This window comes from Chenopodium album, chromosome 20 (assembly GCF_948465745.1).
Source record: "Chenopodium album chromosome 20, dcCheAlbu1.1, whole genome shotgun sequence".
Lineage (NCBI taxonomy): Eukaryota > Viridiplantae > Streptophyta > Magnoliopsida > Caryophyllales > Amaranthaceae > Chenopodium > Chenopodium album.
Window position 1 is genome coordinate 10,619,636 of NC_137853.1, and position 108,168 is coordinate 10,727,803.

A 108,168-nucleotide genomic window follows, 5' to 3' on the forward strand; every position below is an offset into this window, starting at 1 on the left:
TTATTCCTAAAACATGACTGGTAAAATCCTAATTTTAGAAAAGTCAAATAGTTGCAATGGTGATGACAAGGAGGAAGAATATGGAATTATGTATATCAACAAGGTAAACTTCTAAAACTTACATAAGTAAAAGGGAATTGAAAATTATATTGTTGCATTATTTTGTCATGTTATATTGTCACTTGTTTGATTTGTTACCCAAATATATACCTAAGCACGTATTAGGACTAGATTAATGACGGGATTAAGACGCTTAGGTTTAATTACCACCCGACGCTAAATATTTCGCGCACAACTCTCAAAGTGGTGTAGCGTGACTCCTGAAGTTGCGCTCGCCAAAGATCACATATTCCTCAAAGATTCATGATCAAATCTTTCCATAATGACGCACGCAATATATGATCTCGCGTCCCGTGGTGCGCACAACTTCTAATGTTATGTGCAGCGCCTCGCCCAACTTTTTATTTCTTTACGTGTCCCCTACTATTGAGGCAATTAATTAACCTTAATTTAAATTATTTGCTTATAAATGGGGTCAATTATCACCTTAAACACCAAAAAAAAAAATGCAGAAACCTTAAGTTCGTTGACTATTGTGGAGTAGTTATTAAGACTTTATCCCTTTTGTCCTAAACATTTCAACCCAGAATCGATAATCATAACGTGTCTGAGCCTCGGAGGTTCTCGAACAAGAGGTGGTCCATAAGAAGTCCAAGCGATTAAGCGAAGGTCTAGCAAGAAGAAGAGAAGTGATTAGTTTCCCGAGCACTAAGGGTCTGTTCACATTTAATAAACTGAGCTGATTAGTTTCCCGAGAATTAAGGGTCTATTCACATTTACTGAAATGAGCTGAACTGAACTGAGCTAAATTGAACTGAAATTAAGCTAAAGTGAACAGGCCTAAGTTCAATCACTTTAATTTTTCTTTTCTTCCATAAGAAGTGGTTTAATAGCAATAACCCCACGAATAAGTATTGCCCGCTACCAGGTAGGGACAACATATGTCCATACCTACGTTGAAAAAAAAAATTCGCTAAGTGTTGGAAAATCAAAATCCGCTATTTTTATACTGTTATTTTAAGTCTATGCGTGTTATAATAAAGTTAAATATTGTTATATGTTCCTTCAATATTGTTATCAACGTGTCGTTTTGCTCTTTTCAGTAGTACTTTTATTTGCATACAGTTATTGCCCAAGGAAAATCTGTTATTAAGGAAGACAATACTATTATTATAGGATTAGAAACTGTTTTACTAGTGCAACTGGGAAAATTTGGTATCAGAGCCATATGGTTAAATCTAAGTAAAATAGTTAATTAATTTAAATAAATAAGTAAAGCTGGAGAATACTAGACCATCTACTGAGTGCAAGAAGCCTGATTTTAAACACTACTATCATATTCCTGAAAATACTAATAATTTTGGCCCAGTCCTTAATTATATTGTAGATCAAATTGGTGAGCTTAAAGTAGAAGTTGGTAGCATACATTGTCGTTGCATGAGTAGTGAACATAAACTATCAACAACGATATCAGAGATTAGTAAAAACATAAGTGAGCTAAAAGAACGAGTTAAACAAGTACAACTTGCTTTAACAAACGAAGTAAGACATCAGTTTAATAAAGAAGTATCACCCAATAAGGATAAGGTTATTCCTTATAAATATAAGTATCCTTTTCAAAATTTAGATAAAAATAAGAAATTTACTGTATCACTCCCTAAAAGACCTACTAGTAATCAAGAAAAGAACAAAGAAACTAAAAATGAGCCATCATCTTCAAGAGAAAACGATTGAAGAATTGCAAATCTTGCTTGATAAAGAAGAAAATCCTAATAAACTAAATGATATCATGAAAATAATATCTGAAAAAATGATTGCTGCTGGTATAGTTAATGAGAATAACTATGCTACTTTAGAAGAAGACCTGTATCAACAAATGGGATTAATGAAACTAGATGAGTTGGACTTTCTACCTATAGAAGTGGTTAAGCAAAAAATTGAAAATAAATTAGGTAAAAAGGGTAATGGATAGTAATGATGTTGGAGAAGAAATTATTAATAAAAATAATAGTGTAAACAATGTTATCCAAAGACCTAGGTATCAAGGAGAAGGAAGTTGCACACGACCAAGATACATACCAGGGAAGACTACCCGATTTAGTATCAAGGTTATGCCAAATCAAATTCCTAAACATGAAGAGGTGACCCTTGAACCTATAAGTCAAACTGGCTATAAACTTAAGTTAGATGGTGTAAGAGATAGACAAGATGTTTTAGATCAATGGAAAAAGGCTAAAAATCCTATGCAAGTTAGAATTGCTAATAATAGTGTCATGATGCATACGGAAATAATTGAAGAATTACCAATAGAAATTGGAGGAGTTCAATGTGTTATTCCTATTTTATGGGCTACTGATCAACCTAGTCATGATATGATAATAGGAAATAACTTTCAAAGGTTATACTCTCCATGCACTCAAACCATTGATCAAATAATATTTACTATTAATGGTCATTATGTTCCTATACAAAAAATAACAAAGGCCTATACTCATCAAACTATGGAATTTGCGCGCAGCCAGCGTGGTGATAGGGTTACACCTACACAACGAGAGGTTGCACTTAGAATTTCTCAATGTGATTTATCATTAATAGATCAGATAAATAAGCAACAAGAAAAATTATGTGAAAAACTATATTCAACAAATCCATTAGAACATTGGGAAAAGGATAAGGCATTTGCAAAGATAACTCGATCTAACAAATCCTAATAAGATTATTAGAGTAAGACAAATGGTTTATACCTGCCAAGATATATTAGAATTTGATGAACAAATAAAAGAATTGTTGAATAAGAAGTTAATTAGGAATAGCAAAAGTCCTCATAATAGTCCAGCGTTCATGGTTAGAAATCATGCAGAAGAAAAAAGAGGTAAAGCTAGAATGGTCATTAATTACAAACAATTAAATGACAATACTGTTTTTGATGGCTATTACATTCCTAATAAAACTGTGTTATTTAATAGAATTCAAGGAGCCACATGGTTTTCTAAGATGGATTGTAAGAGTGGCTATTGGCAAATTAAAATGGAAGAAGAAAGTATTCCATTAACTGCATTTAGTGCCCCTCAAGGGCATTATGAATGGTTAGTAATGCCTTTTGGATTAAAAAATGCTCCACAAATATTTCAGAGAATAATGGATAATATTTTTAGAGAACTTAATCATTGTTGTTTGGTTTACATAGATGATATTTTAATCTTCTCAAAAGATTTAGAGCAGCATAAGAATGATCTTAAAGCGGTAACTCAAAAATGTGCTGAGCATGGTATAATCCTTGGAAAAGATAAATGTGTTTATGCTAAACAAGAAATTGAGTTTCTAGGATGTTTAACTTATGCTTCTGATTTCATAGAAAATCTTGCTTTATTAAGAAAACCATTACAACACAAACTCAAGAAAGAAATCACTTGGAACTGGAAAGAAGATGATTCCAAAATTGTTCAAAATTTAAAAGCTATGTGTAAACATCTTCCTATACTAACACTACCTACTAGTGAAGATGATTTGATTCTTGAAACAGATGCTAGTAATGAGCACTGGAGTGCTGTATTAAAAGTCAAAGAAGGAGAAAGACTTTGTAGATATAGCAGCGGAAGTTTTAATAAAGCTGAGTTAAATTATCCTACCATGCAAAAGGAAATCCTTGCAGTTATTAGAGGGATCGAGAAGTTCTTAATCTTCTTAGCCCCTAAACAGTTTTTAATAAGAACAGATTGCAAAGGCATACTTGGTTTTGTTAAAAAGAATTTGTCAAATATGCAAGCGCAAGGGAGACTCCTACGTTGGCAATTATGGCTTAACCAATTCTCTTTTACTGTTGAACATATACAGGGATCAAAGAATTCTTTGGCAGATAGCTTGACCAGAGAGTTAGCCAATGGCGAAGAAGCACAAGACATCAGAAAAACCTCCTGCCCATCAACTAGAAAAGATGGAGGCAGAGAGAAAAACTCTTATTGAAGAAACAAATAAAGCAATGGAGCGGGTTTCACCCTCCACTTGGGCCTTGATGGAGGCCATGATTGTTTCATCAAAAAAGAGATCTTGAGATGGTTTGTTTAAGAGTTGTCATGTAGCAGTTCGAAGGTTCCTAATGTACGAAGTAATGGTCATTATCCTACAACTCATTCCAGATGTTTAGGATATAATACTAAATAAAATAAAAGATAACGATTTCAAATTCTGGTACAATTTAGTTGTATCAAGGTCATACAAGTTGTATGATGTTTATGATCTATGGGGAAGTAGAATAGTGTTCAACACTAATTCCAGAGTGGGTACTGTGTCAATTTGTCCACATTTTCCGGAATGGAGGACACCATATGTGGCGGAGCACTACAAAGCTTGGGATTATGAAATGGTTCATAGCATTGTCCCATTTCCTGATCACAATACTACTTTCATTGAGAAGCTCACAAAATTTCAGAAGTATGTATTTAGGAGAATTTATGATGCAACAAGATACAAAGGAAGAGTTGAACAAGTCCTTGTACAAAGTGCAAACATTGAAATGGTGGAAGGAAAAGTTAGCTCTCCACATTTCCGGATCATGTTTGAAGATGTTCATCGCAAAGTCAAAGATCCAATCTGTATCCAGCAAAGGCGAGTAAGGGATCCTACGGAGGCTAGAGCATATGGATTTTTCTATATTGCTCAGTATCTTAACCAATTTATGGCAATAAAGGAAGAGCCACCAATCATAATACATGTGGGAAATACTACAATAGTAGCACCAAAATGGTTAAAGAATTATTTAGAAGAAGGAGTATTACATGGTGAATCAGTGTAAGACTATCTTGAACAAGTTGAAGCTGGAAGATATTTATCCTTAGAGGGAAAAGAGCACTTATTTGAGATCTTTGTCACATGCGATGAATCCTATGCTGCCAAATGTGTGATGGATCTCGGAATAGAAGAAGACAACCAAATGTATGTCCATTATGAAGAAAGTAAGGACAACGAAGGTGGTCTACAAAATATGATGGAGTCCTGAGCCCACACCAGAAATTATGTATTCTACTTTTTACTGTTGTAGCACGTTTTATTTGTTTTAAAGAATCTTTAGGAAAGCAGTGAACGATATTCACTTGCTGAGTCATGGTTTCTGTAAGCCATAGAAAGTGTCGGTAAGCCTTCCCCTATATAAAGGGCATTAGGCAAAGAAGTGAAGGCAGGCTTGAAGTGAGTTTGCTAGAGCATTTTTGAAAACAAAAGAATTCTCTAGAGAAAATCCTCACCTTAAGAGATAGATTGGTTTTCCATCTCTCTTAAAGTAGAGAAAAACTCTATTTCTTGTCATGTCTGTTTAGACTTTCTGTTTTTATTTCTGTGAGAAATGAGTGTTGTAATCTTTTCAAATTAAATAAAATTTTCCTTTCAGAAGGAAACGTTTATCCTCTCAAAACTTATGTCACAAATGAGTTAGTTTTATGTTTAAAAAGTACCATCACAAATACAATAAAGATTGTTTTTAAGTAGAGATTACGATCTAAGGTAGGAAACGAATCAGATCTGTGTTGTGCCTGATCTAAGGAAGACGGGGTTGGGGTTAGCTACCTTGGTAAAGCCGGAAGCTCAGAACGCCGGAAGTTCCATTGTCGACTAAGTTCAGGTATTGGTCAAAACTCTCTACGTAAAACATTTTATATTGCGAAGCATGGTGGACTATTAAATGTAAAAGCTAATTTGTTTAAGATATAAGTAGTAAAGTAGTGAAAACTAGTACCAATACAAGTCATATAAATTATCAAATTGAATTATAGTAATAATCTGTGTAAATCGTTATTTTAAATCAATGTACTGTTATTAGTTTATCAAGTACTGTTATTTACTTATTAAGTATTGTTATTTACCTTAAGCTAATTATATTAAAAAAAAAAAACTGACGTCACTTGGTATTGGGCGACGCGACCTATACCGGGTAGCGGTCCATCATTCCTCATAACACCACACTAAGCTAGTGGGCTCTTGGGGAAGTGAGTAGTGAGAAAATACTCCAAAATCAGTCACATCAATTTATCAATTTTATTTTTCTCTTAATATAAGGTAACGTCCATCACACTTTGACAAACTTTAGGTTTAAATTTTTAATTCATTTTAAGGTAAAAATCAGACAAATTCGCTTTCAAGTAGTCATGCTATATATTGCTATATCAAAAAGAAAGACCAGAACAGAAATGCGTGGTTTGCTAGCTAGCTCATTATTGTCGTGGCTTTTATCGCCAATTAATTTGCTTTGGTTCCAAGCAAAAACGACTCTACAACTGTGTTTTACTATTATTTAACCTCCAACTCTGGTCCATGCCAACGTACAAGAGCTGAGGGAACATTCCATGATCTTTTTTATCATATTGTGAACTTGTGGTCTTGTTATGATCGATAAAACGAACTTTTATCGCACTTTTATTAAGAATGAGTGATCGAGAATAAATGAGAGTGGTTAAATAATATAATCTATATATATTATAGAAGATTATCGTTTGTGAGTATTTACGATCAAATTAATGTATGATGTAAGAAAAATGCGACCTTATAATAATATGCTTGCATGTATTATATAATATAAATACAAACTACTCATCACAAAGTAGTTTATTAGATAGAGGAAGCAAACTATACAATATTCTCTCTATCTCTAAAAATTCATTTATCCTAGTATAATGACTTTTTTATGAGACAATCACTGTTGAAATAAGAAAAACTTTAAAGATAGAAAGAATAAATAATCTAATTCTCTAATATCTATTTCACCGACTTATATCTTTTTATTTTAATTGTAACTAATTCTCAATACTTGCATCATTTTTTATATATATATTTTTTTTTAGTGTTTAATTGTATACTATGATATGAGTATTTAAGAATTATTTAGCTGAATTATATTCAGAGAAAATTATATATCATTCGTATGAGATTGTTAGATCCATCTCGATGCAATGTTTACATGTACTACGTATTATGTTTTCCGCCTACTTTCTCGCTCTACTCGTATAAAATAACTTGTGCATCACTTAGTTACAGTACAGTGGAGGTGGGTCAAATGTTGAATATGACTTATGCAGTAAGTAATACTAGTGCGCGAAATTGATAAATTGCAAATTTACAACGCAAAATTACCAACAGTAACAACACTGATATTGTCTACAACTGAAGTAGCAATAATTCTTACATCATAATCTTTACACTTAATTCTTTTTTTTTTTTTTTGGTGCACTGAATTCTTTTTTTTTTGGGTGCACTTAATTCTTAAATAATTCCAACTTAATTCTTGAATGGTATGTATGATGATTACTTGATTAATTATACCCCTACTTGTCTGCTAATTAAGCTCGCTAGCCTATAAATGTTCCATTAAAATTACACAAACTATTGGTCTCAACTTCAATTACATGTGTATTATACAAGTATATGTGTTTATATTATATGCAACTTGATGATTGAAATGATTGATAGCCTGAATCTAATTATAATTCGTTTATCTTTTCTTGAAAACAAAAGGTACTATACGACGGAGCATTTTTTTTTTTTTTGGACAACCTAAATAAACTTAATGATCGAAATCAGCACAAATTAATGTTAGAATGTCTCCCTCGTTATGTTACTCACATCGCTTGTAAGAAGTTAATTAAGCCTACTATTAGCTACTTTGAACTATCATGTCTTTGAACGAACTATCGTGAATGCCATTGAGCTTGAGAACTACGTATAATTTACCAATAATTTATACTATATTTTACTTCGTATATAATATTTGTTGCTTATAATTAATTAATAATATAAGAAGCTAAAATTCCCAACAAATTCATTAGCATGTACCACAAGATTCTTTCCAAATTATATTTGGACGTGACAATGAAGCTGGGATTCCCACCAAATCCATTAATAAGTAATCCAAACATTATTTTCATATATTGATTATGTATAAACACGACAATATATATAGTAGGAATTTTGGTAGGTTTTATCTTACATGTCCAACAAATTAAATAAAAACAAAAATAAAGAATATCTTATACAAGCTTCTTCTACATGGAAAAAATGTGAGATACCCACCTTTTTATTATTAAAAAAAAAATAAGGATTTATTATAAGAAATTAAAAGGGGTCAATTAGCTCCCTCAACTATCAGTTCCTTTAGCTTTACATTTACTCAACAACCTATAAAATAATGCAACAAACAATTGTCTTTATCATTTAGTTTAATTCTTTTTTTAACTTCAACAGCTACTAAATTTAAAAATTAATCAAAATTAACCTCTTAAATCTAGCTCTTGATTCTTCACAATGCTGCTTCTTTTTTCTCTTATCTATCTTTCCCTTCAAATCGTTATGTTGATACAATTCTAGGTTATTATTATTAGTATGATGATCACTATGAAGAAGTCATATAGAGGAAAACTACATCTTCCTATGCTTGCTGGAGTTGTTTGTGCTCTTGCATTTTTGGTTTTATTGTACAATGAAAGAATCAGCTTCCTTTCTTCAACTTCCTTCATGAGGTTCAACACTTGCGCGGCTAGGAGAGCCGCCCATGATGCAATAGGTAAGAAATATTAGTCGCAAATTATTTCATGCACCAGCATGGCACAACCTTGTAAGGTGTGCACGTGACATACACTTTCACGTATGTACACATATATAAGTGTATACATGGTTGGATTGTTTATGTATTTGTTTGTGTTTTTTGAATTGTTGGGTAGATGGTAGAAGGGCGAAAATAGATGCTATGGAAGAGGAAGATAAATTGGAGTATGACGCGGATATATGTGATATAACCGAAGGAAGATGGGTGTATAATCGATCGATAAAACCTCTTTACTCTGATAGAAGTTGCCCATATCTAGACAGACAAGTTTCATGTGTGAAGAATGGACGACCTGATTCTGATTATCGCTACTGGCAATGGCAACCTGATGAATGTTCTTTGCCTAGGTACGTATGTACAACTTAATTTAGCATCCCCTCAAAAAAAAAAAAAAAAAAACTTAATTTAGCAAAATAACTCATCATGCTTCTTCTTCTTCTTCTTTTATTTTTTTTTTTAATTTTCTTTTTTTTTTCCATACCATCATATAATCATTTATTCTTTCTTGCTCCAATCCATCCAAACTTGATTCTAGTGGTTTTAGTTTCAACTTAAAGAAAATATATATAGCCAATTATGTTATTTGGCAAACAAATACAGAGGACCAAACTATGCATCTAATTTTCATTTACTTGTATAAATGTACAATTTCATGCAAGGTTTCTACTATACATGTTGTGGTATAGTTATATACTCCCTCCAAATCAATCATTTTTATTCTTTTTCACTACACGCAAAAGAAAAATAAAAGGGAAAGAACAAAAAGGATTGAAGGGAGTATAATTGAATCTCCAATGGGTCAACACAGTGACATGTATGTATTGGAAATAAATATGAGTACATATAAACTTAACTATCATCATTAGAATTCATCCTAGCTTTAAGCCAATTGATAATTGGTTACTAATTAAATTTATATGAACGTCAATTATTTTCCTTCTTTAAAGTTGTGACTCAAACATATGTACCGTTAAACTATTCTTTCCAAGTTTCTTTAGCTTGCTTAGAGAAGAGGATGTATTGTCAACTTCTTGTTGAATTGAAGTAGAAATATAAGCTAAACTAGTTGAAAATTGATTTTACTCTTCAGATTGGATCCAAATAGAGCATTGAGAAAGTTAAAAGGGAAGAGAATGTTGTTTGTTGGTGATTCATTACAAAGAGGACAATGGCAATCTTTTGTTTGCCTAGTGGAGTCAATCATACCAAAAGATCAAAAGTCAATGAAACGTGGACGTGTTCATTCAGTCTTTAGAGCCAAGGCAAGTTACTTTAATAGTTACTATATCATTTTCTTAATGCATAAATTCAAGTTTTATTAAAAAACAAAATTCAATTATTAGTTTTACAAAAAATTGAATACAAGATCAATCAGACTATATGATGTTACATTCTAGCTAGTTAGCTTGATTTCTCTAGTGCACTATGTGAATGCTTCATTTTTAACTATTTTCCAGTACTTATGCTTGAGTTTTACTTTATACAAGTACGAGGAAATAAAGCTCTAACCTTTTAGGCTTTGTTCTCTTCACTTTAAATAATAATATTCAATAAAAATAGTTTGGTTCAGTAAAAATCAGTAATTGTAGAGACGAATTACTCCATATAGTAGAGAATATATAAGTAAAAATAATTTCAGTTCAATTTAATTAATTTCAATTTAATATAAATAATTTCAGTTCAGCAAAAATAAGGTAAAGATAAAAGGCCTTAATTAGCCTTTGTTCTCTTTAACCTATTGAATATAGCACTATTTGCGTTGAAAATTTATTTATTTTAATATCTAACATGATATAATAATTTAATTATCTAGTATGATATTATTATTTAACTATTTAATAAGATATTTTTGGCTCTATGAGTTCCTTTCTATTCTATTTCATTTCTACACAAAAAGTGGTACGAGTAGATGTTACTCCGTATATAAGTATGTTAGATACAACAGGATGAAGGGGATATATTTTATTTTTTAAGTCTTAATAATGATCAGTTGATCTCGTTTATAATGTATCAACTAGATTCACAATTCGTGCTAAACAGTAAACACATTAGTTACTGAAAGAGTCAAAGTAATCAATCCTACTAAAACCTTGGACTCTGTAATAAACTCTTGTTGCATGTGTTAACAGGAATACAATGCTACAATTGAATTTTACTGGGCCCCATTTCTGGTGGAATCAAATTCAGATATCCACATAGTAGGAGATCCTAAGAAGAGGATATTGAAGGTGGATTCAATTGCAAAGCATGCCAAACATTGGTTAGGTGTTGATTTCCTTCTCTTTAACACCTATGTTTGGTGGATGAGTGGCTTGAAGATTAATTCACTGTAAGCTTTCATTATTTCATAATTATAACTATATCTTTCTTGGAATTTAGCTCACATTATTAATTCAGAGTGGGCTACTTTCTCCGTGTCTTTAATCATAACGTATAACTGTTCTATTTTTTCATGTATTAATCATCAAAAATAGTCAAAATTAATCATTTTTCAGAAGACTACCGTATAAAATTTACAAAAGTGAGTATATAGTGGTGCAAATAAGATCGTTCAATTATAAAATAAGAACAAAAAAAAAACAAAAAAAAAAGGTTTAGTTTAGGACAAGTGTATAATCAACTAATTCTAAACAAGAAGAAACTTAAAAGGTTTGTGGTTGGTGATTTAACAGATGGGGCTCATTTGCAAATGGAGAAGAAGGGTATGAAAAGCTTGATGCTCCAGTTGCTTATAGACTTGGTTTAAAGACATGGGCCAATTGGGTTGATTCAACCATTGATCCTAACAAAACAAGGGTGTTTTTCACTACAATGTCTCCTACTCACATGAGGTGTGATCTTCTTTCTTTCCCTCTTAACATCATTGTTATTTCACCAAATTAAATTATAGTAGTTGTGTTTTAGCCTTACAAAATCTCTCATTATTAGCGGATTTAGGATTAATAAGTTTGTAGGACACTAATTGCCACTAATTTTAAATTTAAAAATGGTTAGACGTGTGTCATCCAGATTCCTAAATAGATCTTCTATGGAATATACTTGAGATTTTGCAAGTTTAGTCAAAAGTGAATGCAAGCAAATTGGATACTCATTTAAAATTTCATGATCCGTTTCATAACTAGTTTAGAAAAACAAGTACAAATAGTATAACTACTAGAAGTTGATTTTGGTAACTTACCACCACCTAACTGTAAACAATAGAGAAAAGCTTACTTTGTATTATTGATTGACAGAGTATATATATATATATATACAAGTCTTAAGAGACCACTATAGAACAATAAGTCAACTTACTACCTTAAATAACGAGATTACAAAGATTAGACTATACTATACATGGCTCTAAAATAGATTAGAATAATATATATACTAAGATAGGAGATTGTGATTGATTGTAATCAATCATGCTCATTCATCAAGGCTGCAATTTAGGAGATGATTTCTCCTTAATTGCTATCTATGATATCTTTCCTTCAATACTAACTCTATACACAAATATGGCTCAAATTGACTAGACAATAAGCTTTTGCACATTCTTATCGTCATTTTTTTTTTCCTTTCTTTTACAGGCCCGTTGAGTGGAACAACAAGGATGGTATCAAGTGCTCCAATGAAACAAAACCGGTGAAGAAGAGAGGGCATTGGGGATCCGGATCCGATAAACGGATAATGAAGGTGGTGGGAGAAGTGATAGGGAAGATGAAGGTCCCTATAACAGTCCTTAACGTTACACAATTATCAGAATATAGAGTTGATGCACACACCAAAGTATACACAGAGACAGGAGGTAAATTGCTGACTGATGAGCAAAAGGCTGACCCTTTGCACCATGCTGATTGTATACATTGGTGCTTGCCTGGTGTTCCTGATACTTGGAATCAAATTTTCCTAGCTCACTTGTGAAAGGTGTAACCTACAAAACTAAATATGGTTACATCACTTACATGTAATATAATTTTTTCCTTTTTGTCAAAAAAAAATATAATTTTTTCCTAAATAGCATTTTTCCTTCTCTATTACTCTGCTTCTTAATATTCCTTATGTTTATTGCTTTGCACAAATTTTGCAAGATGATCATTTTCGTCTAAGGGATGATACCAACCATTAAGGCATTAATTGGGTAAAAATTATGCGTCTCAAAGATATATAAGTATAATATAAGATAAACAATTAAAGATGTTGGTAAAAGATATGTTGATACTAACAATCAATTAATGGTAAAAATTCAATTAAAAGAGATAGAAATCAATTGTGAAAAGAAATACGTATCCAAAGTACTCGCTAGGCACAACACAATTAGTATGGGTTAACAATTAGTATAAACTAGATTAGTCCCGTGCGATGTACGGATTTCTTTAAAATATAGAGTATATATTTTATGTATTCTTACGTATCAAAAAAATTATTGAGACATAATCATTAGTTGTAAATGCTAATTTTATAAAATTAATTTTGAAGAAGAACAAACCGAATATGAAAATTTAAGCATATACATAAAAGTGAGTTTTTTAATATACGATTTTAATTAAGCAAATAAAAATGATTTTAAAATTGTAATATATAAAGGAAAATAAAAAAATTTATACATCAAAGTATTTCGTTCGATGAAGTATAAGGGAAAAGATATATTAGATACCAATGGTTGATGATAGAAGAAAAACAAATAAATTAAAGAGTATAGCTAGATAAATTGAAAGGAGGAAAAATCAAATTTGAAATTTGAAACCAAATATAATGACATCAGATTTTAATTTAGGCGGGAAAATCTTTCTTATAAAGCTGCCACGTGGACAATATGATGTCAGCGGTTATTCCTTTAGTTTATTTATAGATTATGACAAGACGAATCAAGCACAACACATACTACAAACACTAGCTAGGCACGACACATAACTGTGTGACCCAAGTCATAAGTCAAGCCTTGACCAATTTCTTTTGCAGCACAACATGATCCTGCATGACAAAGCACGCTAAAATAAGTTAATTTAGCATAGGCACGCAAGTAAAACACAGTGAAACATGTGCTTGAACTTTCGACTCATCACATTACAACACGGGCATTTAGTGAGTTAGCTCAACTATTGGTCAAGCTTAGTTAGCCCCAAAACACGCAAACCTAACACGAGACACAACCCACAATCATCTTTAGCGTGCAACAACAATGATCCTCAAATTTGTCACCATAATTATCATTACCATACAATTAGTTTCAGTTCTATCCAGCTCAACTCCATTTAATTTAATGCGTAGTTACTCCGTAGTTCTTTTAAAATCTATAAATGGGTTACAATAAGTCTTTTATTAGACGAACTTACGTTAATTTTATTATAAGACAAAATTTAAGGGTAACTTTTGATTTATAAACATTTTGATTGTATCTTAATGTCTAATTTTTAATGAATACATGCTATAAAGTATGAAGGTTAATATGATTAATCTAATACATTATTATAAGTGTTTTTTAAGGGTAAAATTTATGTTAAAAAAGTGATAACTTTTATACTTACTAATTTTAGAGTAAGTTTAAATCATTTTATAATAAATTAAAAAAAGTTTGCCTTTATCAATAACTAGATGTAAGCCTGTGATTTTTTAATATTTTATTTTGTGTATTTTTTGTAATTTTTTAATATCTAACAATTTTTTTTTCTATTCTATTATTTTAAAATTAATTTAAGGTAAAATATTTTGTTAAGTTTCAAAGTTATTCTCATTCATCGGATTGTTAGATTAAATCATTAAATTAAAATATATTTTTTAATTTCTAATTATTTTTAAACATAATTTAAATCCTAATTTAAAAGATAATGTATAAGATAATTTTTGTTTTTTTCTCATAATTTGAATCTTAAATTACTAATTTTTTTTTAATTCTTAAATTTCATTTGTTAATTTTTTCCTAGGTGGCAAATGAAAATTTTATTCTAAATTAAAATATAAATCTAATTTTCATTGGTCGAAATAAAAATAATTTATATCCTAATATCTAAAGATAATTCTTAGTTTTGCTAAACAAAAAAATGATAAAATTTATTTTTCTCAAATAATTAAAATCCTAATCCAAACCTAAGAGAGGCTAAACTAATCTAGGGTGAATTAAAAATTAAGAGAGTATTAACCCCAAAAGGGATATTTATAATACAAGTTAATAAAATAAAAGAAAAGAAAAGGAAAAAAAAATAAAGAAAGAGAAATAAAATAAAAGGAAATAAAAATGGAATAAAAATTAAGGCCTTGTTTGGTTGGCTAAATATTTTATGGGAAGTCAAAATTCCCATGAATTTCATTTTCACCCTCTTGTTTGGTTGACACAAAAAAGTAAAAATGGGAGCAATGAAAATTCATGGGAATTTTGACTTCTCACAAAACATGGGAATTCACTTACCTTACCCCCTGGTAAGTTGAAATTCCCATGGGAATTTACTTCCTCCATTCTTAACCAAACAAATTTGTTGAATTCCCATGAATTTGATGATAGAATTTATTTCCCACAAATTGAAATTTCATGGGAATTTACACTTCCCTAATGAACCAAACGACCCCTAAATGAAAACAAAAAGAAGGAAAACAAAAAAAATTTCCCAAAAATACAATCAGAGAGGCCCACGCATCATCATCCTCTTCGTGGTTGCTCTTCTCTCTGATCTTCACCATCAGCGCATCATCATATCGACGGCTTCAAACGCTTCATTTTTAATCATCATCAAATCGCAGCTATTAATTCGACTCAATGCATCTCAGCCGTCCAATGTCATTAATTCCGTACAATCTCACACGCGAAACTCAGAGCGGCCGTGGCTAGGCATCTCCCAGCCATCTCCGCGCCCGCGGCGGCCTGGGTTGCTGCGGTGGTAATCGGCGAGGCAATAATTTAATGAGGTCTTACAATCCTCACCAGTTTTAGAAATAAAAAACGAGAGAAGAGAGGAAAAGAGGCAATAATGAGATAGAATGAAGGAATAATCAGCAAAAATTAAGGAGTGAGAAAGGAGAGAGCAAGGAAATTAGGGTTTACCCATTATAGGAGAAAGAATGAGAAGAGAGGAAAAGAGGTGATAATGAGAATAGAGAAACATTTCCTTCGTTTTACAGTACAAAGGGCACTACTACAATTAAAATTGGTGCCATTATTTAAGACATATGGGTACCAATTTTCTTTGAACCGGTGCCATTTTGCAATAATGGGCATCGTTTTTTATAAACGTTTCCTTCGTTTTTTATAAACATGTGCCTATCCGCTCGGGCTGGGCCGAAACTAAAAAATTATGCCCACTTTTCGGGTAGGGCCAAGCTTCGGGCCGAAATTTTTGTGCCCAAACCCGTCCAAAATGGTCGGGCCGTGCAGGCGTTTTGAGCCATTTTCGGACCAGGCCTAAAAAATCAACTAAATATGCCTAAAAATGTATTCCCAAACCCGCCCAAAAAGATTAAATTTTTGGGCCGGGGCGGGGCCCGACCCGATTTCAGGCCGAAAAAATCTGCCCAAAATCGGGTCGGGCTAACTTTGATCACCTTTACTTTGTGGGTTCTTTACTAGTGACAATATGTCTTACTTCGTTTTTTTTTCCTTTTTGCTTTCTTTAATTGATTATATAAGAATAACTATTTATGCATTTACGTAATTTTTCTAGAAATTAAAAAAAGGAATCGCGTTGCACACATTTACCTAAAAATAAATGAATTTGCAAATAAGAAAAGCTATAGTAGAAGCCATATCATATATGGACGAATTAACCTCTTTGCTTGAGCGACTTTTTGATACCCTAGCCTCTCTCCCTAAACCCATCTATCTTTAATTAATAAACCTTTCAATGGGCGATCCTTTCATAAGGATTATTAGAGGAAAAACCCATGTACCATATCAAAATCTTTTGGCACATTAGTTAAGGGTGGTACGAAAGGGTGTTATGAGTATTCCTAATTCTCGTTGGTGACACTTTAAACAATATTATAGAATAATAGTTAGGAATTCCATTCCCTCAACCACATGACGTACATACTTCTACAATTCCACTTATTGTTGTTGCTTCACATTTTATTAATGACATGCCAGCCTAAGTGATTTGTTTTTTTTTTCATGTGAGTAAGTTTAGAAGATACATTTGTCATTATTAAAATCACAGTTTTGTATAGAAAACAATGTTTTCACATTGACATGATTTCTTTCCAATTATACAGACTTAGTCAAACAGTCTTGATATGCAAACCTATTATAAATTTTGAAATATATTGACAATTTCAATATCATCCTCTCAATCTCCAATTTTTTCTTTCTCTTTCTAATAGAAAACATCTATTTTTTGCTATCAAGTATGGTGAAACAAAGGGAAAGTAAAGGTCCAATAGTCACATTTCCAGAAGATATATATATTCAAATACTCGCAAAATTACCAGCAAAATCTCTACTTAGATGCCGTTGTGTGTCCAAGGTATGGTGTTCTTTGATTGATGACCCAAAATTTTCTTTAACCCATTTAAAAAACTATCAAATCAATCAAAAAATGTCTCACCTACTAGTTCTAGAACCACCTCGAACATTTAGTACTCAATATTTTTGTGCAATTCGTAGTGTCGACAATTTCAAAAAGATGTATAAACTTGAAATAGATTGCACATGGTATGAACGTTACCGAGTTCTTGGTTATACCAATGGTTTGCTTTTCATAGGAAAATTTGTGATGCAAAATCAATTTCACAAAATATTCTTGTGGATCCCTTCAATTAGGAAAGCCTTAGATATCCCCTTTCCTCAATTTCTGCCAACTGTAGGTGAAAGGTTTACTATCAATTATGCTTTTGACTTTAACCATCTTAAGAATGACTATAAGGTGGTAGCAAGTCTTAATGGAAATGACTTTCAAAATCCTAGATTTGCTGAGATTTTTACTCTTAGCACTTTCTCTTGGAAGTCTGTTGATATTTCCAACCGGCCATGTTATTGGGATAATGCTTGTCCGAAGGCTTTTCATGATGGGATCATATATTGGTCAGGGTTTGATTTTCTAATTAATGCTTTGAAAGTTAGGCATTCCCATTTTGTGTCATTTAATGTACATACTGAGGCATTTAAATATATTAAATTGCCTAAGTGTGAGTTTGTTAATGAATTATCAAATTATTGTTTAAGGTATCCTGTCATTCTATATCAGTCAATTGCGCTCATGGAGATATTTGAAACTCACTGTCAAATATGGGATATGAAAGAAGTAGAAGGCACAACACAATCATGGACTAAGATGTATAAAATTAACTTACAATTTTTTGGTAAGAATTTATATCTCAAGATGGATGGCGAGTTGCTGTTTGGGGAAATAGTGGATGTGCAAACTCTTACAATCTAAAAAAGCAAGAAACAAAAGTTCTTGGAAAAAGATACAAGCTTTCTCCACTTTTCACTAGTGCTTACATAGAGAGTTTGGTCTTACTCAATAGAAATTTCTCGTAGAAACTTACAATGTTTCCAGAGTTAAGTTCTTTTATTTGGAGGGTTACAATGTCAAGGCAAACATTATTACTCTTTCTTCCTTAATCTATTTATTTTCTACTTTTTTGTAGTTGCCTTAAAAAAAAATTTAATTTGATTTGTACTCCGTATTTTATTTTTAGTTAGGCTTATTTTCAAGCTTGGAATTTAAGTTTTACTTTAGCCTTAATGTTTATTTGTTTTTTTTTTCTTTCTTTTTTTACGACAGAGGTTTAGCCTTAATGTTATGTTAATGATTATTGTTGAAATGACTAATTACATTGTTCATAATCAGTGGCGGATCTAGGTTTTTATAAATGGTGTAAAATAAACTTCTAACTTAATCATACCAATGTACGAACAACAAAGTAAAGAATTGTCAAAGATACATCACCGCAATTACAAATCGTTTTCAATAATACAAACCAAATACATTCATAAGGGGGAAAACAAAGTAAAACATAAAAAAGTTAAAAATAAAAAATAAAAAATTCAATCAATTACCTAAGTTAATCACTCACTCAGTCTGTGTCAAAAAAAAAAAAAAAAATCACTCACTTTGCCACTTTAGCTAGTAGTCTAATTAGTACTCTAAAGTTAAAATCTACAATGTGAAACAATCATATACATAGAGTAATACACAAATTAATTCTACAAAGTACAAATAGACAAATAGTTACCACATTCTTGAATCTTGATTAAACTCACAATAAATTAAATTATGATGTTGTAAAATTCACGCAGCTACACAATTAGTGAAAATTTTCAAAGTAAAGGCAAGCAATATCTAAATTTGTACAATAAGAAAAATTCATTTACCTTGTAAATTAATTCAACTGTAGACTTGGAGAAGTTTAAACGAATTCGAAAGTCGGTGACAAACTTTACCGGCAGCAAAATCAGGTCGGTCAGCGTTATCAAAGCAGGCAGTTGCAATGGGGTGGGGCGGCAGTAGTACTAGTCAGTAGATCTAGGAATTTGAGCAAGTGTTTGAGGTATTTGAGTTGGAGAGAGAAAATTAGATACGGGGTACGGGTTTGTGAAAAGGGTGATTGTACAAGAATTTTAAAAAATAAAAAAAAATTAAAATTGCTTTTTATATTCCCCAATTCACGTGAAACCCTTAGGAGAAATAAGGAGTCAATACTTGTTTGTCGCTAATGTAACAGACATATTTGGAATGGGGGTCCAAATTTTTGGGCTATTCTATAGAAAACTAACTTGAGCTTATGGAAGTGATTTTTTTTTTTACAAAATGGGGATGCAGGTGCTCATTACACGGGCTTAATAGGTCCGCTTCTGTTCATAATGTTAGCAAGATGAATTTTATGCCACTTAATAGTTTCTTTTACGAGCAAAGAATTTGCAACATTATAGTTATTAGGCCAATCATTCATTTTGTTTTACAATTGAAACAATTTGATGAAAGTTGATGAAGGTTTAAACCTAAAATTATCATTAAATTGTTTTTAGAACATCTAAAATTAACAAAAATAAGAGTTTATAAGACACGATAAAAACAATAAAACTTACCACTAGAGGCCTATACTAGACTTTAAATAAAACAACAAAATATAATGGATAAATTGGCTTTTCACACTTAAACCTTTACAACGCTTGACACTAAGGTGCTTGTAGGATTCGCTCGAAGCACGCCTAAGTAGAGCATGGTGTGAATATGCTTGGCAGTCATAGGAAGTTAGATTTGATATATAAATAGGGGCAAAAAAAGCAGGGAGTCGCCAACAAGTGTTTAAGAAACTTGTAAACCGTTCATGAATCATTTAAGGCAAGCTCAAAAAGGGACAAACTGAAGGCAACAACGATTTGATCCATGAAGGTTACACCCCATTCATAATCCATAAGATCAAATTACTAACTCCATAGTGGTCCCGAACCATAACTGGATATTCGAGGATGATGGTGCGAATTGAGTAATGAACTCAATTCGCTGTCTTGAAGTTTAATAACGTGAGCATTGTTTTATAGCAAGAAGGCCGAGGAATCAAAGTAAGTAATTTAATTACTTAATTATTCTCTTGAATTTGGAGTAGAAATTATGTTTAGGATGTTATTTTAATTTCTAGTATCATGTTTAGGATAACGCTTTGATTTTGTTATTAGTGACATGCTAAGATTTGTTATTAAAATCTATTTAGTATCATGCCTAGGATCTTACTACTAATGATGTTTTGATGATGATTGTTATGCTGATGATTATATGTTGGTTGATTAGACGATGATTTATTGTTACTGCTTGATCACGCCACTTTTTGCAGGTTTAAAGGGAATTTGTAATTTAAATCACGCCTAATTAGATAATTAATAATTGGATTTAAGTTTAATATGATTTTAATTCAAGTGATCACCAATAATAGATTTGATTGTGCATTAATAATCAATTAGCATAGATTAAACATATTTAAGATTAACTTGATGTATGTATGTTAATCGAAAAGCGCGCATGAATATCATAAGAATTGAGTAGAGGCCTATTTAAGGCGGGTTTGGCTTCTCTTAGGTCAAATTTGTACCATCATCCCCGAACATCCAGTCATGGTTCCGGACCACTATGGAGTTAGCAATCTCTGTAACTGTGAATGGGTTGTAACCTTCACACCCGTGGACGGTTTACAAGTTCCTAAAACTTGTTGGCGACTCTTTTTCTCTAGCTTCTTTTCCTTAGAGCGCTGTCATGCCTAAAAACATGACCCACGGTAGGGTGGAGTTAAAATTTCCTACAACTACATGTTAGAATAAAAGTACATTGTTTTTTTTTACAGATATTTTACACAAAAAATTGAAATACTGTTTTTGGACCAAATGTTAATAAGGCCACAAGTAAGCAGATTGACCAAACCAATTTAAATTATTTTCTGAGTCCCACGCTTCAAACGTTATCTTTTCAAGTACTATATAGTGGGGGTGTTTGAAGGAATTTATTTAATATGGGTTATACATTTAAAATTTTAGAAATCAAGTTTAAAGTTTGAATAAAAATTTACTAGTCCGTTTAAATAAAGATGCTTTATTAGTCAATAGGGATGGATTGTACAAATTCCCTAATGTACACCAAATGTTCCCTTAATTAATATTCCCTCCGTTTTTTATATGACACACTTACCTTATTCACCTATTTTTTTTTAATGACACACTTCATCTTTTGAGAATCCCTTACATTTTAATAATACTTGTATAACTTTACCCACCAATGGTCCCACCTCTCTTCACATTTCTTTATTTTTCAATAAAATAATAACCCCCACTATCCTTTCCTATAATCTTTTTAGGAAAATTCTCTTCGGTGACACTATATTTAAATGATTTTTTTCTCTTTGAAAATTGTAAAAAAAAAAAAAAAATTATCTTTGATAAATTATTATTTCTAAGAAAATGGTGACATTAATGGCATTAAAACTCAATAATGAGGCTGATCATAGTTAATCATGGTTAATTAAGGATAGAGTTACACATATGCCATGGCTAACTCTCATTCGTCTTCTTCATTCGATGAGGCTAGGGCTAAGCTATCACCATAGATGACAAGATTACTTGGGTGAATGTTATTTTAATTTCATAGGAAAATCAATTAGCATTATATATATAGTGATGAAGCAATTCTTTTTTGCATGACAAATAAGATTCTAATTAAATGGATGCTTTCACTATAATCAAATACACAACTTTAATGACATATAACAAAATCACTTATAGAGCAGTTCCTATTGAATCTACACATCAAAACTTCAAACTTAAATAAAAGGAAATCTGAAGACCCCACCTCCGCCCGCTACTGCCATGCGCCATTATTATACCGTAGTTTTTCATATATACTAGGGCGGCCAACGCGCGCGATGCGCGCGGAGCGGCTTGCCCTTTGTTGTTGTTTTGATTGGGTTGTGTTTTATTTGTTTAAGACGTTGGTTTTTTGCGGGTAACAGTTTTGTAAATTAATGGATTGTGTGATTAATATCGGTTTGGTTACCTTTCTTCCTAGTTAATCTAGTTCAGCACAATCATCAGATTAATATCATTAGTCTCAATGTCCTTTAAACATAATTATGTGTAAGTCGTTAATTCTTACCATCACAAAATAAAGGAAAAAAAAGGCTCACTTAAAGCAAGAACATTTTCGTTGTCTAGTGATTGATGTTGTTATGTTATTATATCATAACCCCCATTATAATTATCATAAATGATCAAGTGGTAGCAATTGCAGAAAATCAAGCAACACAACTCTAGTAAAGTACATTAAGTGAAGTCCATAATCTTCAAAAATTAATCTGAGAGGCACTAATTCAGTCAAGTCAAGTCCATGCATGACTGGATAGGTTCACTTATTGCCTTATTGGGCCACTCCTTTTTTTAAGTGTTTTGCGTTTGAGTGGGTGTAGCTTACAAAACTGTCTTCAAATTCATTTGAATATGAAGAATTCATCATCTCTTATTTCTTATCCACTATATATATGTCATTTAGATTTAAGTGTTAATACTTTCGAGAGAGGCATTCCACCATTTATTCAAAACTCGTCTTCTCTTGAATACCTTGACCTGTCAGGTAGTTCCTTTGGACCACAAATACCACTTTGGCTAGGTGAACTTAGAAGTCTCATACACCTTCACTTCGCTGAGTGATGTGCTCTCACTAAAATTATTTTAACTAACCTCATTTTTTTTAAAAAAAATAATAATTTAATATATGAGATTATATATGACTGAATAACTGACTAATTCAACACTTTACCCACAAAAATGGCGCCCATTCTTACATGCTCATTGAGAAGACCAGGGTATGTTTTTCCAAATTCAAACACCTTTAACTCTAGCCACCACTTTCAATTCTGATTATTTTCATAATGTTTAGCACAAAATATTGTTCTATATAGACATATGATTCAATCAATTTATTTATTCTACCATGTATAAATATTTTATGTTGAACATTTACAACATTGAAGACTCAAATAGTCTGAGATCTGAGTGTTTGTCACTGGTCCAGTTACTAACCTACTACAGTAGAAATCATCAGTTTTTTATCAACAAAGAGAAGAGATGACCCACAGAAGCTAAAGCCATTAACTATCAATACATTTTTAGCAAGTGCACGAGATCATATCACCATAAGAATCACCTGAACCCAGCCCACCAACGATCCACACAAGCTCAAGCCACAACAATTCCGCAACAAATGTGTTGATCCTTCTGTATGTGTTCTTTGACAGTGTCCGCACAAAAATAAAGCAAGTTTCCTGAAAGGAAAACACAACACTTATATATAGGGTCCATTACTCCGTTGTTTCGGAAATAATCTTCTGCCACTCTACTGATATATTTACTAATAATCATTAACATAAAATTGATCATACTCTTGCTAATGTACTGGATATTTCTAATCATGCTATACAACTACGAAAAATTCCTGTGAAAATTTGTAACAACTATCATATTGATTTAACGTTAACATTTTATCCAATGAAGATTAAAATAACATAGAAATAGATCTCTACATTATAGACTCACATCTTAAACCCCAATTTAATTTAAACAAAACATTAAACAATTTATTTCAAAAAAAAAAAAAACCATGAAACAATTAATCTTCCTTATTTATACAAATCAATAGAATTTACTCATTTTTAAAAAAAAAAAAAAAACATAATAATTTAACATATGAGTATGTATAGGAGTAATTGAAGAGCTAGTTTATAATTTTATTTTATATTACAGTTATTTAATTGGTGAATTCTTGATTACTTTCTTCAATCTTCATCACCACGTACTACAAAATATTGTTTGGTGGATTTCTCCAACAACATTCATTAGTAACATACTATTTTATGGATTTCTTGACCTATATTACATATTCGTACTACAAATAAGTGTAATTGAAGACCAGTTGGAAAATTAATTAAGTAATTGAGCTCAACTGGAAAATTAAACAAATAAGTTGAGTAATAATTGAAGATTTACCTTTAACGTGGGTACCATATGGAGCTTGGAGTAATTGAAGACCAATTTGTACCTTCCATGGATGGAAACCGAACGGTGGCCGAAATCAGGTGTTATTGAAGATTTTCTAACAATAATTTGGATGGAAATCAGACCTCCATGGTAGGTGTTAGAATAAATCGGCCTTCTTACTTTCTTAGAATATCCTTCACAAACTGCACGCATCGATTAAGGGGTAGATCGATTGCGACACAGCTCCATTTCTGACTGTCATGGTAAACTTTAAAAAGCTCAAGAGTAATCTGAACTTTAATAGAGATGGTGAACAACTGAACACGTCTGAGTTCAATTTGCCAGGAAATAGAGAAGGGGTAAGAAGGTAAATAAACTTTATAAAGGGTATAACGGTCCGTGCACTGTTCATAAGAGTCATTTTTCACTTTTTATAAAGTAGGGAAATCTCAAGAAAATATATTTTTGTATTTAATTGTTTTACTATTTAATAATTTCAGACAAAAAAAAAAAACACATAATAATTTAATTAAAGTGTTATTGCCTATAACAAAAGTATAATTTTTTAAAAATGTAATTTATAATGCGATTTTATTTATTGTTGTTTTGTATTTTATTTGTGGTTGTTAGTTATATGACAATTGAATTTAAAAATATGAATAAATTGTAAATATGATATCTTTCAAAAAAAAAAAAGGTTAATATGATAATTTATTGGTTACGTATTAGTAAAAAAATCTTTAAGGTGAAAAGATATCTTTTTTGTTTACATATTTTCATCCTAAATCATTATTCGTTGGTTTTTAAAAAATAAAAATATTAAAAATAATAATAAAAATATGTATACTATTTATCTTCTATTTCTTCGTTCATTTTAACCTTTATAGTCTTATAAAATAAATCAACATATTCATCATGAAGTGAATTTTTTTTTGTGAAATTGATCTAAAAATTGTAATTGTACAAAATCAAATCTGTGCATTGAAATTTTTTATTCGTCCCCAATCGCCGCTCGTGTCTTATTTGTGATGATTGAAAAATAACTAATGGAGTAAACTTTTCTTCAATTAATTTTGGACGAAATTGTACAGAGTTGGCTTCAATTGATGCATGAACATAATCACTCTGTAATTAAAATTAAAAATTATGTTCATTTGATGACTTGATTAAGCTACCTAAATCACAAAAAAATTGTTTTAATCATAAAATTAATTAATAAAAACTAAAAAGGTTCATTAAAAAATTAATAAATGTAAACTATTTATACAGATATAATACCTCCTCGGCTCCTCGCACTTTGATTTTTCCAATCATTTTTGTCCAAATTTAATTATCTGATTACATTAGATATGCATGTAAAAACAAAATTCTGTAAACAAAACATAAACATATAATCATTAAGCATAATATTCCAAATAAATACAATGTAAGCAATAATCATAAATAAAAATAAGAATTAAACTAAGAATTACGCAGCTACTGATGACCTAAAATTGACACAAAATTCTCTTGATTTAGTTTTGTATCGATATGAAATTTTATTGGTGTTGTAGGATGTGTCAATTTATAGTGGTAGGTATAAAAAATTTAATTTAATTATTATTAAGGAATAATTTTTATTTCTTATCATAAACACTATCAAGATTATCTTAGATATATAAATTCTATATCTGATCTATAGATGATTTTTTTTAAAAAAGATATTTTTAATCAACATGGCAAAATTCTTAAATCTCATTCGTCAGTTTTACCTAGGTGGCAAGTGAATTTTTTAATTCTAAAATAAATTATTAATCTTTAATTTCATTGGTCAAAATAATACCTTTACTTATGTGGCGCGCCGAATGCTCCCGAAAAATGCCTACTTTATTTATATATTAGATTAGATTAGATTTATAAACCGGTTAATGCCCCTAGTACAACCATCAATAATCAGTCAATAATAATATATATAAATAAAGTAAGCATTTTTCAGGAGCATTTAGCGCGCCACATAAGAAAAGGTATTATTTTGTCCAATGAAAAATTAGATTAATAATTTATTTTATAATTAAAAAATTTACTCACCACCTAAGCAAAAGTGACGAATAAGATTTAAGAATTTTGACACATAGGTAAAAACAACGAATAGAGATTAATTAAAATTTAAATTTTTAAAAAACCAATAATTATCTTCTCTTTAAAAAAAAAAAAAAACAAAACTAAGTAATAATTATCCTTATGGATGCAAATTTTTTATCGCAAATACTTTTAATCTCTTCCTAGCAAATATTATAAAAGTTTGATTTTAATAATGTACTTGAGAGAAATAAAACTAAAACCTCATATGACTAATTTCCCATCAACTCTAATAGTTTTTTTTTTTTGACGAGCATAATTTCTAATATTTAAACGATAAATGAGACTAACATTTTAAACAGAACGAGTATATTAAATAAACGCAAAGGCAAAAGTCTGAGACGAATAAAACTAAATATCATATGACTAATTTCCCATAATTTTTTATAGTTAAACGATTATAAATGAGACTACCATTTTAAACAGAACGAGTATATTAAATAAACACATAGGCAAAAGACTTATTTTGATCAATAAAAAAAAAAAATCAGATTTGTCATTTATTTTATGAATTAAAAATTTAAATTGTCAAGTAAGCAAAATTAGTGAATAAGGTTTGAGATTTTAAATTCAAGCGTCACATAAAATAAATAAAACAACAAAATATAACTTTAGTGTTAAAATTAAAAAATTATCTTATGATATTAGAAATTTTGTCCATATATTTAATGAATGATCTTCATAAATATACAAAATTTTAAATTAAATAAAATTATTTATTAGAAACGTGCATCGCACGGGCTTACATCTATCTATCTATCTATCTATATTATATACTAAAAGATACACCAACAATGACACATGTCAGTTTCTGGAGTGTCCTTAGTATTTTTTTTAAAAAAAATTATTAGAATATTTATTTATGGAAATTTTTGTAAAATTTAATAATATATACTAAAAGATACACCAGCAATGACACATGTCAGTTTCCTGTGTGTCCTTAGTATTTTTTTAAGAAAAAAAAAATTAATAGAACATTTATTTAAGGAAATTTTGGTAAAATTTAATTACTCTATAAATAGAAATGATATTTTCCTTTTTTTTAATATTCACATTCAATTAATTAATTAATATGGAAAATAGAATAGCAAAATATAATCTTTGTAAATATTTTTTTAAAAAATATAATCTTCCTCCATAGGTTTTTATGTAGCAAACACAATATCCGTTTCAAGGATACAATTGAGATAGACAAAAATTAATGACTATATATGATCACTGATAAGTATACACGTACATAATTTTTTTGTCAATAACCGTGCATGGCATGGGACCTAACCTAGTATTGGGCATATTCGAAAATGAGGGTCTGACCCGGTTATACCCAAATACAAGTATACCATATCTATATCTATACTATATATTAAAAGGCGTTCCTAAGAACGTCGATGTGCCACGTAGTCCCTTTTTTGTTGCGCCACATCATCTTTTCAATACTATATATATATTAAAAGGCGTTCCTAAGAACGTCGATAAGGAGGATCGAACCCTCAACCTCGTATAATAACAATAGCCATTTCACCATCTTAGCCAATTATCAAGTATGTAATTAATATGTAAAAATATATATATATATATATAAGTGCAAACAACAAGGTTCAATTAAGAAAAAAAAAATACTTAAAAAAAAACTCAATTTTAGTTTGACCATGAACTACAATTTTAAAAAGACTTAAAAAAAAATTATCGATTGCACGTCTACAACAGTTTCAACCTGGGGCAACGCCCGGGCTACTCACTAGTTTCATATATAAACGACGACACCGCCTTTAGCCGTCATCCCATTTCATACTTGCAATTATAGTACATTCTGGTGAGTTCCAGAACTTAGGGTTCTTGAATCTTGACTTTATACCTCTTCGCAGGTGAATTTTCTCTCTCAATCCGTTCTTCTCTCTCCTCCCAATCGAATCTTATTCATCGTTGATTGTTGATTCTTCTCTCTTCCGCTCTGAAAATCAAATCGATTATTCCTAATTTTTTCGTTTGCGAAAACCCTAATTATTTCCATTCGTCGATTTCTCTCTGTATTTGCAGTTTAGCAATGGCGGGTTTTAATGTTGGAAGATTGATTTCCTATGTCGCCAATCAACTCATCGTTGATGGTCTCGCTAATAGGTATCGAATCTTTTCCCCTTTATTTGTGCGATTTCCCTAATCCTATGAATGTCGCATTAAATTTATGGTTTTTTTTGAATGATTATGATGTTGTTGTATTCGAGATTGTATTTGTTATGATTGATGATTGATGATTGATTAAGATGAATGTTGTCTATTCAGATTGTTTTAGTTTTTGATTTATGGCTTTCATAGATTCCCCAAGATATTTCAATCTGTGCACTACTTTCTGAACATTATATGAGAATTGGTTTGCTGATTTTGTGTTTGTTTCGAATTTCTTTCGATCGTTTTCTGAATCTGATTAAGCTTCAACTGGTTGGCTCAATAGAATTTTTCAATTTCCTTATGAGCTTTCGTTGAAGCGAAAAATGTCTCAAGACTCATAATTTTGCTATTCTGTTTCTGTAGTACATTATAGCTTGAATGGTTTTGAGTATATTGTTGTACTTTAAAACTAGTATTTTAAGATAAGTTGAATTTATTTTATTGTGGCTTCTAGCTTGAGATCATGATTTCTCATAACTCGCTGAATCATTGTTTGTTTTGATTCATTCTCTTTATGTTAGAGTCTAATTAGGCTTTTAACTGGTTGGCTCAATAGAATATTTCAGTTTCCTTATGAGCTTTCGTTGAAGCAAAAGATTTTCGAGACATTCATTTTTGCTAGGCTGTAGTGAAATATGACTGGTTTGCTGTAGCTTGAAATGTTTTGAGTATATTATACCTAAAAAGTGGCCATTTAGGGTGAATTGGATGAATTGATTTACATTTGTAGTGGCGTTTAGTTTGTTCACTGCTTTGCTAATTTATTCCTTTGGGAATGTTTCTTTGTTTTTCCCTGTTTTAATCTTGCCAAGCTTCAACTGGTTTGCTCTATGGAATTTTTCGGTTTCTGTATGGGCTTTCGTTTAAGCAAAAGGTGTCTCAAGACTTTTGTCTTTGTTATTTGTAGTACACACTATTGGTGTGCTGAATTTTGAATTGTTTTGAGTATATTATACCTTGAAAAAGTCATTTGAGTGATTGAGTAGTGTTGAGTTTCCTGTGCATTTTTGTTAAAGCAAGCTTTATCTCCTAAATCATTTGTAGTTTGTTAATTTTTCTTGGGAATGTCATTTCATTGTTTGCTTATTAGAATCTACCTAAGCTTCAACTGGTTGGCTCAATAGAATTTTCTGTTTTCTTTATGGGCTTTCGTTGAAGCAACACTTTTATCAAGGCTTTTATTTTTGCTTATCACGCAGTTTCCAGTGGGTTTCCCGCCAGTGGGTTTCCCGCTGCCAGTCCCAAGCCTGGATAAAGGAGGAGGGTTACGGTAGGCCAGTGACAGCCAGTATAAAACTTCGTCACATCCCATGACATGAGCCAAACAGATATTTTCGTGGGGGCGTTCCCTACTCAGCGACGCGCTGCACTTCCTAGACCCGGGTGTAGTGATAAGTATGCAAGGGTTGCTAGGTCGTCGCCCAGAAGCGACGCGCCACATTGCCCGAGTGTGGTGTCAAATGAGCAAGGGCGTGCCATTGGGGCGTTCCCTACTGAGCGACGCGCTGCACTTCCCAGACCCGGGTGCAGTGATAAGTATGTAAGGGTTGCTAGGTCGTCGCCCAGAAGCGACGCGCCATATTGCCCAATTGTGGTGTCAAATAATCAAGGGCTTGGAGTTGGGATCAGGAGGGAGCGTGGGAGAAAAGAATTTAGTTTGCGGATTGGTTCTTGGAATGTGGGGTCTCTTACGGGAAAATCAGCAGAATTGGTAGAAGTAATGAAAAGACGACGCGTGAACATCATGTGCCTCCAAGAGACAAGATGGACAGGAGAAGGAGCTCGAGGCTTGGTTTTGGGGTATAAGGTATGGTATGTTGGGCAAGAAACGAGCCACAGAACAAGGAATGGTGGAGCTAGGAACGGAGTTGGTGTGGTTCTCGATGAGAGGTTGGCAAAAGAGGTGATCGAGGTCTATCGGAAGAACGATAGGTTGATAAGGCTGAAGTTGCTATGTGGCAAGGAGATTGTGAATGTTATCAGTGCTTATGCTCCCCAAGTGGGTTTAGATGCAGAAGAGAAACGACAATTTTGGGAGGACCTAGACGAGGTGGTGCAGGGTGTCCACCACTCAGAGAAGTTATATATTGGAGGGGATCTAAATGGGCACGTTGGGGCGAGCCGAGATGGCTATGAGAGTGTCCATGGAGGCTTTGGGTATGGGCAGAGGGACGCCGGTGGTGAAGCTATTATGGATTTTGCCCAATCATATGATTTAATTTTGGCTAATACTTGGTTTAAGAAGAGGGATTCACACTTGATAACTTTTCGGAATGGAGCAAATGCAACTCAAATAGACTTCCTGCTCACAAGGAGCATAGATAGACAAAGTTGCATAAACTGTAAGGTTATCCCAGGGGAGAGTGTGGTCACCCAACACCGGCTATTGGTAATGACTATTCGTCTGAAAGAGAAGGCGAAGAAAAAAGTTAGACAAGAAGAACCAAGGATAAGATGGTGGACCCTAAGGGATGCAAAAGCTAAGGTTTTTACAGAAAAGGTAATTGAAGAAGCGGATTGGGATGGAGAGGTGGATCCGGACATGACTTGGTTACGAATGAAGAACTGTTTCCTAAGAGTGGCCAAAGAGGTCTTAGGGGAAGTAAGGGGAAGAACTTCGGTACAGAGAGATACTTCGTGGTGGAATGAAGAGGTGAAAGCAGTAATTAAGCAAAAAAGGGAATGCTATCAAGCCTTAGGAAAATGTAGGAGTGATGAAACCTTTGCAGCGTATAAGGAGGCTAAGAGCAAGGCAAAGGCAGCTGTTCGCCAAGCAAAAGAAAAGGCATATCAGGAGGTTTATGAAAAGCTTGATTCCAAGGAGGGAGAAAGGATCATTTATAAGATGGCAAAGAGAAGACAAGAGGCAAGGAAGGATATTGGCATGGTGAAGTGTGTCAAAGATAAGAACCAAATGGTCCTAGTGCAAGAGGAGGGCATCAAGGACAGGTGGAAGGGGTACTTCGATGAATTATTTAATGGAAGTAATGGAGTTGTGATAGGAGATACCTCTATGAGTGATGAAGAAATCAACATGGAGTATGTGCGAAGGATTAGGAGAGTAGAGGTGGAGATTGCACTGAGGAAGATGAAACCTAAGAAGGCGGTTGGCCCTGATGGGGTACCGATAGAGGTGTGGAGGTGTTTGGGTAAGATTGGTATTGATTGGTTAACAAACCTTTTCAACAAGATATGGACGGCTACAAGGATCCCACAAGATTGGAGGAAGAGCACCTTGGTCCCGGTTTATAAAAACAAAGGAGACGCTCAAGATTGTTCTAACTATCGAGGAATTAAGCTTATGAGCCATACTATGAAGTTGTGGGAAAGGGTGATTGAACAAAGGTTGAGGGCATGCACAAGCATTTCAGATAACCAATTTGGTTTTATGCCTGGGAGATCTACTATGGAGGCAATCCATTTGATAAGACAAATGATGGAGTTTTATAGGGTAAAGAAGAAAGATCTTCATATGGTCTTTATTGATTTAGAGAAGGCATATGACAAGGTGCCAAGAGAGATACTTTGGTGGGCAATGTTGAAGAAAGGTATCCCACGAAGGTATGTAGACCTAGTTAAGGATATGTATCGGGATGTGTCAACAAATGTGAGGACATGCGGAGGGTTGACAAAAGATTTCCCTATTACAATCGGATTGCATCAAGGGTCTGCATTAAGCCCTTTTCTTTTTGCAACGGTTCTAGATGAATTAACTAGACCAATTCAAGATGAGGTTCCATGGTGTATGCTGTTCGCAGATGATATCGTTTTGGTGGATGAGACTAAGGATGGGGTTAATGTCAAGTTGGAGCAATGGAGGCAAAGGTTGGAATCTAGAGGGTTTAAGCTAAGTCGGAGTAAGACTGAATATTTGGTATGTCGTTTTGGCACTCAGAGGGGGACAAGCAATGAAGTGGTGAGTTTGGATGGAAAGGATTTGACCATGAGTGAATGTTTTAAGTACCTAGGGTCGATCATCCAGAAGAATGGTGACATTGATCAAGACGTGACCCACAGGATTAAGTCAGGGTGGCTTAAATGGAGAGCGGCCACGGGAGTGTTATGCGACCGCAGCATTCCCTTAAAGTTGAAGGGAAAATTCTACAGGACTGCCATAAGACCAGTGTTGCTCTATGGTACAGAATGTTGGGCTTCTAAGAAAGAGCATATTAAAAAGATGGAGGTTACGGAAATGCGCATGTTAAGGTGGATGTGTGGAAACACTTTAAGAGATAGAATCAGAAATGAGGTTATTCGCAAGAAAGTAGGTGTGGCGGACATTGTAGATAAATTAAGGGAAAATCGTCTGCGTTGGTTTGGACATGTAAGACGGAGACCCGAGGGTGCACCGGTGCGAAGAGTGGAAGAGTGGGACCATGGAGGGATTAAACGAGGAAGAGGGAGACCAAAGATGACTTGGTTGGAAGGAGTGAGGAAGGATATGAAGTGCATGGATTTACGTGAGGATGAAGTTTTGGATCGTAAGGGATGGAGGAGAAAGATTTATGTTGATGACTACACGGAATAATCAAATTTGGTTCATGTTAGCCGACCCCACTTTTGGGATTAAGGCTTTGATTGATTGATTGATTGATTGATCACGCAGTTTTAGCTGTTGTGCTGGAGCTTGAATTGTTTTGATTATATTGTTTATTGAAGCTTTTGTATTGAATGCATGGGATGAATTTGCTTAAAATAATGTGTTCATTTAGACTGTACAGAGTATGTTGCAGTAAGAAGATTATTATTGCTTCACATTTATCTTTTATCCATGTCACTGAAACTTTTATAATTTGGTCAAGCACTTTTCACTGATTTTGTTACTCAATACTTGCTGGACCTTTGAATTTTTTATGCCACTCTCTCTTTCTTTGTATCTTGTGTGTGCTTGCTGTCCTTTTCTTCTCTTGCTATCTATGATTCTATGTTATTAACTTAGATAAACTAAATCTGTATTTGAATGATAGTGTTTTGACTTTTGCCAATTTTAAGATTTTATAGTTTGGACTTTGGAATCATGTGATCAATTTTAGTATCGATGCTTCTTTCTCTGGTCATCAGGATCTTCCATTTCCTGAGTGGCTCGTTCATTTGAAGCTATAGTAAGCGAAGAAGCATCTTTTAGTATCCAGCTGCAGGATTATAATTAATACAATGCTGTTGCAGCTCATTAAACTTCTCCAATAAATTTTGCATGTACAATTTTTCTTTTCTTGAAAACTAGGTGATGCTTTTAATCTCATTGTGTACAGAGTATCACTAGCTAGTGATTTCTTGATTGGTTGAACTACTTTGTCATCTTCATTCTTTACATATGAGTGACGTTTACTGTTTAGGGTTTAGTCTAATGGTGTGAATTTGTACTTCCAGTCATGCATTCCAAAGATTTGCTGTCAGGACCAACAACAAGCTGAAAAATATCTCTAAACTTGGTAAGGCAACTTTGCTTCTATAATAGTCTCTTTGCAGTTTCTTTTATTTTTGTTATCAGAAATTGGTGAGTAATTGGTGTGATTTATTTACAGCTGAAGAGAAGAAAATAGACATTACTCAGCAATTCAAAGAAATTTCAAATGAAATGAAGGAGGTTGGTGAATGATTCTATGGTGTGCCATTTTGCCAATGTTACAATGTTTTGTACTATACTAATGATCTCTTTAAAAAATATTTGCAGACATTGAAGAAATAAACATGGTATTGGATTGGAGCTAACTAGTCTTTGTTTCGCGCCTAGGCTCTCTACACAGCTTGAATAGTGATTTCTGATCCGAACTATAGTTGATATTGTATTATAATGTCGGACATCTGTTCGATTTGACTGGGATCATGAATGTGTTTGACATCTTGTTTCAAATAAATACAAAGTGAATAGTAGTGAAATGTTGCGTATTTTGGTATATATTTAACGCCAAATATTTGGAGGCAATTTTTAAAGTAGATCAAATAAAGAAATTAGTATACTGTCCATAATTTGTATATTGTCTATAATTTGTACTCGGTTGTCTATGCTTTGTAGTTACTTGCCAGACCCCTTATATTCCTACTAATCTTTATTACTTCCTATAATTTGTATTTCCTTTATATTTACGCCATTCATTTTAATCATTTTTTGCCCGGTTGATTAATGTACCAATGAGGAAGGAAGAGAATTGAAGGGGATAAAAATGGAGAGATGGAGTATCTTTCATTTGAATAACAAATGTGGAAGGAAGGGAATTGGAGGGGAGAGAAATGGATTTGAATAACAAATGTGGAAGGAAGGGAATTGGAGGGGAGAGAAATGGAGCGATTAAATTGTAGGAAATTGATCCCTTTAATAATGGAGAGATTTCGAAGGAAAACTCACCATTCTTCCCTCTCTTTCCCTCCCCTCCTCTTCTTCTCCCTCCCCTTTTCCTTCCCCTTTCTTTATTCAAAAACATTGTAAACGTGTGATTAATAGTTTTAAAATAGGAAAATTTGGTTTTAATAATCTCAACTTTAAGCCATTTGTTTTTAATAATATTTATAATTTGAATGGACATGTATTTGATTGTTATTAAAAAGGAAAAATTTAAATTAAATCTAGTCTCACACACTAACCACATCCAATGATCCCATCCAATCCTCCGGCACCTCCACCCCCACCCTCACCCCTCCACCACTCTTGAAACCTCCCCTAGTCCCCTTTCCCTACCTCGAAAATCTCCCCCTTAGCTACCATGTCAAAACAACCCTCCTCCCTTTCCAAACCACCGAATTTGCCCTTTCTCTTCTTCCACCTCCGAAGGGAATCCAAGCTAACTGACCAAGTTGCCACCACTTGGAGGTTCTTTTGGGTTGGGGGTGGGGGTAGGTTTCGGTTGGTAGGGAAGGGAGGGGGGTTGTTTTCCGAGGTGGGGAAAGGAAGGGGGGCAGTTTCATGGGTTGGGGGAAGAGGGGCGCTTTCTGAGGTTGGGAAGGGAGGGAGGAGGTTTTTTTTTATTTTTTTTGGACTAAACACGGCTTGACACGTATCATGTATTATGATATAATAGGTTGTCGATTGGTTTGATTTTATTAGAAGAAAACGCACTTTAAAATTAAGATTACTCCAGAATAATCAAAATTTGAGATTATTTAAAAGATTATTTATCAAAGTTGGGATTATTAGACCAATTTTTACTTGTACGAATGGTGAAATGCATACGGAGACTATTACAAGTGTTATTCAATCCTAAATATTTTGTGTTGATTTCTTTTCTTTACACTAAAAAAAAAAAAAAAAAATATATTTCTTACAAAATGCCTTGTACTTATGAATGGTGAAATACATACGGTGTACAATCTAAAACCCTCATACGAGTATTAGAAGAAGAAGAGTGGTGAAGGGGTTTAACACATCGCTCTAATGGCTGCTCTTTCCAGAAACTCTTCTCGAACTCTCCTTCGCTTCAGTCTTCATCAATGGCGGTCCTTCACTTCTACTTCTCCTGCACATTCATCTCATCTTCTTCCTTCTCTCTCACACCGCTCTCTTCCATTTCTCAACACGGTTCTCTCTCTTCTTACAATTCCATCATTTCTAATTTTTATTTTTTCGATTTTCGAATTCAATTTTTCGTATTGATTTTGATTGTGTTTGTGTAGATTCGAGATCAGAAATTCAATACTTTCGGATTCTACGAAAGATTTTTCTGCACTGCTTCTTCGTCGTCTTCACCAAGTGGTGGCTCTTCTTCTTCTGCTGCTGCTGCTGCGAAGAACTCCGAAGTGAAGAATTCTTCGAGTGATAAAGCGAATGATGGAGGTAACTCTCAAGGTTCACAACAATCTGGTGATGCTGGAAAATCTGTTCGAGGATCGGTAATTTCGATTCGTTATTTCATTTGATTGTGTTTCTAGTGATCTGGAAATTCTTCTGATACTGTGAAATTCAGTTGCTTGTATTGTTTGCGTTTAATCTATTCTTTATATAAAAATTTGAGATTATTATTTTCTTCGTGAATTTTCATGAATTTTGAAGATATTGATGCTTCATAATTCCAGCCATTTAAATAGATTTGTTAGGTTTTGCCTTGATTTTAGAATGAGAGTAACTATGAACTTCGATTCATTCTAGACATTCGATAGTGATTTTGAATTTTAAAAACTCATCAAATCAGAAATTATTCATGTAGGAGGTTATCAGATTTATTTTAATGTCAATGAGTGTTTTTTAAGTATGTTATTAAAGATTATATTAGTGAAGGATTGGTCTTAGAGACGGTGATAAGGAAGTGTGAAGTTATATTTGGATGGAGCGATTAGTAATTAACACGAAGTACTTACCGAGTTTTCCAGTATTATGCTTGAAAACTGATATTAATTTTTAGCTGTGTTGTACGGGTATTACTGTATCAGGACATGTAACCATGTTCTATTGGCTATATTTTGTTTCGGAATTCAATGTAGAGTAATTGTTGCTTAATTATCTGGTCATTCCTGATTACTGATGGATGGATGTTATGTTGGTTATGTGCAGCCTGTTTCATGGATGAGTTTGTTTTTGTTACTTATTACGGGAGCTGGGATCGTTTACTACTATGACAATGAAAAGAAGCGGCATATTGAAGGTAGACTACTATGGTGAGTTTTTATATGAGTGTTTGAGCTAGCTAATAGAAGTGGAATGTCACTATAATACTCTTGGGAAGTTGGGATGAGTGTTCGAGATTTGAATGACTAATTTGGCATGATTAAATGAGTGAAGTGCGGAGCTTTCAGATTGAGACAGATAATTCTAAAGTGTAGGTAAAATGGAATTTCTTACTACGTAATTTCGGAGTTCCTATCAATGATATCAAATGGTCTAGCTTTGTCTATAGTTTAATTTGTTACCCTTAAAATCATTTGTGCAAGGATCGGTCTACCAGGAATATATTAAGAGTGTCTTATTGTGCATTTTTAGAGTTATTTCTATGACGTTAGCTAGATAGAAGGCCTCTGCTTATTATAATAAAACTTTTCATTTTACACCACAATGAAATGGGTGTTTCTGTTTGACCTTGACTTCCGAGGTTTTCAATTCATGTTGTAGGAATTTTATTTTTTAAAATGTAGATTTAAGGATGTGTACAGTTGACATGTTCTTTAGACTGGCAAAGCCCATCTGCTTTGACATGATATATCTGACTGTGCTGCCCAGTCATTCTAGATACTAATTTGAGTTCGTACTAAATGCGAAATGTTATTGATATCTTTTAGTTGTATTTTAAGTTTATCAAGTTTTCTCAAGGCTGTTTTACTCAACCCATCAGTATGTGTGGTTTGAATTGCTATACTGAAGGTATACACTTAGCTTTTCTAACGGAAACAGATTTGTATTGATTTTCTTGCCTAGTTGTGTAAAAAACTGGATTTTTTTTTTCCTTCCTTAAAAAACTGGCCAATGTCTTCAGTCTATCTTTCTCTTCTAGTCTTCTTTAGCAATATTCAAGTCAATGCAATTCCTATTTTGACCTGCCTGCAGAAATAAGCAATGCGTCAAATGCGGTGAGACAGGGACCGTCTGTGGGACAGGCAGCTATTGGGGGCTCATTCAACCTTATTGATCATGAAGGGAAAAAGGTGACTGAAAGAGATTTTCTTGGTAAATGGACAGTGTTGTATTTTGGCTTTACTCATTGCCCTGATATTTGCCCCGATGAGCTCCAAAAACTAGCGTCTGCGGTTGATAAGATAAGTAAGTTGCTGCATATTGTTGAACTAGTGTAATTACATTGTGCATGCTTGCCTTTCTGATGAAATTGCAACTGATATAAATGCTATGGAAGTGCTGCTGCCTTTTACCATGAGCTACTGTTTGGTAGTATTGCTATTAGTTATTATTACATCTAGAGTAAAAGAATGTTTGAAATTAATAATATTTATCGTGCTTAGCAGCTAGCTTACAAGGAAGAGTTACATTGTATATGCAGTGTTTATTGTTTCAATCTTTATATATACAAATTGTCAAAAAGGTTTTCCCCATGCCTGGACCCTTCTTCCTACTTTTTGTTTTGTATTTGTGGGGTGTAGGGGAAAGGGAATGGTCTTCTTAGTTCTGTGCAAGTATTATAAACTCTTTGTGTTTCTGTTTTAAGTGGCTATCCAGCATTTCAAATTACCTGCTCCAATTTCTTGTTTAAATGCTCTCTATTTTATTATTTTCTCCAATTTTTAATGGTAAATTTTTCTCTCTACATTTTGCTTTTGGTTTCTCAAACTCACTCATCCGCTTTTTTCTCCTGACTTTTTAACTGTTCTTAAAAATGTCCATTTTCTCATGGAGCAAATAATTTGAGATCAAGGGAGCCATGGTGTATTCCTGTATATACTTAGACCACGAATTGAGTTTGTTTGTGGCTTTGTGCCAACATTTCATGTTCTTGTGCAGAAGAAAAATCAGGAATTGAGATTGTGCCAGTTTTCATCTCTGTTGATCCTGAAAGGGACACTGTTGAACAAGTCAGTGAGTATGTGAAAGGTACATATCAGAATCTTCTGTCATTTTCTGGGCAAATGTCTTTTTTTAGGGAAAGAAAAGATAAATTCTCAGGGTCTTCTTGATTTCATATATAATATTATGCATTTGCAATAGCATGAGGTTTGAATTTTATTGTTGTTATTGTTGATGGCCCTGATTTCTGTGTTGCTCACAGCCTCATGCCACCTTCTCATCATTCTAAGTTTGGAAATCTTTATTGCTTATTAAAACATACACGCATGGTAGTACTTTGTCTAATTTCTTCCTTTTTTGTTTCACTGGATTAATGGCAGAGTTCCACCCTAAATTGATTGGATTAACTGGTGATCCAGAAGAGATTCGGAAAGTTGCTCGTGCATACAGAGTATATTACATGAAGACAACAGAGGAAGGCTCAGATTATCTTGTTGACCACTCTATAGTCATGTATGTATTACTTTCTTGCTTTAATGCGTCTTTCTAGGCTCACATTTCTTCTTAATGATTGATTCATCATAGGATTAGGGGGGCATTTCCCAATTTATACTCCTGCTATAAATTTATAGATGTCAAGGATCCTAGCCGAGGTGAGTATTAGCCTATGTAAGCTAAGCTTGATAAGAGATGCACGAGCCTTTGCTTGAGCTAAGCTCAATCGAGCTCTCAATTTGTCTATTCGAGCTTGGCTGGTTTAGTTTTTGTTGTTTAAGCTCGGCTCACGAATAGTTTCTATAAATTTGAGCTGGACCTGTCGGGCTTGAGCCAAGATAAATCACAATTACAAGCTTTTGATAAAATGATAAATGAGCAAGATGGAATTTTTATGAAACAGCCTTAGCAAGATGTAATTCTAATAACAAGTTTGCATAGTAATATTATTTATAATCTTTTGAAATTAAAATCAAGAATTCAATTTATGATTGTTGGGAAAGTAGTATAAAGTACATTTACATCAATTTTTTACCTTAATATTAGGTGTGCTATGTGCAATATATATCTTAGGTGTCTAGTTGTCTACTATAAATGTAATATTTCTACTCATGAACAGTGTAAGCGAACACAAACAGTGTAAGCGAACACAAACAAGTTGTTCAAAAGCCTAAGTGAGTCAAACATGTAGTATTGGAGGACTTTGAGTTAGGCTCGTTTATTAAATGGGCTTGAAATTCTCTTTTCTGTACTCATGAATGATCTTTGACCAAGCCAATACATTACTTTATCGGCTCATTAACTTTATATATTTGAAATGAAAATTTTGTATTATGACCTCTTTCCTAAGAGATTCCTGAGTAGTAATCTTGATATTTTAAATTTTGTTAATTTGATATAAGACACGCTTCTCTTTCACTTGATCTCATTTCTCTACTCCGTACAGAGAAGCTGACCCTGTTACAAATGGGCTTTGTTATGATTAGCAAGCAAGGACACAACTATTGGACTTGAGCATTTTATGAATTTTTATGTGTTTATGACATAAATTGAGATACCTTTTGAGTTCATACTTCATAGTCTTCATACCCATGTCGTAGTGTAAAGTTTATAACAGTAAATTAAAGGTCCCTTGTTTGAAGAGGCAAAAATGCTTTCTATCTGACTCAGTATCTTGTGAATCAAGCTGCTTCCGTTTTTGGATATTGGCATTGGATGTTTGGGTTTTTTGTTTTTTGCTTTTTGTATATTCTTTTGGACAACTGCAACTAGCATGATGAAGTGTTGGGTGGGTTATTGATGGAGTGTTGTAGTTATCAAATAGACCCTTAAACTTTAGTTAGTCTGGAAAACTTGACATTGCAGAACACTTTCCCCAACTGAAAAGGTTGTTCTTCGTATATATTTTTTTTGTTTTAGAGAAAGCCACAAAGGGCAATGATGCAAATGAGATATGAATATATTCTTCATGTGTTAATATAGATTTTATTTTGTTAATTATAACTAGAATAAGTCTAAATGGTAAGTGCCTTGTGTAGCAACATGTCTCAGTAGTCAGTGATAAATAGTACTACAGTATGAAGCTTATCACAAAGTAAATTTTAATTACCATTATGCCTATTCTACTTGAATAAGTCTGAATGGTACGTGCCTTAAGTAGCAATCTAATTGAATGAAGATAATAGGAATGCTATTATGTGGCTTACATCAGTCTTGATTTTTCTTGTTGCTATTACTATTAAAGCATTGTGATATTTTGCAGGTACTTGATGAGCCCAGAAATGAAGTTCGTTAAATTCTTTGGAAAGAATAATGATGTTGATGGACTTACTAATGGTATGATCAAAGAGATAAAGCAGTACAAAAAATAGGCAACTGTCAGGGAATTTATTCATTCGGCATATAAAAATTTACAAAATTAGAGCCATTTGTTCATCTCGGATAATATTTTACTTTGTGGTCTGGAAAAAATTTACTGAGACGATTTTTTGATGTGGAATCGGCATTATGCAACTTAACTTCAAAATGATAAAGTAGTTGCATTGTTTTTTAGCTTTGCACAAACTTTGACATGAAATGTAACACCTTTCCGGCTTCCTGCCTCCAAATAAATCTTCCTTGTGGAGTTGTGCAAATGTTGAGCAGGATAATTTCTTTGTTAAGCATGTATCTTGGTTTACAGATGCAATCCTAGCCAGTAAAGTTCGTACAAGAATTGGGAATATTTTTGTTCCAAAAGAATCAAGTGCTTGTTATGAACAAAAATTTGGAGTAAATGGAGTGGGAGAAGTGGAAAATTCTGATAGGAAGCTGGTTAAAAAAACGTATTTAAATTTCCTACAAAGAAAGGGATAAACAAATTACCAATCAATAAATTCCTATGGTAGTTTAGTTTTATGTCAACCAAATATCGTATATTATTGTCAAGTCGTCACCTCAACAATTGCAAGGGGTTGGGTTGGTGGTTGGAGACTTGGAATGGTTAATACCAAATATCTGGGCAGAAGTAATGGCACAATTAATGATAGGTTAGTCTTGAAATCATTAAATAATGGCACTTAAGTGTAATTAAAAAGTAATACCAAAGCGCTTGATAAACAGGTTTAAATCCTCTGTCCCACTTTTCATGTTCCATTTGTGTTCCACTTAATATCTTTGTTGTAATAATTACAAGGTCCCACTTCTCAAATTTTAAAAAGCAAATAAATATTTTAAAAACCAATCATATTTAGTGGAAGACCAGTGGGACAGAAATTATGGAACAGATGATTTTCTCCCTTGATAAACATATGCAATATCTTATTTTTGGTGAAAACATATGCAATCTCTCTTTATAAAAACCAAGGTACTTTGTTTTTACCACGTAGAAAACCTAAATCCATGCATAATTTACCTGTATTTTATTCATTAATAGTCCTCACAATTTGTGGATATTCTGAGCTTGAATTTCATTTAATTCTGGCTTTCACTAAGATTGACCTTATTTCCATACACAGATTACAATGAATACATGCTCTAATCAAGACCAAAACCCCCCAATCATACATTCATACATACATCTAGCAGCAATAAAAAGCCAAAATTTGTGGACGATCTTCCACTTTTCTCCTCTAAATAATCGATACTTATTTATACTACGTACATAACAAGCTCCCTCATAATAACTCATCCCTAAAAAGTATTCTTCGCTACGATTTTATCCTTTATAATTTGGAAATTCACTGCATCCTTCCATATGATGATAGATGCAACACTGCATCTCTCGATAGAGTTGTTTTGTGTACACAACATAGATGAATACAAACATCCTGCAACATCTGCATCGAGTCTGTAAAAAGCCACGGGAATATGAAGGCTAATGTAGTCATAGTAGAAGTATGACTCTTGCCACCTGCAGCAAATTTTGAGTGGATGCTTGAGAAACTGAATATTTCCATTAATAGAGAACCAAAACGGAATAATTCAGTGCCTAAGTTGAAGCGGTATACAGTTTTGTTGACCATTAAAGATTATATGGCTCACATATCACTTATCCACTTCCTGAGGAATATTTGCTTTTCCCAGAAATACTTGTTGCATCTCCTCTCTCCATATCTGCACAATGTCAATGTTCTCAGGTGCAACCATGGAAATTATATATTAATGTTATATTCAACCAAGTGTGATCTGTGCATTCAATAATCAACACTTACCATGTGGCGAAACTCAACTCGTATATGAGGTACATTTGTCTTGTGGATATCATTTCCATCTGGACCTCGTTTGAAGTAGCGTTCACCAATCCAATGCCTCTGTGGGAAGCAATAACAGTAGCAAAGTTACAGCAACCAACTACTATAACACTAACATCACTTAATTGATATTATCAATTTGAAGCATGAAGATTTTAAACAAAATTTCAATTGTCCTTCCAGTATTGAGTACTCATCAGAATCTTCAAAACAGATGAAATATCTCAGACCTGACCTAATCATTACTCTTAACTAACATTAAGAGAGATAGACATACCTTCAAAGCATGAGAGAATCCAGACTGGAGAACTGAATTGCGGGCAATCTCACATAAGTCACAAGAGCTCAATTTCCACACCTGTTGCAAGTAATATACTTCAGATCACAACAGCATAGTTCTACAGCAAGTACACAAAACAAGGACACTCACCGAAGCAGCTATACTGTATTCTTCTACTAAAGGCTCCTTGGTTAAATGGATTTGTAATGGGTCATCCGTAGAAAGGGAAACATTAAGACCACGCAAGAAGAACATAGGGAAAGGGTTGCGATGATAGTCTAGAAATAAAGAATTGTTGCTAAGAGGAGACATTGCCAGGCCAATCTGCAGGAATACAAACAGAGAATGTTTCACTTGACTTTAAGGAAAAAAATTCAGGCAAATGGTAACCATTGTCAATCAGACAAGCCACCTTCAGTTTACCTGTGCTAAGTAATAGAGATACTGAAGTACAGGAGATTTCCTCAAATTGATTCCATGCGCAATATTATGAGCAGTGAGAAATGTTGCAGCCAGATGGTCAATGTCACCAGCCTGGAAAGCAAATATGAAAGAGTTAAATCATATATGCAAATTGATTGTATATTGAAAAAAGCATCATTGCTCCTAGAATAGACTACTTTTTTCCAACTATGAGGGCATAAATGATCATATAAAAACAATCAGAAGTCTATAAATAGATGAATTTCAATTAAATGCATAAGATGCATTTGCTACAATATTTGGGACACAAGCTGTGAAGAGATGTGCAGCCTTAAAAAATAAAATAAAACTAGATATACCTCTCCAGCATGAGGACGGAATTTTATTGTCGTCATACCCTTCAACTCCCGCAGCTACAAGGAAAAAAAAACAAAGGTTACCATTACATACACCTAGAGGTGGTTATTGGGTAGGGTAGCCCAATGATAATAGGGTCAGGGCCAAGCTTAAAGGGCTTTTAATGGAGGAAAGGGCCTTTAATGGACAGTGCCCTTATTGGACAGGGTCAATATAGGGCCAAAGTGTTTTTCTAATTTAATTGATAAAGAAAATAGATAATGTAAAAATAATTACATAGATAAATTTAAATTCATATATACTTAATAATGGCTTTGTCCAATATTTTTTTTATTGATATTTTGTAGGCCCGCCCATTATTGATCCGCGACCCGCATTGGCCCGACCCAATATTGACCCTATAAAATGTGACCCTCTTCGACCCTGACCCGCAACTGACCTGCACCGACCCTGACCCGACCCGCCCAATAACCAGGTCTACATACACCACAGACAAGAGGGTAACACAGAATGGAAAAAGTGATTTGTTCCAGAAACTAGATAACTCAATTGAAAATTAGTTAAACCAGCTGAACCAGGAAAAAAAAAAAAAAAAAGATGATCCATTAGGTGCAACTGATGACTATCACAGTGCTGACTTTAAAGCTGCAGAGTACAGTTCAGCAGGTATGAAGATAAAAATGAATGGAACTGATGACTGACTGAAGTAATTTTATCTTGATCCCCCAATCATCATAAAATGTATATCCTTCAAGCTTTTCACAGATATGATGGAATAACCATTTCTTGAAAAACCCATAATCTTCATTCTCCCAAAAGACTTGTTGTCAAGCAGACCAAGTGATTGATGTGGTCAAACACATAACTGGAGACCTTGCACCTTGGGGTGGGGTGGGGCGGGTGGGTCGATGGGAGACTGATGCAGATAATGCACTGAATTAATTATAGTGAACAACGTTTCAGAGCTATACCTTGTTCAAAGTGTAGAGGTTAGCATAACAGTAATATGCATAGTATGAAAACGCAGGATTGAAGATGTTGGTCCACTGATCTGGTGCAGGCATATGTTTTGTGGGACGTCGTTCAGGCTTGCTTTCATCATCCACTAGATCTAGCCCAACCACCTGAATCAAAATTGACAACATAAGAAACATATTTAAGATAAGGTCACAGATAGCAAGACAAAAATTTCAGGACTTGATCAATGTGGGATACAAACATGAAATATCTGGCCTGGCCCTTCCATGTGATTAGTAGCATTAATAAATAAGACTTACAACTATTCCCATTCATTTCATAAGAATCAAGCACGCACATCAAGGGCTACTGTAACATTAATAACAATATCATATTATACTGCAGTCATACAATGATTGCAAAGTATTTAGGACTCAGGCCTCCAATCTGAACATTCCAATATAGAAAACACTACGATGAGATGGAACAGGACTTAACACAACAATTTCAAGTTTCAGTAAGTGGATGAATGAAACATACTCATTTGTTCCCATTATTTGGTCCACTAGAACCTACAAGCTTACATCCCTTAATTGATATACTGAGACAACCAAAAAATGCTAGCACAGGCTCACTTCAGATGATTGTTCCAGGGTCAAATACTAATTATTATGGCATACACTTTGAGTGCACAAAATTGGATGAATGGTCCTCATGTATAACAGCAGGGGTGACCCCCTATACCAAAGTTCAAAAGCTCTGTTGGCACAGTAATCAGAATCAGACTTCAAGACAAGAAACTGAAACTCGAGACACTGCATAGGTTAAAAACAAACGAAACTTTTCATCTCTTCTCAAAAGCACTACAGTATCCAAGAAACCCGTAAAATTTAAGGAGAAAAGTAGTATCATACTTGCTTAGTTCACTATAATTTGGCACCTTATTACTTATTTCAGATTAGGTCAGAAAAAATAAATTCTAAACACACCTTATCATTTTATTTGCGATTTTTTATTGCTAATTACTTGAATTGCGTAATGAAAAAAATTATGAAAATTACACATTTGAAAAAATAGACATTCATACCAAATTACAGATCTAATAACATCTCACTTGATATATTTTTCCCTTATAAATTAGCGTACATAAAAGGTCAAAGTTTAGTCAAATTAGGCAATTATCAGATCAGAAATTATAAGTTCAGAACAAAGATAGGTGAGTAAAGACAATTTAAATCATGTGGTGTACCATTAAGCTTAAGCAAGTCTTGGATACAGAAAGACTGGTCCGGCAAAATAAAATCACAAAATGCAAAATGGAAATCAAGTGAGCAACAATGTGATTATCAGCCAATAACCAGAGGTATCAGCAGATGCATATTAATTTTCCAACACTAAGCTGACAACCAATAGAACTGACACAAGGAAAAACTAAAAAGAGATAAGATAAGAAATACATGGCCACAGTAAAAGATATGACCACAGTAGAAATCACCAAAGATACGAATGATGTCAGCGTGTCACAAACAATTGAAGTTACTGCAATTACAACACAGCCCTATGTAGTACCCAATGTGGAAGGTCTCCATAATAATTTTGTATTTTATTCCTTATTTTTTGGGGAAAAGGAAGAGAAAGAGAACATCCAAGGATCCACCTCAGCCTTGGTACACCTAAAGCTAGATGCTCCAAAGGAATACTTTTCCTCAATTCACTATTTAATGCTCATTTAGAGTATTTAAATGAACAAAATCGATCTAATGTACAAAAAAGCACCCTTAAGTACACCGAGAGCTAGGTGTACCCGGGACCTGTGTACAACATAGACTATATATATAGTCTTTAAAGTTGTATAAAAAATAATTTCCAAAATCTATAGAACATATATTCTTTAACTCCTCTTTCATCGTCCCTTTCATGATTGTTATGATCAAACTCACACTAACTTGTATAAAAAACAATTTCCAAAATCTATTCAAGATTTCAAGGAACTTTCAACGATATATTCTATAGAACATATATAGTCTTTAAAGTTTAAATCTGAGTCAAACATTGAAATGCTTCCTGATAACACAGGCAAAAGTAAAAGCAAAGCAATTCAATATTCACTTATTACATAGGTTGACTGATTCAATGATGATGATTGAATTACTTACCTGCTTCAAGAATAGGTGCAAATGAGGATGTGAATTTGGATCAACTGTAACCTCAAACAAAGGAAGGAAGATGTTGTCAAGCATGTTCTGAAATGATGTTACAATCCCCATATCCTTGTATACATTGTACAGTCTTGGAATCTGCAAATAAATGAACAATCCACATTGAGAATACTGCCAAAGAATAAAGTTGATAGCAAGATAAGCCGGTAGACAAGAATCCTTTCACAGGAATTTAAAATTTGCATACCTGAATCAACCAAACAACATTCTCACTGTACAAATCATTATTAACGACCCAACTGGCCAATTGGTCCCACTCACTTTGTTTTCTGCCATAAATGGATACTCTGTATTCAGCCATCTGTAGAAAAAAATGCAATTTATCATGCATCATAAGAGAACACAAGAACACAAAAAAAATTAATTGACAATTTTATCTAAGTCAATAATAGTACCACGGTACCACCCAATTGGCCAATTCACATCATCAAGAAAACAGTTATGGTAATAGTAATGCACAATTCGTATTAAGGGTGCGTTCTATGCACCCGATTTCACTAATCTTAAATTTGAAATAATTTTAGTTTTAAATTGGACATTGCTAGCCCTTACTATCCTAAACTTCTTATATGAAACAGTGTGAACTTAAATTTCCTGAACTTATTTTATACGGAATATGAGCTTATGCGAATTTATCTTATAGGAAGACCTATTAAAATCTCCTATTTAGGGGTAAATTATTGTTTCAAGGCTCCATTTTAGGCATTCTATCTGCTAATAAACGAAACAGATAACAAGCATCATCACAAAATCAGTTCTAGTCTACACTTGTAGTGTTGCTAATCAAAGGCAGATTATACATGGTGTCACTATCCCAGGCTCCTTCTAACTAAACAATTACAATAGCCTTTGAGACTGCAACTTGGGCTCCTTTCAAGAAAAAACTTCATGTCAGGCACCAAGATATGGAAGGGTAAACAATAATAAATAAAAACAAACAAAAAAAGCCAATCATAAGTTTACAGCATATTACTAGTTACATGGAAAAACAAGGTGCAACCATTTCATGACATTCAAAAGCAATCAAATCTCATTGCATTTTTCTAGACCACCTACATGAAACAAAATCAACATTGAGTCAATTAGCTCTAATACAGCATAGTTTTTCAGCACATTAATGACAAAATATGAAGCAAAATGAGAGGAATTATAGAAGTTTTGGCAGTTGCAAGCTATTTTTACATTAATTTTAAACACAGCCTGCTTGGGTAATAATTTACTACAAAAGCGAACTCCAAATCTGTGCATCTTTGGAAGAATTTTGACAACTTGTGGGTGCAAAAAAGGATCCTATTATTTCTTTCCCTTCCATTCTCCAATCTAACATCCAAAAAGAGGATAATTGATCCTAAACTCCACCTTCACCTCCTCTCCAAAATCCCTTATCCAAACACATTCCAAATCCCTTATCCAAACACATTCCAAGAAATAACCATGCAGTGTACAGTGTACAAGATGAAGATTAACTCCTCAATAACAAAATAGTGCTGCAACTCCACCACAAGCCACTTCACAATTTATAATATCAATCTTCTATAACCAGTTTGTTCAAAAGCTTTCAAAAGTATAATGAAATAATTGCTTCCTACAGCCATACTTAGCTATACAGAGAAATAGACTTGCACAACACGACAATATTGAGGGAGAATTAGGACCTGGTATTTACTGGCAACAAGATCAGAGAAAACTTGCTTGGTCAGCTCCCCAAGAAAACGTCCTGTTTCAAGAAGATATTGACAGCATAGATATGTAAGAGCGAGGATAGCCTTATTCCCACCCCTTCTCCCAACACACACACACACACACACACACATCACACACACACACGCACAATAGAGAGAGGAGGTTAAAGACGGTACAGTCAGTACAGATCATCACAAAAAACATTAAGATGAAAATGTGTGTGTGGGTTTATATAATGATTAACTATTGGTCAATCTGCAAATTCTAGAAATTTATCACTTTATGCAAGAAAATGAGAATTGTGGACCCTTACTCTTCTGAAGATAATAGTGATGCAAGAACAATGAATCTGCAGGAGGAATTACTAAAGCAAAAGCAAAAATCAAACTTTTCACATCATAATTGGTCCTTAGCTTCTTCGGTTGACATAGATTCTGTCATAGATCCGTTATCTACCTCCACAGATCCACCATTGAGGGTGTACACAAGGAAGAAAGTAGAAGGGGTGACAAGAATCAACCACAGCAGTAGGCAGAGACACAAGGAAGAAAGTAGAAGGGGGGACAAGAATCAACCACGGTAGTTGGCAGAGGACACTTCAGCACATGAAGTAGGGTCATTAAGGAAACACTAAGGGAGTCGCAACATGGGTCTGATTTCTGATTTGTTAAAGTGCAGAAGAAGACAAACACCAATTAATGTTAGGTTACCTTTTTGTTGTATGGCTTGATTATACAAAGAGCAGTAGAATAGTTATAAAGATTATGCGATGATATGGGAGTGACATTTTGTATTGAGCGTAATAGCCTAAACGTTTATGTTTTTTACTCTAAACGTTATAACCACCTCTTCAAAACTTTCTTGAATTTTATTTTTGTAGTCTATTAAAACTCCCTTTATTTTTCTTGGATGCTCTTTTTTTCTCATTTTACTCAGCTTTTTTTAAACTCTTTCAACTAAATATTTTGTTATGTCCCTTTTTATATTGTACGGTTCCTTATGACGATTGGTGTCAACCGGCCCCAAATCATTTTGAGACTAGGCTTTGTCGTCGTTGGTTGTTGTAGCCTAAAGTTACCCTTTTAAGAGTGATAGCCTCAAGTTATCAACTTAATCCTGTAAACCTTCTGCAATCAATCATCAAGCTTTCAATCTATTTTCTGTTCAATTAATTACAGTTGCTTAGCACAAAACTCAGTCTATAACACATTCGCTCATTTTTCATATATTCACACATGCTAGCAATCTAGCATATTCCTGATGATAAAATATACCCCACAATGACCACAGTACAGTCAAAAACATAAAGCACAGACACACAGCAATTCATACCCTTTGACTTGCTCAGAACTATAAATCTTAACCAACCTTGGATGAGATTATCCTGTTTGAGGAAAATCTCCCTTAGTCTACTTTGACCACAAGGATTGTACTTGAGATTAAACTTGTCAAAACGATGGAAGGTGCTCTTGTCAGCATGAACATCCAAAAGATCAACGTTCAGGTCATATCTGTGCACCCAAATGAATTAAACAGTACTGCTGAATGCTAGTAACTTTAATGTTTTAACATCAAATTATAAAATATATAAAGCATGATATAAAAGTCAATTTTAAAAGGTAGCATAAAATCACTTCCTTACCCAGTCAAATCCAAGCTCTGAAAAACCTCTTTCAAAGTCAAATAGGTCCCATCACGAAATATAACAACCTAAAATAGGAACAGACACATAAGCAAAACAGTGAGAATATGAATGAAGGCATGAATACATAAGATGGGTGAGCCGATATAAAAATTCAACTAGTACAATCCAGCTGAACGACAGTTTAATAGTAAAAAATTGATATTAATAAAGTTACTCATATTGAAGCATTACCTCATCAGGCTCTTTCCTCAGCTTTGACTTTATAAACCTCAAAAGATGCTTCTGATTCATGCATGCAGAATGATGAACATGTGTATCAACTTTCCTAACATTATAGAAGTCACGATGTGGTGCACTCTTCTGGGCTAGAAACTCCCTATCCGCATTAAGCATCAAATGAAGATTGAATTTCTGGAAGGAAGCCCAATATGAAACATATCAAATACCACAAATTTAAGGGGACAATGTAAATCATATATATGTAGACAATGATAGAACAGCTACTTGTTCCAATAGATTCAATCGATGGTGACACAAGGTTCGAATATTTCCAGCTGCTATAACTCGAAGAATGTGATGCAGATCAGTGAAAAATGTTGTTGCATCAGCAACAGGGAACAGCTTCTCTTTGGCTATGCAGCAGAAAAATCAAATAGAAGAGCTATGGTAAGAAAACATATATCTGCCAAACTTGATCAGACGTGGTTCCCTAAGAGCAAAAAAATACATTGTATGAAGCCAATAAAACGATACTTACAATCTTTACTTGCGTAAACTTGGACAACGCCATCCTCCATTTGGAAAAAGTGCTATAAGAACAAATGTTATATGTTAATGGAGCAACAACGAAGAAAGAGAAACTCAATAGAATTTTGGGATGTGAATCAGTAAATGAGAACTCACGTCACTTTTTCTCTCAGGAGAAAAATAAAAAGGATTTGGATTCGGCTTTGGTGTACTGGGATCAGTAATGATTTCCTTTTTCCATGGAGCAACTGTTTCCCTGAACACATAACTATCTCGTAGCTCAAGGCATTCTTGGAGAACCAAGTAAGATTCTATTTCATCTGGTGTTGGTGTCTCTGACAGAAATAAGAGTAACAAAATCAAATTCAGGACTTGTGATAAAGTCAATACATGGGTACCAGAGCTTGAAGAACCTGGTTTGCTGCAAAAAATACATGTCCCCAACAGCTAACCACAGCATAGGTAGATTGCTATATAAATCCTACTCCTTTTATAAATCATATTGCTTATTTTTCCTCTTCTGATATTCTATTAATGATGGCAAGTAACTGTGGGCAAAAAATTCTTCGAGAATTAATGCTACAGAGATAAAGTTAAGGTCAGTGACGGTAGGCCAGTGAAAGCCAGTGTAAAACTTTGTCACATCACATGACATGAGCCACATTGATTGAGATTTGAGAGTAGTACTAGGATGGGTGACCACATGAGAAGTCCTCGTCATGTAGCCGACCCCGCTTATGGTATTAAGGCGTTCAAGCAAATAAGATAAAGTTAAGGGAAAAAGGAACACAGATGTAAGCTCTAGAACCCAACTAGATTTGCCAGCCAAAGCAATGTGGAGTTTTGCCAGGTGCTTATTCTGATTTAAGGATATAATAAATACAGAAGGCTTTTGCCCAACATGCAGAGCCTGGCATTAGTATTACTACGTTGTAATTGCTCAGTGGACTATTGGTCTATTGGTGTTTCTCAAACTTAAGAGACTGAGATTTCTAGTAGCAGCAACATTTGTACTTGCCCGGAGTGAACTGGAAATAATTATGCACTTATATCAGCTCTGAATCTAGTCCTACAGTAAAATATTAATTACCACTAAGAATTATGCTTTGGTTTAGACTTAGTACTGATAAGGATAGCTGTATATAGCAGGTAAGCCGATGTTCTCTTCACCTTAAATAAATCATATTCAGTTTAAATATATATATATATATATATATTTATATATATATAGATATATATATAAGTTTTACATGAATAGGTTAGATTTAGCCAAATAAAAAATTAAATAAATTAGAATAATATAAAGAAAAGAAGTCAAGTTTAGCAAAGACCAGTAACATCAAAGAACGTATATAAAAGTGAATCAGTAAAAATAAGTTTAAATTAGTAAGACCCTATTCCCTTCATCTTAAGAAAATACTATTCGAGTATTTGGTCAAATTTCACTTACGCCTCATTTGGTTGCAATTGGAATTAACTTCCCATGGTAATTTACAATTTATGGGAAATTATTTCCCTTATTTAATTTCTAGGAAATTACTTTAATTCGTTTAGTTGGTATTAGGGAAATTACAATTCATAGGAATTTTGAAGTACCTAGGGGGTGGGTAAATTAATTTCTACATCATGTGGGAATTTCAGATTCCCTAGGAATTTCAATTTTCTCCATTTTGCATAGTCAACCAAACAACATAGCTCTAGTGTATTTCCTAGGAATTTTGAGTTCATGTAGGAAATTAGAGCAGTCAAACAAGCACTTAGTAAAAATAAGTTTTAATCAATAAATATATTGTAAATAAATCAAAGAACAAATATAACAATGAGTTGATTAAAAAAGTTGACGTGTTAAAAAATTTAAGTTCAGCAAAAATGATTTAAATTCGATATAAATGAAATTCAGGAGCAAAAATAAAATAATTTGAGTTCAGCAAAATTAACAGTTCAGTGAAAACAGGTGCTAAATGAAAAGTTCCCTCCTGAACCTTTCCTACAAGGCTAAAACCCCAAGTAATTCTAAAAAAAGAGAATAATTAAGAAGTTGTCAATTCTTCTCTTATGTCCCCCAAAGAGAAGAAAAAAAGGGAAATCTATTGGAACATGAACATCTGAAAATAAAGAGCACAAGCACACAAAATAAAGTTCCAATCAAGGTTAATGGTGAGTAGAAATGTACCACTAGGAGATATTTTAAGCCTGACAAATGTTTCTTGCTCTGGTTCCTTCCTCAGAATGTCAGCGGCTATGGGATCAGGCGGAACACCATGCAAGTCACCAGATATGCTGTGAGAGCGAATCATGTTCGGGGAAGTTAAAGGAACTTGATCTCCGTTATTATTATTCCCAGGGTCTTGATATTGACTTTTCATTTCTGGGCCCTGGTCAAGAAGTTTAAAATTTTAAATTTAGATACAACAGCCACCTTTTCTTCATAACCTCCCTTTTTTTTTCTTCTGCTCTTTCATATTTTGGAGTTTATAAGGCCCAGATAATGAAAGGAAAAGAGAGAGCAGCCAAGCGAGAAAGCACAAGTAAAAGAAACTAAAAACAATTCACTGCTCTCTCCAGTTTCCATAGCAAATACAATTGCAAAGTGATAAACCAGAAGAAACAAATAGGGAAGACTTAACTAATACAATATGGTATTAACTCACCAGATTTCCATTAGTATGCAGATAGGTAGGATCTAATTTAGAATTATCTGTGAAGGTATCTTCATCATCAGATCCTTCTACACTTTCAAAGGCACTGGCAACAGGGGACTTTGGAGATGTAGGTCTCATCATATAAGATCTACTGGCTGAACTCGTAAGGCTGGTAGCTTTACCTAAAAAAAAATAATAAAAAAAAAAGGTGGTCAAATAAATCACCGCACATACATATTTCTCTTAAAAAGTGCAGATCATAAATAACTAGAAGACAAAAAGAAATAAAGCACATATAACAAGTGAATAGAACCAGCACAAATAAGTTCGACCCAAGATCCTAGGAAGAGGGACTGGGAAATCTATTAAATTAAATTACAGACATGTAGGATGAATAAGAATTAAGGAGGCACCGAATACTCTCCTCTCATTATGCCATGTCAAATGCAGACATCCCATACAAAAGACAACCATTAGTCACACACTAACAAGCAAGAAAATTGGGAAAATAACCTTCAATCAATAAAAATTGTAACTATTTATAAAAATAAGGAAAACACAATAGATTTCAATCATCATGAAAATCAATTAATATCATTGTAAAATAAACTTAGCAAAAGTAACTCCCTCAATATATATTCACGCATTAGTTTTTGTTATATAAATGTCAAGTTTAATTACAGCTTTTCAAAATCCCTAATCTCAACTCATGTTCAATCACACCAAAACATTTTGAATTTTCCTAGATCTTATCACATAGTACTATATCTTTAAAATGTAAAAAAAAATCCTTACCTCACAATTACAAAGATAAAATAGGAAACACAGGTGGTGTTATCTTTACCTTAATTTCACATAGCTTTTAAGTCATGGACTTATTGTACTCCCTCCGTTTATTAAATGTTACACTTAATAAGTGTTACACTTCCTTTTTTGGCAAAAAGATACATTTCAATATTATATTTTTCTCCTCTTATGGTCCCACCTAAACTCACTACTATTTTTTAACCATATATCTTCTCTCACATTCATTACTGTTCAATAAATTATTAACCCCACTATCTTTCTTTAAAATTATTTAATATACAACTACTCCACTTACCTCTTATAATTCAATTAAATTGCCTAAAGCTATGTGTCGGTCAAAGTGTAACATTTATTAAAACATGGAGGGAGTATATAAACTTATATGCCCTTATCAGAACTTATCAACTCTTATCTTATATTATAAGAACTTATTGACCCTTAAAATAAATAAACTAGACTTTTAGCCCTTTTTTTAATCCCTATGAACTTATGAGATATGAAATTAGTGAAAATAAGATGGACAAAATAAACCCTTAAATGGCAATTAATTGAGAAAAAACAAGCAAACAACTAGAAAAAGGGAACCACCAATTACATCCTAAAATCATATCAATTAGATCTAATACGAATGACAGCAAAAATCACAATTAACAATATTACACATAAGATTAGTACTCCTTAACTAATTAAGGGTTACAACAACATCAAGGGGACCATTCATGTGTGTACTTTTACTTTAAAGAGGGAAGAGACAGATAATAAGGGATTGATTAAATACAATTGAGTCCCTGGAGGTAGTAAAATATATCTACTAAAAAATGAATTGTATACTTTTAGTGCCAAAGTCTAACATAATACATAACAATGCATGGAACACCTTGCCCAATAAATGTCATTTCCAAATTTTATCAATTGCTATATCCTCTTCCCTGTAAAACAAAGGGCATAATCCTGCTGCACCATTTCATATACAGCTTCCTAAAAAAACGACTCCAGACAATCCTACTGCATATTCAATCCTTCACCCATCCCCTTACAGAAAATGTTCGCATTTTCACTTTCTGACTATTATAAGCATCCTAACATCAATATGGAAGTACATAAAACATAATAGAATATAGTAGGTGCTTGACAACAAAATGGCAGCTAAAATTTGCACTTCACACTTTTTTTTACCACCAGCAAGCAATAAAAATGCAATTATCAGCTAAAAGAATTATCGCATATTTGTTCAAGGAACCCTGAAAACCAAACATGCGATAAATTGAAGCATGCAGAGTATCTATGCGAGGTAATATAGGATTTAGCTATTTAAAGATTAGCATGTCGCTAATCACTAAACAAAAGTGGATCCATCCACTCTCACCATAGTTCAAAGCAAAAGTAAAACTTCTTTCTTCTTAATCGAAGGCCAAAGCATAACAGCTTCAACCCTTCAATACAGCAAGATAACTGGACAACAGTAATCACAGTCGCATCCTTTACTATAAAAAGATATCAATAGTTTTTTTAAAAAAAACATGTCCCAAAAAGAAGTTGTCCTACTTTCCTAAAACAACAATGACCTATGATTAAAAATTCACAAACCAGACATTAAAACGGTCCGACTGAAGCTAAACACAGCCCATCTTAACTTGACCCTGCAGAAAACCCAAACTACGCATTTTCCCTTCCCCTTCACTTTTCTCTCTTTCACTGATACCATTAATTATAATTCATTAGACAACTTTAACATCAAGTTAAATCAACACCATTGATTACTATACAGACATACACTCATACTTGTCCAAAAGATTAACATACTAAAATTCTTTCTCAATTTAGTTGTAAGGTTTTCACTTACGCAAAATAAGTACATAATTTCATTCAATTTGTAAGAAACAGTAATTACTCAAATTGCATGGGATTAATTTTTTAAAATTTTCAAAAATTCATCATCCATTTCGCTTAGATACTAATTTTTCCTTCAAATTAATCTTATAAAATATACGGAACAAGAAGAAATGAAAACAAATTTAGACTTAAATTAAACAATTGGCAATCCCTATTTATATCCATAAAAATTAAATTTGCATGTAATTAAGCACACATAAAGCTAATTGAGCCAGCCCCAGTTAATCTTTATGATTGACGAAATTCGTCAATCTAATGGCATAATTGTAATATTGAAGAGAAGTTTCCATGCCACCTCATGACTGAAGATAACGCTGATTTAATGACCGTTTGTGGTTACTTCACCAACACCACCACTAAAACTCCCTCCATTGAAAAGCGTCCTGCTTCTTCCTCCATTAGCTTCCCCAACCTCGACCACCATTGAAGCTTCCCGACCTTAACCACCATTAAATTAAAGCTTCCCCGACCTCGACCACCATTAAAGCTTCCCCAATCTCCACCTACCTTCCCCGATTTCAAACGAAAACCCTATGAATGAAAGGTGAAATTAAGGGCATGGTCAACCCAAAGGGTACGGGTGACTATGTCCTCCATTGAAGCTCCATCAATTGAGCTTGAATTTTGAAAATGTAGAAAAAAATGATGTCGGCGGCGAAAGAAGATGAGATAGCAAATGTCAGTGGTTGCGATGGTGGTTGTTGCGGTGAAGAAATGAGCTGAAAATTATGGAGTTGAAGTACCATTGTTGATGTGAGTTATAGGAGTGAGGAGAGAGAAAGTACTAGCAAAGAGGAAAAGGGAAGGAAGAAGCTAAACTAACAGACATCCTAGCAAATTTACAAACATATCCCAATTAATTCATTGAAGTGTCAATTTTACCTCTATGATTAACAAATTATGTCAATCATAAAGATTAACTTGTATTTCCTCAAGCTAATTCCAGCAAAACTCCATTAAATTCGAACCATACTACTACAACATTACTGAAATTTACCAAAATTTCAACCAAACAAAAGAAGAGGAGAGAGAAAATATACCTTCAGAGAGGCTACGAAGCCGAGGCAAACCAGCAGGAATACCTTCAACAGGAAGAACACTATTACGCTTATCGGAACCATCAATCTCACCACCAGAAATCGCAGTAACATCCGGCAAAGACGCCGAAGCACGGCGATAAGCTCCGATTCTCCGACGACGGCGGTAATGGCGAGGCGAAAGGTGGCGCGCAACCTCCTCTTCCTCCTCTCCTTCTTCACCATCCTTATCTCTCTCCATAGTCTTGGCAAACTCCAGCAACTGCGACAGCGTTTTCCGGTGCATGTAGTACGCAGAAACCGCCACAAACGACGCTCCAACCAACGCCGCCATCGCCAAGTGAAGCGTATAATTATCCATTTTTGGAGTGATTACAGGTTTTTGATTGCGGATTTGGTGAAGAAAAAGCTTGGTGAAACCCTACTTAGTTCAACAATGGCGGAAGTGAGGATTGGAGGAGAGAGAAAGTGCAGGAAATGTGTCGTTTATTGGTTAATCAGATGGAAATGACGCAGAATTTGGGGTATATATATGGGTGGGTACAAAAGAGAGTGACAATTCTTAATGATTTTGCCTTTCTCTCTCTCTATCCACTTTCTCTCTCTAACCTCTAAAAGTATGTTTTTCGCATCTTTTTTTGTGTTTAAAAAGGGACAAATTACTTTGTGTGTGTCACTTGTTTGTGTGTTTATCAAATGTGTACGATATTATTAGAGCATGAGTATTGGTGAGGTTACTCACCATTATCCACCTCACTTTTAACTATCTTTTTTATTTATTTATTTTTCAAATCATCTTGCACCTCACCTTCCACTATCATAAGCTACTAGTGTGAATCACCTTATTTATTTATCTACAATGGTGAGGTTACTCACCATTCTCTCTCCTAACTACCCCATCATTTTCTCTTTCTCACTCTTGTTTTATTTTATATTTTTTAAAACATGTATTAATCTCTATTATTTATTTGTAATTTTTGAACTTACATAATTAATTAAAAAAAGTTAGACATTCTTTAGTGCAATATTAATAGTCATTATAAATAGTACAATATTAATAATCACTTATGTATGTAAATTGAAACAATTTTTTTTTCTAATTTTTGAAATAAAAAGTACAAAAATAATACAATATATAAATAACATAGTTTATTTAGCAAAGACATCCATTAAAATTTAAAATACAATATTCATTAACAGCGACTTTTGTCATCTCTTCATTCGTTGCCGAAACGTCCTCATATATGTTCAACCAAGTCATTCTTTAGTGCAATATGGGTCTCCCTATCACGAACATTATTTCTATTTTCCATATAACCATTTAGATTGAGCCTATCCAATCGTCCACTTCTCACAGTAAATGGTTGGTTGTTGTTACTAGTTGATGATTCAGCTACATTTTGGGGTTGGTCATTGATAAATTCAGTTGTATCATAATGCAAATATCTATCTCGCTCATCTTCAACAATCATATTGTGCATGATAATACAAGCCAATACAATTTTCCATAAAATTTCGGTCGACCATGCTAGACTTGGTTGACGTATTATTGCAAATCGAGCTTGTAACACTCCAAAGGCACGTTCAACGTCCTTTCGATAACTCTCTTGCTTCTTGGTAAATAATTTGTGCTTACCAGTTTGTGGATGTTTGATTGCTGGGATAAATGTTGCCCATTTCGGATAGATACCGTCTGTAAGATAGTAACCCATATTGTATGTATTTCTGTTGACATTGAAGGTAACCTCTGGAGCTTTTCCCTCACATATATCAGAGAACACCGGTGACCGTTGGAGGACATTTATATCATTACAAGAACCCGGGGTTCCAAAAAAAGCGTGCCATATCCACAAGTCTTGCGAAGCAACAGCCTCCAAGATCACCGTTGCTGTTTTACTTCTACCTTGATACATTCCTTTCCATGCACGCGGACAATTTTTCCACTCCCAATGCATGCAATCAATGCTGCCCATCATACCAGGAAATCCACGAGCATAACTTTCACGGAGGAGCCGTTCAGTATCCATAATATTTGCCCTCCTCAAGTACTCTGGTCCAAATTGAGCTACAACCCCTTCAACAAAGTGAGCCAGACCTTCTCTTGCAGTACTTGATGCGATTTTAAGATACTCGTCAACTGCATCGGCAGATGTACCGTATGCTAACATTCGAATTGCTGCAGTGCATTTTTGGAGGGGGGATGCACCTAGTCTTCTGGTGGCATCCGGCCTTTGTTGAAAGTAAACATCACTTTCTCTTAATTGATTAACAATGCGTGTGAACACATTCTTACGCATGCGAAACCGTCGACGAAACATATTAGCAGGGTACAATGGTTGGGGACTAAAGTAATCGTTATATAACTGCATATCAGCATATTCTCGATCTCTTGGTACATACCACCTTTGGTACGTAGGTTCAAGAGTGAATGGGACCTGATAAGTTGATGTTACAAAGGGAACAACAGCTGTATTGATCGCTTCCTCGATCAATTCATCTTCTTTTTGCCTTTGGGTAATTGATTCATGCCACTCTACATAGTCGTTCACCATGTAATCAAATAACCCTGAACTAGATGAACTAGAAGAATTTGAATCAGAGTTCATTTTGTAATATTTTTTTGTAAAAAGGAAGAGAGAATTTTGTTTTTTTTTTTTTTTTTGTAGAAATAATACTTATATTTATGTATTGAAATATGAAGTGTATCCCCTTATTTATAACTTCTAAAATAATTCAAAAAAAATGACTATTTCTGATAAGGTTTGTAGATATATGAGATATGATTTTCGATAAGGTTTACAGATTTTCTACATTGGTAATTCGTTGAATGGATAAACAACTCAAAAAGATTACATTTCTAATAAGGTTTGTAGATTTCTTTTGTATGACAATTCAATGTATGGGTACACAAAACAGGAAAAGATGAGATTCTCTGATATTATTGCTTACAGATTTCTTGTCAACATGTGACATTTCAATGTAGCATTGCATGTCGGTCATATTTTACAACATTTCTCATTATTGAGCTAATTTTATATTATTATTATTTACAAGATATAATTTATTGGGTAATAAACAAAGAGCAATTATATTTATTAAAACTTCAACTTCAATGCATTAAGAAAAAACAACAAAATATTACAAAGGAAATTGTTAAAGCAACATAAGTAACATACATTACATCAATTAAAACTAGAATAATACACATGTAGTTTGACTACCTTAATTGATATTTAAACTAGCCTAGAAGATGTGCAAATTCTTGCTTTAATTTTAGATATATTTCTTTTTCTTCTTCAGATAGAATTGGTTTTGCAAGAAGGACACTAAATAGCTTGAACCTTTTTTCTTCTTGTTTCTTCCGAGCTTTGATGGCATCTCGCTCCTTCTGATACTCTAGCATACGTTCTGCTACATCAATTCGCCTTTCATCAACATCTTTGTGTTGACCTTTCATTACATTCATCTCTGATAGGGCTTGAGTAAACGACTCTAAATTTTTAATTTCAGAACTACCCCCAATTTGAATTCCAGAATTGAAAACAGATTTACCTTTTCTTTTAGATGCTTTCACCCCGTCAGGACGACGGCGACGAGTATGAGTTTTTGGACCTTCATCAGTTGGAGTATCTGGCTCTGATCTTTTCGAATTGCCACCATCACTAGAAGGTAAATCCAGGTCTATTGGCTTCCATTTGTCTAACTCTCTCAACATCTCCCAACAACCAATTAAACCAAAGCGTGAACCATTACATGTTCCTCTATATATTTCATGAGCTTCGGTCATTTCATCATGAGTGTTGGTACCACTCATATATCTTTTTTTTGCTTCACTATAGCAACCAACCCATATACTCACATCTTTATTTATTCTTGCCCACCGACTTTTAATAGATCTTAAAGTTCTAGGGCACATGGTGGATGGATTTTCTTCTCTAGCTTGATCATAAAGGGATTTTATGTTCCTCCACATTACCGCCAAACTTTGATCAGTTGCCGTCTCTGGATCTTCAACTGCACACTCTACCCAAGCCGAAACGAGGGCATCATCTTCTTTTGCACCCCATTTTTCTGCCCTTACATTAGTGTTGCTCCCGTGGGGACCTTGAACAACATCATCATCACCAACACCATCAGCATCATCATTGGCTTGTTGTTGAACCCTAGGATCATCGGGTGGGGTTAAGTTACTGCTTCTTTCTCCCTCGGGAGTTGCTGGACTGTTTTGAATTATTTGGTTCACACCATAATGTTGCGACATTGGGAACATAAAACCAGAAGGATAATTTTAGGGAATTTGTTGCAAATTTTGGTTTAAAAATTGGTTTGAGAATTGTTGGGTGTAATTTTGGTTTGGAAATTGATTTGGGAATTGTTGTACAAATTGTTGGTTTGGATGCGTTGGTTGGTTAGGAATGTTATAAAATAACATCCTTTGAGCATTTGGATTATAAGGGTTATTTGGATCAAAATGAAAATTACTTTGAAAATTTGGAGAATTGGAAGATTGGTTATTTGGATTATTTTGAGAGGAACCACTTCCGTAATTAGGATTATTAAGATCCATAATCACAAATTATTTTTATAATGAAAAAAAGAAGAGTGAAATTTTAAGGGTGAGAAACTATATCAATATTAGGCTCTATTTATAGATAAAATTATAATTATACCGTTGGTGAAATTGTTTTTTGGAAATATGTTTAAATGAAGTGAGAAACTACCGTTGGAGCATTATAGCAATACTAACTGTTAAAAATTAATATAGCCGTTGCATTCTACAGCAAACATCAAACACAAATAGCAAACATCAAACACAACTTGCAATATTCATGACAAGTGTCATGTGATAATTGGACCTAAAAAAAATCAGATTCTTTGGTTTAGAAAGTCAGCAACTCATGCTCATACTCAGTGCCGCTTCAGACGTTGCTACCTCATACTGTGAGTAAGTAATGAGTCAGATATTTCAATGGTAAGCTAACTCAAAAAAAGTGAGAGATAGTTCTGAGGAGGGTACTGACTCACCGTTGTACATGCTCTTAGGAATTGGGAAAGCATATATCAATAATAATTATATTCTATGTGTGATGGAATAAGGACCCCATGATTCACGAGGGGAAAAAATTGTGTATGCAAAATGGGGTCACTACTCACTACATGCGAAGTAGGCTTGTTTTCGATATTGAATGATCTCATCGTGATTCGGTATGAAATTGTTTCAATATAAACTCGCTTGATTTGAATTTACTATGACTAAAGATAAAATTATAATTCAACATTGTTTTAGCTCAAACTAAAAATGAATTAATGATTAACTAAATATCACTCATGACGAATTGATTCAGATGACTAAATATCATGTAATATTCTATATTATGATTTAAAAACATATTTGAAAGGTTTTTATAATATGAGATTAGATTTACCAAGCATTCTTACAATATATACTTGATGCATGTTAAGGAATTTTGAGCTAGAAGTGTGGTAGAGTATATAGCAAGTATTTGCAAAAGAATGTGGCAACATTGATCACAAAGGAAATAAGTACATCTTAAAGATCAAAATTTTAAATAACCACCTCCAAATACACCCTTTATTGAATTTATCACCCATTTTTTACGAAATTAAAAAATACCACCTCAAAACGCAAAATCATCGTATATCATCACCCTTCTCCTATTCCGGCCTATTTTCTGATTTATAGTTTGTTGAGGCAAATATTGTTCTTTGCCAACAAGTGAAATGCCCTATCTTGTTCTAGAGTATTAGGGGGTTGTTCCTGTCCCTCGAGTTACCAGTTTCAAAGATTGATAACTTTGCTAACCTAACAAAGCAAAAAATAAGGAAGCTTTCTCAAAGAAAGTAAAACAGGTTAGATTATTTAAAGAAACGAGTAGATAAACATATGACAAAATATGCAAATGCATTCCATTAATTAAAGGATAAATTAAAGTCAGGTCTACAATTGTATAAGTTCAATGAGAGGTTACCTTCATGGTCATACAATTAGAAAAGACAAACGATCTTCAATACATACTAAGAGAAACTATGTTATCGCCTGGCTACTAAGGCAAGAGAAACTACGAAAGCTAAGAAGAAAGCTTAAAATAAATGAAATTCTTGTTACTGATTGATTTGTTGATGTCCTTTCTTCGGTCTTCATGCTTCTATTTATAGACCGAATGGAGTAGTTATGGCTAACTTTCATAACTGTTTTGCAGTTATGCTTCTTAGAGCCAACTCTCTTTGAAAATTGAATCATCCAATCAACCTTCAAGCCGATTCTTTTTTGCATTGGGCCCTTGGATAATACCATCCCTTGTTCATTTGCCCTTGTTTGTTTGGTCTGAAACTTTTCATTGACTCTGAGGTCCAACTTACTTGGTAAATTAGGTCAAAGTCAAGAAAATGTCAATAAAAGTAAAATATCTGAATTTTGGGTATAACGGACTTAATTAAATTAAAAAAAAAGAACCCAAACCCACCCCTGCCACCTCCGGCACCCTCTATTTCCCCGTCCCTGTTTCCGGCCCCTTTTCTTTTCCCTCAATTCAACCCCGCTCCTTGTTTTTTTTTTTTTTTTTTTTTTTTTTTTTTTTTTTTACAAAATTTCCTAAAGATAATTGAATTAAATATAGGTGACGAATAGTTAAGATATAACCAAATCTATTGAAAAAGGCTTCTGGATTCAAAATAAGTACTTGAAATATTCTTAGGGAAACAAGTAACTTACTCATCATACCACAAATAGCATTTAGGAAAAGAAAAGTCCTTTTAATTGGTTGATGTTGTGAGATAGGTCTTTATTTAAAAAAAAAAAAAAAAGTGCCAAAAAAGGTCCTTAAATCCCATTTAGGTTGTTAGGAGACCTTTGACCGGTTTTTTGCGATAATTTTTTGTATTCCAACAGCTTTGTCTTTATCTCCCCTTTCCCTCCAATTCCAACTGTTTTTATTATTATTATTATTATTATTATTATTATTTTACTAAATTGAAATAATTATTTTTGTTATGAAATTATTTAACTGGTTCTCTATTATAATTCTTCTTTAAAGTAACCAATTTTTGTGAACTGAAATTATTTTTATTGAACTTAAATTATTTTCATTGAACTGAAATTATATTACTAAATTGAACTTAGTTTTGCTAAATTGAAATAATGTTTATCGAAGTAAAATTTTGATGATTAAATATTTTTTCTAAAAGTGAAGTGAACCTTTCTGTGTAAGGCTATAAGCGAAATATGGTCAAATTGCATATTTCACTCAATTATATTTTCTAACTAACAACGCTTTTATATTTATTTTTCATTAAAATTAAAGATATCAAAGGTTGAAGTTTTGTATTGGCAAAAACACAAAAACAAGTCATTGCAAGTAAAAAAGAAATGATGAAATATTATAATTATGATGCTAACTATTTTTGGGATTATTGTAACATTTTGTTTTAGGTCAAACAATTAATAATGAAATATCTTAAACTAGATCTAGCATATTTGACCTATGCTAGATTAACTCATCTAAAAAATTTGACTCAAAATCCGAAATTACTTAACTTGATGTTACTTGACCTAACTCGATAATAAATGTTCTAATAATAATTATTTTGTTAAAATAATTATATTGACAATGAAATCAAAATTGACCGACTTAAACTTCAGATTAACCAATATGATTCTTATCCAAAAATGACCTGACCTGATCTAATTAAATTCGATTAGAACCATCTAATTGCCACCCTAACTCTTTCACTCCATTAAAAACTTGCATCTTTTTTGCTTTGTGTGTTAGATACTCCTACACTTTAATTTCCTTCTTCCTAATTATTATTAATGCACCATAAATCAAGCCAACAAATGGGCTTACTTACCCTTTAAAGCTAGTGGCCCATTATTGCTACTTTGTCCAAAAATTAGGATCGGATTTTTACTTTACTCATAAGGTGGGGTTTTTTTTCCCATCCGATTCATCCTTTGAGATATTCTGAATTCGAAATTCAGTTTTGGGTGATTAAATTTCAGTCTCGATCCTCCCTACCAAATGCAAATTTAAGTTAAGTGTTGGTAATCTTGAGACTCTTAAGAGTTCAATTTCCACAAAACAATTTGAGTGGGGTTTGTCTTACCCTTTCTCCTACTAGTGTCTAATCTGATAACCCGGATCAAGTTGACTTGATAAAGTTCGAATTAAGCGCTGTTTAGTTCACCTTATATTTGCTTATCTGAACTTATCTGATCTAGTCTGATCTGATTGTCTGAGTTGACCAAACTTTGACCTTAAGTGTACGATAATCTATAAAGAAAATATGTATCAAGTGGGGTCTTGTTGGATTCGTAATAATGTGTATCTTATTAATATGTAATTTTCATAATTTTTTTCATTAGAAATTTAAGATATTTAGTAATAAAAAACTGTTTTTTTTTTATTTTTTATTTTAATATTTAGAATAAGTAAAAATAAGGTAAATTAGGCCGTAATAGGACAATTGTTATCAGCTCAAAAAAAAAAAAAAATAAAAAAATAAAATAAAATTACGGAGTAAGAGTTTGGTGACGTAGTCTAACATAGGTCTCAATCTTTCTCAAACTATCAAGTCTCCCCCACTCCAGCACTGCCATTGAAGCTATCCACCCCACAAAACCATTGCTTCCTTCAATAAAAATGGCTGCCATTATCAATACACTTGCAGCAATCAAACTATCCAATTCTGCAAATACCCATTTCCGACCTCGCCCTTTTCTCTCTCCTGCTTCAACTTCTTTCACTAGTAAGCTTCAAATTTCCCCATTTCTTCATTTGCTTCCTGAAAACTTATTCTTAATTACTCTTTATAATTCCTTTTTAAATTGTTGTTTTAGGAAGAAGATTGGCGATTAAAGCAGCCGATACTGATACTGATGAAGGTTTCCTCTTGTCCTATCTAATCAATTTTATATTTTTGTGGATTTATTTGCTTAATTTACTATTGATTAGAAGAAGGTTTGAGTTTTAATGGCTAATTTATGGGAATAAAAATCTGGGTTTTTTGAGAAATTTGAATTTGTGTGGCAGTGAAAGGTCGGGTACCAGATAAGGCACCATCTAAGGAGGGTTCTAGCTTCAATCAACTTCTTGGAATCAAAGGGGCTTCACAAGAAACTGTGGGTTCTTCCTCTTAATAATTACTGTATTATTTTCTATTTTAAGTTTTTGATTTGGGGTTTTTCTTTCTAATTTGATTATTTGATTGGAATGCTACTCAATTGATGATAACTTGAATCACTCCTGATTAAAATTGTAGTTGGACAGTTGGGTTGAACTTGTTTTTAATTGGAAAATACTCAGATCTTGTAGGAACAGATTGAGTGATTGACTAGTAGTTATGCCATGGAATGATAGACGATTCCGAATCCAAATCCGAGCTGATTGTCATTTAGCTAATAAGGCCACAAGCAATCCTTTTGGATACTGTTTTTGAAGCACAGTCCTTTCTGGTATTGTGCTTTTGTTTTTGGGTACAGGGAGTTATGGGATGGTGGACATGGATGAGAGTTATGATGCAAAATAGAAGCTGGTTCTTGTGTCTATTAGTGTGTTTGTGTTGACTATTTAAAAGCAGGAAACTTTTTTTTTAGCAATACTCTGCAAATGTCAAGAACCCTTTATTGCGTTCATGTGATTCAACAAGAGTTGAATAAAGTATGGGAGGGTTAGAGCCTTAGAGGTAGATTATAGATTATAGATAATGCTTCTTTGGAAGGTAGGTAACTGCTGAAAGGGAGTACTCAAGCCATGTTTAGGATTTGAAGTTAGTGTATGAAAATATGAAGCATAAGTGAACTACATTTTATTCTTCACTGCAGTCAATCATTAAGAGACCAATGATATAGCAGCATTCTTTAAATAGTTTTGAATCAAGATTAATTTAGAGATTAGGTAGCAATACTCCGCAAATGTCTTGCACTCTTTCTGGTGTTCAATGATAGTTGAATGAAGCATAGGGAATAGAGTGTTAGAGATAAATTATAGAAAAAAAGCTTCTTCCAAAGTTTAAACTGAAAGGGGGCATTATTGTACTATGAGATTGTTTATTGATAATCACTCTAATGTCTTGAAATGGATAAATCAATATGTAATTTTAACTAGATACTACCCCATCTATGCCTGGGATATGGCAAGATTCATTAAGTAGATGTAGCATCATGATAAATATGGAGAACAAGTTTAGAGGGAAATTTCTGGAGGTAAAGCATGCTTTAATGGCTTTTGCTTTTGTATATAATTTTATTAAATATTGCATTTATTTCCTAAATGGCTTGAGGAATTATATATAGCCCTTATTTAATAAATTAGAGCGAAAGCATAAAAAAATGTCTGGTTATAGGGTGGTAGCTTTTCTATGTGTAAATGTTTGCTAGTTATTTTTGTAGTTCTGTTTGCCACTACATAGTACTCGTACAATGTCAAGAACTCAAGATATTGAATTGTATTAAAAGGAGGAAAGAACAATAATCAGGAAAGGGGAAAGAAACAGATTTATTGCTTGAACTAAATGTTTTTTAGTTCTATTGCTGCAGAACAAATGGAAGATTCGCCTCCAACTTACAAAACCTGTTACATGGCCTCCATTGATTTGGGGAGTAGTTTGTGGAGCTGCGGCATCTGGTATACTTACATATGTTCCTTTCATCTTTCTCCTATTTGTTATCTCCTGTTTATCATAGACATTGTTCTTCACAAAGTTGTCATGCTGTCCATTGTGCTAGCGATTTTTTCTCAGCCTTCCCAGTCTATAGCACCATATTACATTCGTCTATAGGAAAGCTAATTTTGTTCTATTTATCATCACGGTTATGCTTCTGAGGCAATTTCTTGTTTTGCTAATGAAGTCCGATATGTGATCCAAATATGAAACATATGTATACGTTTATGGTTAAGCAAACCCATTCTTACTCCCATACCTTAATATGTTTTCAAGCTAGGATAGTGGACATCCAAATACTGCCTTTTCTAAACCCTTTTTTTTTTCTTCTTAACAGTCGATTCTCTTTTTCTCTGCATCTTTTCCTCGTTTTTTATCCTCAATAATTCAGTTTTAAAACAATTGAGACTTGTGGCCAGCATATTGAATCAGTCTACTAGTCTTATGAATTAACGAAGTGCTGTCATGTTACTATACAAAAGATATAAGCCATTGCTTGCTAAAATTTTACTTGACATTTGTTTATCTAATGTCTGTATCTTCAAACCAAATAACAAGCATAATGGAACAGCTGATCAGTCTTTTATTTATTTTATTTTTTTTTTAAAAAAAAAAAAAAATTTATGATACTGTATTGTATATAAAACCATTGCTAAAGCTTATTCGATTTTTGTAGGGAACTTTCATTGGACTCCAGAAGACGTGGCTAAATCGATTCTTTGCATGATGATGTCTGGACCTTGTCTGACTGGCTATACACAGGTTGGGCCCCAGAAAATTATCTTTATCGATATGGACCTGATTTACATTCGATTTTTGTTGTCTCATGTATTCATATTTCTTTACAGACCCTGAATGATTGGTATGACCGAGATATTGATGCAATTAATGAACCTTATCGTCCGATTCCTTCAGGGGCAATATCTGAGAATGAGGTATGTGGTACATTGACTACGATAACTAACTTATGGCCACTAATATTCTTTGTCATTGATGACTTTTCTAATTTCTTGTAGGTCATTACTCAAATTTGGGTTTTGTTTCTAGCTGGACTTGCTATTGCTGGAGGATTGGACGTGTGGGTAAGAAGATTTCAGCACTTATTATCTCTTCTCAATCTTTTCTTGTACTGATAAGTTTTTTTGCTACTTCAGCTAATTCCTTTTTTTTTTTTTTTTTTTTTTTTTAAATAATCTGTCTTATTTTTAGGCAGGGCATAAATTTCCTACACTTTTCTACTTGGCTTTGGGTGGATCTTTTATTTCTTACATATATTCTGCACCTCCCCTGAAGGTAATTTCTTCTTTTCCCATGGTATTGTCCAACATTGGAGAAGAGTATTTACATTATTTTATTTTTTCCACAGCTTAAACAAAATGGTTGGATTGGAAATTTTGCTCTTGGGTCAAGCTACATCAGTCTTCCATGGTGTGTTTTCTTCCTCTGTTCCTTCTGTCTGATTCCCTCTCTGTCACACACTCATAAACCTGTTGTGTTCTTGGGTTATTGGAGCTCAAGGAGTTACCTTCATCAGATACCTAAAAAAATGGCTTGGACTTTTAGGAGCAACTAAAACAAACCTATATCTCAGGTTGCTGGTTCTCAGTCAAGTTTTTTTATGTCAAAATGACTATGTAGATGAGCTTTTCTTAATGACATTTCAAAAATACTGTCCTTAGAGTCATCATATTTCAACTTGACAATAAAACTTGTGAATCTACCAGCTGTTTCCATCTTTCCTCACATCATAGAGCAATATATGCGAATCTTCAGTCAACTTTGCCAAGAACACTGTAGTGTTGTGCCATTCTTGCTCTCTTATGCTTGTCTCTGTGAATTCTCTTATAAATTATTGTCTTTTTTCACAACCGAAATGAAGATATACTTTTATGGATGCTTGTTCTGGTTCTGGCTGGTTTATCTTAGGTTAATTCCTGATGTTGTGTTGGTAGGTGGGCTGGTCAAGCTTTGTTTGGCACTCTAACACCGGATATAATCATTCTTACCCTCCTTTACAGCACTGCTGGGGTATGCTTTCTTCATTCTTGACTAACTACTCTCCTGTCCTATAATGAACTTCACGTTTGGGTGGGCACAGAGGTTAGGATTACTTATTAAATTTAGAAGTAAATATTGTAATAGGTAGAAAGAGAAACATATATAAGAATAAGTGTTAGGAAAGAGAGACGAAAAGGATTGATGGTTTGGAGATGGAAACAACAATATCTGGATTGTTAACCTTTGCTTAAAAAGGAATTTTTAAACTGCTTTGGGATATTCCAATATGACAAGCGTGAAGTTAATTATGGACAGAAACTTACATGATTGAAAACCAGTTTCTCACTAATTTTCTGTCTTTCACATCATGTCATAGCTTGGCATTGCCATTGTAAATGACTTTAAGAGCATTGAAGGCGACAGAGCAATGGGACTGCAGGTTGGTCAAATTTTCTGTGTTAAATTAGTTTCACTGAGGCCTGAATTAAAACCCAGTATAAAATTCTTTGCAGTCAATTCCAGTAGCTTTTGGCATTGAGGCTGCTAAATGGATTTGTGTTGGTGCCATTGACATAACCCAGCTATCAGTTGCAGGTAATCAACGTGTTATTTTTTACAAGCATAATTGATGTCTCTTGGCAAAGCTATTTGCTCCATTTTATTCAAAAGCTACACTTTTTGATATGGCGTTTTTACATATATAACCTTCACTAGATGTTGATATTCTTGATACGGAGTATTATGATAGCATATAAATAACCAGTCGTATGCTGTATGCATGAGAGTACATGTCATCATGCATTTTGAAATGTGCTAACTTCATTTTTAATTCTTCCAAGTCAAATTGGAAAAGTTGGCCAAAGCTTAGAGCTTGTTACATATTTTGTGATGATTAAAGATTGCATCTTCTCAATGCGGGCATACCTAGATTGGTCAAGAGAGTGATTATAATTTGACAATAGTTACTCCATTTAGCACCAAGCCACCAAGTTTAAATTGATATTCTATGTTGGATCACCTTTTCCCCTCCCTTCCTAAAGATATTTTTCTGAGGCTAATTTTTTCTTAGGGAACACAAATAATTCTGAAAGACGATACTCTGCATTATATGTCAAAAACTCGAAAAGGAGCTTATTTTAGGGCTACGTGGTCAAACAGCTATAACTTGTGTCATTCTTGTTTTTGACCTCACCGAATCTGCACAAATGCACACATATGATGTGACTGAGCTGTCCTTGAGAGTTGAGACAAATGTTTAAGTACTGCATTATAATAGATTTATCTCAAAAGCTGTAGGAGTGCATATTCTGGTCACTGATTCTTTCAATTAGGATGACATTTTTCTATTGTCATTGTGAAAATATCCCAGCCTCTCCCACAGAAAAGTGGACAATAGAAATTTAAACTATTATTGGAAGGTATGTTTCTGCTGCTTCTGTGGATTAATCTCTGATCATTCTACTTGTACTGCGATTCAGGTTACCTTCTGGGGGCTGGCAAACCGTATTATGCTTTAGCTTTACTGGGCTTGATACTTCCACAAATTTATTTCCAGGTATGCATATAATTGGCTAATAATCCACATTTATGCTGATCTTTCAATCTGCCTTTTAAAATTATCATCCTGTTTTTTTAGAACAAACGTTACTTTTCTTTCTCTATAAGACATGAACCATTCTTTCCACAATTCCAATACTATATTTCTCCCTCTATCCCCTCTTTAAATATTTTTAAATCACAGTTTAACCACTTTTCTCAATCTTATTGCTAAAAGCTAGCATAAAAACTGCTAGGGAAGATTCCACCTTCACAAGTGTATAATTGCATATAAGGAAAGCTAGCAAAGTTAGACAAAATCTAAGCATTTCAAAGGCAGTGTTACGACTGTCACCTTCTATAAGGAAAATTGTTGGGTGACGACGGTATCTGTTATCTACCTCTTGATTCAATCAATCAATCAAAGCCTTAATTCCATAAATGGGGTCGGCTACATGAACCAAAAGTGATAATTCCTGACTCATCAAATTCAGTACCGCAACGTTTTGCATTCAGCATTTTACATGCTTTTTTCCTTTGTTTTTGTAAGTTTCTTCTTTTACTTTATTATTATATTTTTTGATATTTTCTTAAGTAAATTTCTCTGTTGCAGACCAAATATATCCTTACAGACCCCATCAAGTATGATGTCAAATATCAGGTACTTCAAATATCTCTAATTTCTGTACTTTGCTATGACTTGTGACAAGAATGTGAATTAGAATATAAACTGTCCTTTTGCTCTCCTTTCCAGGCTAGTGCACAACCATTCCTTATTCTTGGTCTTCTAGTGACTGCATTAGCAGTCAACCATTAAGTGGTTGTGTCACCTTGGTCTGTATTACCTCGATGAGCAATTGAAATTCAAACATCAGCAACAGGAAGTCCAAAACTGCGCGGAAAATACTGGTTTCAACATACGTATATTCGGTTGGACATGTTGGGTGAGCACCCATTGTTTATGTACTGAAGCAGAATAGAAATTTTTTCTTGTGCCTTTCATCATGCTCATATAATCAGATTAGTGTATCCTCTGTAATTTCTGTATCCATCATTTTGTGCAATTAGAAATCGCTGAACATAAGCATTTTGTATTATGATGTTTTAGATTGTGTACTAGAGAATAGAGATCAGAGTAGACCTCTGTTGTATTCTTCTATTTGTAATTTTTCCCCCCTTATTCATCTTTCTGTTGAGAAAAGAGCCAAAGAGGGGATTTAAATTGTGTACCAATAAACGAAGTTTCAAGCGAGTAATAATATTCCTCTGCTCATATTTTTTTTTTTTGTGAACACTTTTGATTTTTACGCTATATAGTACCTTTTTTTTTTAAACGAGTATTTGAGTATTTTGTTTTCTTTATTTCGTTTATATCAACTAATCTCTTTCTTTTTTGTACTCAAGATGTAAAAGAAAACGAAAAAAAGTACTTAATATTTTAAAATGAAGAGAATGCACACTAATTAGTATGGAGTAGAAATTAGCTTCGTTTACAAGAACTCAATATCATGACATGAGATAATTAATCAAATAAAACTTGAATTACTTGGGAAACCACATCATTACATGATACAGCTGAAACACAAGACTACAATTGTTCTACACTTCTACACACATACATACTCCGACCTCCACCTGAAAATTTAGGTTGCACGAAAACGGCTAGAGAAAAACTTAGAAAATAGTATAAAATTTCGTCCGACTCCTAGCCATTTACGGGTTACATTAGCACGGAAACAACGGGTTTCAAAAACGGGAAAACATCTGTGCTGATAACTAACATACTTGTTGTAACAACCACCGTACCTAAAGTTAACTAAAAGGGTGTAACATACATTTTATTACATAAACATTTTCACATTTTTAGTACTAGAGTGTAACTAAAAGTGTTTTAAGGGAAAATGTGGTTTGAGTTGAGCAACACCAGTGCAAGGTTAACGAAGAGGATTCATTATTAGGAGCGAGTACGGAACTTAGACTCGTCGATATCGATGCCTTTCTCCTGAGCTCGCTCCTCGCCGGATTGGTCCATGGTGCTGAGTCCACCCTTGCGGCCCATTTCACTGTAGCCTTCGGTACCCATTTGGTCCTTTGCGGGTCTGACCACCCTTGGTGCCAAGCTCTTGGTATCCTTCATGTCCTAGCTGCTCCCTTCTTGTCTGTCCTCCCCTGCTCCTTCCTGCATTTCAATTTTATCCCACCCCATAATTTATTAAGGAAATCAAATCATCATGCAATATATTTTTTTATAAATCCTCAATTTTTTATACTTAGCAACACACTTGTTTGAACAAATGTAATTCATAGAAATAAGTGGACATAGTAATAAAATTGAATATTTATCTTATTTTTACTAATTCTCTATCATATTTGATCTTTGCAGTTACATTTTTACTATTTTTTTTTTTTTTTTTGAGAAACTTATTTTAACATGATGTAAGATACTTTTAAAGGATTAAAAATTGTTGTTTAAAGTGAAAGAACATGGCTTAACAAGAGAAAAGAGGTTAAATTATTAAAGTTCAACTAATTTTATTTCATAATAAATTAGTTTGTTTACTTCTCTAGTCATTATTATTCTAAATGGCGTACATGTATGTACAACAGTACAAATGTACGACCATAATACTCTATCCGTAATATTTGTTTTGTATCATGTCATGTTTACGTGTTATGTTTAAATATTGTAAAAAATAATATCAAAATTCCTGTTTTTAACCATTGTTATATAGCGTGTTTTATAAAACTATAATAGATTTTAACGTAATACCAACATTTATTACCGCCTATCAAACTTGTACAAAAACAATAAAAATATAAAATACCTTCAGCAAGGTGCTCTTGGGCTTCAAGAGACTTGCCACCAGTACCACCAGGAATAACAGTCTCACCCTGCCTAGCCCTTGCATCCAACTCTTTCCTACTCTCTTGTTGTGCCGATGCCATTTTCTCTCTTTTTATTTTCTTTAACAACTAACTTATGTAACTACCACTCTAAGTTTAGCAATTAAGTTTTGAGCTTGTTAGTTAAAAAGACGGATAACTTCTAATTATGGAATGCCATTATCTTGGAACTTTGACTATATGTAGTAGTTTGAGCATTAGGATGACGCTTAGAAAAGAAAGTTACGTGGCAATAGAGGGTACAACATGGTACTATATAAGTGACACGTAAGTGCTTCATCAGTAAAATGTAAGTGAAGCAGCTCCTCGGTTGATGCCACCTTTTCACCAGTGGTCACTTCTTATTGGGCCGACTCTGTTACACTATTCGGTTGTTAGATTGGTATAACAATAACTCCTTTATTATGGATATACATGGTCTATCAGTAATCTTTTGGGCCTTGGATTCTCACATCTCATATGTCAATCTTTTTGTTAGGAAATAGATGAGGATTGATTGATTTAGGTAATGTGATTTACGGAATATAAACATTAATACTACCTCCGTTAATTTTTAGTTGTAACTTTGGAATATTTTACATCTCACAAATAATATTGAAAGTTGCAACTAAAAGTTAACGGAGGTAGTATATACATAACGTATATTTGAAAAATTAAATGAAATATAAATGATATGAACACAGATATACGTTATATTTTTCTTATTAGCTTTCATAGAGGTAAACAAGAGATATAACAAAGAAAATACAACGCTCACCATCTCACAAAATCTCTCAAGTGGAGTTACTTAATAATTGAATTAGCTACATCAATATGAGCATATTGTTCACCCATTAGTTCCTTATATAACATAAGGAGACCCTAAAAGAAACCCTAAATTTTTATTCTCCAAGTAATAGTATTAGTAGGCGTTATAAGCATACCAAAAATTAGGAAACAAAACACGCCAAGGCTGATCCTCGATGAAGCACGGATGTGCTGCTGGGCGCACGTCAAGATTCTCGTTTCTTATTAGAATTGTTTTCAAGCTATCACCTCCAACTTGAATCACCTCAATATAAGATCACTTCTGAATAGAGAGATATGTGCATTTAAAGTTGGACCTTAACATTGCCCTAGATTTCAAGTCACAAATAACACTTTCCACTGTATTGTTGTAATGTACTCCGATCCCTCTGTCTCTTTTTGTTCAATTGATTTTTATATATATACTCTATCACGTTCCCTCATATGAAAGCCCTTTGGGCTGAATTGTGGATGCAACATGGGCCTTCTTATACCCAAGGTTCGGTGAATGAGATTTGAACCCAGCCATGACCTAAATCCGTGACCTTTTTGTCATATTGGTTCTTAACTTAATACCATGTTAGAAAACCATCTCAACCAAAATCTTAAGCTGATAGTTATAATCCATAATCGATTTATATACTTTATCACGCCCCGTCAAATAAGAGCCTTTTGGCTTGAAAAGTGGATGTGGCTGCAACATGGGCTTGTATCCAACACAAAATATTACACTTGAAATTTGAACCACTATACCATTTTATCACGTATGATAGAGTACATATATAAACCAATTCTAAAATTTCCAATTCTAAGATTTGAATCACCTTTATCAGTAAATGTATAAGTGAAGTAGCTTACGTTTTTATTTGACTTGATCCTTTAACATGATATATGTGAGAGAAATTATTCTACTATCAAGATCTTTTCAGCAACCATAGTTTTGATGAAGGAATACCTTTAATTAAATTAATTCAATAGATTATGTACCCTGTATTTATTAAATTCGATCTCATATGAGTGGTGTGACTTCTTATTAATGAATCAAATTAGATGTACAATATGTGTTATATAAAAATCAATATGCAAACACCTTTTCCTAAAGAAAAGCATAAACAATATAATTAACATTTTACCATTTTGTGAGAAAGTTAAACAATATAACTTCTTATAGGTGGAGTAACCTATAAACAACTACTACGTATTAGATCTTATAAGTTAGTTGTTCTCTCTTTATTTTTTTCAATATGAAACAACTAATACCAATTTACATGTGGTTATTTTCATACTAATCTAACAATTAAAAGCATTAAAATGTAGGTGTTGTAAGGATTAAAAAGCATATGAATTATATGTATAACTATGTAATTGAAAAACACAAACAACGTTTTAAAATTTGAATTCTCTCAAGTCGTATTTGCTTTTGGTTGTTGTAATTTTATATCTATGATTCTTGGTTGTCAAACAAAGTAATGAAAAATTATTCTTTCAACAAATGAAGTGAAGAAATAAACAAGTAATTTGAAACAATTGGAGTAATAGTCTAACTTGTGTTTGATTAGAGACCATCAAAACAAATTTCAACGGTAGAAAATACTATAGGGGTGTAAAACAAACACGTGAACAAGTAAAAATCTTGTTGGTTGCATGGCTCACTAAATTTCCCTTTAATTCAACTTCAAAATTTACTCATCGTTTGTTAGTTTGTGTACTAAAAGACTAGATGCTTCTCGACCCAAGAAAAGTAGCCAAAAAGGTAATGCAACTACAAAATTTGTGGTTACAAGAAGAACATCAACACTTTTGCAATTGTCCCATTTACAAGTGGCTATTTTAGAGTCCACAACACCTTACTTTCAATGTGTGTGCCCATACAAATCTACGTGACCCCTTCTTTGCTACACGACGTGGCACCAATGTATCCCCTAATTTGTATCCTACCTACTTTATTATAAATACATTACACTTCACTTGCATACTTCATCAAATTAAAGAGAGTCATACAGAACTTTCATTGATAAAAGCATAGTTCAACTTTCTAACTAGCTTGTTCAAATTTTTGTAGTTGATTACTTGCTTTTTCTAAGTTAGCTACAAAGTTTAAGGATTATAATGGCAATGTCTATGCAAGTGCAAGCCCTTCTATCCAACCCCGTTGGCGCCTTCGCTAATGGGTCTTCCAAGGTGTCTCCTCTAGGGTTTAACCCTCGGATGGGAAGACGGGTTAATTTTGGGGTGAAGTGCATGTCTGAGGAGAAGGCTGATGGTGAACCAAAAGTTGACTCCGGTTTGCCCAAGTCTAACCCTAGCGTATCATCACCCACCCCAACCCCACCCCCTAGGCCTCAGCCTAAAAGGGTATGTTGTTAAGGCTAATCTATGTCTATATATCCATTTTTTCCGTTCTTAGAAATTTTTAAATTTTACATATTTAATTTTGTTATGATTATGTTAATTGTATATATTACTCGATATCAGATATGTGACATTTTGACTTGTGAGATAGAGATAAATCGATTATTTGAGTCAAACTAATAAAATCCCTAGGACGAATCAAAGTGCACTCTTTTAATTCACATATATGTACCTGAAGCTAAATTATCTATGTTTTCATTCCACAGGTAAGCACAGACTTCACAGACCTATTCGCCTTCAGCGGCCCTGCACCCGAAAGGATCAATGGCCGTCTAGCCATGATCGGTTTCGTGGCCGCAGTAGCCGTAGAATTGTCACAAGGTACAGACTTGTTTTCTCAGATATCCGACGGCGGAGCACAATGGTTCTTAGGAACCAGCATTCTATTATCAGTAGCATCATTGGTGCCGTTGTTCAAAGGCGAGCGAGCTGAGGCAAAGACAAGTGGGTTTATGAATGCAAACGCCGAGCTATGGAATGGTAGGATTGCTATGTTAGGTCTTGTTGCCTTGGCTTTCACTGAGTTTGTCAAAGGTGGAGCACTTGTTTGAGGAAACTCACCATTTTTGAGTGTAATATATAGTTTGAAAAAAATTATAATTTGATCAAAGTTTTGTACATACGAAGTTAATTATTATGGGATGTTTACAGTTTAGGGAGCTTATTAGGTTACTGTGAAATGTAATGTACTCCTATGATGATAATTATCTATGTTAATAAAAAATTAATAGCAATCGAAGATTCAAATTTAAAGGAATTATTGTATACTTAAAACGGAGTTATATAACTTGTTTACTACTCCGTAGTAAACCCTCCGTCCCCTTTTGATAGTCTCTTATGGGCAAATTTAGGCCCAAAATGTTCACCCAATTTGCTTTTTCCAACAATCACTAATATTAATTTTTACTAAAATGCCCACCAATTTGCAACAATACTTGTACAAATTTAAATTTTCCATGTAAATTTTGTTTGCCCATGTACTTTTATTACTTCCTCTCTCTACTTTTTTTACATACCCGATGTCAATTTACTTTTTCAAAGTACTTTTACTATTCTTATTTGTGTTTATTAATTCCCGTGAAAAATGTTCATAAGGGACTATCAAAAGGGACGGAGGGAGTATTAACATTTCTAGCCGAGAGGCTCTCATCTAACCATCAGAACCCTTTGACATAAAAATCAGGGTCTCAACCTTATAACAATCTGGTCCTATGACATATGTATGATGATGTTTAAGTTTGTTGCTCATTTTCCAGGTTGTCAAAATAATGCTATTTCGATAAAGTAAAAGTATTGTTAGAGGCAAAATGGCTAAATCAAGCACATCTATATTGTTTAATTCATAGGCCATATAAACCATTGTATCCTTAATTAATAATGATTTAAACTTATTTTTAAAATTAAAAGGATAACTAAATTGTTTTTACCTATCATTATATAATAGTTACCCACTTACAATAGGTGGGTAGCAATTTGCTAATCGTAAAGTGATATTATTATTAAATTCATAACATCTATTTCAAATCATAAATATGTTATAAATTTTTTAGGAAAATCATAAATATATAGTTTCGTAGTTTATTGTTAGTACTATAACTATGTTCAGATATATATATTCTTATCATAAGTTCAGATAAACTAAAGTAGATACATTACACATATCTTACTGCAAGAAATGCCGTATTTTAAGAATTAAGAATGCAAAACATAGAATATAGAGCAACTTGTGTAAATCGAGCATACAAGAATTAATTAGTTTAAATGAACTTATTGGCTGCTTTGAAAAGAATATATGAATAATATATATATGGGAGCTGTAGGAAAGAGTAATTCAAAATTACAAAGGCATTCATAGGAAGAACTTCATAAGCATCATAATGTGTCACTTTTTGTATCATTTTGTATCATGTGCAGATTGTGTAATGTGTTCTTTAGTTATTAGTGAACAGGTTGATCAATTCTATTTCAAGGGATGACAAATAAATCATAATATAGCATCTCTTATTTGACAATAATAAATTTAGTCACCTAAAAAATACAAATGCCAAATTTACTCAATGTCCTGTAAACTCAATTTTAGGTATAATCCAATTTCACCAAATTTGCTCAATGTGTAGACTCAATTTTAGGTATAATCCAATTTTACCAACAAACACCCTACGTTTTAGCAACATCATTAAACTCAACCAAAACCACACTTATATAAATTGATTCCCATATTCATTCATCCATGCACTCCTCTCACTTTTAATTTTCTCCATTCAAATCAAAATAATAAAATTTACTAAAACAATGGCTATATCCAATAATCTTACCTTAGCTATTGTTTTGGTAAATGCGCTTACCATAGCCCAACTTTGTTGGGCCGCATTACCACTTGACCTTCAAAACAAACTTAAAGACCCACATAACGACCCTAATAAGCCACTTAGCGACCTACTTACCCATAAACCTTTGGTTGCCCCACCGGTCAACACCCTAGTTTACCCGCCTGTTAAAAACCCCGTTAATCCACTGGTTAATAACCCAATTACCCCAGTGGTCAACAAGCCGGTTACCCCACAACCAACTAACCCACCTGTTAACAACCCACTTACCCCACCGGTTAACCCACCCATTATCAACCCAATTACCCCACCGGTTAACAACCCACTTACCCCAACCGTTAACAAGCCGGTTACCCCACCAATTAACCCACCCAACCCTATTACCCCACCAGTTAACCAACCACTCAGCCCGCTTAATAGCCTAGTTATCTTACATGAAGATCCAAATGAGTTCTTAATACCACAGAACATGGCCCGTGCAAAAGTGGGTCTACCACCATTAGTATGGAATGAATCTCTTGTAGAATTTGCAAGATCATATGCTCAAGAAAGAGCAAATGATTGCAAATTACAACACTCACATAGTCCAGGCAAAGGTGAGAATATTGCAAGGTCCCCAGGTATTTTAAGCCCAGAAAAAGCTGTGGAAATGTGGGTCGCTGAAGAGCCCAATTATGATTATGGGTCAAATACTTGTAAGAAGGTATGTGGCCATTACACACAAGTGGTTTGGAAAGATACCAAAAGTATTGGTTGTGCTAGATCCAACTGCCAAAATAGGGGCACTTTTGTTACTTGTAATTATTATCCTCCTGGAAATGTTGGGGGGCGAAAACCTTATTAATTTGGATTTTTTGCTTCCATTAGGTTATATAATAAATACTACAGTTGAGTCAATCATTTTTTGGTTCTGTAATTTGTAATTTGGTTATGTATAGTGTCATCATTAATAAAATTAAGCCTCCTCAAGGAGTTATTTTGCTATAACTAATATGGTACTCTCTTTTCTCATAAATATTTGTACCATTTTTATTATTTCCGCTGTTTTAAAATCTGTGTTTTATTTTGTTATATGGTATCTCTCTTTATATTATTTTTTTATATATGGTTGGAATCCCCATTGACCTTATAGCAATTTCCATTCTAGAGCTAGATTTATTTACTTAACGAGCAGATTGTGCATCGTGGTCGATCACGTTTGCCCACGGTGGATTATGGAGTGACTTTTCTTCATGCCTAGATATATCCAACAAGTATATTGATATGAGACCGTGACAATAATATCTCTTTACTAAATATTTTCTCTTAATACTACACTACTAGTATTACAATTGTATCACATATGAAATTATTTTCATAGCATATCAACAATATTGATTCTTCTTAAATTATATAATAAACTATCCTTTTTTTTATTAATTAGGATATAGGTGGGATATACCTATATAGTCTTGAGAGAAGATTGTTCTAACTTTTTGTGTAACTTTTCATTTAAAAAAACCATATTATATTGTCAATAAAGGGGAAAATATTTGAAATGGGAGCATTAATTTGGGACGCCAAAAAGGAAAATCGGAAGATCATTTAGGCACAGAGGAAGTATTTAAAAGGAGTAGATTACCGATAAAGGAAGTGTATCCGTCACTTATTAAAACACGTAAAGAAAGTACTCGTACAACACTTAAGAAAAATGAAGGTAGTATATAATATTAAATATTAGTAAAAAAAATATATTGAGAAGTTAGATATTTTGAAACTTTGTACTCATAATTTGTAATAGCTATCTACAACATATTTCATGATAAAATTAGTTTTTGATACGTTATTAAAAAACATATGATCAAAGTGAATATATGAATATTGAACAAAATCAAACGAGTCAATATTTCGACACAAAGGGAGTAAATGTTTTACTAAATTGATACTATTTGGTCTAAATAGTTATTTTTTTTTCCCTTGTAGGGATAATTGAATTTAAGAAAAGGAAAAATTGCTCCCATTAATCTGAACTTTGCCTCGTCCGCCGAAAATAATCCCAACTTTCGTTTATTATCTATTGCACCCAACTTTAGGGGGTATTAATTTTCGTTGCACCCAACAGGTCATCTAACCTGATGTAGCAGGTCACCTAGCCACGTGTCAGCGTATGATTGGCTTAAATTTTTTTTTTAAAAAATAAACAAAAAAACAAAAAAAAAAAATAAAAACCCCACAAACCACCCATACCCAGCAGCCGGCCACCACACCCCCACCCCCACCCCGCCGGGAAATCACCCCCACCCCGAAAAACCCCTCCCCAAGTGCCGGAAACCACCGCCCATCCCTGGAAACCCCTCCCCCCTCCCCCACCCCCGAAATCCCCTCCCCCACCCACGAAAACCCCCTCCCCTGCTGGTTAGGGATGTTGGGATGACGTTGTTGGTGATTATCGGCGGTTTATCGGTAGCTGGGTGGGATTTTCGGCAGCTGTGTGGGGTTTCGACGGGTTTACGGCGGTTAGGTGCGATTTTCAGGGTGGTGGTTATGGTGGTTTCTGGGGTGGGATTGTGCGATTTTCAGGGTAGGTTTTGTTGGCGGGGTGGTTTTCAATAGTTAGGGGTTCCGGCTGGCCGTTTTCATGGGTTTATGGCGGCGGCCTGCCGGTGTTTGGTGGGGCTAGGGGAACGGTTAGGATTTGGCGGTGGTTGGGGGGGTTGCTGGTGGTGGTCGTTTTATTTTACTTTTTTTTTGTTTTAAACTTTTTTTTTTTAATTTTGTTTTTAATTTTTTTTGTTTTTTTTATAATTATGTTTTTAATTTTTTTTTCTATTTTTTTCAACCAATTACATGTTGACACGTGTGCAAAAAAAAAAAATAGAAATGTTTACCTAATTTACCGGTTGCAGGTCATTTGGGTGCAACGAAAATTAATACCCCCTAAAGTTGGGTGCAATAGATAATAAACGAAAGTTGGAATTATTTTCAGCGGATGAGGCAAAGTTCAGATTAATGGGAGCAATTTTTCCTTAAAAAAATGATATGTTAAATTTGAAAATGTGTAATTCTTAATTATTTCTTATGCCTTTTGTATCAGAAAGCAGAGTAGGTTCCCAAATTGAAATCATTATTGGTAATAGGTGGAGGAGTGAAAACTATTGACGACAAATTGTGAGTCTGTGATGATTTGCCAAATGTCTAACATATACTTCGTATATATAAAAAAGTAAAAGTAGTATCATTAGATGGTCATTAACTAATTGATGCTTAACACTAAAAATGTAAAATTGAAGTGTTATGAACATCTTATCATTGATGCTTAATGATAAAGTATAAAACATGCATATAGAGTTATGAGAAAGAGAATGTTAGATAGCTTGATTATATTGATGAATATACACGAGTATATATTGTTAGTTTAGTTGAACTACTACGGGGGGGGGGGGGGGGTGAATAGTAGTAGGTTCCAGTCGCGGAACTTAAGCGGAAATAAACAATTAAAACGTAAAGAAACTTAAAGCACACAACAAGTTTTACGAGGAAACCATCCAGTGCCTAACTGGAAGTAAAACCTCGGCCCTATTGGGACTTATAAACAAATTCCACTATAATAGGCAACTCTCCTAGTACAACCTATTACACAGACCTTTGCTTTGCAAGTTCCACCACGGACACTTGACTCTATGATAGGACACCTCCTACCAGACCTAAGACACCTCTCAGGACCCTTTTTCTCCCTTAACCCACGACACTTCCTAGGTGACCCAAGACACCTCTCAGGTTCCTTTCACTCACTGTGCACTCACAGCTACCACTCGAATTTTAGAGAATTCAAACTCATACACTTGCGTGAATTTAAGAGAATTCACAATCTCACCCCAAAACCAATTACAACTCAAAGACACACTCTAACACCTAAATGGAAAGCTACACATGAAACCCGAAATCAAAATGATAAAGCTTAAACCTTTGGCAAACTTACTCTTAAGCACTAAGTGGTTTTCACGCTTAAAACTCTCATTTTGCTAAGTCGAAGTACTTCTATATTTATAGGAGTTTCTCAGCTTCTCAAACTAGGGTTTTCGCAAACAAGATAGATCAAACAGAAATCTGATCTTATCTTCTTTAAAACTGAAACAAAACAGATTTAATTTTGCTTTTATGAAAACCAAGTTTTATCAAATTCGTTTTTGTTAAAAGATAGAATTTTATGAAAAAGATAAAACTAAGTTAAATAAGATTTTATAAGATAAAATCAATTAAGTACTTTTTCATAAAACTTATAATTATCTTTTACGAATGGGAAATTCTCAATGGTAATCATCAGGTTTTATTTTTTCTCAATGGTAAACACTAAAATATCACATTATCTTTGGTAATCTCTAATTTGTATAAATATTTCAGTGCTAACATTAGTTAAGCTTTTTAAGAAAATATTAACCATAGTTAATGTTCTAAAAGAAAGGAAAAAGGAATAATACTAAAATACCCCTTTTTAACAAAAAAAAAACCACCAGTCTAACACCTACTTCTTCCCTTTCACCCCTGCCCAGCCACCAAGATCCCCTGCCCGGCCACCAACACTTTCCGGCACTAGGCTGAACCCCCTCCCCTTGTCGCCGCGATCTCTAAACCATCCAATTCCACCCCCCGCAGTCATTTCCTTTCGTTCCGCAGCATCGCTAACACCAACAACATCTTAAATCAAAGAAATGTGCAATAAGTTGTGGGTTCGTAGATTTTGATTTTATATTTGCAAATGTAAGTAAGCAATGACATCATCAGACATCATTTGCAGAATTTTGAAAGTGATTTGGGGATAGATAAAGGGTTTCTCAGCTAAGGTAGAATACTTCAATTTCTACGGTCTTACGGAGGCAATCGAACCCTTCAACCCAAACTTTTTGGTTGTTACCAAAATTCGCAGATGTCGGAGGGACTGAGGGTTTAGTCGACGGAATCCAACGAGGTTTTCGACTTTCCGGTTAGTGGGTGACGCCTAGGGTGGTTGTTAAGGAAGATCGGGTTGCTATGGGGTTTTGGTTAGGGGTTTCGTGGGTTTTGTGGATCCAGGAGGGAGGCGTCACGATAGGTGGAGGGAATCGGCTCCGGCGCCGGGGGAGGGAGGTTTTGGAACCACCGGCGCCGAGGGACTAGTGGGATTGGGTTTGGGTGTTGGGCAAGGTAGATCGGATACTGGAGTGGGTTGGTGGGTGACTTTGTTTTTTTTTTTTTCTTTTTGATGGTTAAAAAATAAAGAAAAATTTGATTTTAAAGGATATATTAGTCATTTTCTCTTTAGTTAACTATGGTTAAGCTTGTAATTATATATTAATCTCACTAATGTTACCACTGAATTAGTAAGACAAATAGTTGATTACGAAAGATAATATATGTTTTTGATGTTTACCATTGAGAAAAATAAAAAGTTTAAGATTACCATTGAGAATTTCCCTTTGCGAATTAATTAGTTTGCCAAGCTTTATCTAATTTCTAATAAGTTCCATGCATATCTATCATTTATATGTTTACATCATCCTACAAAAACAAACTTATCTTTTACACAACTATAAGTTATGAAGTCCATCTTCTTCAGTTGATATCTCGATCTTTGCATTGATCCTTGGTTATTGAGGCTTGCCCCAGCATTACACCAGAACCAGGTCGTTACAACCTGTTGAGAAACTTCGGGAAATTCCATTGCTGGAACTCTTCTTCTGTCTTTTACTTGTCCTCATGGATCTTCTAAAGTTCCTTTGTCCCAGTTCCTACTTCAGCCCTCTACGCTTACTGAACCTACCAACATCACAACACTAGAAAATCCTTATTAAAAGGAAGTTTGCTCAATTCTTAACATCATCATCAAAACCTCACAAGGGTCAACATATATTATACAAGATTAGAACATTGAACATACCAAACTATGACTAGATACAATATGTGACTAGGCACGTTAGCTGATTATAAGGGATATACTTGACTATCAAAATTAAGGAGTAAATCAAGGGATTTACATATTCTAAACAATAACTAATAATGATGATGATATAATCATATTTATCCTTCATACGCCCCTGCAAGACGGACGTTCGGAACGAGAGATCGATCTTGGATAAAACATCTCAAATCTTGTTCAATTTAGGAATTGAAGTGGTGGTGAGATAGAGTATAAAACATGTTAGAGTAATCTTGGGCCTCAACCATTAGCTTAAGCTTTTGGTTGAGATGGTCCTCTAACATGGTATCAAGAGCCAAAGTGCAAAGGTCACGAGTTTGAAACTCATCCACCCCTCCTTTAAAGTGGAATTAATTGGCACCAGGAATCCACATTCCAAGCCCAAAGGGCCTTTTGGGAGTGATAAAGTATAAAACATGTTAGAGTATTCCTGAGCCTCAACCATCAGCTTAAGCTTTTGGTTGAGATGGTCCTCTATTGTAAAACTCAAGGAAATATGGAGAAAACGGCTTAAGCCTTGTACTGATTATCAACGCATATATATACACAATACATTAGGAAACTTAATTAGCCTAAAACTCCTAAAAGGATAAACTTTCCAACACTAGTAGAAAAACGCATTTGGCCACCGGTTCAAAACCCCCCTATGCCACCCGGTTTTGAACCGGTCCGCATTTGGGGGGTGGCAATAGTCAGATGCAATGCCACCGGTTCAAAACCGGTGGCATTACATATTATTTCCACCGGTTAACCGGTGGCAATAGTCACTTCTCGGTTTTTTTTTATTCAAAATTTAACGCCACCGGTTAACCGGTGGCAATACTCAATGTAGAATTTTTTTTTCTAATTCACTTGAAATAATACGGAATATCAAACTTCAGTGATATTGATTGCTATGAGTGCACGTTTTTCCTCAAAAAAAAAAAAAGCAAAAATTACAATCAAACAATTAAAGGTAAGAAACACAACATCATAATCAACTGAAATATAATTATCATTAAATTGTTATTGTAAAATACCAAAAAAAAAATAAAATTACAACATAAAAATCAGGGAAAAAAAAAATTATTTACAACATCAAAATCAAAAAACAAAATTACAACATCAACAACATGATTTCAAAATTAAAAATTAACATCTTGATTCTTTTGTGTGGAGTCATAAACTAGTACCTGCAACAATTAAAACACCAAATTAAAATTAAAACTCACATTACAAGCTTCAAAAAAAACAAAAAAAAAACACTCATGCATGTACCTAGAAATTTAACCCAGAAAAATCGATTAATTTAACCTATAAATTAAACCCAAAATTAAACCCAGAAAATTGATTAAAATCAAACCCTAAAAAATCCAAAATTAAACCGATGAACAACCCACAACCCACAACGCATGAACAACCCACAACCCAGAAAAAACCCACAACCCACAACGCATGAACAACCCACAACGCATGAACAACCCACAACCCAGAAAAAACCCACAACCCACAACGATGAACAACAACCCACGACCCACAACCCACCACCAACGACTTTACCACCCAAAAACAGAAAAAATGAAAAAAAAAACACAAATCTTCATTCAACGACACTCATACCTTGAAATTGAGTTTACGAGGCCAATTTCGACCATGAAAACTCTAGATCTAGAGTTTTCATGGTCGAATTTGACCTGAAAACTTATATTTTCATCACGAGGAGGGCAACGGTGGTGTTGTCGAAGGGGGTTGTCGGTCTTGGTGGCGGGGGTGGTTAGAAGCGGTGGTGATTTTAGGTGGGTGGTTAGGAGCGGTAGAGGGAGAGGTGAGAGAAGGAGAGACGAGAGAAAGGAGATCAGAGAGAAGCAGAGACGAGGGAAGAAGACGTTGGTGGTGGTGGTGTGACGAAGGAGCAGAAGAGAGAGGGAGAGGAGAGAGAATGAGAGAGAGGAAGAGGAGTGAGAAGGAGTGATGAGAAGGAAGAGGCCCGCGAGTGAAATGAAGTAGGGTTAAGGTTTATATAAGGGGTTTTTTTTTTAAAAATGAAATGGCACGGGTTTGGCAAACCGGTGGGAATAATGATTGTTTGAACCGGTGGCAAAAATCTCCCCTCAAAATCCCGCCTATTTTTTCCCCTATTTTCCCCACCGGTTTTTAATAACCGGTGGCCTTAGGGCGGTGCCTATCTTCTTTTTTCACCTAGTGCAAGAATACAATATTAACATATTTAACAAAACCAAACTCTAATATCTATCACTTAACACTAAAAATGTAAAATTGAAAGTGTTATAATCATCTTATCATTTATGAGAAGTTAGACAATACCGTTAATACGATTTAAAATAGCCCACAAATCTTATAAGCAAGTCATTCTCCCTTTATTTCTTCAGAATGTGACTATTAGTACCAACTTAATTGCGAGTTATATTCTTAACACAAAAAAAAAGGTAAAATTGAAAGTGTTAGAAGTATTACTCCATGGTCTTCATCCTTAGAAATCACAATTAAAGTTTTGAATTATAATACTCTAAACAAATTAAGAGATCAAAAAAAAAAAAAATTATAATACTCTAAACAAATTAAGAGAAAAATTGATGAGGTCTTAATGTGGTTGTAAAAACTGAGGGCCTTTATACAAAAACACGGGTTTAACAAAACAAGTAATTAGAAATGATTGGTATAATAATCTAACTTGTGTTTTTTTGGTGGCCATTTAAAAAAAAAAATTCAACGGTAACAAATACTTAAGGGTTGTAAAATAAACACGTGAACAAGTAAATATACTGTTGCATTGCATTGCTCACTAAATTTCCCTCATACTTCAATTCAATTCAATTTACTCATAGTTTGTACTTTGTAGGAGTAAAGGACTAGATGCTTCTGGTCCCAAAAGAAATAGCCAAAAAGGTATGGAAACTCCAAATTAGTGGTTACAAGAAGAACATCAACACTTTGCAATTGTCCCACTTACAAGTGGCTAAGGCTAATATTAGAGTCCACAACACCCCCTCTTTCAATTTTTACGTGACCCTTTCAATTTTGCTACTCGACGTGGAACCAATATATCCCTTAAGTTGTATCCTACCTACTTTATTATAAATACATTACACTTGACATGCATACTTCATCAAATTAAAGAATCATACACACTTTCAATTAATCATAAAGCTTAGTACAACTTTCTTACTTGATTATTCAAATTTGCTAAGTTAGATACAAAGTTTGTTGATTATAATGGCAATGTCTATGCAAGTGCAAGCCCTTCTATCCAATTCCGCTAGCGCCTTCGCTAATGGATCTTCCAAGGTTTCTCCTCTAGGGTTTAACCCTCGGATGGGAAAGCGGGTTAATTTTGGGGTGAAGTGTATGGCTGAGGAAAAGGCTGACGGTGAACCCAAGGTTGAGTCCGATTTGCCTAAGTCATACCCCAGCGTATCTTCTCCCACCCCAACTCCACCACCTAGGCCTCAGCCTAAAAAGGTATGTTGTCATGACTAATCTATATCCAGTTTTTGTGTGCTTAGAAATTTTTAAATCTTAAAACAAATCTTAATTGTCATGATAAGGTTAAATGTGTATGTTAGTCTACATTAGATCAGATTTGTGTCATTTTAACATGTGACATGGAGATAAACTACTACCTCCGTTTTCTTTTACTTGCAACACTTCCCTAAAAAAAAATGTCACAATATTTACAACACACTATAAAAGGAAAGTTACTTTAACGAAAAACTATACTATATCTCTTATTTAAAGCACATGACCCACTAAATTACACTCCAAACAACTACTCATCCTATTTTAAAGTTTATTATATCATGTAAACCCCACCTTTCTTAATTACCGCGCTAAAAGGTGTGTTGCATCTAAAAGAAAACGGAGGAAGTATGAATCTAATTGAATTCCCCGATTAAAATGCACTCTTTTATCACATGCTATACTATTGTGCACGTATAGATCACTTTGAATTACATTAACATTATTAACAACCCAAGAATTATACTAAATCATCTATATTTAATTTGCATTCCACAGGTAAGCACAAACTTCACAGACCTATTCGCCTTCAGCGGCCCTGCACCCGAAAGGATCAACGGCCGTCTAGCCATGATCGGTTTCGTGGCCGCAGTAGCCGTAGAGTTATCACAGGGCACAGACTTGATTTCTCAGATTTCCGACGGCGGAGCACAATGGTTCCTAGGAACCAGCATTCTATTATCAGTAGCATCATTGGTGCCGTTGTTCAAAGGCGAACGAGCAGAAGCAAAGACTAGTGGATTTATGAACGCCAACGCCGAGCTTTTGAATGGTAGGGTTGCTATGTTAGGCCTTGTTGCCTTGGCTCTCACTGAGTTTGTTAAAGGTGGAGCACTTATTTGAGGAAACTCACCATTTTTTACTGTAGTATTATATTGGTTGTAAAACTTGTAATACCTTGAAAAAATTTATACTTTGATCAAAGTTTTATAATGTATATAAGAAATTTATTATGGGATGTTTACATTTAGGGAGCTGATTAGGTTACTGTAAAATGTAATGTACTCCTATGATGATATATATCTATATATGTTGGTCAAATTTTAATGGGCAATCATGGCAATTGTATACTAGAGAAGTTTTTTTTTGGACAATCATGGCATTTGATGATATATACTAGAGAAGTTTACTAGTCATATGTTCTTGTAAAAATGCACGTGGAATAGAGATGTGGAATAGGAGTACAAGATTTTTACAAGGACATAAACAATTATTGCTCATTTCGATGATTAATGCTCATTTTATTATCAAATGAGCAAACAGAAAACCCTTGAGTGCACCGTGCACCCGAGTATATAACACTCTCTCATATAACCGGCGAAGAAAGTTTGGTTTTAACAAGATTTTTTTTTTTTTTGGTGAAAGAGAGGGCAAGCCCTGAGCAAACATGACAAAAGGAAAATCAGAACAGAAAATAAACAAAGAGAAAGCAAATAGAAATAAAAAGCAGAAAAAACGAAAACTAAGCCAAGCTTGCAAGCACCATCCGAGCTCGTGTCACCCCACTCAAGTCCTCCAATAAAATGGCAAGAAGATCCTTCGGGACCGCCTCAAAGTGAACAAATATCTCATTCGAACTTCCATAGTTAGCTAACCAATCCACTGCTCGATTAGCTTCTCCAGAATAGTGAGAGATGGTAACCTCCCATTCTCTTTCGAACAAGAGCTTAGCATCTACGAATGATGTAAATATAGGGAGAGTTAGGGGGGACTTCTTCCACCAACATACGCATAACAACCTTAGAGTCTACAGAGAGTTGTACTCTTCTATGACCCCTTCCCACGCAACACTTAAGCCCTTAAAAGAGCAGCTAATTCGGCTCTAGTGTAAGTGCAGCGTCCACAATTCATGGTGAACACCTCATGAACTTCACCTCTATGCCCTCGAATGATACCCCCAGCTCAAGCATCGCCAGGATTACCTTTTGACGCTCCATCAGTGTTAAGTCTCACCCAACCTTCTTTCGGAAATTGCCACTTGATAAACCTTTCAATTCTCGAATGCTTCGAATTTCCTTCATGAAGTTCCATTCTAACAAGATTTATAATTGTCATTTATTTATTTACTTATTTATTTTTTGATAGAATAGGGAAGGTGATTCATTAAATAATAATCACCATTCGGCACTTACAATCATTCCTTAAGAGATCTAAATTCTCAATACAAGAATTAAATACCCCTAAACTAATGGCATTGCTTCTGAATTGCTCCCGGATAATTTTAGATGTCTTTGCATCGTTCTTGACGGAGCTCCATTGATGTATAGTCGCAAAAGTGATAAAATTTGACTGGTCATCAAGATCTGCAAATTTGCAAGACGAATCTTCTAAATTTGCACCCCTAAACCAACATACCCGCAATTCCACAAATTTGCCAGACGAATCTTCCAAATTTGTATCCCTGCACACACTAAAAACAAACAAACAAACAAAATTAAACCCTACATGGAGGGACTGACTATAATCACCATACCGATGGTGATCTTAATTGACTAAAGACATTAAAATAAAGAAGAATTTGGGGCTTACCATCGATAAAAATCGATGACAGACCCTAAATTTTAATATGGTGGCTAGGTTTGAAGAGAGAGAACAGAGGAAATTTTAGGGGTTTTTTTTATGATAATTGTCATTTAATTAAACTAAGTAGTATAAGGCCCTGTTCTTTTGAGCTTCTGGGCAGAGTAGAGCAGGGGTCAGCACAGCAGAGCAGAGCCGTGCAGAGCAGATTTCAACATTATTAGTAATAATATTATTATTGTTATTATTATTAATGTTGTTGTTGTTGTTGTTGTTGTTGTTGTTGTTATTATTACTATTATTATTATTATTATTATTACTACTACTACTATTATTATTACTATTATTACTATTATTATTACTATTATTACTATTATTATTATTACTATTATTATTATTACTATTATTATTATTACTATTATTATTACTATTATTACTATTATTATTATTATTATTATTATTATTATTATTATTATTATTATTATTATTATTATTATTATTATTATTATTATTATTATTATTATTATTATTATTATTATTATTATTATTATTATTATTATCAAAAACAAAAGTCATACAACCTACAATAAATTAGTGGAAAGCCGAGATACAATCTGGGCCCCCACTCCTCTAGCTATAGCAAATCCTACCCTAGTGAAGATATGAGCTGCAACACGAGCCCCAATGTCTTGCGTCGTCGAGAACCTCTGAATCCGCTTCAGTAACGCAACAGCCTCCTTCTCTAATTCCCCAAGCGAAGAAAAGGAGAAGGGAATGAAACCATATCCAATCGCCTGACATCGAGCTTCATACTTAACCCGCTTCCGATGAGCAGCATCAGCCACAACCCGCCCAGGAATAAATTCAGATAGCCCTGACTGTGTCAAAGGAGAAGACCCTGTCAAATCAATACAGACATCGCGACCACGATCCCATGAATAAAGTAACACATCCGCAGGTCTGAGGGCCTCGTCGTTCCCTCCAGCCAACCCAATGTCAACCTCTTTTCTCGCTGAAATCCCAGAACGATAACAAACATCAACAAGGGTATCCCGAACAACATTATGCCGATGTTTAATACCCACAATACCAGCACAAGACACCGCGTGATCACCGAAAATATCTCCAGCAAAAACCCTCGAACAAGCAGAGCACGACGTCGAGATAGAGAACAATGGAACACCCAACCGATAAGACAACACACAGCGATAAGTCTTGGCGTTCATCGTCTGACCCAACCCCGAAATAGGAACCGCCCGGAGCCAAGCAGAGGTGTGATCACCCTGCTGTGATTTCCACAATGCTGATTGTCGAGGAGTTAAAGAATAAGCAGATTCTGCAGAAGCGGTAATCTTTGTGAAATACATATCTGCCAATTTCTTCATGAGTTTAGGGGCAGCGACCTCACTCGGATTACTCAAAATGTCAGACTCCACTGTTCCATTAAACAAACACAACGCATCCTCAAAGGCACGTCCAAGACCAACAATGCCAGTATGCAAAAATTATTATTATTATTATTATTATTATTAAGGGCATATACGATTTAGGTGAGTGAAAACATAAATATATGTGTACCATATTTAACATATGTTTATAGTAGAAAGATAAAAGACAGCTCTTTACTTATATTTATTTCACAAAAATTTTAAAATAAATGATTTAATGAGTAATAATGATTTTACTTATAAATTTGTCTTAATCATATATTTTTAACCCTAAAAATAATAATAATGTACAAAGTACTACTTGAAAACAACCTCTTTTTTTTTAGTTCTTAAAATGTATGGAAAGATTTGAAAAATAATTCAACTCAATGAACTAACAATCAATACCCACATAAAATGTTTCTACACATTGTAATTCTAAAATCAAATGTTTATAAAAGAAATTTTTATTAATTGTTAATATTATTATTATTTATTTTTTTGAAAGAATTTTTATAATTATTAGAAATTATTAATTAATAATATTATTAAATATTAATTCTTAATAGTTTGAATTATTAAATATTATTGGTAATTATTATTATAATTTATTATTATGATTAATCAATATTAATTATTATTAATATTAATAATTATTCAAATTATTTTTAATATTAATAATTATTATAATTATTCAAAATAATAAATTATTATCATCAATACAATATTAATTATTATTATTGAATATTAATTATTATTTTTGTTATTATTAATTATTATTTGAAAATAGAACAGAGCAGAGTATAGCAGAGCAGAGTAGAGCCGAGCAAAGCAGAGCTGAGCAGATTTGATTTGAGCAGAGCTGAGCAGAGAAGAGCGGCTCTAAAGAACGGGGCCTAAGTTGTAATTGAAAAAGGTTGTTGGTGATGAGTCTATTTTATATATATTTAATTCCCTGTCTCACGGTCATATTTGTGCTTATTTGAGCTCTACGGAGCTATTTTTATTACTAATATACGTTTTCTAGTGTTTTTATAGAGTTTGTATTATTTTGTTGGAATTTGAAGAATTATGACGATTCCCGAGCTTATTGAGCCACTACAAAGATATTGGAGTTTGATCGTACTTTATGACCCTCAAGGCCAAACTAAATTAATTTAGTTTGGTGATTAAGGGCTCGATTAGTAAAGAGGTCCAAGTTTTTAGAAGCTAATCAATCAAGTATTGTGGACCAACCAAGGAAAGACATTGGGCTAAAGAATTAATCAGACCAAGCATACAAATACAAGCTTACATGAGACATCGGGCGTGAAGCTGGCAGGCCCGATCGAATGGATCAAAGCCTGATCGGGCGAGAGATTGATGTTTTTGGGCTGCTGACACTACTAAAATTCGGCCGTTTGGCGACCGTTTTTCTACGACCGTCATGGAAATGGTCGCAAAAAATGATATTTGCGACCGATTTTTACACGGTCGCAAATTTGCGACCATTTTTAAAGCGGTCGCAAATTTGCGACGTTTTTGGGTTATAAAACGGTCGCAAAGGTATTTACATATATTTTAAAAATAAAATACATAAGAAAAAGAATTCAAAATTAAATTAATTTGGTTGCGACCGTTAGTAGCGGTCGCAAAATGCAACAATTACGACCGTTCTCAAACGGTCGCAAAATTACGACCGCTATTACTGGTCGAAAAGGTGCTTTTTATTTTATTTTAAAAAAAGGTATAAAAAAGGTCCACTCCTAACCCTAATCAGTTGATAGCCGTTCACTCTCTCTTTCCTCTCTCTCCTCACGCCTCTCTCCTCTCTTCTTCTTCTCTTTCCTCTATCCTTTTCCTGTTCCGTTTCCTCTTCTCCTTCTTCTCTTCGTCTTATCCCCGATCTCTTTCCTCTTTTCCTTATGTCTTTATGCTCCGTTAACCGGCGTTTGCATCACCATTTCCTCCATATTTGTTCTCTTTTTCCACATTTTTTTTTCTTTATTTTCGATTTCGAATTTTTTCAACAAACAATTTGGGTGTTCGGATTTTCGTTTACAACTGAATAATTTTGGTGTTCATGGTCAAATTCGACCATGAAAAGTCCAGATCTGGAGTTTTCATGGTCGAATTTGACCATATAAACCCAAACATGATGAAATATTTGTTAAGGTATGTTGATTTTTCTGGAAATTTTGGGTTTTTTTTTCGAATTTCCATGTTTGGTTTTGTTTGATTTTCGTTAATTTTAGTTATCATTCATTTTTATGATTTTTATTTTGCTTTTGTTTGAATCGATAGTTTAGAATGCTTTTCGTTAGTTTTTGTTTGATTTATAATGATTAAGTTTTGTTCATTTTGGTTTTGATGTTCATGATAAATTTGTTTAATTTTTGTGATTTTGATTCATTCGTTTTTTTTTTAAATTCGTTATTTTTTTTTATTTTATTTTGTTATTTTGATTGTTTTTTTTTTATAATTTTTGTTTATTTTGACTTTTGAATTTGATATTCATATGAATTTTTGGTTTTATGTTTAATTTTACAATTTTGTTGGTTTAGTTTTGTGGGTCTTTTTTGTTATATATTTATTTTTGTGGGTAAAAATTAGGGTGGTTGGTGCCTGGTGGTGGTGGGTGGAGAATGTTTAAGGTGTGCGGTGGTGGTGGGTGGAGTTGGTTCGTTTGGGTAGGAATTTTCGGTGGGGGCTGGGTGGAATATGCAGACAGTTGGTGGTGGTGGGTGGAGTTCTCTTGGGTGGGACCTAACGGTGGTGGAGTTGGTTTGGGGGGGAGTGGTGGTGACGCTGCTGCCCGAGAAGTACAGGCAGTGATCGACTTTTTTTTTGTTTTTATTAAAACGTTTAGCGACCGCCATAAGCCGTCGCTAAATTCAAGATTTGCGACCGGTACATATGGCAGTCGCAATTCTGAATATTTGCGACCGTTTATAGGTTGGTCGTTGATAATAGTAAAAACGGTCGAAAAAAATCTGCGACCGTCAAACGGTCGCAATATTGTTTTTTTTGTGACCAAGAGAATAACGACCACCATGTTACGACCGTTGACGGTCGCAATTATTTTCAGCGACCGTTTTTGCTATTTTCAGCGACCGTTTGAGGCGGTCGCAATTTAGCCGAATTTTAGTAGTGTGATATCTTAGTTTGAGATTTTGTTTTGTGTTAGTAAGTAAGTCGGTGGACTTAGTTTTTATTAAGGGCCTGTTCATATTTACTTCATTTCAGTTCAGTTCAGTTTAGCTCCAATCAGTTCAGTTCAGTTCAGCTCCTAATTTCCTTCTCTCATAAAATATTCATTTCAGCTCAGTTCAGCTCCAATCAGTTCATTTCAGTTCAGTTCAGTAAATGTGAACAGGCCGTAAGTGGAGTTTTGTTTTGTTTAAGGAGTTTAGGTGGGAATAGAAGTTGACATTAAATAAACATCCTTCTTCAAATAAAAAAAATAAATAAAATAAACTTTCTTTTTCTTATAAAAGGAGGTAGTAGTAGTTACGTAGGGAGGCTTTAGTTTTAGGACTTGTTCTCTTCATCTGAAACAATTTGACTAAACTTTGACCGCATTTTAATACTAATCTATAAAGAAAAATATCATCAAAATAGATCTTGTTAGATTCGTCTCATTATGAACTTTTTAAATATGTAATTTTTATATAAAAAAATTAATACACAATTAACGATATTTAGCGATGAGTAAATGATAATCAAAAGTTCTTATCTGGTCTGATCTGAATCTTTCTGATCTGATCTTAATTTATTAAGGAATAAGTAATAAGTATCTGAAATTAGTTTTTCTTTTCTTTTAGTTTTAGTTTTAGTTTTTCTTTTCTCTTTTCCCTCTCTAACTTTTCCCTCTCTCTCCTCTTAATCAAACTCGTAGTATTACTTTCTCTCTTGTTTCTCTCTCTAAACTCTTGATTTATGCAATTTTATATTTCCGTCTTTTAGTACTATCTCTTTTCTCCTTATTTACTTATTTTCTTTGCTTTGATCTTAATCATGTCTCCTTTAATTGCTTTGTTTAGTTTATATTTAATTATGCGTGAGTAGTTTTATTCTAGGGTTTGTGGAGATCCATAAATAATATGAAGGGGTAATTTATTGTTGTTGATTTTCAATACAAGATAAATTTCCTATTGATTGATTTAACGCTCTGCAACTAGATTAGCGCTGGTCTTTTATGTATGATTTTAGCAAAATTAATTCGAGATTCGAGAGATGAGAATTGATATTTAGGTTTAGTTTCAATAGGCAGTATATTTATAAATGGTTAAATTGAGATTCGAGAGATGAGATTTAATACTGATAGATTAATTCCGTGATTGTAATACGTAGCGAAAGCCCTTTATGATCTGGTTAATTGATGCATAATTGATGATTGGTTATTATGTTTTACCCTGGAATATTGTTTATTGGTGAACCTATGGCCTAAGTCTTTTATTCATTGATTTTCTCTATTCTTACTCTTCCCTACTTTACTCTCCTTAGTTTAGATACCTTTTATTATAACAATTTGGTTACTTAATAATTTAGATTATAATAATTAATTAGGAATAGAAAGACTTGTTTTCCTGTGGATTCGACTCTACTTTCCTATCTGCATTAGTTAGAGGATTAAGGAATTAATTTTGATTAGGTGATAAGACTTTAGCCTGTCAGATGGACCTTTGAAAATTTCACCGTAGCTTCTCTTTTTCGTGGACTAGGTTAAACACGGCTTTAAAATTTGTTGGATACTTGAAAATTAAATAATGGTGCATCTAGATGTACTATGTTTATTATGTCCATTATGAAACAATTATAGGATTTGAACTGTATATTAATTATTTGTCAAAGTTCAATAAAGTTAGAGAGCCGCAAAAGAAAACAATGTTAGATATTACGGAATAATTCTGTTGTTTAGTAGGTTAATTCATATAAGAGGTTAACTACTCCGTAACTGAAATGGTAAACACTAAACAAGTAAACATTCACCTAACAAAATATATGTGAATATAAAAATCTAAAAGTATAAACGGAATAATAAAGTTTTAAAAAAAAATGAATAAACTCAATATACACCTTAAGAAGCTAAATTAAAGGGACGTAGTAGTCCAGTTGATATGTGTTTGGACCCCCTGTGGGCCCACGGTCGTTAAATACAGAAATTACCAAAATACCCTTAGTCAAACCCTAAAACAGGAAAATTCAATCATCATGCACAACACGCATCCCGAGAAACCCAAATATAGCCCAACAGGGCCTGACACGACCCAGAACGGCCAGAAACCCTAATCCTAACCCTAATCAAATTAGTTAATCCTCTCCTATAAATACTAATCTTCACAGATTAGCGAAGTAATTAATTTCTTCCACACACACACTCTCTCTAAGAATTCTCTCTCTAAACATAGTTTACTGACTTGACCGTCGGAGGGGCTTTCTCGGGAACACCCCCGAGGCAGTTGACTTCCGTTGTTTTGCAGGACTCGGTTGGACCAGACGAACGGGCTCCCCTACAACTCAGATCCGAAGTTCTTTTGCAGAAACAATTGGCGCCGTCTGTGGGGATTCGTCAAACAAAAAGTCATGGTTACCACTCGTCGAACCGATCCTTCCCAAAACGCTGGTGGGCAGAATCAAACCCAAGGTCAGGCACGCCCACCTCGTCAGCCGCGAAACAACCCGCAATCCAACCGTGAAGATGAAGGTGACAACATGGAGGTTGAACAACCCGTTGATCAAGGGAATCAGCAACCTGTGACTAGGCAAGATCTAGAAAAGCTGACCGAGCAGTTCAACACAACTCTCCAGGATACCCTCAGACAATTAACCGAAGCTGTGAAAAACAACCAAGCAGGACCCTCTCACCGTCCACCACAAGACCCGGGACGTCAAGCGTCGCGGAACAATCAAAGGGCACAGCCCCACAATGTTCCCCGACGAAGCGGAGGACAAAGCCGTAGGGCACAGCCCCTCGGTACTACTAGGTCCGCCCTTAGTAGATCTGGAAACCGTCGTCGATCTCCTCATGATCGGCCTGTCATATCACCTGTCCGCGTAGAATCCAGCCGGCACTCTACTGCAAGCCGACGCCGGAGGGAGGGTGAACCGGCAAACCGGGTTAGAGACCCAGATGCTAGACAACTCATTGATGAGATGCGCTTACAACGGCGCGAGATGGACGTCCGAGAACTCATTAATAGACGTAGGATAATTGAGCAACGCCAAGCACGTGATAACGATGAGAATAGGGCACGGAGTCGTAGACGAAGCCGGAGTCCGAGATCGCCTGATCAACGGTCACCTTCTCGTCGAGAGGATGTAGGAGAATTAGAAGATCCTCCAAGGCAGGACAGATCTGAGCGAGATCCCATATCTCGTCATACAAGCCATAGACCTCTGGAAGAAGGAAGAACTCGAGACCAAGATGAGCAGCCACCACGGTTGCCATCACATTTGTCTATGCCGCTAACCCCATTGAGCCAGGAGCTAATGAATGCACCAAAAGTGGACAAGGTCAAGATGCCTACAATAGAGCCTTTCGCCGGAACTACTGATCCTGATGAGCACTTAGCCGCATATGCCGCGCAAATGAGTGTGCAAACAAGTTGCGAGGCCACATGGTGTAAGTACTTCCCTACCACTCTAAAGGGACAAGCCTTGTTGTGGTTCCAAAAGTGTGTGCCTAAAGGTAGCATCCATAGCTACCAAGACTTGGAACGTGTGTTTGTTAGTCGTTTCAAGCACGCAGCAAGACAGAAGAAAACAAGTGTCAATCTGATGGCTGTAACACAAGGGAAGACGGAGACCTTGCAGAACTATATACGAAGGTTCAATCAAGAATCTTTGAAAATTCAAAACTTACCAGATGAGACAGCCCTAACAGCCTTTTTGGCCGGACTGAGTTCCACCGATTTCAAATTTAAGCTGATCGAGTCGGGGGTTTCAACCCTCACTGAAGCCATGGAACGGGCACACAAGAATATACAAGCCTCGGAAGTTTGTGGCACAAGCCGTGAGAATAATCCACCAGAGAAAAAAAGGAAACATGAGGATGAACCTTCAAGGAGCCAACCATCCAAGCGATCCAACCTGATCACAGATCATGGTAACGACCCTCGGTACAACCGTAATCGTCGAGAGATCTATTTGGATATCAAAGAGAAAAACATGTTGCCAAGGCCTCCTGTAGTTCGGACCCCTGAAAAGAAGAGGGACAAGAGACTCTGGTGCGAGTATCATCGCGAATGCGGGCATACCACAAGGAATTGTAGGGAGTTAAAGAAAGCCCTTGATCAACTTGCTGACGAAGGAAAACTTAACAGATACCTTAAAGAATCTGACCGCTCCAACAAGGAGAAAGAAAGGGCAAAAGAGACTCGCAGCGACGACACCGGTGGACATGTCGCTGTCATTGCCGGTGGCCTAGCACTCGGAGGATCAATGAACAAAGCAAAAGACAACCTACGAACCTTGCAACATCAAGTGCTCAAGGTCACACCCACTTCAACGCCCTCTTCGCCTATCATGACGTTCGAGGGAAAGCCAGAATGCCCTTTGCAAGTCCCTCACGACGACCCCTTGGTCATTGAGATGAAAATTGCCAACTTCAGAGTTAGTCGAGTGCTCGTCGACAGCGGGTCATCAGCAGACCTGATCACCCTTGATTGCTTGAGGCGTTTGAAATACAACGAAGAAGATTTAGCACCCGTAGACAGACCCTTAATCGGCTTCGGGGGACAATCCGTCTTTCCCAAAGGGACAATCCGTTTACCAGTTCGACTTGGTCCCAAAGGGAAAGGTAGATCGGTGATCACCCACTTTTTGGTAGTGGACACACCCTTGCCCTACAATGTCATACTCAGACGACCATTATTGAACAAGGTAAAGGCGGCTATATCAGTCTATCAGCTCATGCAATTCGAGCTTGAAGATGGAACAGTTGGGAAAGTATATGGAGACCAAGGATCCCCTAGAGAATGCTACGTCAATAGCTTGAAGCGAGCATCAGAAGCACCCGCGGAACCATCGAAGAAGAACAAAATGACCGACCCTTCCGTCCTTTTCACTGAAGAATCGAGGGGGGGTAGACAAACCCCAGCCCATAGAAGAAGATAAGGAAGAAGTCATTGGCACCACAGAAGAAACGGTGCGGGTCGGAACAAATATCGACGCTGCATTACGCACTCAAATAATCAATGTGCTTAAGGCACATCGTGATGTCTTTGCCTACTCAGTAGACGAGATGCCCGGCATAGACCCTGCCATTATGACTCATCGCTTGAACATCAAGCCAGGCTACAAGCCTGTTAAACAAAAGTTGAGGCATCAAGGCCCCGAGCGCACCGCAGCAGCTGCAGCAGAGGTAAAGAAGCTACTCAAAGCAGGGTTCATTAAAGAATGTCAGTATACGGATTGGCTTGTAAATGTTGTATTGGTCAAGAAACCCTCTGGGGCATGGAGGATGTGCGTCGAATTCACTGACTTAAACAAGGCGTGCCCCGAAGATGACCATCCTCTCCCTAAGATAGACAAGCTTGTGGATTCAACGGCTGGACATGCTCTATTCAGCTTCATGGATGCAAACGCGGGATATCATCAAATCCCCATGGCAGAAGAGGACCAGCCACATACCGCATTCATCACTAACCAAGGAGTATATTGTTACAAGGCCATGCCTTTCGGCCTCAAAAATGCTGGAGCCACATACCAGAGGTTCATCAACAAAATCTTCGAAGGGCAATTAGGGAGAAACGTCGAAGCCTACGTTGATGACATGATAGTAAAGAGTCGCTACGAGAAGGACCATGTCACAGACTTGGTCAAAACGCTTGCGACATTGAGAAAATATGGGATGAAGTTAAATCCCAGAAAGTGTGTGTTTGGAGTCAAGGGCGGCAAATGCCTTGGCTTCCTTGTTGATGAGAGGGGCATTGAAGCTAACCCCGACAAAATCAGAGCCATCCTAGATATGCAAACCCCTAGAAATGTAAAGGAGGTGCAGAGGCTGACCGGATGCATAGCCGCCTTGGGCAGGTTTCTTTCCAAATCGGCAGATAAGAGCTTATCTTTTTTCAACACCCTCAAGAGAAAAGTGTTCCAATGGGACGCAGCAGCCGAGATCGCTTTCCAACAGCTAAAAGAACACTTAGCCTCTCTTCCCAAGTTGGTTTCCCCTTTGCCAGGGGAGACATTGTTCTTATATTTGGCTATATCTGAATACTCTTCTAGCGCAGTATTGGTTGCTGAGAGGGATAGATCACAACACCTGGTATATTTCATCATCCATGCTTACAGAGGAGCAGAGTCAAAGTATTCCCAAATTGAGAAGTTGGTGTTCGCCCTAGTCATGGCAAGCCGAAAGCTGAAGCCATACTTTCAGTCTCATCCCATCAAAGTTTTGACTAGCCATCCTATAAAGAAGGCAATCGAAGGGAGAAACCACTCAAATAGAATGACAGATTGGGCAGACCAGCTTGTAGATTTCGGTCTTGAGTATGAGCCTAGAAGGGCAATTAAAGCACAAGCTCTAGCAGACTTCATCGCCGAATGCACTCATCGCCCTGCTGATGATGGATCCAAGCCATGGAAATTATATATAGATGGCTCCTCTTCCAAGACAGGAAGCGGAGCCGGCATTTTGATCATGTCACCAAGCAACGAAAAGTTTGAGTATGCAGTCAAGTTCGACTTCAATGCCTCAAACAATGAGGCTGAATATGAGGCCCTCATCTTGGGCCTAGAGTTGTGCCAGGTGGCAGGAGCCATGGCAGTTCATGCTTTCTCTGACTCCCAATTTATCGTGAGCCAAGTCCAAGGGGAATTCGAAGCCAAGGAAGATAGCATGCGCATGTATCTCAACAAGGTCAAAGAAACTGCTTCACCGTTGTCCGAATTTCGGATCAAGCATCTTCCAAGGGTAGATAATCAACAGGCTGATGCCCTTGCACGAATGGCTAGTTCCGCCCAGGGGCTCGACCCTCGCTCTATAATATGGGAAGTTCTCAAACAGCCAAGCATCAATGCACCTGCAGTTCACTACTTGGACCGGTCCAATACTTGGATGGATCAAATAGTGCACTACATGCGAGACAACAAACTCCCAGAAGATCCTAAAGAGGCCGACACAATTAAGAAACGAGCAAAATGGTTTGTTTGGCACGAAGGAAATCTATACAAGAAGTCGTATACTCATCCCCTCCTAAAGTGCATCACCCCAGAAGATGGAGATTATGTGCTACGAGAAATACACCAAGGAGCTTGTGGAAGTCATCAAGGGGCTCGATGCATAGCAGGCAAAGCACTAAGGGCAGGGTTTTATTGGCCTACCCTGCGGGAGGATGCGACCAAATTAGTGCAAAAGTGCGACAAGTGTCAGAAGTTCGCCAATGTGCAAAGGCTCCCCTCGAGCCCATTACAAACAATCATTGCCACCCTACCGTTTGACAAGTGGGGCATGGATTTGCTTGGACCATTCCCAGCAGCTTCAGAGAAGATTCCTCATGGTCGCCATAGACTACTTCACTAAGTGGATCGAGGCCGAACCCCTAGCCTCAATCACTGATAAGCAAATTCAAAAGTTCATATGGCGCAACATCATCACAAGGTTTGGCGTTCCCAGAAGTCTTGTGTCAGACAATGGGAGACAATTCTATAGTCGACCGACTGTTGAGTATTGCGAGAGGTTTGGAATACACACAAACTTTAGTGCTGTATCTCACCCTCAAGCGAATGGCCTAGCTGAGGCTGCAAACAAAATCATACTCCACGGCCTACAAACAATGTTGGAAGGGGCCAAGGGGTCATGGGTTGATGACCTACCAGGTGTTCTATGGTCAGCTAGAACAACTCCGAAATATGCAACGGGCCAAACCCCGTTCACCCTTGTTTATGGCAGCGAGGCTGTGCTACCAGTCGAAATAGGGATTCCATTGCCCAGGATCACATTCTACGATTATAGGATGAATGAAGCAAACAAAAGCATGGATTTAGATCTATTGCCTGAAATAAGGGGCAACGCCCTACTCAGATCAATTGCATAAAAATAGAAAATGACCCGTCAATTCAATAGAAGGGTCAAGGAGAAGCAGATTGGAGTAGGAGATTGGGTGCTACGCAATATAGAGGCTACAGGACGCAAGCCCGAGCTAGGAAAGTTGTCCCCCAACTGGGAAGGGCCCTATAAAGTCACAGAACAAGTTGCAAAAGGGACCTTTTGCCTAGAATCTCCCGAAGGCAAAGCCTTAGAAAGGCCATGGAACGCGGAGAACCTCAGAAGGTTTTATGTTTGAATTCATATTTTTCAGTATTCAATTTAGTTTATTTTCAACGCTTACACGATGTAATGGGGGCATGGGTACTACATATAGAGGCTATGTGAACATTTCATCATTGTAAGACGTTTGGTCATAGAATAAGTGCATTTGTTGCCACAATAGTAATCAATTTCCATTAATAGCAAACTTCATATTTTCCATTCAGAATTTTAATTTCCATTTTACCACTAAACTACAAGTTTACCATCATCGCCAAGGGGCACCAAACACATCATCGCCCATCCAAGGGGCTCATGAGCCCTAAGGGGCGTTAGACATATCATCGCCCATCCAAGGGGCTCATTAGCCCCAAGGGGCACCAAACATATATCGCCCACCCAAGGGGCTCGGCTGCCCCAAAGGGCATCAAGCATAATAAATACAAGTAAACATAAGTGAGCCAGAACAATCTGTTTCTTCATTGATGTTGCTTTAAATACAAGACTACTTGGAAATAAAGGGATACAGGAGAAAGGAAAAGCAATAAAAAGGAAACTAGTCACGATGAGAATGAGAGCTAGAAGCATCTCCTCGGAATCATTCTTAGAACCACCCTTTTTCAGCACATGATATCGATGACCGCCCACGGGGTGTTGATCAACAGTTGGTTGAAGCTCTTGGGCTTGACTACCTTGGCCCTCATCACAAAGCGAGAAGTTCTTCATCATCTCATCAAGCTCGCTTTTGAGGATTTCTTGGTATTTGCCATAGAGAGGCTCGAACTGAAGGTCGGGGTGAACGAGTTCAAAAGCATCCTGAAGACGACGGACTCCCGTTTCTTGCCCTAACTCGTTAGCTTCGACGCACTCTTCTTCAAGGTGGGCCCGGCCGTCTGTTGTTTGGAGCCAAGCCTTTGCTATCTCTTGTTGGGTAGCACCAGTCGCCCTCAACTACTCCTCAACATTGGCCAACTTTTCCTTGGCAGATTCCAACTCCTCTAGAGCCGTCTTCAACTGTTCCTTGAGCTGATTCTTTTCTTTTCTGAGCTGGAGCTTCTTCGTGATAGCCGTTTTCTTAAGGCTCGTCATCTCTTCAAGCTGCAACCGTAGGCTGGCAACTTGCTCCTTAAGCGAATCGACTTCTTGCATGAGTGCATAGTTTTCCTTAGCTAGGCCTGTGACCATAAGCCCTCGTTGTGCAAACGCGGCGGCCCGTACTGAATACTGATGATGATGAAGTAAAGGCATGTTAATCACGGCATAACAGTAAAACTAACAACAAGGAAAAAGAGGGTCACAAACCTCAGCCCATGATTGCTGCATAATCTTGAACTCTTCCTCGTGATCCAAGCCTTTAAAGTGGTCCGCATCAACAGTCGAGTAAAGGTGACCTAGAGCCGACTCAGCGCGCGCCTCTCTTCCCGAGCTGTCGAGGTCCCAAAACGGGGCCCTACTAGATGAGCCACTCCCGTCATTGCGCCTCTTCCTTTTAGGGCTTGGCGGGCGCTGAGGGGATGGCACCATCTGCTGAGGGGATGGCACCATCTGGTCATTGCCTTCGAGCATTATTGAAGGCTGTGCTTGGTAATCTTCAGGGGCCGTACTAGAGTTGTGCCCTAGTATCTCCACCGGAGTTGAGGTAACTTTCCCCCTTTCCCTCTACAAAAATGACAAGTCGGTGAGATTCAAACCATCAAATGCATCAAAGTCAACAAAGATAGCTTACCAAGGGTGGGGGAGGTATCTCCCTGTTTCCTTTCTTTAGTAGCTTCCTCACCGCGGCAGCTCGCAGGGCAAGGGTTTTCTGTGTTTTCAATGCTTCTGAATCCATGAGTCCTGCACAAAAGTAGGAAAAAGTTAATACAACAACACAAAGATATCTATAATTATAACATGTGCGGAAGACCCCCCTCTAGCATACCCTCTGAGCGGAAGCCAAGGACAATTGTACAAAGCTTCATTTCATCCTCTAGAAAGGCTCGGTTGGGTATCCAATTCATGGGTAATTGAACAGCATCACCATTGACCACGAGACCCTTTGTTTCCAACAAAAGGGCAACTACAGCTTCCTTCCGGTTCATGGGTGGAACGTCGAAATTTAAACTCAAGTTGGGTTCCCCTAAGTTCGGGACCAACGGGATGTCCCAAGTACGGCAGTAAACATACATAAACTGGCCCCGCCAGTTTTTGGCATTTGACTGTTGGTCGTGCACCACTTTGTAGCCATTGCGGATGCGAAAGGCCCACCAGCCAGGACCGAAATTTGAATCTTTGGAGGGCATCAATTTGAACAAATTTCTCCAAAGCGTTAAAGTTGGAGTTTGCCCTATCATGGTACAAACCACCAAAAAAGAGTACACTTTTAGCCAAGAGCTAGGCGTCAAATTGCAAATGGCTAAGTTGTACTCCCGTAACAAAAGCCTGACAAAAGGGTGAAGGGGAAAGCGCATTCCCTGCTTCAGTAAACACCAATATACGGCGGTACACATCGGAGGTGGAGTCGTGGGAGTGTCCCCATCTTCAGGAGCATACCCCACGTATTGGCCGGTTACACCATACTGCTCAATCATTGACCGTGAGATTTGGCCTAGGCGGATTCTTTCTTGAAACACCGCCCTCTACCCATAGGCCTCCAAACCTTTCCCAAGTGGCTGCACGTTGCCCTGGTAATTGTGTTCTTCGTTGCCCTGGTCTTCGGCAGCCTCCATCACTGTAACTACACCATTCACAAGGTGCTTATTAAATAAACCATCCCCCTCTGAGAAGGCCACAGTCACCTCACCCGGACCATAGTCCTCGTATGACGAGTACGGAGACCCGCCAGGGAAATCCGGCAACACATCGGCATAGGGGATACTGGAGGTAGCAGAACAATCTTGTGCTACTTCCACGGCGGGTTCACCTTGTTCAACCCACCATGGTTGTCTAATGCTAGAGGAACTTGACGATGATGCCATTAAAGAAAGAAAGCATAAAAGAACAAAGGCGTACCTTAAAGTGTAGTGTCTTACAATTAAATGAAGCTCCTGCTGATGCTAAATCACGATCACCGCCTCGACTACCTCCGAACAAGAGCGCACAAGCTTTCCTTCCACCAAACAGCGTTGCAAACGCTTTCTCTCACTAACTTTCTCTCACTACTTTCTCTCACTACTTTCTCTCACTAACTTTCCTCACTACTTTCTCTCACTAGAACTCTTTTGAGAATGAAATTGTGAATGAAATTGTGAAGGAGAAATGTGTGTTTA

The 108,168-nt window shown here is 34.9% G+C and overlaps 8 protein-coding genes, 1 long non-coding RNA gene and 1 pseudogene across 12 annotated transcripts; 8 read left to right on the forward strand and 2 right to left on the reverse strand.

The window, feature by feature from the left end:
* The first annotated feature begins 8,187 nt into the window (after positions 1 to 8,187).
* Positions 8,188 to 12,637, forward strand: LOC145598892 (protein trichome birefringence-like 3). The gene is made up of 6 exons (XM_081655293.1): positions 8,188 to 8,605; positions 8,763 to 8,994; positions 9,738 to 9,909; positions 10,777 to 10,976; positions 11,320 to 11,478; positions 12,217 to 12,637. The coding sequence occupies exons 1-6, from the start codon at positions 8,425 to 8,427 to the stop codon at positions 12,548 to 12,550; spliced, it is 1,278 nt and encodes a 425-aa protein (XP_081511419.1). The 5' UTR covers positions 8,188 to 8,424; the 3' UTR covers positions 12,551 to 12,637.
* A 4,598-nt stretch (positions 12,638 to 17,235) lies between these two features.
* LOC145596782 (uncharacterized) lies at positions 17,236 to 17,988 on the forward strand. Its single transcript, XM_081652980.1, has one exon. The coding sequence runs from the start codon at positions 17,236 to 17,238 to the stop codon at positions 17,986 to 17,988; it is 753 nt and encodes a 250-aa protein (XP_081509106.1).
* A 9,980-nt stretch (positions 17,989 to 27,968) lies between these two features.
* LOC145599329 (uncharacterized) lies at positions 27,969 to 34,244 on the forward strand. The gene is made up of 5 exons (XR_014103726.1): positions 27,969 to 28,054; positions 28,227 to 28,307; positions 33,726 to 33,787; positions 33,881 to 33,942; positions 34,030 to 34,244. It is a non-coding gene; the product is annotated as an uncharacterized LOC145599329 (long non-coding RNA).
* A 908-nt stretch (positions 34,245 to 35,152) lies between these two features.
* LOC145598922 (cytochrome c oxidase assembly factor HCC1-like) lies at positions 35,153 to 41,316 on the forward strand. Its single transcript, XM_081655325.1, has 7 exons — positions 35,153 to 35,868; positions 35,964 to 36,179; positions 36,838 to 36,928; positions 37,825 to 38,037; positions 38,731 to 38,820; positions 39,114 to 39,246; positions 40,991 to 41,316. The coding sequence occupies exons 1-7, from the start codon at positions 35,725 to 35,727 to the stop codon at positions 41,097 to 41,099; spliced, it is 996 nt and encodes a 331-aa protein (XP_081511451.1). The 5' UTR covers positions 35,153 to 35,724; the 3' UTR covers positions 41,100 to 41,316.
* A 793-nt stretch (positions 41,317 to 42,109) lies between these two features.
* On the reverse strand, positions 42,110 to 58,278 carry LOC145597771 (AMP deaminase-like). Of its 3 annotated transcripts, none has more exons than XM_081654016.1 (20): positions 57,653 to 58,278; positions 53,922 to 54,094; positions 53,444 to 53,645; positions 51,427 to 51,605; positions 51,281 to 51,332; positions 51,028 to 51,155; positions 50,755 to 50,934; positions 50,521 to 50,588; positions 50,247 to 50,389; positions 48,851 to 48,912; positions 47,383 to 47,496; positions 47,133 to 47,273; positions 44,991 to 45,143; positions 44,022 to 44,075; positions 43,663 to 43,773; positions 43,390 to 43,563; positions 43,237 to 43,317; positions 42,921 to 43,019; positions 42,751 to 42,822; positions 42,110 to 42,619 (listed from the first exon to the last, which is right to left on the reverse strand). In XM_081654016.1, the coding sequence occupies exons 1-19, from the start codon at positions 58,008 to 58,010 to the stop codon at positions 42,754 to 42,756; spliced, it is 2,541 nt and encodes an 846-aa protein (XP_081510142.1). In that variant the 5' UTR covers positions 58,011 to 58,278; the 3' UTR covers positions 42,110 to 42,619; positions 42,751 to 42,753. The 3 variants fall into 3 exon arrangements, with proteins under 3 accessions (XP_081510142.1, XP_081510141.1, XP_081510140.1); XM_081654015.1 differs by having other exon boundaries at positions 42,717 to 42,822; positions 57,653 to 58,277; XM_081654014.1 differs by having other exon boundaries at positions 42,110 to 42,822; positions 57,653 to 58,277.
* Positions 58,279 to 66,197: 7,919 nt separating this feature from the next.
* LOC145597381 (chlorophyll synthase, chloroplastic-like) lies at positions 66,198 to 73,138 on the forward strand. Its single transcript, XM_081653536.1, has 15 exons — positions 66,198 to 66,415; positions 66,507 to 66,551; positions 66,700 to 66,788; positions 68,205 to 68,292; positions 69,006 to 69,091; positions 69,178 to 69,264; positions 69,346 to 69,411; positions 69,539 to 69,622; positions 69,696 to 69,757; positions 70,282 to 70,357; positions 70,704 to 70,766; positions 70,840 to 70,921; positions 71,806 to 71,882; positions 72,477 to 72,524; positions 72,618 to 73,138. Exons 1-15 carry the CDS (start codon positions 66,310 to 66,312, stop codon positions 72,678 to 72,680), a joined length of 1,122 nt encoding a protein of 373 aa, XP_081509662.1. The 5' UTR covers positions 66,198 to 66,309; the 3' UTR covers positions 72,681 to 73,138.
* A 626-nt stretch (positions 73,139 to 73,764) lies between these two features.
* LOC145598996 (protein SLE1-like) lies at positions 73,765 to 74,846 on the reverse strand (annotated as a pseudogene). The gene is made up of 2 exons (XR_014103679.1): positions 74,689 to 74,846; positions 73,765 to 74,042 (listed from the first exon to the last, which is right to left on the reverse strand). The product of XR_014103679.1 is annotated as a protein SLE1-like (transcript).
* Positions 74,847 to 77,538: 2,692 nt separating this feature from the next.
* LOC145597551 (early light-induced protein 1, chloroplastic-like) lies at positions 77,539 to 78,722 on the forward strand. The gene is made up of 2 exons (XM_081653744.1): positions 77,539 to 77,908; positions 78,172 to 78,722. The coding sequence occupies exons 1-2, from the start codon at positions 77,663 to 77,665 to the stop codon at positions 78,514 to 78,516; spliced, it is 591 nt and encodes a 196-aa protein (XP_081509870.1). The 5' UTR covers positions 77,539 to 77,662; the 3' UTR covers positions 78,517 to 78,722.
* A 1,535-nt stretch (positions 78,723 to 80,257) lies between these two features.
* On the forward strand, positions 80,258 to 81,136 carry LOC145596516 (pathogenesis-related protein PR-1 type-like). The gene is made up of 2 exons (XM_081652694.1): positions 80,258 to 80,346; positions 80,737 to 81,136. The coding sequence occupies exons 1-2, from the start codon at positions 80,258 to 80,260 to the stop codon at positions 81,134 to 81,136; spliced, it is 489 nt and encodes a 162-aa protein (XP_081508820.1).
* An 8,182-nt stretch (positions 81,137 to 89,318) lies between these two features.
* LOC145597612 (early light-induced protein 1, chloroplastic-like) lies at positions 89,319 to 90,787 on the forward strand. Its single transcript, XM_081653817.1, has 2 exons — positions 89,319 to 89,683; positions 90,239 to 90,787. The coding sequence occupies exons 1-2, from the start codon at positions 89,438 to 89,440 to the stop codon at positions 90,581 to 90,583; spliced, it is 591 nt and encodes a 196-aa protein (XP_081509943.1). The 5' UTR covers positions 89,319 to 89,437; the 3' UTR covers positions 90,584 to 90,787.
* The last annotated feature ends 17,381 nt before the right edge of the window (positions 90,788 to 108,168 follow it).

Coding starts and splice junctions, on each gene's coding strand:
- LOC145598892 (XM_081655293.1), top strand. CDS start 8,425: ATGATGATCACTATGAAGAAGTCATATAGAGGAAAACTACATCTTCCT. Junction 9,910..10,776: donor ATTCAGTCTTTAGAGCCAAG/GCAAGTTACTTT, acceptor ATGTGTTAACAG/GAATACAATGCTACAATTGA. Junction 11,479..12,216: donor ATGTCTCCTACTCACATGAG/GTGTGATCTTCT, acceptor TTTCTTTTACAG/GCCCGTTGAGTGGAACAACA.
- LOC145596782 (XM_081652980.1), top strand. CDS start 17,236: ATGTATAAACTTGAAATAGATTGCACATGGTATGAACGTTACCGAGTT.
- LOC145598922 (XM_081655325.1), top strand. CDS start 35,725: ATGGCTGCTCTTTCCAGAAACTCTTCTCGAACTCTCCTTCGCTTCAGT. Junction 38,038..38,730: donor GTCTGCGGTTGATAAGATAA/GTAAGTTGCTGC, acceptor GTTCTTGTGCAG/AAGAAAAATCAGGAATTGAG. Junction 38,821..39,113: donor AGTCAGTGAGTATGTGAAAG/GTACATATCAGA, acceptor GATTAATGGCAG/AGTTCCACCCTAAATTGATT.
- LOC145597771 (XM_081654016.1), bottom strand. CDS start 58,010: ATGGATAATTATACGCTTCACTTGGCGATGGCGGCGTTGGTTGGAGCG. Junction 45,144..47,132: donor TGCACCTATTCTTGAAGCAG/GTAAGTAATTCA, acceptor ATTTTGATTCAG/GTGGTTGGGCTAGATCTAGT. Junction 43,564..43,662: donor ATCTCTATTACTTAGCACAG/GTAAACTGAAGG, acceptor GTATTCCTGCAG/ATTGGCCTGGCAATGTCTCC.
- LOC145597381 (XM_081653536.1), top strand. CDS start 66,310: ATGGCTGCCATTATCAATACACTTGCAGCAATCAAACTATCCAATTCT. Junction 69,092..69,177: donor GTCTGACTGGCTATACACAG/GTTGGGCCCCAG, acceptor ATTTCTTTACAG/ACCCTGAATGATTGGTATGA. Junction 71,883..72,476: donor TTCCACAAATTTATTTCCAG/GTATGCATATAA, acceptor TCTCTGTTGCAG/ACCAAATATATCCTTACAGA.
- LOC145597551 (XM_081653744.1), top strand. CDS start 77,663: ATGGCAATGTCTATGCAAGTGCAAGCCCTTCTATCCAACCCCGTTGGC. Junction 77,909..78,171: donor CTAGGCCTCAGCCTAAAAGG/GTATGTTGTTAA, acceptor TTCATTCCACAG/GTAAGCACAGACTTCACAGA.
- LOC145596516 (XM_081652694.1), top strand. CDS start 80,258: ATGGCTATATCCAATAATCTTACCTTAGCTATTGTTTTGGTAAATGCG. Junction 80,347..80,736: donor TGGGCCGCATTACCACTTGA/CCTTCAAAACAA, acceptor ACATGAAGATCC/AAATGAGTTCTTAATACCAC.
- LOC145597612 (XM_081653817.1), top strand. CDS start 89,438: ATGGCAATGTCTATGCAAGTGCAAGCCCTTCTATCCAATTCCGCTAGC. Junction 89,684..90,238: donor CTAGGCCTCAGCCTAAAAAG/GTATGTTGTCAT, acceptor TGCATTCCACAG/GTAAGCACAAACTTCACAGA.